This window comes from Geotrypetes seraphini, chromosome 5 (assembly GCF_902459505.1).
Source record: "Geotrypetes seraphini chromosome 5, aGeoSer1.1, whole genome shotgun sequence".
Taxonomy (NCBI): Eukaryota; Metazoa; Chordata; class Amphibia; order Gymnophiona; family Dermophiidae; genus Geotrypetes; species Geotrypetes seraphini.
The window spans coordinates 259318195-259462373 of record NC_047088.1 but is presented as its reverse complement, the minus strand read 5'-3'; the positions used below and the strand labels follow the sequence as shown (position 1 = coordinate 259462373).

The 144179-nt window shown below is 45.6% G+C and overlaps 1 protein-coding gene across 1 annotated transcript; it reads right to left on the bottom strand.

Moving 5' to 3' along the window:
* Nucleotides 1–26768: 26768 nt before the first annotated feature.
* Nucleotides 26769–142279, bottom strand: IGFBP2 (insulin like growth factor binding protein 2). The gene is made up of 4 exons (XM_033946353.1): nucleotides 141861–142279; nucleotides 37148–37365; nucleotides 31608–31745; nucleotides 26769–28545 (listed from the first exon to the last, which is right to left on the bottom strand). The coding sequence occupies exons 1-4, from the start codon at nucleotides 142198–142200 to the stop codon at nucleotides 28384–28386; spliced, it is 858 nt and encodes a 285-aa protein (XP_033802244.1). The 5' UTR covers nucleotides 142201–142279; the 3' UTR covers nucleotides 26769–28383.
* Between the last annotated feature and the right edge of the window lie 1900 nt (nucleotides 142280–144179).

Sequence of the window (144179 nt, the reverse complement as noted above, 5' to 3'; positions counted from 1 at the left end):
TCCTCAAGACTTTTGCCAGCCTAAGTCCTCCGTCAAGCTATTCCCATCATCTAGAAAAATCATCGAACGGCACCAACGGAATGCAGCTGACTGGAAGGTAGCCATCAGAGACCTTGAGCGACGATTTAGTGGCTCGTCTGGGTGCCGTTCTTTAGGCTGGTGAATCTTGGCAGGTTTTCAGTTTCTGAGGATTTGGGGGTAGCTAGAAGCAAGTTTTAGGTAGGGGGTTCTACAGTATTGAGCTTTAACAGGAACCAAGATCATAGCAGGAGATGCGAGCATGTGATAGTAACCCTGATGGAAGAACGGGGGGGGGGGGGGGGGAATCAATTGCTAACAACCCATGCTGGATTGCAGGGCCTCCTAATCTTGTCTTCAAAGCGTCATGGCCAGTTGGGTATTTGGGATATTTATTTCTCATATGCAGATTTCACTATGGGTATCCTGAAAGCCTAAGTAGCTGTGGGAGCTTTAGGACAGATTTCGCCGTCTCTGCTGTTTCTTTGCCTTTTGGGAGAAAAGGGGGGGGGGGGGGAATTCCTTTCCAGAGTCCACTGGAAAAGGCATTTCTGTGTACGGTGGGTGAAAAACCAGGCCTCCGGTAGCGTCACGCCATTCACTGTTCTTTAGTGGGACATGTGGACGCCTCGCTTTTCTCATCTGCATCACCCTCGGAAGACCATTCAGAGTTTGCACAGAGATTTGAATGATGTTTGCCCTCCCACTGTCCCGGTAAAGGCATCAGCACTAGAAGGTCAAAGGGCAGCTTGCCAACTAAGTTCGGCAGCCAAAGACAACCTCCTAAAAGGGTGGTATATCAGCCATTGAGACAAAGCTCGCTGATGAATAGTCGCCTAGCGGGTTACATCTTGGCTAGCCAAAACTAATCCGGAAATTCAATTTCCAGTATCGCTGTGGACCACAGAAAATCGCAGGCAATCTCCCATGGTCTGACTATGAGCCAGATGGAGTGTGGTGTGTCGTGCAGACGGGGGTTCCAAGTTACCCTGTTCCAGGATGGAGATCATAGGCTAGTCCGGGATTTCTGACAACCCTATCCTGGTGCATTATAGGACGTGCAGCGCTTGTTTCAATGAGTAGAATCAGGGACTAGAAATGCCAGCTGCTTCCGAATGTTAATTTAAAACCCTGACTTGCCAAAAAAAAAAAAAATAGTCGCCGACCTTGAACTGGCAGCTATGTAGAGAGATGAGGACTACAGTTCCCAGAATGCTAAAAATAATTTAAAACGCAAGCACACACACGGAGGCTTGCCTGCAAAGGAGACTGGCAGGGGGAGGGGGGGTGTCAGTAGAGTAACAGGCAGCTCGGAGGAAGAAGAGCAGGGTGAATGAAACCTGTGTTTATCCCCACTGAATCTTGTAGCAACATCAAATGAATAATGGGGGGAAGATCTAGGCCTTCCTCGGCCTGCAAAAATGGTCAAGTCGGCTGGTGTCAGGCACTGGCATGCTTAAGTGATAGGGGAGGAGGACGAACGAGTGGAAACCTTAAGAGGAGCTTGTTATTGGGGCAGGTTTTGCATCGCTCCATGCTTTTGGGTTTGGGAGTCAATGTTTGTACCTGTACCGATACCACTGATGAGGGTTGCGAGGTGGCATTGGTGGGGGGAGGGGGAACTTTGGACATTATTAACAGGAGGGCGCCAGTTCCACCTGTCTGTTCTGCATGGACTGTCCTGTTTTGAAACCACTACAACGGGGTGTTATTTCTGTAATTCACAGGGGCCAGATGGAGTCGGTCCCCAATCCCTGCTTGCCTTTGCATCATTGGACCTGGATGTTCAGAGAGACCGCAGAGGAGGGGAAGGGTGGCAAAGCTAAACTGGGTGGAGCCCGCCTTCAACCACTGGGGTAGCCACCTCACTCTGGTGATCTAGGCCTCATTGGGCCTGACTTGGCGCCAGCAAGAGGAATGTCCCTTGCTGATGACCTGGTGCTCTCCAGTCACCTGCCTCCAATTTCCTTTGGAACGCTCTCATATCCTACTAGACCTTCCCCTCCATTTTCACAACACATATATCTACCACCGTAGCACACTTGTTATCCAGACTCCACCACTTGGGTTGGATTTCTTACTATTTGTGTTAGGCAGTACTGGAAGATATGTGAACTCCGGTGATAAAGTCGGCCGGTGCCACATACTTAACCGGCAATACACTACATGTTAAGAGTTGTTCTTATAACTTTACATACATACATAGCTCTGGGTTTTTTCTTTTTTTTTTTCTCAGTACTGAATATTCATAGACTTGCTGGTGAAAAGAATAATAATTTAAAAAAAAACAACAGTTTGTGAAAAACTGACCACAAAAGAGTTTAGTGACTCTGTTTAGCATTTTGTACGTAAAAGAAAAAAAAAAAAATCTCACATTTTATTAAAAAAAAAGTGAAGATTGCTGTATACTATTTATTCAAGTTATAATTTATGTTACTCTTTGAACTGTGTCCTTTTTTTGTCATGACAAAGCATTTATTTAATAAAGTTATGTATTCTGTTTTTGGATTGTTGATGCTTTTCTACCTTGAGGGACTTCCTTGGGGGAAGGGAGGGAGCTTTGCCGATTGTGAAAAGATTTATAAGCGCAGCACACAAAGTGAATTCTGTCCAGCGGGAACTTCTCATGGGCTGGTCTCTGGCCTGGAACTGGCCGTCGTGGGAGAGGGGAGCAGTGAAGAAGACCTGCTGACTAGAAAAATAGGTAGAGAAAAAAAAAATCAAAAAGAAATGCTGAACCTCAGTTTTACAATCCACAGTTGTTTTATTCAAATCTACTTAACCAGTTGATATTCAAAGTGATCTAAGCAGGCAAGGGAGACTCCTGTCTGCTTAGCAGGTTGGCTATCAGCATTGAACGATACTTATTTGGGCTGTAGCATTGAATATTGCCTTTGATCATAATATAAAAATCCATTTATATACCGCAATACCTTTCAGTTTTAGGCGATTCTGCAAAGGAATTTTTTTCTTTTATTAAAAAACTTTATTTAAGTCAACTGGGAACAAGTTACAAGCAATGTCAGCAGTACACTTCTCCCTCCGTATTCACCGTGATAGGGGATTAACAGAACTGCAAATACAGAAAAACCGCAAATAACTTTTTCATATGTAATTTGTTGTTTTCTATTAAAAACCATCGTGACTGTGGTGAAACCGCGAATAACATGGTGGGAGACCTGGCCTGTTCCTGAAGGAGAGGCAAAACACGGTGAAAAAAATGCTGGGAATCAGCAATTTTTCTCTGTGAACCCTTGAAATCAGCAATTTCTCTATGTAAGCTGATATTATTTGGGGCGGGGGAGGAGCCAGCAAGCTAAAAAACGTGAATAATCGAAACCGCAAATACGGAAGGAGAAGTGTACACTATTCAAACACAGCAACAAGTACCGAACAAAGAGTGAAGGAGATCCACCGATTTTTGGAGGCAATTAAGAAAAACTGTTAACTCATTTGGAAAATTTGACAAATAAATAAGTCTTCGACCTCTTTCTCAGAACTTGATAAGAACTAGAACCACTGGTTGAAACTCTTGTCCCAAGAACCCACCTGGTAAGCTACAATTAGCCCAGAGGAAAGAACGGTGAAACGTGGAGTGCCTCAAGGATCGCTCCTGGCGAGTGATCCTGGCAAAAGTTTGCATCACAGGATACACCACATAGGGTGGGGGTACTGCCATTTTGAAGATGAGATGATGGCGCCCAGAAGTGGGAGCAAGAAGGCATCACTTCCACCTCATATGGAAAAGTATAAGAGTGGGCCAAGTCTTCATTAGATCGGCAGGCCTGGCTGGGAGCGAGGAGAGGACTCTTGGGACCCTTGTTTTAATTTTTATATTTAAAATGGCTGGGGAACGGGTTGGGTTGATGTGACATTTTTCCCCCCTAACATTAACTTTTCTGTCAGTGCCTGAATCAAATCACTGCTCAGGCACGGACAGAGAAATTGACATTTTGTACACCACAGCCTTGCTTGGGTTTTGCTCCAACACGAACGTGGATGCCTATTATTCTGCTGTGATGCAATGCCACTTAATTAGTACTGAATCTTACACCTTCCAATAGAAAGTACTAATTTATATACTGCAATCTTATTATATTTTCACACAGCTACATGTAAACTGCTTCGCATATAGCAGCTACATGTGTAAGAAATTTTTGTATGGACCTTCAGAATGCAGTTGGGTACCGAGTCCTTCCAACTGCTAAAGCCTTCATCAGTCCAACTTTTATTGGACTATTAATTTTGACGTTGGACGCTGTACGTACGCGCTCAGCGTCAAACCCGCTGAATAAAAGAACTTTAAATACAAACCGCGGCCATGTTTGACTCCAGATGTAAGCTCCCACAATTGGTAAGCTTTTTGGTTGCTTCTGTTTTGCAAGTTGGAAGATGCTACTAACAAGTTGGATAGAAAAGGAATTTTTTTTGCGACTTCCCCGAGGCACAGTATTTATTATATTTAGAAGCTATGGTAGTAAGATTTTTTTTTTTTTTTTTTACTGTTTTATGTTTTCAGCTCCCCTCGACCCTGAAGAAAGTTTCTTTTGAAACATGCATGTCGGGAGAGGTGGTCACTTCACAAAAAAATATAAAAAGCTTAAAAGAAAGAAGGAATTAATTTGTAGATATTTTCAATAAAAGTTGAACTGATGAAGGCTTTAGCAGCTGGAAGGACTCGGTACCCAACTGCATTCTGAAGGTCCATACAAAAATTTCTTACACATGTAGCTGCTATATGCGAAGCAGTTTACATGTAGCTGTATGAAAATAAGATTGCAGTATATAAATTAGTACTGCCTATTATTCTGAGCATTCCGTGGCAATTTTTCACCGCTAGTTTCCCCCTACCATAAATCTTTAAGCATCAGGCCCTTAAACTCTGATCAGCACACTCAGTGGTATTTAAACTGCTGAATAACCCCTCTGACAGCTGGTACTGTCTCATTAGTGCTGGACCAGTGGGTTGTGAAGCCAATATGTGGACTCCGGTGACAAAGGCAGGGCAGGTGCCCACATACTTAACCAACAGGCTGTCCGAGTATCATCACTACGCCTTATCATCACTTATATGGCGCTGTACATTTTGATATTTATAGAGAGTCCCTACTCGGAAGAGCTTACAATCTAACTTGGACAGACAGACACGACGTATAGGATTGGGGATGGGTGAGGAGTTAGGAGTTGAAAGCACTCTCAAAGAGGAGCACGGAAATGGAGAGAAACAGAAGAGAGGAGACACATAAGAAACCAGAAAGAACTAAGAGAAAATTGAAAAGTCTTAGCCAGAAATTGGGACCTACGTGATCAGAAAAATTACAGGATCAGACACCAAAGGTAGAAAAAAAAAATATTTTAAAGTAAGGACGGAGTGTGGTAGCTATGTTAGTCCACTTTAAAAGGTCATCTTTGCCCAGTTAGGTGTGCAGATGCTGGCACCGAACATCAGCCTCCACCTGAATAACCTTTGGGTCAGCTGAAAATCCGGACACTCAATGGTGATTCTGACATGGCCCAGCATTGACTATCTGGGGCTCATTAAGCCTGGGGGTGTCAGTGGCTTTAAAATTGCTATCCACTGAGCGCAGGACATCGATTTTTATTTGAATGATGAAGAAATCTGATGCTGAAACTTGTGTGCAGGGAGTGTTAAAGATACCTGGAATGCAGAGATATCAAATGGTAATTGAATATTCTGGATTGAAGGGTGCACATGACTTGGGACCATGTTTGCTAAAGCTTAAGTGTAGGGTTACCAGGCGTCTGGGAAAACCCAGACATGTCCTCTTTTTGGAGGGCTGTCTGGGTGCCCGGAGGGATTTTCCAAAACCCAACAGTTTGTCTGGGTTCTGGGAGTCCCCGAGTTTGGGGCCGTGTCTGTGCAGAGTAGACATCAATGTGATGTCATGGCTTAGGCACCCGCGCAGAGGCCCTCCAGACATCGGGGAAGGAGACAGGAGGTTCGGTTGGTGGCAGAACAGGGCAGTTCCGTTTTGTTCATTTTTTTTTTTTCTGGTGCAATAAGATAGACCGTAGGGCAAGATGCACAAAGCTCCAGCAACCCAGTAAAAAATACTGGGTTATGAGCCATTTTGATTTTCTGGGGCATGCTCAGCACACAGCATGGAAAGGGGGGGGGGGAGAACTGTGCCTGTCACCTGCACACAAGAGCTAAGTGGTAGGCACAGGTCTTTGGCAGCCAAAATTTACCAATAGGCACTGATCAGAAAGTAAGGCAACGATGGCTCAGGCACTGTCAGGAAAGTAAGGTTTGACAGCTCAGATCCTCCCCCCCATGCAAATTAATGGCCATTCCCTCTTGCTGCCAAGCAACATATCCCCCGATACCCCCCCAGACAGTGGGAGAGATGCCCACTCCCTCCTGCTGCCCCTGACCCCTCCCCCTTACTTTACTTACAATGGCTGGCCTTCCCCTCCCCGGTGCATCAGAGGCATGGGGGGTTGCATAGCATCTCTCCTGCTGCCAGGGAAGTGCATTGCTTGGCAGCGGGAGAGTGGGCATATCTCCCGCCACCGGGTGGGGTTCGGCGGGGTCATTGCTCGGCAGGAGGGAGTGGGCATCTCTCCCACTGCCTGGGGCGGGGTGTTGGGTGGGCGTTGCTTGACTTTGGCAGTTCAATTTGGTTTGGGGGTTTGTTTGTTTTTGCGTTTATTCTGCTATTTTTTAGAATCTAGCCCTTAGTGCATGCTAATCTGCATGAGCTTAAGCTAAGCCTTAGTAAAGGAGGCTCGTAATTTGTGAATATGTTCAAGCGGAGGCACACTGTATTTTAATTTTCCAGGGTGGTGGAGTTGCAAGAGAGATAAGCACATCAAATCGCTCCATCCTGACTGGCTGGCTGTAAAAGACCCCATGGTGCTTATCACGTTTTTAAAAATGGCGGCAGTTGCTATTCAGTTTTAGAGTTCAAATACCAGTAAGGATAGCTTTTTGCCAGGGTGCTCTCCGTGGATTTTCAGTGGCATTATCCAGACAACGGGGTCTTTTTACTAAGGCGCTAGCCATGGTAGCGCACACTAAAGCGGCCACAGACTATCATGGATGCATTAGCATTTAGCGCGTGCTACAATGGCTAGCATGCCTTCGTAAAAAGACCTCAACATTATTAAACAATCTGGGTATAGACCCACCCGAGCAAGTCCCCACTGAATATCAACTCCTCTGTTCCTAAAGCCCCCGTTAGATAAAATGGACTTTACGACAACTGTTAATGCCACATTCTAACCACAAGATGTCAGCAGAACGCTGCTTGTAGACATATCACTAGACGCTGGAAAAGCATAATGCAAAATAACCAAGAATTCAAAGATTCTCTAGATATCACAACTGGAAATCATTCTGGTCCCATTCCATACTTGCAGCTTGCTCTTGTGAACAGTTTGTTGAGTACCTGCCCCCCCCCCCCCCCTTGAATCCCTTCCACCATAAGCACACTTCTCCAGGGAGTATAACCTATTGAGGGAGGGGTTAGTACAGTCTTGTGTTCCATGTGCAGTCAGTGCTTTAAACATTCCCCCCTCCAACCTCTCTGCATATGATAGATTGAAACCTATCACAAAGTGCAATGGCAGTATTCAAGGCTCAGTTAAAAGCCCACCTCTTTGAGAGCGCTTTTGACTCCTAACTATCGCACCTTGCATTCTGCATCCCTAACCCTATACATCATATCTGTCTGTCCACATTAGATTGTAAGCTCTTCCGAGCAGGGACAATCTATTAAATGTCAAAATGTACAACACGTGTATGCCTTTCAGTGCTATAGAAGTGATAAATAGTAGTTTTAAAGTTTGGACGTGTTGTGAATTAGAGAATGACACGGTGACAAAATTCATCACTGTTCCCGTCCCCGTGGATAACCGCGGGAAATAATCCCATGTCATTTTCTAGTGACTGTTTCAACCTCAGTCCTTCTACACCAGCATTCTTCAAAGCAAAGCTTGCGGGTCAGTGATTGTGGCCATTCATACTCTGATTCTTCCCTCTCTCTTTAAAGAATGACATGAAGATGGTTTCCCACGGGTATCCGCGGGGACGGGAACAGTGATGAATTTTGTCACCGTGTCATTTTCTATTGTGAATCTCCCCTAATTATGGAGCAGCTTATGCCATTTGCCCGAGCCTGAAATAAGAGAGTTAGAGTCAGCCTGTTTTTAAAACATGCCGCTTGTTTGCTTTGATTCTTAGTCCTTTAAAGGAAATAGTATACTATCACGAAATGACTGGAACCTAAAATGCATTCATTAGAATAAAAGTCAGGTGACTGTATTTACCTTACAGTAGCTGGGCCTCCTTTAATTGAGGGGTTTTATTCATCTTGTCCTTCCATACACTGGCTGAGCTATAATTTCCACAAACACATCTGACTAAAGAGAATGTGCCTTTGCAAAATGGGGGGAGGACTGGGCATCCGAAAAGCATCTGGATTTACATTGCACATGTGCGAAGTGATTACCTAAATAGCCCTAAGTCTAGGCACAAAATGCTGTGCTAGGAGTCAACACCCTGGAAAAAGGCCTTGGAGTGGCTGTGGACAATACCTTCAAATCCTCAGCTCATGGTGCAGTCGTGCATTAAAAAACAACCCAAAAACATCAGCAGCAAATAGAATGTTAGAATACAACCAAGAATATCATGAAAAACATAAGAATAGCCTCACTGGGTCAGACCAATGGTACATCTAGCCCAGTATCTCGTCTTCACAGAGGCCAATCCAAGTCACAAGTTCCTGGCAAAAACCCAGATTGTGATGTCATAATGCTTCATTCCACCAATGCCAAAGAGCGAACCTCAGCAGTGATGTCACAATGGCTTGATTGTCCTATACTTGGCTCACATAAGAATATAGGAATAGCCTTACTGGGTCAGACCAATGGTCCATCTGGCCCAGTATCCCGTCTTCACAGAGGCCAATCCAAGTCACACAAAAACCCAAAGAGTAGCAGAATTCCATGATACTGTCCCATGTCTGTCTCAACAGCAGACTAAGGACTTTTCCTCCAGGAACTTGTCCATACTTTTTTTTTTTTTTTAACAGTTACATTAATAAGGATTAGATAAATTGGATAGATGTCTATGCATGGTGCAAATATTGGATACTGTGTGCAGTTCTGGTCACCCCATCTCAGAAACAATAAAGCAGGACTAGAAAAGGTTCAAAACGATGCGAGCTGTTTAGAAGACCGGGACATATACGATTATTAGCCAGGCGGGCATGGTAGTGGGATGGCGATTTCAGCTATGGCTTCCAATTCATAGCTCCGCAGCTAATGACCCTCTGTGCTCAGTCTCTGCTTTATGAATCTTGCCACGCTTAGGATGGCCAACTGGATCCAGATTCGCCTGTCAGAGTTTTACCCCATTTCATGCAGGAACCTATATTCTTGATTCCCCATTGCAATGGGCTAAACCCAGAACTGATAGGTGAACCTGGATCCAGTTAGCTGCCTTACATTTATCTGATGTATCAGATTTGAAATTTTCAATTTTAAACACAGTTTTCAACACCAGGGGAGGAGATATTACACAGTTTATGGAAGAAAGAGCAAAAGTGGATTTACATCCTTAATACGCTTCATCCACATGAGCTCAATAATGAAATTGAATGGTTAGCGTTTCTCTAAAAAATTTTCATTTCTGTAAGCACGTTTTTCTCTTCTCTCTACTACTGACCCGATTTGACAGTTAATAATAGCGTGTCACGCTATCTTTCATTTTGTGCTGATGTCATCACATTTAAATTCACGTCAAGGGAGCCTCATTTCGGATTAGGTTCAAATAGACCCCCGCGTAAGTTCAGCGTCCCTTTGTCAGTTACAAACTTCAGAGTAAGCTCAGCAGTGGTATGTATCTCTTCGTAATATATGGGGGGTTTTCCCCCTTTTATCCCCATGTACAGCCAAGTACGTTTCGTAATATAGTTTCACAGTGTGGGTACAGAGGTTAATCCACACTGTATTACATTACATTACATTAATGACTTCTATTCCGCCCGTACCTTGCAGTTCTGGGCGGATTACAAAAGAAACAGCTGGACATTTCCAGGAGAATTACGGGATGATTGGAGAATTACAATTTAGGGTTTAGGAAACAGAAAAGATGACTGGGCTATTCCAGTAGAATTTACAATTTGGGGAGCTGTACAATTACATTACATTACATTACTGACTTCTATTCCGCCTGTACCTTGCAGTTCTAAGCGGATTACATCAGAAGATGACTGGACATTACCAGGAAAAAAAGATACAAATTAAGATAACTGGATATTTCCAGGAAGAAAGTTACAATTTAGAAGCTGGTTACATAATACAATTAAGGAGCTGGTTCATAGTAAAATTTGAGAAGAGGGGGTAAGATAAGTAGAAAAATTAGGAAAACGTCAGATGAGCAGGAAGGTAGGGAGATAATTATAGAGGGGAGGCTGGTTACAATGTTGAGTTTTGGGGGGATAATACAGGTAGAGAGGGTGAGAGGGAGGGAATTGCAGGGGGGGAGGGGAGTTAAGCTATTAAGATGAATTTTTTGAATAGCAGGGTTTTGATTTCTTTACGGAACGTTTTGAGGTCAGTGGTTGCTGTCAGCAGGTTGGAGATGGAGGGGGTCCAATTTTGCTGCCTGTGTTGCTAGTAGGTGGTCGTACATCTTTTTGCGCTGAGTTCCTTTGAGGGGGGGGGGGGTAGGAGAAAGGGGACTGGGTTCTCCTTTGTCTGCATGATAGGAGATAGTGCAGTTCCAGTAGATGCTTAAAACATTCTTTTTTCTTTTTTAGACCAAGTAATCATAGTCGGCACGGACATTTTGCAGTGACATGACTGCCTTTCTAATCCATCGAATAAAGTAGTTTTGACAACTTTTATCGGGTCTCCTGAAGCAGATTCCGAAACGGGGCCGCATTGCGACCCCTTGAACTGGTTTCACGGTGTCAGGTCAAAAGTGCACCGGGACAAAGGCGCGCCCAGACAATTGAGCGCAGCGTGGGGGTGCGCGCTGCAGAAAATTACTGTTTTTAGGGTTCCGACGGGGGGGGGCGTGGAGGGGGAACCCCCCCCCCCCACTTTACTTAATAGAGATCGTGCCGCGTTGTGGGGGGTTTGGGGGGTTGTAACCCCCCATATTTTACTGAAAACTTCACTTTTTCCCTGTTTTTAGGGAAAAAGTTAAGTTTACAGTAAAATGTGGACGGTTACAACCCCCCAAACCCTCCATAACGCCGGCGCGATCTCTATTAAGTAAACTGGGGGAGGCTCCCCAACAAAAACCCCCTTCGGAGCCCCTAAAAACTGTAATTTTCTTCAGCGCGCACCTCCGTCTTGCGCTCAGTTGTCGGCGCGCGCCTTTGTCTTTCGCGGGGTTGTCTATGAACCGGTTTCACAAGCTAAGTACTTCTTTTATATCCAATTAGTTCTGACAACGTATCGCTGCACACTATGGACTTTAGATACATTTAAACTAAATGAAGACATATAAGAGAGTCTGTTGAGACATTCGTCTGTTGAAACACTTTTTGAAACTATTTATTGAATTATTAGACACATTGTTCCATCAAGTCTCAGAGAGTGATCTAACACATAAATATCGCAGTGACTGGAAGGTGAACTCTTACTGCAAAGGGGGCTTTTTAGCCTTCCTTTTTTGAGTTTCATATCTCTGTATTGATCACTCTACTGAAGTCAGTCTGTGTATACATTGTTACATTTATGCTTGACAGATTCCTTGATATACCAGTTACAATCAACGTCTCCCAGCGGCTTAAACAGGATGATTTCCATATTCATGAATTCAAATGCCCAGAAATCAAGATTAAACAAGGCCTGTCTGCAGATATCACTATAGGAGTGACATAAAAACCATGAAGCCCATCCAATCTGTCCCCGTTACTGCAGGAGCAGATTATGCTTATACAGGTGCCAGCTTAATAACTGGCAAAAAGGTGAGCAGACCGAAACAAACCAAAAAAAAAAAAAAAAGAATTTATTAAATCAGCAAAAACTTTGGAGGGGTAAAAACTATACTCAGCTTGGCAAAGTTTCACCCTTCCTGGGCTGCCACAGGGTCCAATAATACCAAGTTTGGTTATTAATTTGTCTCTTTCACTCAGTAGCACAAGTTCTGGTGCCAGACAGAACTTATTCGCATCCAAGACAGCAAGAGAGGGGGGAGATTTATCCTACCATATTAAAGCCCTCTCATTACACAGGCCAACAACAACAACAAAAAATGTCTTGGTGTCTTGGGTTTTTTTTAACCTGTTCCTGGGGTCATTTGGGGTGCTGATTCAGAAAATTGCATTGGATAGACCGCATCAGCTCTAGTTTCTTAGATATGGTTGAATTTATGCCTTTTGGATAGTAGAGCCAAACATGAACATTGGGCTAAAATATATTGGCCTCCGAGGACATATATGGTGGTTGGAGGACAAAATGTCATCAATGAACCTTTGATAGCACTTGACAGAATCCTACTGCCACCACTACATATAAAGCTAGGCCTGATGAAACCATTTGTAAAGGCTTTGAATAAAGAAGTTCGTGCACTGAATAAGTGGTGCACATGTTACTTGGACTTACCATGGAAAAACTGAAGGCAGGGATTTTCGATGGTCCACAGATCAGACAACTTATAAAATGACCCACGTTTCATAGCATCAATGAATGAAATCGAATCATGCGCCTGGTCTTCATTTGCTCCTGCTGTGAAAAACTTTCTTTGGCAACAAGACGGCAGACAACTACACCCACTTAGTAGAAGATATGCTCTTTCATTTCAGCAGGCTCGGCTGTAACCTAAGCATTAAAAGTCCATTATCTGCAGAGTCCCTTAGATCGCTTTCCAGAGAACCTTGGGGACTTAAGAGAAGATCAAGGTGCAAGATTTCACCAAGACATAAAACCAATGGAAGCCAGATACCAAGGAAGATGGGATGCACCCATGATGGCAGACTCTTGTTGGAATCTTATGCGGGATTTTCCTGGCAGATCCCACTCTCGGAACTCTTACAAAAGGAGCTTCTTGTGTGTCGAATGACTAGAAAGTACGTATCATAAACTTGTGCTTTTGGTATGAAATAAGTAGATTTTCATGTACACTTTTCTTTTAAGTTTTAATGTTTCCTTCATGCTTAAAAGATATTAAACACTACATTAAAATATCCTGATTTTTTTTAATGGGCGAGCAGAGTGAAGAGTGGTATATAGCACATGTTCTCTACCTCAAAAACTAGAGCCGATAGGTGAAAACTGGTGCCATTTTGGGAATCAGCAGGTCAAATATACCCAGAAACAGATCTAACATTTGAGGCACCAAAATGAGTGTTAGCTAGTGATAAAGATAACTGCACCAAATTATGTAATGTTTGACACTTTACTAGTTTATAGCAGTCTTCAACTTATTGAAAGGCATAAATTCAACCCTGTTCGCCACTCGCTGGCTCATAGAAATAAGAGATTAGGTTCTTACCCTACTAATTTATTTTCTAGTAGATAGGTGTGTCATTCTGGACAGTAGGGTATTCTCCCCATGCTCATGAGCCGTGAGAATAAAATCCACTCCAGGTTTTCAACTTCTCCTCCTTCTACTGAAGGATCTGCTGCCCACTTCAGGTTTGCACCAAAGTAGGCGATAGCCCTATATAGATACACATAAGGAGGGGTATGGGGAGACTCCCCAAAATACAGTGCTGTTCTGCTCTGAAAGTATAACAAACAAGTTAAACATTGCAATGGATCAAAACTTCAGAATAATCATATAGATCAGAAACATTTATGGAGTTCAAACATTCTCCAATGTACTATAGCAATACTTTATTCTTCATACACTTGAGGGCTGAGATCAAAACCTTAGCTTTGACTTGAACCATCTAACTGAGAGAGTAGGCAGGCAGAAAAATAACTGGCAGGGTGGGGTTCCTGAATGATACACCTGTCCACTAGAAAAGATATTAGCAAGGTAAGAATCTAATCTCTTTTTCTAGTGCAATAGGTGTATCATTCTGGACAGTAGAGACGTACAAAAGTAGTCCCAAAATCTGGGGTGGGATCTTTGCACTTGCTCGTAACACTGAGGACCTAAATATGGTGTCCTCCCTTGCTGCAAAGTCCACACTACAGAACTTGGCAAACATATGCCTTGGGGACCAGTTCGCCACCCTACAAATCTCATTGGGTGAAATTGTCCAAGCTTCTGCCCACAAAGAAGCCACGCTTCTTGTTCAATGCGCTTCCAAGGAGTCCAGGAATTGCTTGCCACAGGCAATATATACTGACAAGATGGCCATGCAAATCTATTTTGAACTGGTAGCCTAGGACTACTACATCTAGCCTGACTGGTGAGCACAGATGGTCAGACAGTCCGAACTCATTGTTGACCTCTAGATAATGTAGGGTGACTCTCCTTGCATACAGAGTATGATCCTTTTTCTTCGACCTTGTGGTCTGGAATGTTGATACTGTAGTCTTACTTCTTGATTGACATGAAATGCCAAAAGACCTTCAGCAAAAAAAGGAACCGTGGGTAGGGAAACTCCTGCTTTTGTGATCTTGAGGAAGGGCTCTCTGCAAGACAGCACTTGCAGCTCTGAGACTCTTCTCACTGATGTAATAGCCATAAGGAGCATAGTCTTGATGGTAAGGTCCACCTCAGATGCCTCTTGAATAGGCTCGCGTGGAGCCTGAATTAGGCCATGTAGAATCACATTAAGGTTGCAAGACAGAAATAGTTGCTTTACCAGTGGTCTGAACCTTAGCGCCCTCTTTAGAAATCTGGATATGTATGGATGAGAAGCCAGGGGAACTTTGAGTTCTCGGGTTCTGAACAAGAGAGCCTCGCCACTAGGGAAAGCCAGCACCACTGAGATTGGAGTACTAAATGGAACCACCTTTTCTGTGGATCAATTTTTCATTCCATCAAAAATTACTAAGACTAGGGGGACACTCAATTAAGTTACAGGGAAATACTTTTAAAACCAATAAGAAGAAATTTTTTTCACTCAAAAAATAGTTAAGCTCTGGAACATGTTGCCAGAGGTTGTGGTAAGAGCAGATAGCGTAGCGCAGGGATCTCAAAGTCCCTCCGTGAGGGCCGCAATCCAGTTGGGTTTTCAGGATTTCCCCAATGAATATGCATTGAAAGCAGTGCATGCACATAGATCTTATGCATATTCATTGGGGAAATCCTGAAAACCCGATTGGATTGCGGCCCTCAAGAAGGGACTTTGAGACCCCTGGCATAGCTGGTTTTAAGAAAGGTTTGGGCAAGTTCCTGGAGGAAAAGTCCATAGTCTATTATTGAGAAAGATACGGGGGAAGTCACTGCTTGCCCTGGATCGGTAGCATGGAATGTTGCTACTCCTCGGGATTCTAGAATCTTGTTACTCTCTGGGATTCCGGAATCTTGCTATTCTTTGAGATTCTGTATGGAATGTTGCTACTCCTTGGGATTCCGGAATCTTGCTATTCTTTGAGATTCTGTATGGAATGTTGCTACTCCTTGGGTTTTGGCCAGGTACTAGCGACCTGGATTGGCCACCGTGAGAACAGGCTACTGGGTTTGATGGACCATTGGTCTAACCCAGTAAGGCTATTCTTATGTTCTTAAGTCTCCTATGCCTTAGCAGAAGCATAGACCATTGCAAGCTTCCTGGCTCTAGAGTACTACTACCACTACTGCTACTACTATTATTTCTATATAGTGCTACCAGATGCATGCAGCGCTGTACAGAGTCACAAAGACGGTCCCTGCTCAAAAGAGCTAACAATATAAACAGACTAGACAGAGAAATAGGTTACAGTTAAGGGGAACGGTTAATCTGCTGGCTAGGTTGGTGAGCAGTGGGGAGTAGAGTTATGTCTGCTTTTAAACAAGGGAAGGGTCTTGACGGATAAACTCGGGTAATTTATTCCAGGCATAGGAGGCAGCTAGATGAAAGAAACGAAGTCTGGAATTGGCAGTGGAGAAGAAGGGTACAGCTAAGAGCAATTTATCTGAGGAACGGGGTTCTCTGGGAGGTGTAAAAGGAGAGAGAGGAGAGGAGAGATATTGAGGGGCAGCAGAATGAACATACTTGTAGATCAACAATAGGATCTTGAACTGTATTGAAGGATAGGGAGCCAATGAAGTGATTTAAGGAGAGGGGTGACACAAGTATAGCGAGGTTGGTAGAAATGAGTCGTGCAGCAGAGTTTTGCACCAGGTATCCTTTGCACTCAAACACTACGAGCTCAATAGCCATGCTGTAAGAACATATTGATCCAGCTCTTCTATGACCACTGGTCCCTGGGAAAGATCAGGCTGAACCTGTAGTCTAAGACCTTTGCCCCTCTGATGATGTACTAGGTCTGCATATCATAGCCACACAAGCCACACAAGCCACTCTTCCTGGGTGGTTTGCTATTCTGTGGAGAATCCGTCCTATCATGGGTCATGGAGGAAACATGGACAAGAGCTTGCTCTTTGATCATGACTGGACTATGGCATCCAGGCCTTCACTTCTGTGCTCTGATCTTCGACTGAACAAAAGGCTCACCTTCTTGTTCCTTGCCGTAGATCAAAAGTTGGCCGACCTCATTGAAGAATAATGGACTGGAACACTGCCGCAGATAACACCCATTCTCCTGGTTCTAAGGTCTGCCTGCTGAAATAATCGGTCTGAACATTGTCTACTCCTGCTAAATGCACCACAGAGATTGTCTGTAGGTGTATCGCTGCCCATTGGAACAATAAGTGGACCTTCAGGCTCAGCTGCACATTCTTAGAGCTTCCTTGGCGATTGACATACATCACCACTGTAGACTTGTCCAAGAAGACTCGGATGGCCTATCCGTCCAGACTCTTCTCCAGGTTCCGCAATGCCAACCAACCAAATGGCCTGAAACTCCAGTCTGTTGATAAACCATTTTCTTTAGAAGGCCGACCACTTCAGTGGCCTCACCATTCAAACAGGTTAGCTTCTATTGTGAAAATCACCCATGACGCTATTCTGAGGGGCCTGCCCAGTAATAACAACTGTGGCTAAAGCCACCAACTCGTACTGCTATAGGGATCCAGAGACATGGGAGTATCATTTGAAGGGAGTCCGACTGTGGGGACCATGGTGACAGCAGTGCGCTCTGAAGAGGTCGCATGTGAGCCTTCACCCACAGAACCACATCTACTGTATAGAGGCTGCCATTGATCCTAGCACTTGGAAGTAGTGCCACGCTGATGGAGCTGACTTGGCCATCATGACCAAAATCTGAGTGCAAAACTTCATTCTGCATGCTTCTGGAAGATGGACATGGCCTTACGCCATGTCAATAGAACTCCCAGGTATTCCAGCGATTGGAACAGAATCAGTTGGCTCTGTAAGACCTGGACCATTTGCCTGTTCTTCTGAGAAAGATGGTGCTCTGATCAACCAGTCGTTCAGGTAACCATCCCTTTTTAAATAATTCCCAGCATCCTGTTTGCTTTTTTGGCCACTGCCGCACATTGGGTGGATGGTTTCATTATATTGTCTACAATGACACCCAGATCCTTTTCTTGGGCACTAACCCCCAAGATGGACCCTAGCATCCGGTAACTGTGATTCAGGTTATTCTTCCCAATGTGCATCACTTTGCATTTGTCCACATTAAATTTCATCTGCCACTTGGACGCCCAGTCCTCCAATTTCCTAAAGTCCTCCTGCAATTTTTCACAATCCCCATGCATTTTAAAAACTTTGAACAGTTTAGTGTCATCTGCAAATTTAATCACCTCACTCATCGTTCCAATTTCCAGATGCTGGGAATTATTAAAAAAGGGATGGTTAACAAAACTAAGAATGTCATAATGCCTCTGTATCGCTCCACGGTGCATTCAATTCTGGTCTCCTTATCTCAAGAAAGATATAGTGGCGCTAGAAAAGGTTCAACGAAGAGCAACCAAGATGGTAAAGAGGATGGAACTCCTCTCTTATGAGGAAAGACTAAAACGGTTAGGGCTCTTCAGCTTGGAAAAGAGACGGCTGAAGGGAGATATGATTGAAGTCTACAAAATCCTGAGTGGAGTAGAATGGGTACAAGTCGATTGATTTTTCACTCCATCAAAAATTACAAAGACTAGGGGACACTCGATGAAGTTACAGGGAAATACTCTTAAAACCAATAGGAAGAAATTTGTTTTCACTCAGAGAATAGTTAAGCTCTGGAACACGGAGCCAGAGGATGTGGTAAGAGCAGATAGCGTAGCTGGTTTTAGGAAAGGTTTGGACAAGTTCCTGGAGGAAAAGTCCATAGTCTGTTATTGAGAAAGACATTGGGGAAGCCACTGCTTGCCCTGTATTGGTAACCTAGAATATTGCTACACCTTGGGTTTTGGCCAGGTACTAGTGACCTGGATTGGCCACCGTGAGAATGAGCTACTGGGCTTGATGGACCATCGGTCTGACCCAGTAACGCTATTCTTATATTCTTAAGTTAAATAGCACTGGTCCCAGTACAGACCCCTGCGGCACTCCACTGTTTACTCTCCTCCATTGAAAACAATGACTATTTAACCCTACCCTCGGTTTTCTATCCAATAACCAATTCCTTATCAACAACTGAACTTTGCCACTTATCCCATGACTCTAATTTTCTCAGGAGCCTCTCATGAGGAACTTTTTCAAAAGCTTTCTGAAAATCTAGATACACTATATCAACCGGATCACCTTTATCCACATGTTTATTCACACCTTCAAAGAAGTCAAGCAAATTCGACTTAACCCATGCTGACTCCGTCTCATTAAATCATGTTTGTCTACGTGCTCCACAATTTTATTTTTTATAATCATTTCTACCATTTTGCCCGGCACCAAAGTGAGGCTTACCAGTCTGTGATTTCCCAGATCTCCCCTGGAGCCCTTTTGAAAAATCGGCGTAACATTGGTCACCCTCCAATCTTCAGGTACTATAGACAATTTTAGCAACAGGTTACAGATCACTAACAGCAGGTCAGCAATTTCATGTTTGAGTTCTTTTAGTACCCTGGGATGTACAGTATACCATCCAGTCCTGGCGATTTATTACCTTTTAACTTGTCGATTTGGCTCAGTACATCTTCCAGATTAACCGAGATTTCTTTCAGTTCCTCTGAATCATCACCCTTGAAAACCATTTCCGGTTCAGGTAGATCTCTTACATCTTCTTCCGTAAAGACCAAAGCAAAGAATTCATTCAGTCTTTCCGCTATTGCCTTATCCTCCGAGAGCACCCCTTTTGCTCCTTGGTCATCCAACGGTCCCACAAGATTCCCTCACAGGTTTTCTGCTTCTGATGTACCTAAAAAAATTGCTATGAGCACCTGGACTTTCACAAACTTGCTGAGCTCCAGAAAAATAAGAATGTGCAGGTAGGTTTCTGTCATGTTTAGGGAAGTTAGAAATTCCCCCAAAGTTACCGCTGCACTTACTGACCACACTATCTCCATGTGAAAGTGTGGAATCACGCAGGCAGAGTTCTCCTCCAAATTGGGGAACTCTTGGTACACTGATAGCTGCAAAAACTGTGAAAAATACTAAAAATAATAAAGAAATAAACAGCCGATCATAAAGATACCTTTTTTGCAGAAGGAAAAACTGAAGACAGCAGAGCCCTCGGTAGGAGTTGAAAATTTGGAGTGGATTCTTTCAGCGTGGCTCGCAAGCATAGGGACAATACCCTGCTGTCCAGAATGACACACTTATTGCAGTAGAATGAGGATTATGTGATGTGACATGATGGAGGATCAAAGTGAAGACAGATTTTTTAGATAAAAAGCTCCAAGGAAGCCCAGCCAATCTGCTCTTGCCAGGCTCCTCACCTAGAATAAGGCTGACTCTCTCTTCTACTTATCTTTCATTTGAAACATGCCCAATCGCAGCTGAGAGCTGGATTTCACTTAGAAATGTTGGCGTTGCACATGCTAGAAATCAGTCAGGACACAGACACAAGGGAGCTTAGTGCACGTATCTATTTATTTTCATACAATTCTTATGAACTTTTCCACATAGTAAAGATACCATCCCTAAAATCTAGGGATTGTGACAAAATCATTTACAATGTTCCGCAGACCTGAACTACAGAACCCCCCAAAAAACCCACAATCGAGTGGAAACCTCTCACCAAAACATTTGCCCCTAGTTTATCCCTTTCTTGTACTCACCAGAGAGCATCTACATGTTGAACTCATCATGCCTCAAAGAGTCCTCCGTCCCACACGGATACTCAAAACCCCACTGCATGAAATCTATTTGAAGCACTTAGGCCTTGATTGTATAAAGTCTGCCTATGGGTTAAGCGCCCGATACAGGCACCAATTCCAGGCGCCCATTATAGAATCATACTCGGCATCACCTAAGCATACTTAGGCGGCCTCAATTTATGCCAGTCTGGTGCAGATATCGGAGCCTAATGACACTTGATTCACAACCAAGCCTATGATCCGCTCCTAACTACGTCCATTTTTAGTACAGGCGCTTTGGGCTAGGAGCTTACTTTTTATACAATCAAGTTTTTCAAGTTGGCCACCAATTAAGTCCAATTAAAGCCGATTGTCAATATAGGCACCGATTAAGCCTATTTGCTCGATTAGGCGCTGATATCAGCACCTAACTTTAGGTGGGCTTTATAGAATCAGGGCCTTAATGTTTGGTAAGAGGATTTTTTGTTTTGCTTTACATTAAAAAAAAAAAAAAAGCAATTCAAATCTAATGCAATTTCTGGCTATGTTAATACTACCATAAATGTTAACCATATAGATTTCTAATTAGTCCACTCATAGCTTATTAAAAGCCCTTTTACTGCTCCAAAGAGAAAGAGAGATCAAAGTGTGAAGAAAGACCATCACAGATGCCCAGGCACATCAGCGTCGGAACAGGGGAGGCCACAGGGGTCGATGATTGGTGCCCGCCCTCCTACCCATTTCCCGATGTTGTACTTTATATCTTCAGGGCAGCCGCCATGCAGCGTCAACGAGCCGGCCTGTCCCGGAACCCTTCATTCTACTTCCGGGGGCAGGTCTGCTCGTTGACGCTGTGCGGGGGCTGCCCCGAAGATTTAAAAGTACAACGCCGGGAGGAGATAGGAGGTAGCGTCGGGAGCTGGTGATGGCCGTGCCACAGGATTCTGCTGGGGCTAGGGCGGATCTCCTGGGTCCTCTCAAACCAAACAGCGTCCCGCTGCCTATGTCCAGGCAGGTCCTCCAGGTGAAGGTGGTACAGCTCACATGGGAGGTAATTTCAGAAAGGGATGTCCGTGCGAAATTTCCAAAAAAAAGCAGCTCTTTTATAAAGACCCCATAGGCTCCTGAATGCCTTTATTAAAGAACCCTCCAAACATCCCTAAAGGTGCACAAATTTACACCTGCTCTGAATGTGTACCTGGGCACTCTACTCTATGCGTGTGCAAGCGTATTTTACACAATAGTCCCCGGATTCTATATATGGCATTTTGAGCTGTGTGTGCAAATTTGGCCGTGCAACTTAACAAAATAAACGAGTCAATAATTGGGCAACAAGTATTTATGCATGCATTTTTTTTAGACATATTCTATAGCAAGGCGAGAATAAATTCTAGTGTGGATCCGAAAAGGGGGTGTGGCCATGAAAGGGCCATGGGCGGAGCAAGTGCATTCTTACCATTTATGTCAGTCATTAAAGAATTAGGGGGAATTGCATCTAAGTGTGGGGTTTACACCAGGTTTTCACTGGAGTAAATGGGCGCCCCTAAATGTAGTCATGCCTCCCGATGCTAACCACTATTCTCTAAACCAGTGCCGGTCCACAAAAATTTCCTGCCAGTCCACAGGGCCAGCACGTACATCAGACCCAAAACAGTGTTCTTTAACCACCGGTCCACGGTGCGATCGATGCGGCATTACCTTCGAGCCAGCTCCCTCTTCCTAACTGATTCAGTGCACAAAGCCACGGACAGTGGCTCCTACGGGCATCCTGCGCCTGAGCCGGAAGCCTTCTCTCTGACGTTGCAACGTCAGAGGGAAGGCTTCCAGATGAGGCACGGGACGTGCAAGGTGCAATTAGTACTATTATGGGGGCGGGGTCTGAGGTGGAGATTGGGTAGAGATGGGCAGGGTCTTGCCCACGACTTGCCAGAGTTCTTCAACTGCTGGTCCACGGACCGATGCCGGTCCACAGAATAATTCTTTTATTTCTGCAGGTCCATAGGTGTAAAAAGGTTGAAAAACATTGCTCTAAACCACGCCTAACTGTAATTACGATTTTTAGAATAGCGCTTAAGCACTTTTTCTCGGTGCCATTTATAGAACTCCCCCCCCCCCTCAGTGTGTGCACTGCAACCCTACCCCGGTCCCACCCAAACTTTACCCTTGGCAATGCATGTGTGTAATGCGCATAGAAGTATGCATGTGTGTATATTCTGCTCCATAATTTTATAGCAGTCTTTTTCTGCAAATAAAACAAGCTTTAGAAAATTACTCCTGCATTTTTATAATTTTTTTTTTTTTAAGAAAGACTCTTCCCTTATTTATACTTTCATGTTTTTTAACTTTTACCAAGTGCACCAGGACTCACTCGCACAAGAGCGCAGCTGGCCCTCAACAGTCTTTACACAGTGAATGAAAATGTTTGAAATAACACAGGATAGTTAACTATTTCCTTTTTTTATTTTAAGCTGAGGTAGGAGGGTTATTCAGTGAGTTTACTCAGCCCTTGTGTTGGATCATGTGTGGCACTAAGGGAAGAGACAGGGTTCGCAAGGGAAAGCAAATAGCAGGAAGAGACAGGAAAAATCCAATCAGATGCCAAAAAAATTCAGCGAGAGCTGGTCCATGTAGAAATACAACACGCTTCCCCCATTTTCCTGTTTGATTACCTTTCTCCACCTTATTCTTGAGTGCCCAATGTACATTTTTACTGACTCAGAATAAAAAAAAGTATGCATCCTCATCCTTTTAAAAAGATGCATGGAATAATCTCCGGGAAGAGGTGTTGGAGACAGAGACTGTGTCTGAATCCAAGAGGGCTTGGGATAGGCACGTGGGATCTCTCAGAGAGAGAAAGAGAAAATGGTACTGTGGATGGGCCATTTAGCCTTTATTTGCCATCATGTTTCTATAACCATAAAGTTCTATGATATCACAATGCAAGTGTAAAGAGCCTTAGCCTATAGGAAGAGGAGATGCAAATGTTAAGAGCCTTAGCCTATAGGAAGAGGAGATGCAAATAGAGAGAGGAGGAGATAATGGATGCTGTGGATGGGCCATTTGGCCTTTATCTGCTGTCATGTTTCTATGTTCCTATAACTATAAAGTTCTATGACCTCACAATGCAGTTGTAAAGAGCCTTAGCCAATAAGATGAAGAGATGCAAATGTTAAGAGCCTTAGCCAATAGAGAGAGGAGGAGTGGATGGGCCATTTGGCCTTTATCTGCCGTCATGTTTCTATGACATACCCTCTGTTCCAGGGCCGACACTGTGGGAATGTGGCACCCAAGGAAAATTTGCTGTACTGATTCCCTCGGTGGTTGAACAACATTTATCAGTTTCCCACCACAACTCCTACTACATCGAAAATCAGGAGTAGGGGGTATTAGAGGCAGAGCTTACTGCAGCTGCTGAAGGAACCAGCAAAACGCAGGGCAGGGCACTTATACAAATTTGCCACCTCTCCCCCTGCAGCCCCAAGAATAGCCTTACACTGATCCTAAACTCCTCTTCACTGCACTGCACTGCTCTGTTTTGTTTTGTTGGGAGGCGTTGCATACTTTGGGGAAAAGCCGACATGGAGTTTCCCTTCTGAAAGTTGTAAAGCTGTTCCTGTCCCTGTGGAAGAATCGAAATGGGGTTTCTCAGGCGGCAATGTGGATTAAAAACTAAGTCATTATTTTTGTACATTTGACTCCTTCATTTTGGACAAATATTTTTGAAAACACTGGGGCTATTTAGATAGTCATTTGATTGGACACTTTTTTTTCCCCCTTATGCATTATATTTAATTTGTGGCACAATGATGACAAGTTTGAATAAAAATTTGAGAGATAAATGATGTATGGAGTGGACTTGCAGAGTGCCCGTTAGTTGAAGACCCATTTGAGAAACTGCTGGGTGAACCTTCAAAAGGTTAGTTGGTCCCCTAATACTTTTCTTTCGTGTATTTGTCTATCCTATATAAATATATATATTTTTTGGGGGGGGGGTGGGGGAGAAGAATACCATAGGGTTTGGATTGATTTTTTATATTCATTGAGAGAGGTATTTTGTTTTTTTGGGTTATTCTTTTTCAGATATCATTGGTCAATGCTAAAACAGCATAATAGCGACCACCACAGAGGGTCACGGAATTCAGTAGGCCTACGGTTCCATAAGGCAGTAGTGTCTAACAAGCACAGCATGCTGCAGGACACCTCCCCCCCCCCTCCCTAGCAGTGAACCCCTGACTGCACAGACCAAAGGACCCTGGGAGAGACTCATTCTTCCTCCTTTTAGGCTCCGGGGCAATATATATATGCAACTACATTTCGCCAATTCACTATTGGACGGCTCCAGAAGGGGTCTCTTCCCTGAAAAATGAGCCTCCTGCAGATCCCCTGCTCTAGAGGACTCAAGAGGTGGATGAACACATTGTTCCTGCTCCCCCCTCACATGCTCTGTGGCACACAGTACACGGACGTTCCTCGGCCAGCGCAAACCTGGCATGATATAAGGGTAGAAAGGCCCGAGTAGACTATCCCTATTGATTTTAAGCAAAATTGAGGGGTTTTGAGGCAAATAGAGGCTTTTTTAAAATAGTTGGGGAATTAAAATGGCTGCTACGACAGCGATTCTGGTACCAAAACAGCCCGGGGGTGAAAATTAAAAATCATAAAATGTGAAAAAAAAAAGGTTTCTGGAGGTGGAGGACCCTATCTCTGGTCCCAGAAACCTCCAAAACCATAAGATTCAAACACCCCCCCCTCCCTGATTTTCTACATAGGCTATAATAGCTTTACTTATAGTACCATGTAGAGCCTGCAGCTGGGAATCTGGACAAGGCTGTGCCTCAAATTCTACACAAAGTGTGATCTTCTGGCTGCAGTTTGACCAGTTTCAGACTAAGACTCAATCCCCTACACTCCTCATGTTGCGACTGAGGGAGGGAGTGAGCCTGCGCTCAAGCTCCTGACAAATCAACAATGCAGAGCAAGTTACTGGGGAACGGATCCCGAGTTCCCAAAATATTAAAGCAGGCTGGCTAGACCGGTGTCCCCGAGGGTTGATCCTGCTAGCAGCAGACTTCTGGCGCAAGCGTCTGCATCTTCCCTCAGGCAGAGACCCCAACCATGTGGGAACCTCTAGGCACGAAAGATTCAAACTTCCAATGTGAAAATAATAATAATAATTTTAAAAACGCAGAGCAGATCGGAAAGACGCCTTAAATTGTTTGCAGAAGGGAAATTGAGGGAGCATGTCACAGCCCTCTGGGAAGGAGGTGGGGTCGAAAGACATGCGACCAATGGAGTAGTAAGGGGGGGGGCGGTCCACCCCGAGCACTGTTTTGGTGGGGACACCAGCACCTCTCTGCCTTCCTCTCTGCCATCCCTTCACCCCGCTCCTTCCCCGCCCCCCAACTACCATGCACGCCCCATCCCTTGTACCTCTAACATTCGCAGCACGAGTAGCAGGAAGTGATGTCAGAGGAAGAGCCAACGCTGGTGTAGGCAGCAGGTTGGGGGTTGCTGCTTACGTCGTGAACGTTAAAGAGGTACAGGGGAAGAGAAGGGGGTATGCAGCAGGAGGGGCGCCACCACCCCTGGCGCCTCTCACCCTCGCTACGCCACCGTAAGCGACGTCCTTCTGCAGCAACTTGCGAGTTCAGAGACTACCGTTCAGGAGTACGGGGCACCCTGCACTAGAACTGTCGACAAGATTATTTAAACAAAGCTAAAATCCGCCTGTGGAGGTAGTGCGACTCGAGGTTGTATACGACGGGAGCAGCCGTGAGGGAGGCTCTCTCCCGGCAATGGTAGATTATTCTTTCCAACTTACTCCAACATTTAGGGCTTCAATTCAATTCACTCACCTGACTCAACAGAAAAAGGAAACAAACCTGAAAGGTGGCCCCAGCAATACCTGGGCAAGTAGTTTTTCCTCTATCTAGAAAACATTAGATATACTGTATATAATTTTTCAGCTCCTTGAAGGAAAGGCAGGCAGAGCGTGACCTAGGGGTGATCGTCAGTGAGGACATGAAGGCTGCCAATCAAGTGGAGCAAGCTTCCTCCAAAGCAAGGCAAATCATAGGTTGCATACGCAGGAGTTTCGTCAGCCGTAAGCCTGAAGTCATTATGCCATTGTATAGATCCATGGTGAGACCACACCTGGAGTACTGTGTGCAATTTTGGAGGCCGCATTACCGAAAAGATGTGCTGAGACTGGAGTCGGTGCAGAGAATGGCAACCCGGATGATCGCGGGTCTCAAGGATCTCCCTTACGAGGAAAGGCTGGATAAGTTACAGCTCTACTCACTCGAGGAACGCAGAGAGAGGGGAGACATGATCGAGACGTTCAAGTATCTCACGGGTCGCATCGAGGTGGAAGAAGATATCTTCCTTCTCGTGGGTCCCACGGCAACCAGGGGGCACCCGTGGAAAATCAGGGGAGGGAAACTGCACAGTGACACCAGGAAATTCTTTTTCACTGAGAGAGTGGTTGACCGCTGGAATAATCTTCCACTTCAGGTCACTGAGGCCAGCAGCGTGCCTGATTTTAAGGCCAAATGGGATAGATACGTGGGATCTATTCACTGAGTTAGGTGGGGAAGGGTCATTGCGGTGGGCAGACTGGATGGGCCGTGGCCCTTATCTGCCGTCTATTTCTATGTTTCTATGCTCTTGCATGAACGCTTCCTAAATCAAAAAGCAGCTCAGTTGTGCAGGAAGCCATTTTGTGAAAATGGAAAGGTCTGAAGGATTTCACTTCTCTTCCTCATTGGCTTCTCCTGCTTTTTTCTCTCCCACCACCCCATGCTGGGCAGGCTCAAGGGACCCTCAGCAATGCTCATAGAGCATCAGGGACCACCCTAGTACCAGCAGCCATCCTATCCCCTGGATCTGAACACACTTAACTCCGTGGAACACCCAGGCCTGACCAATCACGGCCCTTAAAAAAAAACAACACAACAACAGCAAAACCTAACTCGAGGACCATCATCTCCAGATCGTGGCACCACTGGGCAAACTCTGTTTCACTTTTGAAATCCATTTCAAAAACACAGTAAATAGGGCAACCCCTCGCCCCCACCCCCAAAACATAAACCAAAAAAATTAAAAAAAAAACTATAAACATACAAACAAATAAAAAAAAAACCTCCAATTTGAAACCAAAAGAGTTTTGTTAATCCAGTATGAAGGTTTTCACAAAGCAATGAAGTGATGGACTCAATGCACTCTTGAAGAGCTTTCCTTAAATTCAGGACCTGCACAAACGTAATTTCCCACAAACCTACCCAATAGATAACTAATTAAAAAAGAATCCTGGGAAACAGGCACAAGCTTCAGGAGACAGCCATAGATTTAGGGCCCGATTCTGGAAACAGCGCCTGCCGTGGCGGGTGCTTGCAGAGCAATCACCGGTAAGGCGCTGCGTCCAGAATCGTGACTAGTTTTTGTACAGACGCCTTAAATATAGGCCAGCATTTAACAGGTCTACATTTAAGGCGTCTGACTCGCGCCTACAGAAGCATCTAGGCGCGCCTACGAATGCCCAAGGCCACTTCCAGCATAAGCCGCGCCTACGCCGGCCTTAGGCATCCAAAGGCATTGTAGGCGTTGTTCGCTGCATCATTTTTTTTTAAACATGCGTCCCAATGGGTCCATTAGACGGCGGTAGGACGCCATTTTGAGAATCAGGCCCCTAGAGCCTGCCAGTTTCAAAGGGGATTTCTTCTATGGTCAAAATCAGGATTTTTAAAAAACTACTTTCATTCCAACTAGGAAACAAGAACTCTCCTACCTATTCAGAAGCAAATTTTTTTCCTTCATTCCTTCACTGTCCTTTACATTCAGGTTTCAAGAAGTATATAAGCGCTATATTCCCTGCCCCATCTACTAACCTCTTCCCTAAATTACTCTGCAACCTGCTTCCTATCAATATCGTACAGTTGTGTGACCTTAGAAGCAATGCAAAAGCTTCTCCTCACCTCTCCCAAACAAAGATTGGATGAGAAAATACAGACTTCAGAGAGAAAACTTCAACTGTGCATTGAAGATGAGGGACTGAAATTGTGGCACACCGAAGTTACTCCTGCACTAGAAAATTCTCCCCCTTTCAGGCCACATTTTAGACCCAAATACAATCCATTACTAGCCTCCTCTCCCCTACCCCACAAGTACAGCAAGACGTGCTCCTTGGAGGCATTTTATGGAACAAGCGGGGTTGGTGCTCCACGGTCCTCCAGATCGCTGTAGTAGAGGTGGCACTCTGGGTCGCCTCGGACGTTGGGTGCCCCCAATATTTTATTCCCAGTGGTGGGGTACACGCACCAGCACTCCCCTCGCTGGCCATTCAGGGACATCTTACACTGAAGGGGGGGAAAAAAAAAACATAAGGGGTGATGAGAGAATGGGAGCGATTCATAACATGAATGCAAAAAGCATAGATAAAACAGTGATCCTCAGGGCAGTAGCCTCACCTCTGGATAAGAGCCAGAAGACAGGCTGCCTCCTTCTTTTGAATGCAAAGTTGTAGAAAACCAAAACTGAATGCATACAGATTTCTCAAAAAAAAAGCACTTTGTAAAAAGCAAAGTTGATTAGAGTAGTACTTTTTGCACCTATCCTGGGTAGGGTTACCAGATGTCTCCGGACATGTCTGGGTTTTGAAAAGCTTCCGACATCGGGACGGCATCCGTAGATGCAACGCGCGATGCCATCGTAATTGCAACACATCCCACGCATGCTGTCCTGATGCATGAACAGGTTAAGGGGGTGGGCCTGGGGCAGGATGGGATGTGGGCAGAACTGGGCGGGCCTGAGGTTTAACGCGCGAAATAGCACACGCTAAACGTCCGGCCGCGCTAGCCTCTACCGCCTCCTCTTGAGCAGGAAGTAGTTTTTCGGCTAGCGCAGGGGTTAGTGCGTGATAAAAAGTCACGTGCGATAAAGCCGCTAACACGGCTTCGTAAAAGGAACCCTAAATGTTTTTATGGGATTTTGTCTTTCCATCTTGTTGGATGAATTTGGAAAAAGGTTTTAATAATAATACTGCTGGTTAATGTTTTACTGTGTTTGTTCTGTGAAAACATGTTTTAGCACTTGAATTTTCATTCCCGTTAACGTATGAGCTAGTCATATGCGGAACATTATTACATGTTAAAACCCCCCCATAGATCATTACAAAAGTCGTTGTTTTCTAGTCATGACAGGGATTGCAATGCAGATGATAACACATAACTAGAAAAATCACGATCATCTTAATTTCTCTTTTTGGTGGGCAAATTTATTCTCCGCATATAAGAATGAAAAAATGAATGCGGAATTATTAGGACACGGTCATATATTTATATTGGTTTGGGAACCACTGACATCTTTTATTAATGCAACATAACTGGTTACTTTAATTTGGTTTACTTCTATTCACATCCAGGGTGGGTGGGAGGAGGGAGGGGATACTTTATTATTATATAAGATAAGGATTTTGAAAGTATAAATATTATTATTCATTTATTGATTATTTAATAAAAGGGTGGGTTGGATAAAGATACTGTATGTATATATTTATAAGATGGATGTGCGTTTTATGCTTTATTCTCAGATTGTTAACATGTATATTGCACTGTTAAGTTTTTTGGAAAATTAATAAAATATTTATTAAAAAATGTATATATATGCATGTAATTTTGTAAACCGCATAGTTTTTATGCGGTATATAAATTTCTAAATAAATAATTTGCATGCACATTGATTATAGCAACTCCTATGATATAACCCTTCTCTTCCAAGAATTGTTAAGTTCTCAATCGACCAGATAATACCAAAAGTAATCAGGTATATCGATTTGTTTAAATATATGCTCAGAGACCCGGAGACTCTATGAGATATTTATCTCAAACTGAAGCCTAATCATTGCATATTTTCAATGAAAAATTACGCAGTCACAAAGCTCAAAGAGTGCAAAACAGTTTTGCAGAGTCCCGACACGGACCATATTTCGTTCTCTGCTTCAGGGAACCCAAAATGGAGTTCAGATGCAAAAACTGGGTGCCCGTACACTTCAAATGTGTTCATGCGTAAAAAAAAATCTGGTCGATTGAGAACTTTACAATTTTTAGAAGAGAAGGGTAGGATCACAGGAGTTGTTAATTTGCATTGACCCTGACAATATAAATTAGCATATACCCCTTCTTCTTGCGATATTGATTATAGCATGCTGCGGTGTTTTTCTGGCGGTATTATGCGGTGGAACTGCCATCTCCCCCTATTTAGAAATTATAGGCTGGTATTAAACTTTCCCGTCCTGAAGAATTTCTGGAGGATAATCATGAGTCTGGTTTTGCAGAGGCCACAGCACCAAAACTTTCTTCCCTCTCTTAACGGATGATCTAAGTGGGAACTAGATAGAGGGTCAGCCTTTGATGTTAAGTGGAAATCAGATTTTGTTGAAGCAGTTGCCATTTTGTGTCAAGGCGATGAAATGGCAGCAGTACTTTCCCCACAATTGGTCTTTATTCTAGAAGCATCCCCAGATGTTTAAATGTCATTTCAGAACAGAGGCCAGTCACACGTGGGGAAGCTGAGTATGTCCAGATGTCAAGGGGCTGTGGGTGGGGGATGGGAGAGGCAATGATCTGAGCAAGCCTATAATACAATTGTGCATTTCCCTTTTCATATAGTGAATCTATGTCCGCATGGCAAAAACAGACCTTGGCATTTGCATCTAAGTGCCGATAGGGGCAGCTGTAAATCCCAATTCAAGGCCTTTCCCCTCCCCAATGCCAGAACACCCCCCCCCCAACGGCAAGACACTCCCACGCCACTCTCCCCACTCCATGTCTACCTCTGATGGCGACCACCTCTCCTCTATCAACTGTAAGTACTACCCTGATGGCATCCCTCTTCACATGTAACCCCTGGCGACGGGAAGGGGGGCAAGAACAAGGCAGGGCCATGTATCTGGGTTTCTCCGTGGAAAAATCTAGTCACCCAAACGCCATGGAAAATGCTCGATGGTATGATGCTGGGAGAGCAGCACTGCTAGTCAGGTCCCTTTGCAGAAGGAGCAGCAATTTTGAAAGCTGCTCCCTCTGTTGGGGTGGGGGGGTCTTGTATTTTCTTTTCCTAAAAATTGTTGTTCCACCTAGAGGTGGAGTGGTTTTCACATGCAGTCCAGAAGCTCTATGATTGCCAGAGTCTCTTATAAAATAGAATGAGAATTCCAATGTCCTGACATGGACATGTGATGTGCCCTATCCATGCTCTTATCTAAAATCTGCCATGCTGCCCAATTCAAGCAGGAGAATAAGAGGTCTACAATTTGCAGGAGAATAAGACGTCTACATTTATAAAAGCGACATGCATTTGCCCTGAACTTCTTGAAGCTAGTGTGCTTGTGGCGACCCCTACCACAATTCCCAACCCCACTTGCCTGCTTTAGATTGAAAAGGCCGTTCTTGTCGCAGTTGGGGATGTGCAGCGAGTACAGATGCTCCAGGAGATCATCGCCAGTATGGTGCATATTGGAGATACGTTCCAGAACCTGATCCAGATACTTCTGGCATAGAGTCTGCAGGTGGTGAGAAAGGGAACATCTGTTCAGTCAAGTACCCAGAGCCGCAAGAGCACAGAGAATAGATTTTCTTAAGCAAGAGAACGCCAGAGGCATTGTAAGGTCAAATTAAAGCCACAGAATCTGTTTGGGGAGGCTGAAGTAGTTGAAGTTATGGGTCAGTATACAAGACTGAATGGAATGGAATGCAATAGAGCAAGTTAAAATCCTTGAAGTGTGTGTGTGTGGGGGGGGGAGTTGTGCCTCACTGGTTGAGCTGTTGCCTCTGCGCCCAGAGGTTGTGAGATCAAATTCTAGTGCCGCTCCTTGTGACCTTGGGCAAGTCACTGAATCCTCCAGTGCCCAGGCAGTGTTCCCGCTAAGCTGCGCTGGGGTGCGTTGGCGCACAAAATATTACCTCGCAGCGCACATGTTTCTCGTCACAGCGCACACAGTGTAGAGCACAGTTCTTCAACCGCCGGTCCGCAAACAAAATCTTGCCGGTCCGCGAAGGATTCGGTCCCCGCCGCAACGAAAGGCCGGCGTCAGCTGACTTGCAACTTCCTGTTGCAGTCGCTGTGCCGGGACTCCTGCCTTCGCCGGGACTCCTGCCTTCCACCGCGTTTGCCTCCTGCCTTGTCTCCGCACCTCCAGACCAGCAGCGGCAGCTGTGTATGCTTTTAACTTCGGCACAGAGCTGCCCCTAATCAATAGTTTAGCGCGGTTTCATAAGGCAGCCTCGGGGCCTTTGCTAGGCCGGCCCACATCGCATCATCGAAGCGGGCCGGCTATCAAAGGCCCCGAGGCTGCCTCATGAAACCGCGCTAAACTATTGATTAGGGGCAGCTCTGTGCCGAAGTTAAAAGCATAGTTTCAAGTTTCAAGTTTATTAAATTATTTGATTAAACGCTTTTCAGGATACAAAGCGTTTTACAAAGAAATAAAATTGGATTTCTTAAAATCACAAATACATCGTAAATAAAAATAATTACTTAAAAAATTAAAAAACGAACTGGGGTAACAAACACATGGAACAGTAGGAAAGGAGGGAAAAGAATAAATACAATAAAAAAAAAAAAAAAAAAAAACAAGATGAGTTAATCAGATTGGGTTAGAACATGAGGATAATGCTGCCGCTGCTGGTCTGAACTCTTGGGCCGCTGAAGGAGGGCAAAAAGCAGCTGTCCTGGAGGTTTCCCTTCCTCTCGCCTTTACAGGTTCCTTTTTTCCACCTTTTTTTTTTTCCTTCAAACGGCAACGGGCCCCAGCATCGACATCAATCAAGTAAGTTCCACTGTTAATCAAGCGGTTCTGCTCGGCCAAAGCTTCCCCTGTGACATGAGCCACCCTCAGGGGAAAGAAAGTGACCCACAAAGGTGAGGGGAAGGGGGGCAGATGATGGAAGTTGGGGGGGGGAGAGAGAGAGAGAGAGAGAAGGGGCAGATGATGGAATAGAGGAGATGAGAGAGAGAGAGAAGGGGACAGATGATGGAAGTGAGAAGAAGGGAGAGAGAGCAGAAGGCAGATGGATGTCAGTTGAGAAGGGAGAGCAGATGCTGAATGGAAGTGGGGAAAGAACACATACTGGATGGAAGGAGGAGATAAATAAAGGGGGAAGAAAATAGTAAGATAATGGAGGGGTGAGGGAAAGGGGTGACAAGCTGTGTGTAGACACAGTGAAAAGAGGGAAACGGGACTAAATAGTAAGAAAGAATTTAATTTAGATGGAGGCAGAAAATAGAGAAGGAAGACCAGAGAAGAAAAGGGAAGAGAGAGCAGAGAATGATCAGATCTGAGTGGAGGAAATGAGAAGAGAGATATGCTAAAAACCACAGGGGGGAGGGAAGGATAGAGATGCCAGACCATGAGGGGAACAGAAGGAAGATGATGGATGCTAGACCAAATTGGGGGGTGGGGGGGGGGCAGGAGGAGAGATGGCAGGGAAAGACAGACAGTGAATGGAAGGGGCAGATGCTGGACTGAAGAGACAGAGAAGGTTATCATGCTGCTGTACCGGGCCATGGTACGCCCTCACCTGGAGTACTGCGTCCAGCACTGGTACTTTAAGAAGGACACGGTACTACTCGAAAGGATCCAGAGAAGAGCAACTAAAATGGTTAAGGGGCTGGAGGAGTTGCCGTACAGCGAAAGATTAGAGAAACTGGGCCTCTTCTCCCTTGAGCAGAGGAGATTGAGAGGGGACATGATAGAAACATTCAAGGTACTGAAGGGAATAGACTTAGTAGCTAAGGCAGGGAGAACGAGAGGGCACTCTCTAAAGTTGAAAGGGGATAGATTCCATACAAACGTAAGGAAGTTCTGTGGTAGAAAGCAACATATTTATTTGGCTCATAACTTGCTGGCGCCCGATATTTTTAGCTCACAGTGAAAAAAGTTTGCTCACAACACCCGCCCGCTTAGAGGGAACACTGGTGCCCACCACTTCGAATCTCTGCTTTAATATGCCAAAGCCACAAAAAGGCCCCATTCCCTATGTCAGTAATAAAAGGACAGTGAGGCACTTCCTGTCCTTCCCTGTGTGGCTCTGGAGCAGCTGTATCAGCCGTCTCCCTGGTACCTCTGTAATATGATAACATGCATACTGAATGCACGTCAGGAATTATGTTTGAAAGAAAATATTAAACAGAATATCTGCAGTATTTTAACACAGATTTGTAAGCCCTTCAGAGACAGGAAAAAAATTAATGTATTTTAATGTAACATTCACAAAGGCATGAACTAAATCCAAATTCAAAATCCAGTACCCGGCATACTGTAGTGATACAAAATCTACTATTTTTTTAGCATGTGGGTAGCACACACTAATCCCAAGACTATCACGGGACGCCTAAGCACGTCCCGCGGTAGCGCCTTTTAAACCTGCGGTAAGCCTGAACTAGTAAATGGACCCCGAGGAGAGAAGATGCAGATTTCAAAAACTGACATATTCCAATTGCTACATTACATATTAAAGCAGACAATAAGATGATACTTTCTTATTGGACTAGCTAATTACATTTTTTTTTGACTAGTTTTCAAAGGCCAGAAAGCTCTTCCTTTAAGTCAGGACAAGCGTACTGTGTAACAGGAGCACAATGTCTTGACCTGCTATCCAGCATCTTCAAAACCTCCCCCCCCCACTGCCTGTCAGTATCTCTCCCCTCCCTACACCACTTGGCATTGCCCCTGCCTCTCTCTGTTCCCCCCATCCAGCACAGTTTCTCTCTATCTACCCATGCAGCATTTTCCCTCCTTTCCAGCCCATCCACTACAGCCTGTCTTCCCCCTCCCCCTATATCTACTATTGCCCCCATCTCTCTCTCTCTCTCTCTCCTCTCCCACATTGCCTCATTTCTCTCTTTCTCTCCTCCCATCCCATCACCTCCATGCAGCACAATTTTGCTCACTACAATTTGCAGCTCCACTGGACCTATGTTAAACAATCATGGGCGAGGCACGGGACCCCAAGCTCTCTGCCTGCTGCTACTGCTTCCTGTGCCAGTCCAGAGCAGGTGGAGCCAACATAGAAGCACTAGTGGCAGGCAGAGAGCTGGGGTCCCGTGTATCTCCCATAGTTTATTAAAGCGGGCCCAGTGGAGGTGCAATAGAGGATGGAAGGAAAATTGTGCAGCGTGACAATGGCGGACAGGGTGGGGGGGGAGTGAGACAGTAAGAAGGCAAGATGGGATGGGAGGGGCAGGGCAGTGGGTCCAGCGGGTAAGAAAGATTGCAGTTCAGATTGGGGAGGCCTAGCGTTGCCAAGCCTTTATTTATTTATTTATTTTTTTCTTTTTACAGGCACCCGTGCACCTAGCATTTAGATTTATTGCTCATGAGGTGGGATTCTGAAATGAACCCTCATTTGAAGTTTTTGCAATGCATGGGGAGAGTTAAGTGAGGTTCTATAAAAAGGGGAGAAATAAAGAATCTGAAGGAGTAACCTAGTGGCTACTGCAGCTAGAGAATGACACAGGGACAAATTGTTCCCTGTCCCAGCAGGAACTCATTTTCCCATCCCATCCCCATTCCTGCAATCTCCGTCCTCATCTGCACAAGCCTCAAACCCTTTAAAATCCTAAGTAGCAATATTCTAGAGCTCAGATTGTGATGTCATAATGCCTCATTCCACCAATGCCTAAGCTCCGTCCTCATCTGCACAAGCCTCAAACCCTTTAAAATCCTAAGTAGCAACATTCTAGAGCTCAGATTGTGATGTCATAATGCCTCATTCCACCAATGCCTAAGCTCCGTCCTCATCTGCACAAGCCTCAAACCCTTTAAAATCCTAAGTAGCAACATTCTAGAGCTCAGATTGTGATGTCATAATGCCTCATTCCACCAATGCCTGAGCTCCGTCCTCATCTGCACAAGCCTCAAACACTTTAAAATCAGCTGAACTGTGCAGAGGAAGAAAAAAAAACGACGGTAAGGTTATTGATTGATATGAAAATCTGTAACAACTTTTGGAAGAAATTTTGGGTGAGTTCGCATGAATGAATGAACTTAAGGGACTTCAGACAGTTAAGAATTGTCAAAGAGCTTCTATACGGCGACCGACTGCAGACCGACAGTCGCCATATAGAAGCTCTTTGACAAACAATTATTGCTTTTGATTAATTTAGATGAGAAGGCAGTCAGTCTTTTCAAATCCCCCGAGGATGATCCGTGTTGGATTGAAACATCTCTCACTAACAGGCGTCGGGAGTTCGTATTGATACATCAGCACTGGTGGTGGCTGGTTCCACCTAAGACACAGGTGTCAAAGTCCCTCCTCGAGGGCCGCAATCCAGTTGGGTTTTCAGGATTTCCCCAATGAATATGCATTGAAAGCAGTGCATGCAAATAGATCTCATGCATATTCATTGGGGAAATCCTGAAAACCCGAATGGATTCCGGCCCTCGAGGACCGGAGTTGCCCACCCCCGGCCTAGTATGATTTTGTGACCCGCTTTGTTGAAGCACTTGTAAGCTGGTATATCATAGTTTATTAAAAATTTGTTTAAATACTTAACATAACATTCCAAGCATTGTACATTTTAAAAAATTAAAATATAAAAAGGGGGAACAAACAACAAGTAGTAGACAAAATCTTCATACATTTAGACATATTTGATTAGGGAAGGGTGATTGTAAACAAGAGGAAAAGAGAGGAGAAATACAATTTTTAAATAAAATAAACATAAAAGGCCCTACTGCCTTATTCATTTTCCATCTGACCGCCTGCTCCCCCCCCCCCCCCCGCCTCACGTAAAGAGATTGGAGTCCCTGCTGTTTATGCTCGCCACTTACGGTATCTTAGTCTCTGAATATATCCTCAAATGCTACACAACAATATTTATTCAATATTTCCACTTTTCTGAATCCCCCAAGTTCACAGCAATTCCCCATCTAGCACCTCCGAAAGGGTTAAATTCACTAACCCTGGTTAAAGGACGCTTGGAATCATCAGGGTTATGGGGGCGTTTGTCGATTCTGATCATCTGCCGCTGCTGTTCGTTCATTCTCTCTCTTTTTATCGCCTCCACCTTCATGCTACCTCTTGTGGGCAGTTCCCTTCTCAGAGCGGCTCCGATAGTGCCAGTCTCCCCATCCACCTGGTTTTCCACCAGAATGACATCCGAGCGATCTTCAAAGTTTTCTGCAGTCGGGAGAAGAAAAAGAAAAGCCAGCATGAGGAAAACGACGTCACCTGCTTTCAAAATTAATAATTCAATAGGAAGCAGTAAACCATCCCCCCCCCCCAAAAAAAAAAAAATACACAAACATCCATCAACACATTGAATAGAAAGGAGGCTCTGGAACAAGAGGTCATAAGACGGCGGTGAAAGCGGGACATTTCAGCAGTAATCTGCTTATTTTCAGAGTGTTGGATGCATGGCTCAGCTTCCTTTGGAGGTGATACAGGCAGGGACTCTTATCTTAATTAGAGAATGACACGGTGGTGGTTACCCGCGGCTAACCGTGTTTAGCCGCGGGTAACCCGCCAAAACGGTGACCCAAAAAAAACGGTCACCGCAAGTTCGGGGACAAGGCCATTCAACGCCCCGTGGAGCGGTGAATGGTAGCACGGGGCGGTGAACAATCTTGAACGTGCGGTGACCGAGCGTTCAAACCAGCAACCCAATCTCTCCCGCCGGCCATCCATGTATCTCCCTCCCTCCTTTTCCCTTACCTTTTCTTCTTAAAATGGCGATTTGTATAAGGCTACGAACTGTATTACAGCCGGAGCCTTGAAGTCGCGTTGCATTGCCTGCTGGTAAAAGTCTCCTCCGAAGCAACTTCCTGTTTCCGGTTGCATCGGAGGAGACTTCAAGCAGGCAACCCGACGCGACTTCAAGGCTCCAGCTGTAATACAGCTTGTAGCCTTATAGAAATCGCCATTTTAAGAAGAAAAGGTAAGGGAAAAGGAGGGAAATGCGCGGCTGGCCAGCGGGAGGGAGCTGCTGGACCGCGTGAAGGGTGCTGGGGGTGGGGGGACGGAGAGGAGAAGACGCTGAAGACGGGGACGGGGCGGTGAAAGAGACAGCGGGGCAGTGACGGGGCGGTGAAGGGGACGGCAGAGACGGGGACCGGGCAGTGAAAGGGACAGCGGGGATGGGGCGGTGCAGAGGATGGTGGTCCAGGGACGGGGACAGAATTTTTCTCCGTGTCATTCTCTAATCTTAATTAAAGTATGGGACAAACACAGATGAGGCGACATCTGAGGGAGAAGAAAGGGTTGTGGAGCTTAGCAGCTGGATGAGCAGACTGGCTCAGCTAAATCGTCTTTATCTACTGTAATTTTTTTTTAATTTAAGAAATTTTTTAATACCGTGTTTCCCTGAAAATAAGCCCTACCCCCGAAAATAAGCCCTAGCATGATTTTCACGGTAGGTCTTAATATAAGCTCTACCCCCTAGTCGCCGGCAGCAGCGCATCCCCCGCTAACCCTTCCATTTCTCCCTCCCATCCGAACCCCAACCGCGAGACCGAAATACCTGGAAAAAAAAGCACAGTTACTTACCGTAACAGGTGTTATCCAGGGACAGCAGGCATATATTCTCACATGTGGGTGACGTCATCTACGGAGCCCCGGCGCGGACAGCTTTTCAAGCAAACTTGATTAAAGTTTCAAGTTTGCACACTGCACCACGCATGTGCGTGCCTTCTCGCCCACTAGAGGGCGCATCCCACCTCGTGGTCCTCAGTTCCATAACTAGCAAGGAAGCCATCCCCGGGGAGGCGGGCGGGTTGTGAGAATATATGCCTGCTGTCCCTGGATAACACCTGTTACGGTAAGTAACTGTGCTTTATCCCAGGACAAGCAGGCATGATATTCTCACATGTGGGTGACCTCCAAGCTAACCAAAAAAGGGCAGGTGGGAGGATGGCAATTTAGGAAAACAGATTTTGCAAAACTGACTGGCCAAACCGGCCGTCACTCCTGGATAAAGTGTCCAGACAGTAATGAGAGGTGAATGTATGAACCGAAGACCAAGTGGCAGCCTTACATATGTCCTCCATCGGAGTGGATCGGAGGAAAGCTATCGAAGCTGCCATCGCTCGGACCTTGTGCCCCGTGACTCGACCCGGGGGAGGAAGGCCAGCCTGAGCGTAGCAAAAGGAAATGCAAGCGGCCAACCAGTTAGACAGAGTGCGCTTGGAAACTGGATGCCCTAATCGATTGGGATCGAAGGACAAAAACAATTGAGGAACCTTCCGATGAGGCCTGGTGCGTTGAAGATAAAATGCCAACGCCCTCTTACAGTCAAGCGTGTGAAGCGCCGTCTCGCCAGGATGGGAGTGGGGCTTCGGGAAGAACACAGGAAGGACAATGGACTGATTGAGGTGGAAGTCAGAAACAACTTTAGGTAAAAACTTAGGATGGGTGCGGAGAACCACCTTGTCGTGATGAAAGACAGTGAAAGGGGGGTCCGCAACCAAGGCTTGCAACTCCCCGATCCGCCTGGCGGAGGTGAGGGCAATTAGAAACACCGCCTTCCAAGTCAGAAATTTCAAGAGGGACTTGTTGAGTGGCTCAAACGGGGGTTTCATCAGTTGAGCCAGAACCACATTCAAATTCCACACGACAGACGGAGGCTTAAGAGGGGGACAAACCCTGAGTAACCCTTTCATGAAGCGTGTCACCAAGGGATGGAGTGACAGAGGGCGTCCCTCCAGAGGTTGGTGGAAAGCAGAAATCGCACTGAGATGAACCCGCACCGAAGTGGTTTTCAAGCCGGAGCGCGACAAATGAAACAAATATTCTAAAACCGAGGATACCGGAACTGATACCGGATCCAGGTGAAAAGACGAGCACCAGGTGGAAAACCTGGTCCATTTCTGCGCATAGCAAAGCCTCGTCGAGATCTTGCGGGAGGCTTCCAACACCTCCTTCACTGATTGAGACAGGTCCGGAGGGGTCAGGGAACAAGAAACCAGGCTGTCAGGTGCAATGACTGCAGATTGGGATGTAACATGGATCCTTGACTCTGAGACAGCAGAGAAGGAGAGACAGGCAGGGGGAGAGGCTCTCTGGCACTGAGCTGGAGCAGCAGGGAGAACCAGTGCTGACGCGGCCACCGAGGTGCTATGAGAATCATCGTGGCCGTGGACGATTTTAGGTGTACCAACGTTCGCATGATCAGAGGGAACGGAGGGAATGCATACAGGAACCTCCCTTCCCAGTCGAGTAGGAAGGCATCCGCTTCCAGACGGTCCTGCGAGTACATCCGAGAACAATATAGTGGTAGTTTGTGTGTCTCCGGAGAGGCAAACAGATCCACCTGTGGCGTTCCCCAGCGAGCGAAGACCTCGCGTAGAACTGCTGAGTGTAGAGTCCACTCGTGCGGTTGCAGAAGTCGACTCAGTTTGTCCGCCAGGCAATTCCGTTCTCCTTGGATGTAGACTGCCCGGAGGAAGATGTTCCGGGAGGCCGCCCACTCCCAGAGGCGAAGAGCTTCGGAGCAGAGGGGCCATGACCCTGTTCCTCCCTGCTTGTTCACGTAATACATTGCCACCTGATTGTCCGTGCGGACGAGGACCACCTGGTCCTGCAATATGTGAACGAAGGCTCGAAGTGCTAGGAAGATGGCTCGCAGTTCTAGCACGTTGATATGACACTGACGGTCTTCTGACGACCACAGGCCCTGCGTGCGAAGACCGTCGAGATGGGCTCCCCACGCGTACTCCGAGGAGTCCGTGGTCAGGACCTTGCGAAAAGGCGGAGTGCGAAACAATAGTCCCATGGACAGATTTGAAGAGTCTGTCCACCAACGCAGCGATTTCCGCAAGGGCGGAGTTACCGAAATGAGGCGAGACACCGGGTCGCACTCCTGGCGCCACTGGGACGCGAGGGTCCACTGAGGGATCCTCAGGTGTAGCCTCGCAAACGGCGTGACATGTACCGTCGAGGCCATATGGCCCAGCAGCATCATCATGCGCTTGGCCGACACCCTCGATAGTTGGGAGACCTGGCGGCTCATCCGTACCAAGGCTTCCAACCGCTGGGTCGGCAGGTAGGAGCGTAGGCGCACCGTGTCCAGCACCGCACCTATGAATTGAAGAGACTGCGACGGTCTCAACTGAGACTTTGGAAAGTTTATCTCGAACCCGAGAGTTTGCAGGAAGGCAATAGACTGTCGGGTCGCTGAGATAACCCCCTCCCTGGTCGGGGCTTTGATGAGCCAATCGTCCAGGTAAGGGAACACATGGAGTCCACGTGACCTGAGGGCTGCTGCAACCACCACCATGCACTTCGTGAATACTCGTGGGGACGCGGCCAGGCCGAAGGGCAGTACCCTGTACTGGAGGTGGAGGTCCCCCACCTGGAATCGTAAGAATCTTCGACAGGCGGGGTGCACCGGAACATGGGTGTATGCTTCCTTCAGGTCGAGGGAGCACATCCAGTCCCCTTCCCCCAAGAGGGGGTACAGAACCGGGAGAGATAGCATTCGAAACTTCTCCCGGGCCAGGAATTTGTTGAGCTTCCTGAGGTCCAGTATGGGGCGCAGGTCCCCGGTCTTTTTTGGGACCAAAAAGTAGCGGGAGTAAAACCCCGTACCCCACTGGTCCTTGGGGACCGGCTCGACCGCCCGAAGCTTCAAGAGGGCTTTGGCTTCGGTTATAAGGGTCGGTAGCTGCGAACGGTTGCAGGGGACTAAACTTGGGGGACTGTCCGGCGGCGAGGACACAAAGTTGAGCGAGTAGCCCTCGGAGACGATCCGGAGCACCCAAGCGTCTGAGGTAATCCCGGTCCATGCCTCCCGGAAGAACCGAAGACGGCCCCCGATAGGAAGGGGTTCCTGAGAAAGTGCGGAGGGGAACCCGCCCCGTCCGCTCATCCCGTCAAAAGGAAGGCGCTGGCTTAGAAGGGCCCTGCGCCGGGGCTTGGGGTTGTCCCCCTCTGCCTCGCTGAGACGGACGTCTCGGAGGCGGTCTCGAGAAAGCCGGGGTCGACTTCTGAGGGTATCGGCGCGGCGGAGGCCGAAAGGGTTTCTGCGGCGGGGGCCTAGGTTTGGGGCGGACCAGGGATGCTAGAGAGCGCTCCTGTTCCGACAAGCGCTTGGTCGCCGCATCCAATGACTCGTCGAATAACTCGGACCCCACACAAGGCAAGTCTGCCAGGCGTTCCTGCAGGTTTGGGTCCATGTCGAGGGTGCGAAGCCAGGCCAAGCGGCGCATGGCCACCGCGAGGGCCGACACCCTCGAAACCAGCTCAAAGGCGTCGTACACTGCATGGAATAGGTACAACCGCAATTGAGACAGGTTGGACATAAACTTGTCGAATCCTGCTCTTTGGGAGTCCGGTAACGAGTTCCGATATTGAGGAAGGTCCTTCACCATACCACGCAAAAAGGAGGAAAAGGTGAAGGCGTAGTTTAGAACCCTGGTGGCCATCAGGGAATTTGAATAGAGGCGGCGGCCAAACTTGTCCAGGGTCCGCCCCTCCCTGCCTGGTGGAACCGCCGCAGAAACCCGTGAGGGCTGTGATTTTTTAAGAGCAGACTCCACCAGAAGAGACTGGTGTGAGAGCTGCGCCTTATAGAACCCTTTAGGGGGAATCGTCCTATACTTCGATTCCATTTTTGAAGGCACAGACGTGACTGTAAGAGGGTTTGACAAGTTCTTCAGCCAGGTTTGCAGAAGGACACTGTTGAGAGGGAGTCTAGGCACCTCCCTGGGAAGAATGGGGAGGTCCTGTTCCTCCAAAAATTCTTTGGAATACCGAGAGCCTACCATCAGGTCAATCCCCAGGGCTTGGGCCATGTCCTGAACGAAGGATGAAAATGAGGACGGCCTAGCCTGGGGAGAGGGGGTTCTCGACCGCCCCACCGAGGAGAGGGGGGAGGCCTCATGGGAATAATGAGGATCCCTAACCGATCCTGAATCCCAGGATCCCCTCTCGAGGGCCCTCGAGGGGGAAGGGGAAGTTGTCCTCCTCGCAGAACCCTTGGGTGAGGACCCCGGGGTTCGTGGGACACTCTCCCGTTTCCTCGGCGAGGCGGCCCGGGAAGACTTCCCATGGGGTGAGCGGAGGAGCCTCGGGTTGTCGAGGCGCAACTCCGACACCTGCAACGCCTCGCCCCCGAACGACAAGGAACGGTCGCGCCGAGGCGAGCCTCGGGGCCGCTTAGACTTCCTCGATCGACGCCCCGTCCGAGGTCGCGTCGAGGGCGAGGTGTGTCTGGAAGACCCGGAGGAAGAGGAGGAAAGACGGCGCACTCTGCGCAACTTTTCTTTGGGCCTTACACTCCGCTCAGGGGGTTCCCCCGAGGTCGAGGTCCGGGGCGGGGCCGAGACCGAGGTGAACGGGGTCCCAGTACCCGAGACCGAGGTCGCCGAGGCCGGGGCTCCCGAGGGAGCCGAGGCCGGGGCCTCCGAGACCGAAGGCGTCCAGGCCGAGGTCGAGGCCGCCGGAACCGCAGCACGCTGCAACACTTCCAGGGCTCCCGACAGCTCCGATGAGATCAGAGCTCGGAGGAGATCCTGGAAGGCCGGAATCCCCACGAAGGTGGGGAGTTCCGAGTCCGGGGCACACTCCCTGGAGGGCGACCTCGGTCTCGAGTATTCCCTCGGGGTGTGCGGAGTCGAGGTCCGATGCGGGGCCGGGGTCGACCCACCCGCCTTGGCCTGACTCGAGGATGGCTTCTTTGCTGAAGGGGATGGAACAGAGGACTTACCCGAAGCTTGCTTCACTGACGACGCCTTCGAGGAGGAGGGCCGAGGCGAGGCCGAGGCCCCCGAGGACGCCGAGGCCGAGGTCAAGGCCGGGGCCGAAGCCGAGGCCGACGTCGAGGCCTTAGGCGGCGTGTCGACGGCGAACAATTCGGCCATTCTTGCCTTACGGCGACGGAGGGCCCTGTTTTGGAAGGTAGCACAGCGATCACACGAGTCTGTCGGATGTTCGGGCCCAAGACAGACAATGCACCACCGGTGAGGGTCAGTGATGGAAAGCAACCTCTCACACCGGCTGCACTTTTTGAATCCCGTAACAGGACGGGACATCCACGAAGAAAAAGAAGAAGGCCGGGAACGTACCGACGTCCCGCGGCCACGGCTTCCGGGAGCCCCCGGAACCCGACGAAAAACGAAAGACTTTTTTTTTTTTTTTTTTTTGAAAAGAAACGAAAGGAAAAGAGTACCGCGAACTAATTCGAAGGGAAAAACAAACTAAACGCGGCAGCTAGAAGGCAAAAACACTGGAGCTCAGATCCACAGGGCTTTCTTGCTCCGCGGAAAAATTTGAACTGAGGACCACGAGGTGGGATGCGCCCTCTAGTGGGCGAGAAGGCACGCACATGCGTGGTGCAGTGTGCAAACTTGAAACTTTAATCAAGTTTGCTTGAAAAGCTGTCCGCGCCGGGGCTCCGTAGATGACGTCACCCACATGTGAGAATATCATGCCTGCTTGTCCTGGGATAAACGACAGCACAGGTTGCATCGCGGCCTTCTCACACCCGGGCGTTCTGTGTGCCGCGTTGCTGATGACATCATCAGTGATGCAGCAGAGAAACACCTGGGTGTGAGAAGGCCACGATGCAGCCTGTTCTACCGACGCGGCTGTTTGTTACCAGGTATTTCGGTCTCGCGGTCGGGGGTTGGAAGGGAGGGAGAGATGAAAGGGTTGGGGGTGGGGTCCCAGGGTGTGCACAGCGGGGGGAGATGGTAGGGATAGAAAGATGCTGCATGGGGGGATGGGAGGAAGGGGGGATAGAAGCTGTAAGGGTTCTGCTGCACAAGCGATGGGAGGGAGGGATAGAAAGATACTGCACAAGGGGATGGGTGAGAGGGGAGGAAAGATGCTGCACATGTGGGGGAGAAAAAGGAAATAGAAAGAATTGGGGTGGAGGAGAGTAAGGGAGAGATGATCATTGTACATGAAAAAAAAGACATACCCGAAAATAAGACCTAGTGCCTTTTTCGGGCCCAAAATTAATATGACAGTGTCTTATTTTCAGGGAATCATGGTATGAATAGCAAAGATTGAAATGATTAATAACCCTTGAAGGAGCCAAATAGATACATTAAATGAAATTAATATAGCGGAAAAAATAAATCATCCTTAAAGTTAGAACAAGAAGAAAAAATAATACAGAAATTACTTATACAAATCTCTCTCTAGTCCTCAAAAGAGAGGGAAAAGCAAGGCACAATTCCAGGAAACAACAATTTATCAAACTGTACTTTAGAATGAAAGTACCAAAGGCTATAAATTTACGGAGTAGATGAAAAAGGTAAAGATTGAGTTGTGGATGAGAGGCCAGATGCATTCTGGAGTCCAAAAAATAACTAAGATTTTGAGGCTCGCAAAAAACCCACATACTTCACCGATTGTAATTTAATAACACATTTGCAAGGAAAACTGAGCCAAAATAGACCTCCTAATTGTATAATTTTAGGATGTAATTTCAGGAAGGGTTTGTCTGGCAATATCAGGAAAAACTCCAATCCTATGATTCAAAAAAAGTTCTTGACGATGACGAAAAAACATTTTCAATATCCAATCTCTATCAGCGTGTAACACAAAATCTATTATCAATGTAGCAGTTTATACCCCTACATTTTCATTCTCAAGTATAGTAAAACCTTGGATTGCAAGTAACTTGGTTTGCAAGTGTTTTGCAAGACAAGGAAAACATTTGATTAAATTTTAACTTGATATACAAGCAAGGTCTTGCAATACAAGTACATAACAATATGCACACATCACAACTGAGCCAATGGTTCTTCTCTCTCTGATTCTGCAAGAGTGCAGTGACTGGTCTAAACAAGCAAAGTCTTGCAATGCAAGTACGTGTAGTATTTTGTATTAAAGTTTTTGGGTTGTGGAATGAATCGTCTGAGTTTCCATTATTGCTTTGGATTACAAGCAGGCTTCTGGAACGAATTATGCTCGCAAACCAAGGTTTTACTGTATTTAAGTTTAAATTATCACAAACTGTTGCTGAGCCTTCTGTGATTGGTTGTTCCAGAGATTTTATTTATATAAGGTGGTAAATAATAAATCTTTGAAACTGGAGGATAGGATTGCTCAGGAATCTTCAATATTTCTGTCAGATACCGTTTAAAACACGATCGGCCTCTTTTACAAAGCTGCACTAACGGCCCCGAAGCCCACAGAGATTTAAAGGGCTTCGGGACTGTTGCCGCGTGGCTTTGTAACAGAGGCCGTATAAGTGGTACGGAAGAAGGAGGCTTAGGAAAATTAATAAATTGCAAGGTTTTTAATCACTTGTTGATTTTCTAAATTTTCAATTTTCCTTTGCAGCAAAACTATTTTCTTTAATCAAAGCCACTTGTCCCTCCGTAAGCCTCAAAACTTCTGATTTATTTTCTGTTTCCGTTACCGCTAAAGTTTGTAGCTTATTTTCAAATCTATTTAGGGCTCCTTTTACGAAGGCGCGTCAGCGGCTTTAGCGCGTGCGACTTTTCGTCACGCGCTAGCCGAAAAACTACCGCCTGCTCAAGAGGAGTGGCTAGCGCAGCCAGCGGTTTAGCGCATGGTATTACGCGCATTAAACCGCTAACGCACCTTCGTAAAAGGAGCCCTTAATTTACCTGACGAGAACTGGACTTGATTACTGTGGATAATTTCTGAGAAAAGGAAGCCTCCAACCCCATTAAGGCGACCCAAATTAAATCCAAAGTAATATGTGATGGTTTAGTAGGCAATAAAGACTTACTCAACTACAATAAAGTTTCTCCTTGAATGGATTCAATCTACTGTAATTGTCTATGTTTTTATAATATTAAAAAAAAAAAAAAAATGCTGTAAATCTTTATGCAAAATTATGCACGGGGGGTGGGGTCTGATTTCAGGTTTTAATCATCCTTCTTTGGCCTCTCTGACATCTGATTGCAACTAAGGACAGTGTGGGGGAATAACACCAAAAGACTGGGTGAGGGTAAGATGGGAAAGATTTTTAACAATTAAAAAAAAAAAGAATTCACTTAAAATGTTCTGTGATATAATCACAAATACACACAGAATTTTAATAAATTCAAACTAGCTTGAAAATAAATCCCTCAACACCTAGAATTAGAAGCCATGAGTCATAAATTTATGCGATGATTTTACATTATATTATATCGTACTGCATCATATTGTATTCCACTGAATTCTACTGTATTTTGTGTCCTCGCCGATATGTCGCAGTTCTCTTGCTGTGAACCGCCCGGAACTTCCGGTTGGGCGGTATATAAAAAAATTAATTATTATTATTACTACTGAAAAAAATATTTCATAGCATTAATACAAATTTTCTGACCCCGTGTAAATATAAGGCCACTTCCTGTTGTGCCAAACATCGCCGATGTGACTTTACACGGAATATGAAAACAGATAAAGCCCAGAAGTCAAAACAACAAAATCCAAATAGCACCAAAAGGTTCCACAAAGGAAATTTAGCAGCAAAACAACAAAAAGACTGTGGAACAGAAGATCGGATGGACCAGCTTGTAGTTTAATAAGCATTAAAATAACTTAAAAACAATAATCTTAAAAACAATTCACAAGTGACCCACGAGATTTTTTAAAAAACCCAAATAATGTATAAAATACAAATGACCCAACATGGGCCGTGTTTCTAAAAATGCCTTCTTCAGAGGTCCTTGGCTGTCTTAAATATAAAAACATAAAAGTCACAAAAAAATCTTAGTTTAAGAGGCTACAAACAAAGAGCACAGCTCACAAGACTCCAATGTAGGCTGGTGTCTTGACTTTTAGATTTAAGACAGCCAAGGACCCTATAAGACCCTTGAGGAAGGCATTTTTATTTTGCTGAAACACGGCCGATGTTGGGTCATTTTTATTTTATACATTATTTGATTTTTATCCTGTGGGTCACTTGCGACTGTATACACCCTTTTGTGAATTGTTTTTAAGTTATTTGGACGCGTGGAGGGGCATAATCAAAAGGGACATCTAAGTCCGTTTACGTCCATTTCGCAAGTTGTCCAAAGTCAAAAAGTGCCTAAGTGACATTTTCGAAAGAGACGTCCAACTTCTTTTGACTTTCGAAAATCGTCCAAATTATACGTCCTGCAGATCTGATCTAAAACGTCTATCTTTTTAGTCCATTTTCGTACAAATGTCCGTCCAAGTCAAAAACGTCTAGAACAAGCCCTGTTGGACGTGGGAGGGGTGTGCAAAGTGATTGACAGAACACCCAGACAGGGCACCTAAATAGTGGGGTACCTTACAGGGCACTGCTGTGAACTTCACAAACAGGGTGCCATGGCTTCTCCTCACTACAGCTCCCTCAAACCACCTCCAGAATCCCCTAGACCCACTTATCTACCACCCCTATAGCCCTTATGGATGCAAGAGCCACTTATATGCCAGTATAAAAGAATTTTGGGGTGTATAGGGGAGTGCACATGTTTCAGTAACAATGCAGTGATTACAGGAGCTTATGGGCATGGGTCCATCTCTCTATGGGTCCCAAACCCACCCCCAAGATGACTTAAGCTGCCTCTGGGCTAGACGACTAGGCTTTCCTATGCTAGGCAGCCAGGTGATGATGGTCTAGAAGCTGAAATTTAAAGTTATGATTAAAATTTTTATTGGGGTGGGGGTGTTAGTGATCACTGGGGTAGTGTGTGGGCGTCTGTGTTATGTGTTTTCAGTGATTATCTGGTGAATTTTAGTGACTTAGACCATGTTTTAGATGGTCTAAGTCAAAACGTCCAAGTTTCCTCTAGGCTCTGTTGTTTAACTTTCGGTTATACATGCTGTACGACTAAGTCTAAGCCGGACCACGTCCCGCCCAAACTCCCGCCCTCGACATGCATCCCGAAATGCCCCGTTTAGTTTTGGATGTTGAGCGGCTCTATGAAGGCCTAAGTCGTTTAGAAATACGTCCAAAACCCGGTTTGATTATCGGCACTTGGACGTTTTAGAGAAATGTTCGTCCAAGTGCCGATTTAGGCCGGTTTTTGGACGTTTTTCTCTTTCGATTATGAGCCCCCTATTGAACTACAAACTGGTACATCCGACCTTCTGTTCCACAATCTTTTTGCCATTTTGACAGATAAAGCCCCTAAGGCCCAACTCATCTGCCAATATTTCACTCCTGCTGAAATCCCACACAGCCACCAGGCTTCATCTTCATATCCTCGCCATTAATCTAGACCTCTGCATTTCCTTGATTGTCACTCTCTGCCATTCTGTCATCTCTGCTGAGAAAATTTCCATGCATCCTCTTTGAGGAAGAAAAATTTTCCTAATGTTACTCATGAATCTACTCAGTAACATAGTAGATGTCGGCAGACAAAGACTGGTAGGTAGGAGGAAAATCAGCTGGTTTTGAGCGAGGATTTTAAAAATTACCAATAGAAAAACGATGACGCCATCTTCAAGAACAGAATTAGAGCAGGAGTGGTATTAACCCTTTCAGGACCAAGGGACATATTTGTCCCATAACTTTAAAATCCTATAAATTTTGATTGGGATAGTCTACAGTTCTAAATTTGATATGTACGGATTCCATATGATACTGCCTTTATGTAAACAAACTGGTTCCGACATTCATTCATTAGCGTTGTTGCCAGATTGACGAGAAGATTCACTTGCCATACTGTCCATAAGCCAGAAGTGTGATTTTTTAAAATAAAAATAATGATATTTCACAAAAAAAATCAATTTTTTGGCATCTGCAAGCCCTTTTTACCATAAAAATGTCGTCAAAACCACAAAAATTGGCCTACGATCCTTATGGTCCTGAAAGGGTTAAATTAAGATTACTTGAACTACGTTTCTTTACTAAGTTGCTTAGAATGTTTAAAAGGATAAAAGCTAAGGGGCTCATAATTTAAAAAAAAAAAGTCTAAAAAGTGGTCTAAATGGCTACTTGGACGATCACAAAGCCTGATCGTCCAAGTACCCATAACCAAAGCTGGTTATAGACGTATCTAAAACGAGCTTAGGCCTTTCCCCTGCCTCTAAATGCATAGAGTGAAAAGAGGCGTTTTTAGAGGGGGGGAAAGGGCGGGAGGTGGGCTGACCTAGACATAAGCATACAGCAGGTATAAGCAAAAGTTTAGGCAGGTTGCCTAGTCGGCACTTATACGTTTTGACTTAGACCAAGTCAAAACAGGTATAAGTGCCGAAAAAGGGGCTGCTGCTGAATTGATCGCGCTGCCACGATGAGCTCAGTGGCCCCAGCAACCTGCCTACCACCCACGACAATGATCGGGGCAGGAGGGAGCCCAAGCTCTCCTGCCCCGCTAAAACCCCACCCTCCTCGACACGACTGGGGCAGGAAGGAGCCCAAGCCCTCCTGCCCCAGCAACCATCCCCCCCCCCCCTGACACGTTTGGGGCAGGAGGGAGGTCAAGCCCTCCTGTCCCAGCGAAACCCCCTATGCCCCACCCCATTAAGATACGGGCAGGAGGGATCCCAGGCCCTCATGCCCTCGGCGCACCCCCCTCCCACAATCGCCCCCTCGAACCCCCAATCGGCCCACCCACCTACTGACCCCCCGCAGCCCCTCGACACCACCCCCCACCCTCGACACCCCGCCGTACCTGAAAACCAGTTGGACGGACGGGTCCTAAGCCCGTTTGTCCGGCAGGCCCGCCATGGCGGGCCTTAGGGCCTAATTGGCCCAGGCGCCTCAACCCCTACCCACAGGTGGGGCCTGTGGCACCCGGGCCAACCGGAATGCACAATGCAGGTGTAAAGAGCCTTAGCCTATAGGAAGAGGAGATGCAAATGAGGAGGAGATAATGGATGCTGTGGATGAGCAGCCTGGATGGGCCATTTGGCCTTTATCTGCCATCATGTTTCTACGATTTTAAAAAAAAAAAAAGGCAAATTAGGATCGAAGCCGGAGTGAGCTTCAACAGCAACTCCATTAGTTGGAAAGCAGGACTGGTGTTGAGCACGTTTCTACTTTCTGCATCCCAAAATAGTAAGAGCTAGAAATTAAGTATGCCAGTATTTAATCATGAAGTGGAACCTGAGCAGAGTGCCACATAACAACTCTGGCAACCCTGATAGACTGTACCGATCTTTATCTGCCAACATTTGTTATGTTACTATGAGTTACGGCTTCCTAATTTAGAACTATGAGGTTATGCTCCCTTTGTCATGGTACAGACAACTTCCATGCAGGAAGAGGTAACTTAACCGTACAGCTTTCAACTTTCCCTCCCAGCATTGTGCCGAGATCTCCCACCTGTAAGCATCAGTCAGCAGTTCTGGAAGCACTCCATCCATCCGTCCAACAGATTTCAGATACAAAGTTCTCAATCTCATCTTCCAAACCTCTGCCCTCCTTGCCGTTAAACATTCAGGCCTGGCACCTCCAGCTGCTTCCTGTATTAGCTCTTCACATCCATTCTTAAGCTCAGCAAATTAGAAACATCTTTAAATATACATATACGGGCCTGAAATTCAAGCACCGCTCCATAAGGCAGCCCCATAAAGCTGGGAGAGAGAATAAATAAATCCAGATGTGTACATCTGCTTTTGTTCTGCAGGAACTCCTCAGTCAAGCATAGTATCCCTCCCACCTAGGCCTCTCTGGATCAGAGGTCAAAATTAAAAGGCACCTGGCAACTGTGGTTTATTCTTTAGGGAAAATAATCGTCCAGATGATTATACAGAGTCCACTCTTGTAGATCCTTTACTACCTCAAAAAAAATCTTAATTGGGAAGTTTCAAAGAAAACAAACCTTATTTTTCTAAAAGCCATACATATACAGGGAAATATCAGCACAAACCAAGTTCCCATTGAGGAAGCCTCTTGACATAAAGCCAAGAGTTGTTTCCTGCTTTCCTGGGTCCATCTAAAAACATCTGTAAAAATTTGAACTCTTTCCTTATGTCTGCCACCCACCCATGAAGGTTAACATCATGAGAACAAAAAATATAAATGCATAATAGCTTCGTTGTCTTACAGACTCCTGTGACTTCTCCCACACTTATAACCCATGTGAAATCCAAACTACCAGAGGAAACATCCATCACAAATAAGCCCTGTTAGTAGTCATTCCTCCCTTTTTTGCACATAGGCAGGTAATTTAACGTATCGCAGAGACTTACCTGTAAGCAGGTGTTCTCCAAGGACAGTAGGCTTAATATCCTCACGTATGACTTCCATGCTGCCATGATCACGACTCTGGACAAGGACTAGATATATAAACATAATGCCGGGGAAAGTTGGCAGTTAAGAAGTAAAAAGATTCTGCACAACTGCTTGTCCAAACCGGCCGTGTCTTCTGGAATTTTGTTCTAAACAGTAGTGAGAAGTAAAGATGTGAACTGAGGACCCAAGTAGCCACTTTGCAAATGTCCTCAATATAAGCAGAGCTGAAATGAGCTACCGAAACAGCCATAGCCTGGACATTGTGGGCTACTACACAGCCCTGAAGCACCAACCCTCCCTGAGTATACGCGAAGGAGATAACAGTCCGCCAGCCAAGTGGAGATGTTTTTCTTGGTAACAGGAAGTCCGAGTCTATTAAGAGTCCAAAGACACAAAGAGCTTGGAGGATGTTCATTGAGGTTTAGTGCAGTCCAAGTAGAATGCCAGAGTACGCTTGCAGTCCAAAGTATGAAATTCAGCCTCAAGAGAATGGGAGTGTAGTTTTGGGGGGGAAAATAATCAGGAACAATGGATTGGCTAAGGTGAAATTCTGAATGACTCTGGGTATGAATTTTGGATGAGTTTGAAGTATTACTCTGTTATGAAAGAATCTTGTATGGGGAGGATCTCGGCACGCAGACATGAGGACTATGAGGAAAAATGACTTTCCAAGTGAGAAGTTTGAGAGAACACGCTATAAGTGGCTCAAAGGAAGACTTCATAAGAGTAGATAGGACCATGCCAAAAGATCCCAAGCAACAGGTGGAGGCTTGATAGGTGGTTTTGTGTAGAAAAGGGCCTTCATGGTCTGACCCAACAGTGGCAATTCTTATGTTCTTATGGGTGTCCCAAGGAATGAACAGATAGAGGCTTCTTGTCTAGAGAAGATAGTTTAGTAAGTATAGAAATGGGCCTGTGATGAGATCCAGAGAATGCAATACACACCAGGAAGAAAATCTTATTTATTCGAAGCAGTAACAATGCTGAGCGGAAGGTTTTCTAGATGCTTCATAAAGGCGGTTAATATATCCCAATACATAAAATAAAACATGTGCCATCTTTAGTAAGAGAGTCCCTATATCTGCCTGGTCACCCCTTCTCTCCCATTTCTCCACTGCCTGTTCCTTCGATGTTGGTGTGAACAAGTAGTTGTGTCTTGGGCTTACAAACTTGTTGGGGAAAACTACAGTAGGCATACAAGGCCTTTGGAATATTTTTTTTTCTTGTAGCATTTTTTGCAGCTAATTTAAATATGGCGGTGAAATGGGATGTTCTGAATTTTTACTTTGGCTTCTCACCGTCATAACCTCCCCTCCCCCCAAAGAAGAACATAAGAATAGCCTCACAGGGTCAGACCAATGGTCCATCAAGCCCAGCACCAATCAGACATTTGGTGAACACTCTTGGAGATGAAGCAAGTCCGAAGGGGAGAACTTTGTATTGGTAATGACAGTGATTGATCATGAAGCGGAGATACTGTCTGGAGGCTAAATGGATGGGAATATGAGTGTAAGCCTCCTTGAGGTCGAGGGAGCATAGCCATTCGCCCTGATTGAGAAGAGGATAAAGAGTTGCTAAAGAAAGCATCTTGAATTTCTCCTTGACCAAGCATTTGTTGAGATCTCGAAGATCTAAAATGGGCCTGAGATCTCCTGTTTTCTTTGGAACTAGAAAGTAACGGGAGTAAAATCCCTGTCCTTTCTGGTCTATGAGCATCGGGAGCAGCGCAGAGCATTTAGGGCGGCTCCATATGTTAATAACCGCTATCACGGTTTAGTAAAAGGGAGACTTAGTGCCAATTTGCAGAAACAAAATTCTATGTTTTTCACATTGTTTCAGATCATTCATTGAACCATATCCACCCCCCCCTCATAGCAACATTCCAGAGCTGAGATTGTGATGTCATAAAGCCTCATTCCACCAATAAGAGCCAACCTCATCAGTGATGTCGCAATGGCTTGATTGTCCTATACTTGGCTCACATAAGAACATAAGAGCTGCCATACTGGAACAGACCGAAGATTCATCAACCCCAGTAGCCCGTTCCCACAATGGCCAATCCAGGTCACTAATACCTGGCCAAAACCCAAGGAGTAGCAACATTCCATACAGAATCTCAAAGAATAGCAAAATTCCAGAATCCCAAAGAGTAGCAACATTCCATGCTACCGATCCAGGGCAAGCAGTGGCTTCCCCCATGTCTTTCTCAATAACAGACTATGGACTTTTCATCCAGGAACTTGTCCAAACCTTTCTTAAAACCAGCTACGCTATCCGCTCTTACCACATCCTCTGGCAATGCATTCCAGAGCTTAACTATTCTCTGAATGAAAAAAATTTCCTCCTATTGGTTTTAAAAGTATTTCCCTGTAACTTCGAGTGTCCCCTAGTCTTTGTAACTTTTGACAAAGTGAAAAATCGATCCACTTGTACCCGTTCTACTCCACTCAGTCTCAGCCGTCTCTTTTCCAAACTGAAGAGCCCTAACCGTTTTAGTCTTTCCTCATATGAGAGGAGTTCCATCCCCTTTATCATCTTGGTCGCTCTTCTTTGAACCTTTTCTAGTGCCACTATATATGTAATTCTTTTGTCTAGTGATACCAAGCAATGAAATCAAAGACTATGCTATTTTTATTTTTCTGATTGCAGTTTTAAAAAGGTAACTAAGATTTAAACCAAGCTATAAATGGCTTCCAGGTAGAAAAGACAGGTAAGTAACCTGTCTCCTTTGCAATGATCTCTCCATTAAATAGACATTCCAAATGCAATAGAAGGTTACATTAGTGCTGCCCGATTCTGGAAAAAAAATTTAGATTTGATTCGATTCAGCCTATTGAATCGATTTTTCGATTTGATTCGATTTACCTGCCCAATTGGGTGTTTTTTTCAAACATCCTGGTGGGTTTATTTTTATAGCCTCTTCACCCCTTTTGCCCTCTCCTATCCACGCTGGTGCTGTGGTGTAAAAAAAATAAACAAACAAAAAAGACTTTTCCTCTCTCTCTTAAATCCTAGGTCACGTTTGCAGTCTTAACACCAGCTCTGGCAGGTTACACGTTTCAAATCTGACATATTGTAATCACAAAACAGAAAATAAAATTATTTTTCTACCTTTTGTTGTCTGGTCATTATTCAAATCTTGTTGGTCCCAGGCTCTGGTTGTCTTATGATAACTTGCTTGCCACGGTCTCCTTCTTTCTCCGTGGTAACCATCCATCTTCTATCTCTGTCCTCCCCTTCAGTTTCCCTTTCCTTCCCCGGAGGTCTGACATCTTTCCTTTTTTTCGTTTCCATCTTTTCTCAACTACCCTTTCATCCAGCATCTCTCCCTCCTTCCCCACCACCCCAGTGTCCACCATATCTCCCTTTCTTTTCCTAACTACCCTCCTATCCAGTATCTCTATCCCCCCTCCATACCATCCCTTGTGTCCAACTTCTCTCCCTTTCTGTTCTTTCCCTCCCTAAATCCCATTGTCCATCATCTCTCTCCCTCTCCTCTGTTTTTAGACCCATTATTTCTCCCCCCCAAAGTCTGGCATATACACATCTCTTTGACCCCTTCCCTCCCTCCCTCCATGTACTTCTACACCAGGGACCCCCTCCCCTGAAGCCCTGCATGTCTCTTTGAACCCCCCCTCTCCATGTACTTCTACACCAGGGCACTCCTCCTCTGAAGGCCTGCACCCCCCCTGAAGGCCTGCATCCCACCCTTGAAGGCCTGCACCCCACCTCTGAAGCCCTGTATCCCATCATGAAAGCCTGTACCACCACCCGTAGGCCTGCACCCCATCCCTGAAGGCCAGCCTGTCCCCCCTGAAGGCCTTCACCTCCCCCTGAAGGCCTGTACCCCACCCCTGAAGGCCTGCACCCCACCTCGGAAGCCCTGCATCCCACCATGAAGGCCTGTACCACCACCCCAAAGGCCTTCACCCCACCCCTGAAGACATGCCTGTCCCCCCTGAAGGCCTTCACCTCCCCCTGAAGGCCTGTACCCCACCCCTGAAGGCCTGCACCCCACCTCGGAAGCCCTGCATCCCACCATGAAGGCCTGTACCACCACCCCGAAGGCCTGCACCCCACCCCTGAAGGCCTGCCTGTCCCCCCTGAAGGCCTTCACCTCCCCCTGAAGGCCTGTACCCCACCCCTGAAGGCCTGCACCCCACCTCTGAAGCCCTGCATCCCACCATGAAGGCCTGTACCACCACCACGAAGGCCTGCACCCCACCCCTGAAGGCCTGCCTGTCCCCCCTGAAGGCCTTCACCTCCTCCTGAAGGCCTGTACTACACCCCCCCACCCCCAGAAGGCCTGCGTGTTCCTCCTGACCTCCTGTGCACCATTTACTACTAGCAGAGGCAGGATGTCAGAGCAGGATCATGGCAGAGGAAACAGCTCTGAAGACCTATAGCAGTTTGCAGAGATCGTTAGCCCCAGCGATCTTCTCTGCAGGCTGCTGCTAGTAGGTAAATGGTTGGTGAGAGGCCAGGGTGAAGCCGTACACCAGCACAACCTGAATGACCCTCCCCCCTCAACCTCTAAATCAGGTGTGGCAGCGGCCGGCCAGCAAGAGGCAGCGCTGCTGCTCCTGCTTTAGGGGGCGAGGGGGCAGGGTCAGTTACTGAATCAGGAGGCGGATTTTTTTTTTTTGTTTTAAATCGATTCAAATCAATTCACCCGAGTGAATCGGTGAACTGATTCAAATCCTGAATCGGGCAGCACTAGGTTACATTGTTGCCAGCCTGATGCAGCTATATATCTTGCTACTGATATATTGAAGAACTAAGGCCAATACTGGGCAGACTGTTATGTTCCAATTTTGGATCATTAAAAAAATTGCTGAAAACTCACCTATTTGTAAAATGTTTCTATGAAGAAGGAACTACTGATGGTTTTAAGAAAGGTTTGGACAGTTTCCTGGAGGAAAAGTCTATAGTCTTTTATTGAGAGAAACATGGGGGAAGCCTCTGCTTGCCCTGGATCGGTAGCATGGAATATTGCTACTCTTTGGGGTTCTAGAATCTTGTTACTCTCTGGGATTCCGGAATCTTGCTATTCTTTGAGATTCTGTGTGGAATGTTGCTACTCTTTGGGGTTCTAGAATATTGTTACTCTCTGGGATTCCGGAATCTTGCTATTCTTTGAGATTCTGTATGGAATGTTGCTACTCTTTCGGTTTTGGCCAAGTACTAGGGACCTGGATTGGCCACCGTGAAAACGGGCTACTGGGCTTGATGGACCATTGGTCTGACCTAGTAAGGCTATTCTTATGTTCTTATGTAATTATTTTTCTAGGATCATTTTTACTTGTTGAATTTATTCTTTGTTGAGTCTGCATTTTAGAATGTTTTCATTTGAATTTGTATTTTTGGTAGCTCTTTCATTTTATGTAGTTGATAGGCAGAATAGAAATTTTTAGAATAAATGTACTTTTACATAACCGTGTCTAAATTACTCTTCTCTCTCTGAATATGGTAATGTGGTTTCCTGTAGAGGCACTTGAATATACAGAAACGATTATCATGCATCACACTTCTGGCTTATGGACAGTGTGGCAAGTGAATCTTCTCGTCAATCTGGCAACGACGCTAATGAATGAATGTCGGAACCAGTTTGTTTACACAAAGGCAGTATCATATGGAATCCGTACATATCAAATTTAGAACTGTAGACTATCCCAATCAAAATTTATAGGATTTTAAAGTTATGGGACAAATATGTCCCTTGGTCCTGAAAGGGCTACGAACATAAGAATTGCCATTGTTGGGTCAGACCAATGGTCCATCGTGCCCAGCAGTCCGCTCACACGGCGGCCCTTTGTCAAAGACCAGCACCCTAACTGAGACTAACCCTACCTGCATACGTTCTGGTTCAGCAGGAACTTGTCTAACTTTGTCTTGAATCCCTGAAGGGTGTTTTCCCCTATAACAGCCTCCAGAAGAGCATTCCAGTTTTCTAACACTCTCTGGGTGAAGAAGAACTTCCTTACGTTTGTACAGAATCTATCTCCTTTCAATTTTAGAGAGTGGCCTCTCGTTCTCCCTACCTTGGAGAGGGTGAACAACCTCTCCTTATCTACTAAGTCTATTCCCTTCAGTACCTTGAATGTTTTGATCATGTCCCCTCTCAATCTCCTCTGTTCAAGGGAGAAAAGGCCCAGTTTCTCTAATCTTTCACTGTACGGCAACTCCTCCAGTCCCTTAAACATCTTAGTCGCTCTTCTCTGGACTCTTTCAAGTAGTACCTACCGTGTCCTTCTTCATGTACCGTGACCAGTGCTGTACGCAGTACTCCAGGTGAGGGCGCACCATGGCCTGGTACAGCGGCATGATAACCCTCTCCGATCTGTTCGTGATCCCCTTCTTTATCATTCCTAGCATTCTGTTTGCCCTTTTCGCCGCCGCCACACGTTGCGTGGACAGCTTCGACTTGTCGATCATAACAAACAAACAAAAAAAAAGTACTGCAGACAGGTGTACAAGAAGCAGGCAATGTTTATTACAAACAATTTGTTGCATACAATAAACCACTTTAACAGGATATGGGACCCGACACAGTCCGTGTTTCGATCAACACGTCTTCTTCAGGGGTCTCAAAAGTAGGTGGAAACCAAACACATGCAACAAAAATACCTGATCTGTTCGCTAAGTGTTACAGCAATAAATCACTCAAAAAAAACCCAACTATTCCAGCCTCCCAGTGCTTTCACTTTTCCAGTTTACATCTGTTGAATCAGATGTGGTTAGCAGAATCAGCCACTCCAGCCAGAAAAAATAAAAATCATATTATAAATTCAGGGAACCAATTAGCTCCAATTATATTGAAAAGTTGCTTCCCCAGGAAGCTTTTAATTACACAGACGACTGAAGCGACATGCTTTCCCCATTGCCTCATGGCTGATCAAGACGGCCATGTGGAAAATGAAAACTTTAGCTCTGGTTCTTTCTCGGGGTTGCTTTTAACTCCTACCTCTTAGCAATGTTCTGTCTTATTCCCTCTGTGAGAAATTCCCTTAACCCCTATTTGTCTGTTTTGATTACGACTTAAGTCCTTTGGAGTACGGTTTGTCTCTCGCATGTTTAACGTACAATGCTACATACATCTGGCAACACTATAGACGTATTATATTTATTTATTGGGATTTATTAACCGCCTCTATGAAGACATTCACCCAAAGCTGTGTGTACAGCAGGTATTCATTTAAAAATTTATACTCTGCCTAAAAGATCTAGGCGGTTTCAAAAATAATACATACCGTATTTGCCGGCGTATAAGACGACTTTTCAGTACCTTAAAATCCTCCCCAAAGTCGGGGGTCGTCTTATACGCCGGGTACTGTTTACATGCCCTAACATCTCCTTCCTTACCTCCTTACGGTGCTTACGGTACTAGTAAACCTGCCGGGACATCAGCGGGGCCATGGCGGGACATCAGTGTGACAAGGGTGCCAGCTCCTTCATCCTGCGCAGCGGGAAGCAGCGGCGCTCTGGCCCCACCCCTTTTCTCTTGACTACGTCTCTCGCACATGCGGCCGTGTGTGGAGTCTAGCCCTTAAGGAAGTTGCGGGGGCGAACAGGAGGCTTTTGAAGGCTTTTAAAGGGAAACTGTCATGCCAGCAAACTTGCTAGGGACTTGCCCGGCACTTGCTCTCTCCCTCTATGTGTTATCTTCCTTCTATCATTGACAGTTTCAGTTTGGTTAACAGTTTAGAAAACAAATAGCATGGCAGCTCCCATGGGTTTATTGTTCTATTCAGCTTTAGTGAATTAATTAAAATTGTTGAAATAAATTCTGATGTTCTTTTAAGTTTTATTTGTTGTGCAGAAGGTGTGCGGAAGAAGGGGTAGTCTTATATGGCGAGTATATAACAAACTCTATATTTTAACTGTAAAAGTTGGGGGGTCATCTTATACGCCCAGTCGTCTTATACGCCGGCAAATACGGTAATTATTTTTTTATTAAAATAATTTCTATACCATTTAAAACTAACTGATTTACATACATAATTTTGTAAAAACATGATAAAACAGACACACAATCATCAGAATTCATACCTACAAACTAATACCATCTAATATAATAAAATGGTAGGCCGCGCATGCGCACTAAAAAATATGTGTTCCCTGATCTGTCGCGAAAATACGACTGCGCATGCGCTGCCCCGGCGGCGGCTTTCAAATAAAAAAAAAAAATTACACAGCTGCGAGAGAGGAGCTGCGGCGGCGGCGACTTTCAACGACGAAGAAGCTGCAGCTCGGGAAGTCGGGGCCTCCCCCGCCACGTACAACCCGCTCCCTCTCCTGCAGCTCAGGCACCACAGAAGCTGTGAAAATGCGCAACCCGGTCCCCGCGTCTGCCTACCCTTCCCCCCAACACAGCGCATTTGCCCCCCCCTCTCCAGAACGAATCAAGAAATGGAGCCGAGCCGCCCTCCGCAACAGACCACAGGAGTCCTTTGCCGCTCACCACCCTTCCCTTGCCGCTGACCCGACTACCTACCCGGCGATTTAAGCAGCAGTCTTCACACGCTGCTTCAGGCACTTCTACTGCCCTGATTTGCTCTGCCGCGTCTCTGATGATGTCATCAGGGACGTGCCAGAGTAAATCAGGGCAGTAGAAGAACCCGAAGTAGCGTGTGAAGACTGCTGCACAGGCTGCTTGAATGGGAGCAGGAAGAGGTGATGATGGACAGGGGGGGAAAAAGGAAGGGAGGCCTATTGTTGGACAGGGGGAGCAGGAAGAGGTGTTGATAGACAGGGGGGGGGAATGAAGGGAGGCCTACTGCTGGACAGAGGGAGCAGGAAGAGGTGCTGATGGACAGGGGGGAGGTAAAACAAAGGGAGAAGGACTGCTGCTGGATAAGGGGAGCTTGAATGGGTGGTGGTGGACAGGGGGGAAAAATGAAGGGAGGCCTAATGCTGGACAGGGGGAGCAGGAAGAGGTGCTGATGGACAGGGGGAAAAAATGAAGGGAGGCCTACTGCTAGACAGGGGGAGCAGGAAGAGATGCTGATGGACGGGGGTGGGGGGTGGAAATGAAGGGAGACCTACTGCTGGACAGAAGAGGTGATGATGGACAGGGAGGGAAAAAAGAAAGGGATGCCTATTGTTGGACAGGGGGAAGAGGTACTGATGGACAGGGGGGAGGTAAAACAAAGGGAGAAGGGCTGCTGCTGGATAAGGGGAGCAGTGAAGGGGTGGTGGTGGACACAGGGGAGGTAAAAAGAAGGGAGAATGGACAGAAAAAAGTGGCTAAGGAGACAGAGAGAGAAAGAAATAAAGACAGACACACACATATATTCTAGCACCCGAGGGAGGAAAATGCTGCACAGGGAAGTAGGGAGGGGGGAAATGCTGATGCACAAGGAAATGGAGGAGGAGGGAATGCTGATAAGGCTACTGTACAGGAAAGTAGACAAGGGGAGATAAATGCTGCATAGGGGGCAGAAAGAGAGACAAATAGAAAGAAAGACAAATAATAAGAGGGAGGGAGACAGAAAGAAAAGAAGAAAGACACAAGGGCAGGGAGTGAGACAGAAAGAAAGAAAGACAGACATACATATATTCTAGCACCCGTTAATGTAATGGGCTTAAAGACTAGTAGTTTATATAATGAGAATCATGAATAATTCATCAACTGTGCAGAGAGGAAAATTATTGGCTAAAAAAGGCATCTACAAATAATTGTGTCTTGAATTATCTTACAATTATAGACATACATGTATAAAAACACTATTAACTGCCTTGCTACTCAACTCCTCACTCACTCATAAATGCACATAAATGCACTGTGTCTTTTAACAGGGGTTTTTTGTATTATTATATTATTTGTATTTGTAGTATTGTATTATTGATATGCTATATGTACACTTCTGCAATGTAGTACTGTATTTCTGTTATGCTTATCTATCCATTTCTGTATTTTAACAATTCAATAAAATATTATAAAAATAAAAAACCACAACCAAAACCTGTCCTACCTGCAATTAAACATATTTACCCTGGCAAGGCATTCCAAAGTTTCTCCCCAGCTGTCGAAAACAGAGAATCATTTATCCTTACATGGCAAACCCTTGCTAATTGAACATAAAACTTACAACTTTGTTAACAGCATAACAGTAGTAAAAAGACCAATGAATGAGGTAGAGCTAAAAATCAGTTAATTAAAACTTAATAGGATTACTATGAAACAATTCATAATAGCACTGAAATTCAAGAACCAGCGACCAAGATGATATAAAGGGGATGGAACTCCTCTCGTATGAGAAAAGACTAAAAAGGTTAGGGCTCTTAAACTTGGAAAAGAGACGGCTGATGGGAGATAGGATTGAAGTCTACAAAATCCTGAGTGGAGTAGAAAGGGTACAAGTGGATCGATTTTTCACTTCATCACTCAGAGAATAGTTAAGCTCTGGAACACATTGCCAGAGGTTGTGGTAAGAGCGGATAGCGTAGCTGGTTTTAAAAAGCATTTGGACAATTTTCTGGAGGAAAAGTCCATAAAGTCTGTTATTAAGAAAGACATGGGGGAAGCCACTGCTTGCCCTGGATCGGGAGCATGGAATGTTGCTACTCTTCAGGATTCTAGAATCTTGTTATTCTCTGGGATTCCAGAATCTTGCTATTCTTTGTCTGTATGGAATGTTGCTACTCTTTGGGATTCTAGAATCTTCTTACTCTCTGGGATTCTGGAATCTTGTTATTCTTTGAGATTCTGTATGGAATGTTGCTACTCTTTGGGATTCTAGAATCTTGTTGCTCTCTGGGATTTCGGAATCTTGCCATTCTTTGAGATTCTGTATGGAATGTTGCTACTCCTTGGGTTTTGGCCAGGTACTAGGGACCTGGATTGGCCACCGTGAGATGGACCATTGGTCTGACCCAGTAAGGCTGTTCTTATGTTCTTAAGAGAGATATAATACATACTTAAAGCAGTAGTAGTTCTCACATAAGAGAGAAGCAGGTCTTAACTGTGTTCTTAAGTAGTGGGAATATTTATTTATTTAAATAATTTATATTCCTCACATCCTACAATTCCATGCGGATTACAAATTATTTACATACTCAAGCATTTTTCCCGGTGGGCTCCCACTCTAATGGACATAATATCATTCCATACAATTGTCATGTATTGTGTAACACCATTACCGAAGCTCATACAAACCACTCTGAATAACCTCCCAGTCATTAGTAGCGATATAGAAGCTTCCAGTAAACAATTCCCTTAATAACAGGCTATAGTCCATGGACATTACCCATCACCCCTTATTCACTTTACCCTTTCACTGACACTAACCATTCTGTGGGAGCCTTGCCCTGTTTTGAATGTAAGGTGGCATGTGAGAGTTAGCATTATATTATTGCCTTCAGATAATAGCATTAAATACTCCCTATATCCATCATGTGTTATCATGTAACCATTAGGCAACCAGATTTTTTTTTTTTCAATCAACAATTACCGTAAGCTGTGGAATTTATTGCCAGAAGGTATGGTCAAGGCAGTTAGCACAGAGGGGTTTAAAAACAGTTCAGACAAGTTCCTGGAGGAAAAGTTCAAAAATTATTATTAGCAATGGAGTCTTGGGAAAACATCTTCTCATCAATAGACATAAGAAAACAGGCAGTGGAATGGAGGGGTAGCCTAATGGTTAGAGCAGTAGGCTGAAAATCTGGGGAACTGGATTTGATTTCCACTGCAGCTCATAAGAATAGCCATACTGGTCCATCTAGCCCAGTATCCTGTTTCCAACAGAACCCAATACAGGTCACAAGTACCTGGCAGAAACCCAAATAATAGCAACATTCTGGAATAAGAGTAACAAGATTCCAGAATCTCAAAGAGTAACAAGATTCCTTGTAGAATCCCAAAGAGCAGCAACATTCCATGCTACTGATCCCAGGTCAAGGAAATGCTTTCCCCCCTCCCATGACCGTCTCAATAGCAGACTATGGACTTTTCCTCCATGAACATGTCCAAACCTTTTTTAAACCCAGCTATGCCCAGCCCCTTTGTCATTTTGGGCAAGTCACTTAAACCTCCATTGCTCCAGGTACAAAAATTTAGCTTGGGAGCCTACTAGACAGAGAAAGTACCTGCATATATGTAAACTACTTTGAATGTATCACAGAAAGGTGGTACATCAGTTCCATGACCCTTTATTCTTTGGGATCTTACCAGCACTTATAACCCAGACTGAGCACTACCACAGACAGCATGCCAAGTTCAATGACCTTTTCCAGTGTGGCACATCTTATGCTCCCAAGACTCTGGCTTTCTCTTAGACCAGTGGTCTCAAACTCAAACCCTTTGCAGTACCACATTTGGGATTTGTAGGTACTTGGAGGGCCACAGAAAAAAATAATTAATGTCGTATTAAAGAAATGACAATTTTTCATGAGATAAAACTCTTTATAGTTTATAAATCTTTCCTTTTGGCTAAGTCTTAATAATATTATAATTTATAGCTAAAGAGACATATGATCAAGAAACTGTTTTATTTTATTTTTGTGATTATGATAAACATACCGAGGGCCTCAAAATAATACCTTGCGGGCCATATGTGGCTCCCAGGCAACGAGTTTGAGACGACTGCCCTAGACCAATAAGCTTAACAGAAGGACACCACAAAAATTAAATATACACTATTTCAGGGCATCCACTAAATGTCCCTTCTTTCCCCCCACAAAGGAATCAGCTAGAACGCTAATGAGAAATTCCTCCCAGAAAAAGTAGGGGGGGGGGGAAGAAGATGAATTGGAGGGTTAAAAAAAAACCACATGAGCTGTAAGCCATTACATGTAAATTGCTATTCTACATTCTCAAATCCTTGAAAAAATTACTCCTCATATGAAAAATAGCTTGCCCTTCTCCCAATTTCTTACACGCATTTTTTATTCTACTTCTAGATATAAAAGTATGGAAGTAGAGCTTAAGAACACTGCAGCTAGGTTGATCTTCGCAAAACGCAAATTCGATCATTTTCCCCACTTCTGTCAAAACTTCACTGGCTTCCGGTGATTTCTAGGATTCACTTTAAATGTACCTGCCTAACATTCAAGATCCTACATGGCATTCTCCCTCCCCTAATTCTACTATCTTGGAATTTCCAGAAATTGGCGTTTCCAGATCCGCCCAGAAACTTAAACTATCTTTCCCCTCGTTAAAAGGCATCATGTATGCAGGTAAATTAGAGAAATCCCTTTTCTTCAAATTCACTGAGCTTTGGATTAACCTCCCTGCCCCGCTGCGGAACCTAGGCTCATTCCAATTATTCCAAAAGCATCTGAAAACCTGGCTTTTCTCCAAAACGTAAAGCTATCTATTTAAAATGTTTATTATTATTTATTTAAATTTTTCATCAAATTTTTACAAGAAATATAAAGCTAGTTATCCTCTTCATAACCTCTAATTTCTTATGATGTCCTTCCCTCATTTATTGAATTACCTGTAAACCGTGCCGAGCTCTATCTTTCTGGAGAGGATGCGGTATACAAACTTAAGGTGTAGTTTAGTTTAGAATAAATTCATGGAGAAAAGTCTATCCAAATAATTCAGTAAATGCAGCCTTTAAATGAATATTGTACAACAGACATTTGCTACTTCAACTAATTTTGACTTACATGGGACTGCTGTTAATTCTCTCTATGTAAGAATCTCACAAAAAAAACAAAAAACAACCTTGGAAAAGACTTAAGTTGTGGCATAATTGTGTAACTCAATTTTTAAACTGAAAAAAAATGTCTCCTCTATTAATTCAACTTCATTGGTTCCTGTAGAGGCCTGAATCAGTTTTAAAATATCTTGTTTAGTTTATGCTTTGAAGTGATGAAAGTATTATTAGTCTAAAAGGCGATGAAAGAGGAAAAAAACCCTCATAACATACTATCTGGGCTGGCTTCTGAAAGATCTATTATTGTTTCAGTCTGCCGAGTGATCCGTATAATGAGTTGAGTTCTCTGCTGTCCATCAGTTTCAGATCTAAGAGTAAAATGATTTTTAGAGAGTTAATTTTGGTTTTTAGGTCTGTTAAAATTTGGAACTTACTTTCTCCCACTATCCAGTTAACTTTTTTTGAAGGCAATTGAAGGCTTATCTTTTTCATAAATACTAAACTCCATAAATTGTAAAGTTATACAGTTGTTTGGGGTTTTTTTTTTTTTTTTTTTTTTATTCCTAGTACTATTCACTAGCTTCTTAATTTGTGACTTCACATTGAACCTAATGGGTTAGGGCTGCAGCGTCAGCACTCTGAGGTTGCAGGTTCAAAGTCCAGCACTGCTCCTCGTGACCCTGAGCAATTCACTTAACACTCCATTAGTCATTGTGAGCCCACAGGGACAGATAGGGAGAAATACTTAAGTACCTGAATATAAATCGCTTAGGCTACAAGTAATGTAATGTAATTTGTAATGTAATTTATTTCTTATATACCGCTACATCCGTTAGGTTCTAAGCGGTTTGAAGAAAATATACATTAAGATTATAAATGAGAAGTAAGAAGGTACTTAAAAAATTCCCTTACTGTCCCGAAGGCTCACAATCTAACTAAAGTACCTGGAAATTAATAAAGAGGAGAAAATAAAGATGGTTGAAAAAAGAAAAATTCTATGTGAACTTATAGGATGGAAATTAAACTGACAATGAAGAACTGTATGAAAAATACATATGGAATGCAGTTAGAGAGGGTAGGTTACAATCTATTGATGGTATTTGTTTAATTGGAAGGTGTTAAGGTGGGTAATTTGGGGGAAGGTTATAAGTGGTGTATAAACACAAAAATAAATAAATAAATGTATTACATAACATAATTGGGCCCTTATAAAATTAACTCATGGCTAAAGTATGCATGGGTAAGCTGCAGTGCAATACTGGGACAGACCGAAGGTCCATCAAGCCCAGTATCCTGTTTCCCACATTGTGCAACCCAGGTCCCAAGAGCGTGGCAGAAACCCAAAGAGTAGCAACATTCCAGAGCTGAGATTGTGATGTCATAATGCCTCATTCCACCGATGCCTAAGAGCCAACCTCAGCAGTGATGTCACAATGGCTTGATTGTCCTATACTTGGCTCACCTGAGAACATAAGAATTGAAGGTCCATCAAGCCCAGTATCCTGTTTCCAACAGTGGCCAACCCAGGTCCCAAGTACCTGGCAGAAACCCTAAGAATAGCAACATTCCAGAGCTGAGATTGCGATGTCATAATGCCTCATTTCACCAATGCCTAAGAGCCAGCCTCATCAGTGATGTCACAATGGCTTGCTTGTCCTAGACTTGGCTCACATAAGAGCTGTCGTACTGGGACATATCGAAGGTCCATCAGGTCCAGTATCCTGTTTCCAACAGTGGCCAACCCAGGTCCCAAGCGGGTGGGTGAGTGGACTCAGGGGTGAAGTTTGGGTGAACCCCGATTTAAATGCTATTTTATGAAATACATAAAAGACATTTACATCTACTCAAGCCATTAAAGTTTGTGTCTTTAATCCAGGCATGAATTGCAGGATTTGTGTTAGTATTTAAGACAGAGAACATCAGCACCTAGCATAGGAAAGCCTAGCAGAGTTGTACACAGGTGGCTTAAGTAGTCTGAGGGATGGGCTAGTGAACCATAGAGAGGAGGACCCAGGCCCATAAATCATTCTAACACTACATTAATGGTGAAAAATGTAACCCACCCAAAAACCCCAAAACCCTACTGCACTGCCATATAGGTGCCACCTGCAGCCATAAGGGCTATTGGGGTTGTAGATGGGTGGGTATAGTGGGTTTTGGAGGGGCTCACCATGACCTATAAGGGAGTACTGGTGAGATGTTTTTGTGGCACCCTTTTTGTGAAGTTCAATCAGTGTCCTGTAAGGTGCCCCACTGCTCTCTTGCCATGTCTGAGTGGCCAGTCCATCACAATGCTGGCCCCTCCCACATCCAAAAGCTTTTCTTCTGGATGTTTCAGACTTGGGACAAATTTTTGGTCAAGAATGTGGTATGTACACGTAGTGGTGGTCTGGATGATCAAACGCCTAGACGTACAAATAAAGACAATTTTGGGGGAAAAGATATATTTTGGATGTAATTTTCGAGAATGGACATTTTGCTACTGCCAACTTGGATGAGTAGCCAACTTGGATGAGTAGCGCCCTACGTCCAAATCGGACTTAGATGTTTATTTTGATTATGTCCCTCTAATTCTGTATTACAGAAGCTCATGTAAACCGCTCTGAATTGACTCATTAGTAGGGGTATAGAAGCTTTCAATAAACAATATTTGAGTAAGGGCTTTTTAACATAAGAACATAAGAACATAAGCAGTGCCTCCGCCGGGTCAGACCATAGGTCCATCCTGCCCAGCAGTCCGCTCTCGCGGCGGCCCAAACAGGTCACGACCTGTCTGAATAACCAGAAGGGGCCCCCTTGCCACCTTGGTTTCCCATTGAAGTCCTATCTTCCCATCGAAGTCCTAATCCTCCGGTCTTGCACATTCATGACTTGGTTGGGTTTCCATACTTATTACCTGGTTAGTTTTCTATACTTGTATTACAGCCCAGCACCTCTCTCAGTATCCCACGATCCCTTTATCCCTCAGGAATCCGTCCAATCCGTTTGAATCCCTGTACCGTACTCTGCCTGATCACTTCCTCCGGTAGCGCATTCCAAGTGTCCACGACCCTTTGGGTGAAAAAAAACTTCCTTGCATTTGTTTTTGTGTTTGTCATATTGCTGTAATACAATACAATACAACTTCTTATATCCCACAAATATCAAACATGGACTCATTGCGGCTTACAGCAAGTTGAGTTACATTTGTGATATAGCATTATTGCTAGGCGAGATCAGTATTGTCTTGTCATTTTAAGGATGGCAGTCTGTAGGATAAAGAAGGTTGGGAAGTGTAGAGTCTACTAGTGGAAGAGAAGTCTTTAGTCTTTTCCTGAACAGCCAATGCGTGAGTAATCATTGCAGATGGGCAGATAAGACTGTTCCAGATATGTGGTCCTAGGAACTCAAAAGGTGGAGTTAAACATCCTCTTCCAACGCAATCCCTTGAGAAGATGGAAAAGGTACCTTAAACCACTGCCATGGACCTTCAGTTAAGGAAGGCGTGCGAGTCCGGAATGCTGACCTGCTGGAGTTTTCTCCGAAGATGGACTCGTGAATCATACAGGCTAACTTATAGTGGATTCTGTTTTCACAGGCAGCCAGTGTAGTTTGAGTAGTAATGGGCTAAACCTCTCAAAGCGGTGGGAGTGGAATATCGGCCTTGCCACTGAATTTTGGAGCACTTGCAGGCACTATAGTTCTTTCTGTGTGGCACCGTAGTAGAGGGATTTGCAGTAGTCACCAACTGGGACGTTGTTCTCGGAGTTTGATCTACATTACTGAATTTACGCAGATGATCTACAATTTTTGTTCGAATGTCCCGGCTGATTGGGCACAGGGTTTCCGGTTTGCTATCGCATTATATGGATAAGATCCAATTAGGGATGTCAGTGAACCATCTTAGCCTAAATATCTCAAAGACAAAGATTCTAGGAAGAGGCTCTGCTGAAGTTTGAATTAAAATTGTACCACCAGAATATACAAACAGGAAATTAAGAGTTTGGGAGTAATCTTAAGATACATCCTTAAAATGTTTGTAGTCGCATCTCTTTGCCGATTGTCCAGTTTTTCTCTAGAATTCTTTTGACTGAGGTGGTCTAGAAAAATAAAGTTATGTTATGTTCAGTTGAGAAAACTTTTTTTTTTTTTAAGATCAGGATGGTTTTAAAATTATGGGATTTGTTGTCAGCTTCAAACTTTAGATTCGTTATGCAGAGTTACGTTCTGCCACACTTAGGGCTCCTTTTAACCCTTTCAGGACCATAAGGATCGTAGGCCAATTTTTGTGGTTTTGACGACATTTTTATGGTAAAAAGGGCTTGCAGATGCCAAAAAATTGATTTTTCTTCTGAAATATCATTATTTAAAAAAAAAAAAAAAATCACACTTCTGGCTTATGGACAGTGTGGCAAGTGAATCTTCTCGTCAATCTGGCAACGACGCTAATGAATGAATGTCGGAACCAGTTTGTTTACATAAAGGCAGTATCCTATGGAATCCGTACATATCAAATTTAGAACTGTAGACTATCCCAATCAAAATTTATAGGATTTTAAAGTTATGGGACAAATATGTCCCTTGGTCCTGAAAGGGCTACAGGCGCACTAGCGTTTTTAGCACACGCACAAAATTGCCACACGCTAAACCGCGCAGTACGCTTCTAGAATAACGCCAGCTCAATGCTGGCGTTAAAGTATAGCATGCTCAATTTAGCACACGCTATTCCGCGTGTTAAGGCCCTAACGCACCTTAGTAAAAAGGGAGCCCTTAAATTATTGTAATTCTCTCCTGTGTGATTTACCAAGACATCACTTAGAGCATTTCAAGTAGCTCAGAACGCTGCAAGATTACCTCGCTACTCCCATGTTACACCTGTACTAGCTGAACGTCACTGGTACAATTCAAGATATTAACGTTGGTATTTAAATCTATATGTGGATTACTGCCTAAGGTGATCGCTTCTTTTTTGCAGCTTCATGCTCCTTCTCATTCTTTAAATTCACAAGGCAGAGACTATTTGGTTATCCCTTCAATCCAGTTTGTGACCAAAAATTGCAAATTGTGCTCGGTTTCAAGGAGCTGGACCATCGTTGTGGAACTCAGTCCGATTGTATTCATCGGATCACTGACTTTTTGGCCTTTCGACTGGCATTTTCAGATTTGGGTATTTTTTAGTTTTGCTATTACTTAGTTTATTTATTTTCAGATGTTTTTGAATTGTATATTGTATGGTGATGTTTTATTTTGATCTGTCTAAGTCTATCTAGTTCCATTATGCATGTAATTGTGTTATCCACATAGACGTTTGATATGTGGGCTACATATGTTTTCAATAAATAGTTTAGGTGGGGTAGTAAGACAGCTTGAGCTCGATATTATGTTGGACTCCTGATGAAGGCTTTCTGCTGAAACACAGTCCATGTTGAGTCCTGGGTGTGCATTTCCACAATAAAGAATTGATTGAACTTTGTCTCCTTCACACGTCTCTTTTGATTACCACTCTACTCTGATTGCAGAACATAAGAGTTGTCATACTGGGAAAGACCAAAAGTTCAATTCAACCCAGTATCCTGTTTCTAACAGTGGCAAAGTACCTGACAAAAGAGCCAAAAGAGAAAAAACAGATTTTATGCTACTTATCCTAGGAATAAAAAGTGAATTTTCCCAAATCCATGTTAATAGTGGCCGAATTCTGATGGGACTCAGATATGAATAGGCTTCTTTTATAATCTGCAACCTGTCATTAAATCTGCTACTTTACCTGACAAACGGAGGAGGATGGTACATGTAATGGCAATTACAGACCAGTGAGCCTGACGTCAGTACGGTATAAAACAGTGGAAACTATTGCTAAACCTCGATTGCTGGTCACAGGAACAACCATGACTTAATGGAGAATAACTATTATGGATTTAGCAAACAGAAGTCACGCCTTATAAGATTTTTTTTTTTTTTTTTTTGAAGGTGTAAATAAGCATTTGGATAAGGGTGAGACAGGAAGACACTGCATTTAGATTTTCAGAAAGCAATTTATTAATTCCTTCATGAGAGGCTCCTAATTCAATTAACACAGCACAGGAGACAATGCCGCATTACGACTGGTTAACCTACAGGAAACAAAACTAAGGCCCAGGTGCACTAATGTCAGCGATCATTGCTAAACCAGTCACTTACCTATCTAATCATATGTACTTCCGCCCTCTTTTTTGGTTTTTTTAATGGGCACAGATGCTGTGCACGTTACACAAGCACAATATCTACCCCATTAAAAAAGAAAAAAAAAAACCCCCCCCCCCCCCCCCCCCCCGCCCACCGATGACTGCCCTCCCAACATCACGGCCCTCCTGACAAACTGGCACCGGGAACCAACCCACCCCCCCCACCCCACGACAGCGAAAATGGCAGGAGTGTTGTCCACTCCCTCCTGCCATGTTGACCCCACCCCACATGATAAAAAGTGGCAGCAAGTATTCCCACTCCCTCCTGCCATCATGACCCCACCTCCGCATGAGAACAAATGGCAGGAAGGATGCCACTCCCTCCTGCCAACAGAGCCCCCCCCCAATGCCAGACAGCCTATCCCCTAACCATCCCCTACCCTACCCTTTTCCACAAAAAAAAAAAGGCAGATGGGATGCCCACTCCTTCCTACCACCGGATGCTCCCCAGAACCTCCCAGTACCTTTTTAACAAGTTGGGACGGAGCAGGAGGGATATGGTCCCACCTGCTCCAAGGTCCACCAATCTAAAATGGTTGGCCTTGCCCCTTCCCATTGCATCATGTGATGCACGGTGAGAGGGGAGAAGCCCCTCCCAAGGGGATGTGTCTTAGCATCTGAGTCACTCAGAGCCTTAGGCTCCTCCCTCTGTATCCCGGGATACAGGAGGCTGCTTTGGGGCTTCCCCTGCCAGCTCTGCGCATGTGCGAGAGTCGCCCTCACAGCGATCAATCAGAAAGGAGGGACTATGATTACGACGAACCTCTACACCAATCATTTGCATGCAAAAATTTTAGTGTATCAATAGCTCTTTCAGAATCGGCCAAAAATCAGATTGGTGCAGATCCACACGGTCTTTCCAATTCTATTTAGCGCATCTGGTTCTAAGGGTCAGTTTTCCAGTGGCGAGAAGTGAATAGTAGAGTGCCCCTTGGATCTGGACGTGGATTGGTGACTTAACATATTTATTAATGATCTAAAAATGATCAAATATGCAGATTAACAAATGTAAAGTACTTTAGAGGCTGGAGAATTGGGCTTCTAAGTGACAAATGAAATTGAACATTAGACAAGTGAAAAGTGATTTTTTTTTTTTTTGTTAATCTTTATTCATTTTTAAAACTCACAATAAGTGTAACCTATAATACAATCATTTATACTTTAACATCATTTAATATATCATCAAATTCTAACTCGCATCATATATCCCCCTCCCTTATACCCAACATTTATTCATAAGCAAAAGAAATCATAAAATATCCCCACCCACCCCCCCATCCTCACCCCACCCTGGACGTGAATGAACAAATGGGAAAAAATTAATATTTATTCTATGCAGTAATTTCAATCTTTACAGTATCTTGTTAATGGCTCCCAAATAACCTGAAATTTCTTAAAAATTTCCCCTGTTGCATGGCAATTAACCTTTCCATTTTAAATGTGAGACACAAAGGGCTCCTTTTACGAAGGCGCGCAAGCAGGGTTAACGCGCGTGACTTTTAATCCCGCGTTAACCCCCACGCTGGCCTAAAAACTACCGCCTGCTTAAGAGGAGGAGGTAGCGGCTAGCGCGGCCGGCGGTTTAGCGCACGGTATTATGCGCGTTAAAAACGCTACCGCGCCTTTGTAAAAGGAGCCCCAAAGAGTTCCACCAAAAGCTATAACTCAGCCTATCCCAATTTTTCAAATTATTTGTAATCTGTTGTATGGCAACCCCTGTCATAATGAGTAATGTAATGTAATGTAATTTAGTTCTTATATACCGCTACATCCGTTAGGTTCTAAGCGGTTTACAGAAAATATACAGTTAGTGAAAAGTGATTTAAAAAAATAGATAAATATGAACCTAATTGCATGTGCACAATGCCAGGTTTCACATAAGAAGCTGCTACTCAGAAGAGGTTAAGGGTGTTATGATGGGTTGAATCCTGTGCTCAATGTGAAGCCCCAGTCATAAAAGCAAATAAAACTGCAACTGAAAAAGGAACGGAGAATTATCAGGCCTCTGCATGGATACGAGTGCTGTAATATAATCATATTTTTTGAGTACTATATACAGTTTGAGCACATCATCTTAAACAAGGACAAAAAACATGTGCAGCTCATGAATTCTTTTCAACGCACATTCTAACCTTGTATTTTTATTTTTTTTTCCAATGCCCAGAAATGCAAGGTCATGGCACCTTGGCGGCAAAAATCCATGCAGGACTTACACCCTATATGGTGAGATCCTAGCAAGGACTGTAGCAGAACGTGACTTGGGGGTGATCATTAGCGAAGACATGAAGACTGCCAATCAAGTGGAGAAAGCTTCATCCAGGGCCAGACAAATCATGGGCTGTATCCGAAGAAGTTTCGTCAGCCGTAAGCCCGAGGTCATAATGCCGTTGTACAGATCCATGGTGAGACCCCATCTGGAATACTGTGTACAATTCTGGAGGCCGCATTATTAAAGAGATGTGCGGAGAGTTGAGTTGGTTCAGCGAATGGCCACCAGGATGGTCTCAGGACTCAAGGATCTCCCGTATGAGGAACGACTGGGTAAGTTGCAGCTGTACTCACTCGAGGAACGCAGAGAGAGGGGAGACATGATCGAGACGTTCAAATATGTCACGGGCCGTATCGAGGTGGAAGAGGATCTCTTTTTTCCTTAAAGGACCCACGGCAACAAGAGGGCATCCGTTGAAAATCAGGGGTGGGAAATTTCATGGCGACACCAGAAAATATTTCTTCACCGAAAGGGTGGTTGACCGCTGGAATAATCTTCCACAACAGGTAATTGAGGCCAGCAGCGTGCCAGATTTTAAGAAAAGATGGGATTGGCATGTGGGATCTCTTCATGGAGGTAGTTAGGGGGTGGGCCATTACGGTGGGCAGACTAGATGGGCCGTGGCCCTTTTCTGCCGTCATGTTCTATGTTTCTAGATGTCGCTGTAGCAAAGTGACAGGTATTGCCATGTTTATCTACCTGTGTGTGCATGCATGTCTGTATTAGTGATAAGGAAATAAAAGAAAGGGACAATTATCTAATCATTATGTTTGAAAGTATATCAATATTTCCACATTGCTGATACTAAATTCCCTCTCCCACAGGAATGAAGTGGAATTTTATTGCCCTGGGTTTGATTTGGCCCATTTTCATAGCCGTGTGCATCTTTTCACCATCTTCTCATCCCCTTTCAATATCTAAAATCTGGTTTCATTCCATTTTGTGGAAAGTTACTTTGCCGCCGTACAGGCAGATGGACAGATACTGGTATATTTTCCACCCATGATGCAATTTCTTTCCAACATTCTGTTAAGTTAATGAAAAAAAGTAGCAAAAGCTGCAACAAAAAAATAAAGGGGAGGGGAACAGCTGTTATTAAATGTGTTATTTTACTTCTAAGTTATGCAACCAGACCTAGTTATGAATAACTGGGGTTAAAGTTAAATTTTAAGTCATAACTGTAGCCCATGTTGATAACTTTCCTCCTCAAAGGAAAGAAATGTTCCTAGAAATCAAAACCACTGCTATATATAAGTATAGAGCAATGAAGCCATTATGACATCACTGATGAGGTTGACCCTGATGCGTTGGTGGAATGAGGCATTATGACATCACAATATCAGCTGGTTATTAAAGACTGAAACTCTTTACACTAAGGAGAGAATTTATCATTGTGGGCTACTTTTAAGACATGTTAATTTACTGCTGAATTGTGAAATTTTAGCACAGATCCAATTTTATGCAATCAGACCTAGCTACTAATAAAAGGATGACATTAAAATAAAACATCTTAAAAGTAGCCCACTGATAACTAAAGATCCTTAGGGGGGAAGTTACCACACAAATAAGCTGTGAAGTTTGCTGAGGTATATACTCATTGCTACTAAAATACTTCTTAATAGAAAAGCCACTGTCAAAGACAAAACATAGAGCTCAGTGGACCACCGATATGACCCAGCCTGGCATACCATATGTTCTAACTCTGTGGTGGTCCTGAGAGATGTTCTCTATACAGAGATAAGTACATACTCGCCATATAATTAAAATATCCCTTTTGAAGAATAATAATAATAATTTATTTTCTTATATACCGCCCCATCAGTTCTGGGTGGTTCACAACAAGGAAGAAAAACTGATACATTTCAGCGGAAAAAAAAAAATACAATTTTGTAAAAAACAGTACATCCTACAGCAGTCAGATACAACATTAATTAAAATACAATTTAACATATACTGTACAGAGAAATAGAAAATTAAGAAGAGTAATAATGGAACCATGTCACTGTTAAAATCAATATTCTTGTTTATCAAATAAATGTTTTTAATGATTTCCTAAATATAAAATATACAGTATTTTGAAGATACAGTATTAAAAAAATAAGGATCTATGGAAGAATTATGGCAGGTGTTCATAAAAATAAATGGTGATTGAAGCAAGCCTTGTGATGGTCTTTTTCTTCTTTTTTTTTTTTTCCTTTTTGGGCTATGTGGTTTGAAAGATAGGCAATTTGCGCTTCTGACTCAATTGATTCGAAAAAGTTTTATTTTTGGAATTCATTTTATATTCTTACTCAGATTGTTATTACTACAATCTGGACTCCCGAGGAAGGCCTTCTTAGCCGAAACAAGCACTGTGTTGGTTGCACATCATTTAATGATTGTGGTTTAATGAATGCCTCTACGTCATTTGCACCGCTTGGTTTCAGACAGTTATTTTCATGGCATTTTTGCCTTCTATTGGGGCTTTACTTCATGTTATCAATAAACTTTCACATGGAGAACATCGATTCCAGAGTGTTTTTTGCTTTGGTTTGTTCCTCAAAAAAAACCCCAAAAAAACCCAAAACCCCTTTAAAACATTCTAACTAGAAATAGTAAGAGTGTCTACTATTCAATTAAGATACAGTGGTACCTTGGATTACGAGCATAATCCGTTCCAGGAGTATGCTCGTAATCCAAAATGCTCGTTTATCAAAGCAAGTTTCCCCATAGGAAATAATGGAAACTCGCTTTGATACGTTCCCACCCCCCACCACCGAGGCCAGCAGCGCTGCTCCCCCCCCCCCGAGAACTCCCCCCGAAGGCCCCGCGATCTGACCCCCTCATCCCCCCGCGATCCGGCACCCCCCCCCATCGCCATTGGGCCCCCCCCCCCGCAACCTGAAGTCCCCCAGAGCCCTCTTCTTACTTTAATGTAGCACCGGCATGTCGGCCTCCTCTTCTGTGCTGGCCTGAACTCGCAGGCCTTGAGCATGCGCACATGCTCAAGGCCAGCACAGAAGAGGAGGCTGACATGCCGGTGCTACATTAAAGTAAGAAGAGGGCTCTGGGGGACTTCAGGTTGCGGCGGGGGGATGCCCGATGGCGGCGGGGGGGGGGGGGGCCGGAGCGCGGGGGGAGGGTGCCGGTTCACGGGGGGCGCTCACAAATCGAGGCACGCTCGGTTTCCGATGCGCTGATTTTGCGAATGTTTTGCTCGTCTTGCAAAACACTTGCAAACCAGTGCACTCGTAAACCGAGGCACCACTGTATTATTTTGCAGAGCAAAGGTGAATTGAATGGTATGTTCTTGCTCTCCTGCTGAATTTGTGAACTTTAATTATAGCCTAAAGCAGGGGTGCCCAACCTGCGGCCCGAGGGTCGCATGCAGCCCCGTGAAGTATTTTGTGCGGCCCCGGTCGAGAGCGATGCAGTGTTTTCCTCTGCTGCCCCCGGGTGTTTACTGTCTTGCCGGCTCCCTCCTCTGTCTTGCTGCAGCGTTTGCGTGGCCCCAGAAAAAATTTTTTCAGCCAATGCGGCTCAGGGAAGCCAAAAGGTTGGACACCCATGGCCCAAAGTATTTAACTAATTCTGTCGCAGACTTAGCGGCACAAATATAGCCGTCTGTAGTGCTGCCAGTTTTGGGGACATCAGAAAAGCAGTCTGTAAGACAAACAATGACCAAAGTGCTAGAATACTTAAGATGATTCAAAAGAAAAGAACCAGGCCCTATAAAAAAAGGCATTTGTTCTCCTTATATGTAAATCTGCTCTCATGAAATGTAAACACTGTGTTAAGAGTTACTGCAGGCATTTTACAGCATTGGAAAGGTTGTGAAACATCCATCTGTTGTTAATTTAGCCACAGTGAGATATAGGCAGTAAAATCACTCTGCCTATATATTCCACATTGTCAACACTACAAGAACGGGGATTTTCTCATGAAGACCTGTTCCTTGCATGATGGCACATCCTGTACACCAGGGGTCTCAAAGTCCCTCATTGAGAGCCGCAATGCAGTCAGGTTTTCAGGATTCCCCCAATGAACATGCATGAGATCTATGTGCATGCATTGCTTTCAATGCATATTCATTGGGGAAATCCTGAAAACCCGACTGGATTGCGGCCCTCAAGGAGGGACTTTGAGATCCCTGATATAGAACATGTAAGAGACCTAACCTATACACATCAGGGGTCCCCAAAGTCCCTCCTTGAGGGCTTTATCCAGTCGGGTTTTCAGGATTTCCCCAATGAATATGCATGAGATCTATGTGCATGCATTGCTTTCAATGCATATTCATTGGGGAAATCCTGAAAACCCAACTGGATTGCGGCCCTCAAGGACGGACTTTGAGATCCCTGCTGTATACAGAAGTAGATGATATGTACTTAGAGACCAAATTGAACCATCCAGCCCATGCTAAACTCAGGCCAACCATCAGGGGTGTCCCAATGACCTGAAATTAGCAGCTTCATGACTGCATGAATATGAAAGGGGGGCTGCTTAGTACTGGACATAAGGGGATCCAGCAAAGAAATGTTGAGAACCTCCAGAGCCTGAACAATAAATACGGGCAATTTATCCTTCCAAGAAAAATAGGCCACTGTAGGGTCACCTCCATCCTCTGATGAGAGCACACCATCATTTAGGAAGTCCCCTTGTGAGCGACCAGAACCCCCAGCCAGGGAACAGCTGGATCATGGTCTGAGGTCACAGAAGCCTCATCCCTTTCCACTCGAGGTTGTTTTGTTGGAAAGGCCAGCGTACCCAGAAGGGGCAAAGGCGGAAGGAGAACAGCCAGGTTTTTAATGATAATTTTCTACATTACATATTTCAAATGAAATACAATAATGAAAAATAAGAACATAATTAGTGCCTCCGCCAGGTCAGACCATAGGTCCATCCTGCCCGGCAGTCCGCTCCCGCGGCGGCCCAAACAGGTCACGACCTGTCTGAATCACCAGAAGGGGCTCCCTTGCCACATTGGTTTCTCATTGAAGTCCTATCTTCCCATCGAAGTCCTAACCCTCCGGTCTTGCACATGCACGACCTGGTTGGGTTTCTATACTTATTACCTGGTTAGCTTTCTATACTTGTGTTACATCCCAGCTCCTCCCTCAGTATCCCACGATCCCTTTATCCCTCAGGAATCCGTCCAATCCCTGTTTGAATCCCTGTACCGTACTCTGCCTGATCACTTCCTCCGGTAGCACATTTCAAGTGTCCATGACCCTTTGGGTGAAAAAAAACTTCCTTGCATTTGTTTTGAACCTGTCTCCCTTCAGTTTCTCCGAATGCCCCCTCGTACTTGTTGTCCCCTTCAGTCTGAAGAATCTGTCCCTATCCACCCTCTCTATGCCCCTCATGATCTTGAAGGTCTCTATCATATCTCCCCTGAGCCTCCTTTTTTCCAGAGAGAAGAGCCCCAGCCTATCCAACCTCTCGGCGTATGGGCAGTGTTCCAGCCCTCTTACCAGTTTCGTTGCCCTCCTTTGGACTCTCTCAAAAATGATAGTCTACTTCAATGAGAGGAGACAGCTTGAATTATTACTTTGTACAAACTAAAGGAAAATAGACCCAACCCATCCTTCTTCATTCTTATATATTCCACAATGCCCTATTTCATCTACCCCTTAACAGAAACTTCTCTTTCACTCAGCCCTCTCTCAAGCTGAGAAGGATAAAAGTAAATATATCTATTAGGGTGATATCTTTTGAAAGGAAATTTTTTCTTCAATTTCCTTGTAAATGTGTGCGATATTAGATTCTATCTTCTAATTTCAGAAATTCCTTCTGACGTAATTGTGTGGTTCTAGCCATATCCAGAAATATCTGGATGGGTTGTCCACAAAACTGAATTTTTTTTTCTTTCGGAAATATGTTTTTAGAATGATTATCTTCACCTGTTCATTTGAAAAGGTCACTAAGAAGGTTGCTCTAGCAGGAATAATCCTGCTGAAAGGATTCCAGGAAATCAGTTAAATTTATAGATTCTAAATTAGCTTCTCCTTTTGTGGCCTCTTCAATTCTCAGCTTTTGATACTGAAACAAATCTACGACCAGAGACGATTAATTCCTCCACTTTATCCAAAAGTAATATCTCCTTTAAATATCTACGCAATAAAATTTCCAGAGACAGTAGTTAACAAATAGGAAAATTCAAAAAAACCATAATGTCCTTGCTCAAATACGATTTTCAAGAAATTCTAATTGCTGGTGTATAATCAGCCCATGTAACAAAAGCTGAAGAAACAGATTGAATATTAGGCAAATTTGATGGTATATGCAAGTCTGATATAGCCAACTTCTCTATTTTAGCATCTACTTCTTGAAATTTATCCACCATCTGTTGAGAAAAAGTACAAATGTTGTGGTATAGAATTTTTTATACACTTAACCATTACTTGCCAAATGTCTTTCAATGTAATATCTTGAGGATGATTAATAGATTCAGGCAGGTTAGGACAAATCACAGCTATTGGAAAATTACAAACAGCTTTTGGTTGCACCTGCGGAGTCAAACTTAAATCTGTAGATATTTTGTCTCTTCGGGTTTACCTTCTTGGGAACTTACCCCTGGTAGACATAAAGGGGGGGGGGAAGTAGAGCATCCACCCTGACTCAAAGACCAGAGATGGGCAAATCTCCCATATTCACAATGGGTGCTTTTGATTGAACATGTTTGTCCATAGGGCCAACTGTTTTTGATGGACTTGCACTCTTCGCCTTCTCTTTCCGTTTAACCATAGTAATAAGGAAATCTTTACCTCAAGAAGAGTTGTTGAGCCAAGCTCTAACTCCTTTCAGCTCCTAAAGGGCTCCCAAGGGGCCAAGGCATGCCCCAAGCCATGCGCCACTGGCAGGCCGGTCTTTTAAGCAGTTGATTCGACAGCACCGACGTGTGACATCAGACACTGTTGCTACCCAGCCTCTCCTTCTCTCTTGTCCCGGGGGTCCAGTGAGAAGTGTCTCCTCCAGCAGACCACTGGCAACTGGGTCAGTGGCGGCATATGATGTCGGACACCGCCGCTACCCAGCCTTTCCTTCTGTCTCTCCCAGGGGGTCCGGCAGGAAGTGCCTCCTCCCACTTGGCTGCTTTAATGAAAAGGCCCAATACATGAAGAGAACAAATTCAGGGGAGAAGGAAATGAAGGAAACACCCGGCCCCAGCTCCCCAAATAAATCATGATTCACTCCTGAAGCCACCATACTAACGGCTGAACTCACCACAAAAGAGGACCACGCTGCCACGCCGGTGGGAGATATGCGTCAGCACATCGAAAAATGGTGGCTGCACATGTGCGCTCATCAAGTAGAGCCACTGAGTCCACCAAAGGCTCCACCAACTTGCCTGCCCCAACACCCTGCATGGCATTCTCTAAGATGTCATAAATCAACCCAATGGTTACTTTATTAACACAAATCGTAAAAGTCTATGGTTGACCACTCTTTCTGTGAATGTTACAAGCCTGTAATTGAGGACCTGTTTTTGGGACATTTTAGAAGACCTTTCTTATAAAATGTCCCAAAGACAGGTCCTCAATTACAGACTTGTAACTTTCACAGAAAGACTGGCCAACCATACACTTTTATGTCTTTTTAAGATTTATATTAATAAAGTAACTGTTGGGTTGATTTATGACATTTCATTTGCCTCGTACACTTCCCCCCTCAATATTCGCAGGGGTTAGGGACAGAGCCGGCCCACGAATATTGAAAAAACACAAATAACTTTTAGGACTGGCTCTGACCCACCCCTGCCTCCCAGACCTCTCCACACCTTACCTGTTGGTCTAGTGGGGCAGGAGCAATCGTCCTACACTCCTGCCCCGTGCAGAGCCGTCAACAAAAATGGCTGCCGTGAGTTCCCGCTGTAGTCTCGTGAGACCACAGGAACTCACAGCAGTCATTTTTGCTCCTTAACACAGGTTGTTTTGCCCTAATGCAGAGCTATCTAAGTCACCATGGGTAAATTGTAATGAGATGCAAAACATGCAAATTCATATCAAGCAGCTTATTACTATGTAAATGCTACACTGTGGCTTTCAGAGTACACCCGGTGCACACAAGCCACAATATAGCTGGTGAAATAACCCTAGCTAAAAGCTGCCTGGTTGCCATCAGTGTTGTCGAATATCCAATGAGCATCCCCTTCCCTTTCCAAATAACCTCCAATCCCCCCCCCCTCCCAGGTCTAACAGCATAATCCCCAGTAGTCTAGTGGGTCTCCAGGCAGAAGTGATCCCTAGTCACTCCTGTCCTCATCAGTACATTCCTTCAAAATAGCACTGATAACCCCTGGTGGTAGTCTTTTGGTACTACCTTTAGTGTCATGCAAGAGGTTTGGGGAGTCTAATCCTCAAAGCCCAGATGAATAGAATAAGAGCTGCATCATGCAGCCCAGAGGCAGGAAGCTGTCTGCTTGCAGCAGTTGTTCAATTCCCCACGTCCTACCTCTGATTGGCTTATTCTACTGGCCAAGAACAACAAGCAGCTAGGATGTAGAGAAACATTTTCTCCAGGTCCTATATTGATAAGGAAGGGAAGTATAGCTGGCATTATGGGGGTAAACTCATAGCAAACTGCCATAGGCCCCCAGGTTACAGGAGGCCCTGACCCTGCTTGAAACCAAAGAATTGTTTTGAAAACTCAGAATGATTAAATCCTTAGCTAACATTCTTGATCCTCAGTCTCTTAATATTTTAATTCATTCCCTCATAATTTCCAAACTCAATTACTGCAATTCCTTACTTAAAGGAATCTGCCTAAAAGACATCTGACACTTACAATTAATACAAAACACTGCAATAAAAATTATAACGAAAAAGAAAAAATTTGATCACGTTACTCCTCTGTTAAAAAAATGCACATTGGTTGCCAATTCACCACCGAATAACCTATAAAATTGCCTTAATCTCCTTTAAAACTATGAACACCAAAGAACCTACTTTTATTCATAAGTATCTTATTCCTCACGAACCTTTGAGAACTTTAAGATCTGCATCACAGCACCTTCTTCATGTCCCATCCCTAAAAATCATTAGTACCCGTAGGGCCTCTTCATTTGCAGCTGTAGCCCCTATAATATGGAATTCATCACCATCATATTTAAGGGCAGAGCAAAATCTAGATAAATTTAAGGGCAACCTTAAAAGCTTCTTATTTAAAGACGCTTATGATTGCGAATCGATCTCTGGCTCCTTTCTCGCCACTTTCTGTTTTTACTCATACTGAACATCAATATGATTTTTCCTATTTCCCTTTTGTTTTTAACCTTAATTGTACTCTCTCCTTTTAAAATTGTATTTCTCCCCACTTTCCTGTTGTTTTCATGTAAGTAAAGATGTGTCTTAAGTCCTTTGATTGTTCCCCATTTCAATTTTTATTTTCAAACGCTTAGTATTTATGATTAGCGTTTTTATCAAATTTTAATAAACTTGAAACTTGAACTCTGGGACCCCCGTTCTGCCCTGCGTACCAGCATGCCTCTCACAAGCCCGGGAAGGAAATACAAGAGTATCAGGTAGAAGGCAGCAGGACAGAGAAAGCAGAAAATAGTGAGAGATCCTTGGAAAAGTGGAGGTAGGGGAGAGGGAAAGAACAAAACAAAACAAAAAAAATTTTGTCTTAGGATTAGTTGCACAAAGTTGCCGGGTGGGAAGGATTGAAGGCAGCTCTGGTTCCCTGCTACACTGGACCACCAGGGCAGTACTGAAGGCCCACAGTGGGTCTGGGAAGGGAGCAGACTGACTGGACCACTGAACCACCACGGCAGTACTGCAGGCCCGCAATGGGTCTGGGAGGGGGGACCTTTCTGGGACGAGAGGCAGATTGGTTGACTGTTTGGCTTCAAAGGTGGCAGACAAGACACCAAGGAAGGGAGGAGGGGGGGTCGCTTCTGGCCTGTACCAGTACCTGAATATAAACCGAGTTAACATTTTTTTCTCCTTTTGGGGGGGGGGGGGGGGGAGTCAGCTCTGTTTATTTTCGGATCAGTTTATATTCGAGTAAATACAGGATCTGAAGACGGACCTAAAGGAAGATAATTTTTTTTTCTATTGATATGTGGAGAAAACCCCAGAGTCCTGAATGATACACGAAGGACAAAACCCACAAAAGTTATGTATACATGTGTGAGGTTTTTCTTCCTTTTTTCACACACCTTAAAAATTCATTCTAGTCATGGTACTTGTCATGCGCACATCTATGAAGCCGAAAGCTATGAAATCGGTAGTTTCACTGCCAGTAGGGTTTCCCAAGGCATATAGGTGTCAAAGGAGATGCCAGACTAACGATGGATCACCCATCTGGGCAGTGTTGGAGGCAGAGGATCACATTTGATGCGACACCATCGAATTTATACTGTGCAGAAGGCCCGATAATCTACTTCTGCATTTTGCCACATTATCAAATCGCTAAGACTCGAACACGAGTTGACAGCACCTAACAACCAAAAATTCAAAGAAATATTACCAACAAAACTGTAACCGAGGTGCTCTCTCCTTCCAAATGCATTAGCCAACACTTTCAGCCAACACAATGAGTCATAACACAGACTTGCAAGTCCTTTCAAGGCTCATCAGTAAAAAGAAAGAGAAAAAAATAAAATGCACTAAATTAGAGGCTTAACACCATCCGAGCGATTACCATGCTCACACCGTCCAGGCATGTTCACATCACTAAGTCTAGCCCTAGGACAGGGATCCTGCCAGTAAAAAAAATAATAATAAAAAAAAACCCAACTCATTATGTTCCATGATCTTTCAACAACCAGTTTTCTCTTTCTCCAACGCTGCACCTTCAAAAGGGGACACGCTCCTAGCAGGTCCTAACACAACTTTAATGAGTTCTGTGTCCTTTCTGGCCAAAACAAAAAGGAGAATTAACCGACAACATAGCCAATTTAAAAACAAAACGTTGCCCTGGAAAATTGGAGCAGATTAAGACAGCGCACAGAGCGGCACGTAGACAATGTAGAAACCAGATGGCTCAAGGAACTGTCCTAGCATTAGCCTTTTTCATGTCTCCATTACTCAGCGAAGAACCTAGTTCAGAACTAGAGAATGAGACGGGAACAAATTTTTCCCCCAGCGAGTTCTTTTCCTGTCCCTGCCCCATTCCTGAAAGCTCCGTCCTCAACTGCACAAGCCTCAACAGTTTAAAATCATAAGTGTTCAAGGCAGTTAAGGCAGAGCTTACAGGAATAGGGCAGGGACAGCGACAAAACTCGTGGGGGACGGGACAGGAAAATTGAGTTCCTGCGGGGAGCCAGGAGAAGTCGGGAGGCAGGAGGAGAGAGAAGAAAACCAGCGAAAAAGAAGGAATCAGAGCAAGAAGGGGAAGGGCAGGAGAAGGCAGTTGTCCATCGTGCCCAGAAGTCCGCTCCTACGGCGGCCCTTAGGTCAAAGACCAGCGCCCTAACTGAGTCTAGCTTTACCTGAGTACGTTCTGGTTCAGCAGGAACTCGTCTAACTTTGTCTTGAATCCCTGGAGGATGTTTTCCCCTATAACAGCCTCCGGAAGAGCGTTCCAGTTTGCCACCACTCTCTGGGTGAAGAAGAACTTCCTTACGTTTGTACGGAATCTATCACCTTTCAACTTTAGAGAGTGCCCTCTCGTTCTCCCTACCTTGGAGAGGGTAAACCTGTCTTTATCTACTAAGTCTATTCCCTTCAGTATCTTGAATGTTTCAGTCATGTCCCCTCTCAGTCTCCTCTTTTCAAGGGAGAAGAGGCCAAGATTCTCTAATCTCTCACTGTACGTCAACTCCTCCAGCCCCTTAACCATTTTAGTCGCTCTTCTCTGGACCCTTTTGAGTAGTACCGTGTCCTTCTTCATATACGGTGACCAGTGCTGGACGCAGTATTCCAGGTGGGGGCATACCATGGCCTGGTACAGCGACATGATAACCTTCTCCGATCTGTTCGTGATCCCCTTCTTAATCATTCCTAGCATTCTGTTCACCCTTTTAACAGCCGCCGCACATTGCACGGACGGCTTTATCAACTTGTTGACCAGTACTCCCAAGTCTCTTTCCTGGGGGATCTCTCTGAGCACCGCACCAGACATCCTGTATTCGCGTATAAGATTTTTGTTACCAACATGCATCATCTTACACTTATCCACGTTAAACCTCATTTGTCACTTCACGGACCATTTCTCAAGCGCGTTTATATCACTTTGCAGGTATTCGCAATCCTGCTCTCTCAATAATGGCCTAAGGACTTCTCTTTTAGGAAATTATCCAAACTTTTTAAAACCCCGCTTATCTAACTGATTTCACCACATTCTCAGACAATGAATTCCAGAGTTTAATTGCACATTGTATGAAGAAATATTTTCTCTGGTTTGTTTTAAATCTACTACTTTGTAGCTTCATCAAATGCCCCCTAGTCCTAGTATTTTGGGAAAGAGTGAACAGCGATTCACATCTACCCTTCCACTCCACTCAGTATTTTATAGACCTCTATCACCCTTGAGCCATCTCTTCTCCAGATTGAAGAGCCTTAGTCACTTTAGCCTCTCCTCATAGGAAAGTTGTCTCAAAATTTTTTTTTTCATCATTTTCGCTCTTTTCTGTACCTTTTCTAAATTTTGCTAGATCTCTTTTGAGATACAGTGACCAGAACTGCACACAGTATTCAAGTTGTAGCCGTACCATAGAACAATACAAGGGCATTATAACCTTTTCATTCTTGTTGTCCATTCCTTTCCTGATAATTATCAACATTCTATTTACTTTCTTAGTCACCGCCACACATTGAGCTAGCTGAGGGTTTCAACGTATCCTCAACCATGACACCTAGGTCCTTTTCCTGGGCAGTGACTCATAACACAGAACCCAGCATCACGTAGCTATAGTTCGGCTTCCTCTTTCCCACATGCATCACATTGCACTTGCTCACATTAAACGTCATCTGCCATTTTGACGCCCAGTCTTCCAGTCTTCACAAGGTCTTCTTGCAATTTTTCACAATACTCTTGCGATTTTACAACTTTGCGTCATCAGCAAATTTAATTATCTCACTAGTTATTCCTATCTCTAGATCATTCATAAATACGTTAAAAAGCAGCGGTTCCAGCACAGACTCCACCCCCCGGGGAACCCCACTATTAACCCATCTCCATTGATAATATTGACCATCTAAACCCCACTCTATGTTTTCTGCCTTTCAGTTCTTAATCCATAATAGGACATTACCTGTTATCTCATGACTTTCTAATTTCCTCAGAAGTATTTTATGAGGTACTTTGTCAAATGCCTTTTGAAAATCCAAATACACAATATCAACCGGTTCACTTTTATCCACATATTCGTTCAACCCTTCAAAGAAATGCAATAGACTTATAAGGCAATATTTCCCTTGACTAAAAACCATGTTGGTTTTCTCTCATTAATCCATGCTTACGTATATGTTCTGTCATTTTGTTCTTTATAATAGTCTCTACCATTTTGCCTGGCATAGATGTCAATGGTCTATAATCTCTGATTTCTATTTATGGATCAGTCTCAAGGTGGAGTGCAACAGGGATAGACCAGTCAGGTCCACCACTTTTGCTCAGAGCCTTTTGATTGGTTGAAGGCAGTGTTCCGCAAAAAGCAAATTCGATCATGTTTCCCCACTTCTGTCCAAACTTCACTGGCTTCCAGTAATTTCCAGGGTTCATTTTAAATGCGCCTGCCTAGCTTTTAAGATCCTACACGGCATCCTCCCTCCCCTAATTCCACTATCTTGGAACTCCTCGCGTCCTGATACCACCAGGTCCACCCAAAAACTTAAACTATCCTTTCCCTCGCTAAAAGGTATCCTTTATGCGGGAAAATCTCTCCTCTTTAGAACCACAGGGCTTTGGAATAATCTTGCTGCCCCACTATGGAATCTGGGCTCCTTCCAACTATTCCGAAAGCACCTGAAAACTAGGCTATTCACAAAAATGTAATGCTCTCTTCCCCCTATACTCAACCCCCAACCCCATTATGCTGTTCCTTCCTATATTAAGCTCTTGTAAACTGTGCCGAGCTCTATAATTATGGAGAGGATGCAGTAGATAAACTTAAAAGTTTAGTTTAGTTTGGGTAGCGGCATGGAAGTGTAGGAAAGCACTCCTTGATTGTTTGTGCCCTGAAGGCGGCTTCCTTAACTGCTAAAACTAGGATCCTGGTTGGGACCAAGTACTGTATTTTTTGCTCCATAAGGCACCTAACCATAAGACGCACCCTAAACTTAGAGGAAGAAAACAAGAAAAAACCCATTCTGAACCAAATTCTCCCTGCCAAGCTCTGCACCCAACCCCACACTCATTGCCAGGCTCTGCACCCTGTCTCCCCTCCCTGCCAGGCTCTGCACCCTGTCCCCCCTCTGGTGGTCTAGTGGTAGGCTGGGACAGGGCACAGATGTCAAGGCAGAAGACTTTTTTAAATATGCAATGTCACCTCAGGAACAACTATAGAAAAATAGACAAATATAGGACAAAATATAGGCAGCAGATATAAATTCTCCAAACTGGCACATTTTGATCACTAAATTAAAAATAAAATCATTTTTCCTACCTTTGTAGTCTGGTGATTTTTCTTTCTTTCTTTTCTCAGGCCCAACAATTGTCCCTTCTTCCCTCCCTCCTATGTTCCCCTCACTGCCTTGGTCATCTCCCCCCCCCCAACTCTGGCCCAATTGTCCCTTCCTCCCTCCCTCCTATGTTCCCCTCACTGCTTTGGTCATCTACCCCCCCCCCCCAACTCAGGCCCAACAATTGTCCCTCCCTCCTATGTTCCCCTCACTGTCTTTGTCATCTCCCCCCCAACTCAGACCCAATTGTCCCTTACTCCCTCCCTCCTTCCTATGTTCCCCTCACTGCCTTCCAGCTTGTCCTCTTCCGCCCACGCCCCCCAAGTCTGCCCGCCTGCACGCTGGTTTTAATTGCCTCCCACTGCTGCCGCTGTGAGAACACGTCCACAAAGCAGCAGCAGTGGGGGGAGGGGGGAGGAGACTCCTGTTTAAGGTACCAAGAGCGGCCCGAGAGCGAGAGATGAGTAGGGACCCAGCGGCACTTCACTCCCTACAGTGGCTTTTCACCCCTATGAAGAACAATTGCTGGGATGGGCCAGGCGAGTGTGGCGATTGCACGCCACCGGCCCAGAAGCCTTACCCCTGATGTTGATGAAGAAGCAGCAGCAGCGGATGGGGTGGGACTCCTGGATCAGCACAGCACCTGGAACGGAAGGAGTTGCTAGGAAGGGCCAGGCGGGTGCAGCGATTGCACGCCGCCGGCCCAGAAGCCTTACTCTCAACGTCAATTCTGACATCGGAGAAAAGGTCTGGGCCAGCCAAAAGTCGGTCCTTGCAATAACACCCAGGTCATCTACATCAGTGATTCCCAACCCTGTCCTGGAGGACCACCAGCCAGAAAGGTTTTTGGGATAGCCCTAATGAACATACATGGAGTAGATTTGCATGCCTGTCACCTCTATTATATGCAGATCTCTCTCATGCATATTCATTAGGGCTATCCCAAAAACCTGACTGGCTGGTGGTCCTCCAGGACAGGGTTGGGAACCACTGATGTACATGGCCTGGGTGTTATTGCAAGGACTGATATTTGCTCCTCAAAACCAGCTAGCTAGGCTGTCAAGGTAGAATTTTTAGCCACTGTAGGCAAGCAGAATTAACCCTTTGGTAAACATACACTATACCCCCCCCCTCATCTTAATAGATTATAAATACCACCAAAAACAAATACTAATATAATAACCTCTACCCAATCTAAGTGCAGTCACTTTCATCATTCCCCCACCCCACTCACAGCCAGCAGGAGTCAGCAAGGAACACTTCTTACCTCCTTGCTTTATAGGTGGGACCATTGGGTCCTACCAGACTACCGGACCCTGCATGGTTCCAATTTGAGAGGAAAGCCCATCCGAGGATGCAGCAGAAGGTGAGAACCACCGAGAAGTGCTCAATTCACTCCTTACCTACCAGTAAAAGGAGGAAAGATTTCTACAGGCTCAGCTGCCTTTGGTTTGCCCTCTTTTTCTTTTCAGCTATCAAATGACTTAGCAGGCCAGACATCTGCCTTGGGAATGACTGAATGAGTATATCTGCCCCCTAAATCTTGGGACTTTAGGCATAGGCCTAGGTTGCCTATTCTTTAATCGTGCTCAGCCTGCGAGAGAGGAGATCTTGGGCCGTTACTCAATAGTGATATCTGATGGGGCTCTTTTGGTATATTTATATTTAGTTCTTGAGAATACAGTGCTTTGTGGCCCCTGACCAAGGACTATCACCATTATAAACTAAGTGTGTGTGTGAGGGGGGGGGGATGGTTTAAGGTAGCTGTGAATGAAGGCTTAAGTTGCAGGACCTCAATAGAAGTATTGAAACTGTGAGCCTAAAAAGAACAAAAAGCCTAATGGTTAGAGCAGCAGCCAAAGAACCAGGAACGCCGGAGACAAATCCCATCAACACGCCTTGGGTAGGTCATTTTACCCTCCATTGCCTCCGTTACAAACTTAGGGCTAGGTTGACTGAAATGTGCTACAGTATTAATGCACGCTCACACACATTAGTAACTGCATTTTATACAATGGGACCTATCCTCTATAATAAAACCCTAAGCGCGCATGCACACTTACAGTGCCGTGATCCTTGCCACCGTGATGTGTGCCTCCTTGGCAGTATTCTATTTGTGGTGTGTGCGGCCGTTTGTGTCATGCGGCGCACGAGGCGGTTGGAAGCCGGCCTCAACGAAAAAAAAATAAACAATGCAGGCCTACACGAAAAATAAAAAAACTGCCCACGGAGACAATCAGGAAGCAAAGGACTGCCGCACGCAGTCGCGCAATCAACTCTAACATCCGTATCGGGGGGGGGGGGAATCGAGCATCCTGGAGCAGGAGGATAGGGAGAGAGTGTGAGCGTTGGAGATAGCTCCACATAAGGCGCCGCTGCAGGCACTCCGGCAACGGGAAGAGGAGGAGAGGGCCCGATGATAGGGAGAGACCGCTGGAATTTGGAACAAATGGTGCTACTGGACAGGAGGAAGGTAAAAGGAAGGGATATTGGCTACTGTTGGACAGGGGGAGCAGGGAAGGGAGTGCTGTTGAACAGGGGGGAGGTAAAAGTTAGGGAGAAGCGCTACTGCTTGACAGGGGGAGCAGGGAAGAGGTGCTGCTGGACAGGGGGGAGGTAAAACCAATGGAGATGGGCTACTGCTGGACAGGGGGAGCAGGGAATTGGTGCTGCTGGACGGGGGGAGGTAAAAGTAAAGGAAAAGGCCTGCTGCTAGACAGTGGGAGCAGAGAGGGAGGGGTGTTGCTGGACAACGGGGAAGAAAAAAGCAGAGAAGGGCTGCTAGTACCTGTTAATGTAACGGGCTAAAAAACTGAAACGTAACCTGGCGTGAGCCAAATCCAAACAACCTGAAACAGAAGGAAATCCTTTTAAAGGGTTGTAAGAGAGAGAGGATACAGAGCACTTTTTCATTATTTCAAGTGCAATGTGGGTAAAAACAAAAAATATGAAATGAACACAAAAAGCCGCTGCCAACATTTAATAAAGAGCGGCGACAACACCTGATAAAGCACCTGTTTGCTAAGAGCTGGTTCCACGGTATCTCTGGGCTGCACAGTGTACACAGCCCCATCAAAGGTCCGACAGCTCATGAACTGTTTAATTTTTTTTTTTTTCTTTTTTCGGTCTGGTATGTTTCTGCAGGCACTTTGAGCACGGACTACCACTGAACTGGCCTTGTCATGATGTGTTTATTTAAGCTCTGCTTCACTAGGATAAAGTTACAGATTGTTAGTTTAAAGTGATCCAACTTTATCCCTAAGGCAAATTACAAAATTATAAACATGATTTAAGAGATTGAGAGAGACCTCAAAAATAGCATGCAACTTATCTTAATCCATGTAAAACTCATTGATATTTCCGTATATTTATCATGGAAATTAGGAGTGACAATTATTGATAGCCACTAAGAAAGACTTATGTATAAAAAGGGTTTTTCTCATGTGCAGTGATGGAGATAAATGTGCTATACCCAACATAAATAAGTTCCATATGAAATTCTGAGCACATTCCACTCACTTCCCCCTCTTAAAAAGTTTTTTGGGGTTTGTTTTTTTTTTTTTTTTAAATTATTCTTAATAAGGTTTGCAAATTTTATGCCCAATTTACCTGATTGGATTTACCCAGTCTTTATGTGCATTTTCAACTTTGAAATTATAAAAGTTTGATTTTGAGGGGGGGGGGTTGTTTGTACGTGCACTAAAAAGTACAGAAGAATAAAAACCAATGTCAACCTGCAGAACTAAGATCTAGAACTGTGGTTCCCAACCCTGTCCTGGAGGACCACCAGCCAGTCAGGTTTTCGGGACAGCCCTAATGAATATGCAAGAGAGAGATTTGCATATAATGGAGGTGACAGGCATGCAAATCTGCCCCATGCATTTTCATTAGGGCTATCCTGAAAATCAGACTGGCTGGTGGTCCTCCAGGAGAGGGTTAGGAACCACTGATTAGAGAATGACACGGTGACAAAATTCATCACCGTTCCCGTCCCCGCGGATAACCGTGGGAAATAATCCCATGTCATTTTTTAATGTCTATTTCAGCCTCAGTCCTTCTACACCAACATTCTTCAAAGCAAAGCTTGAGGGTCGGTGGTTGTGGCCATTCATACTCTGATTCTTATGGGAGCCAAGGATAATGAAGTCTTTGTGACATCACTGATGTGATTGGCTCTTAGGCACTGGTGGAATGAGGCATTATGACATCACAATATCTGCTCTGGATACCAGAGACTGTCATTCTGTAGTATCTGTTTCAACCTCAGTCCTTCTACACCAGCATTCTTCAAAGCAAAGCTTGTGGTTGTGGCCATTCATACTCTGATTCTTCCCTCTCTCCTTAAAGAATGACATGAAGATTGTTTACCGCGGTTATCCGCGGGGACGGTAACGGTGATGAATTTTGTCACCGTGTCATTCTCTACCACTGATCTAGCACATGCTGGTATGTATAAAATAATGGAGAAGGAAACCAAAGCATTTTGTCTCTTTCTCCTACATAAATGTCCCAGTCAGGTCAACTTTCCAGCACAGAATATTTTGAGTCAACTTCAGAAACGATACTACATGTAATGTTTGGATCCAGGCTACAGGTTGGATAAATGGTCTCGGCTCAGCCCCTTTACCTTTCAGGTTATGTGAGAACTTCCATGACCCTAGACTCTCTTAGCTCAGTTGGGTCTTCAGCAGAATCTCTTGCCACTCACTCAAAAGTTGTCCAATGTCCAGGCAGGGGCTGCCTGAGTAAAACGTCACCTTTATTGATCGACTCCCATTGGCTTCCTATTAGCCACCGTTTTACCTTTAAGGTATTATTCCTAGTATTTAAAATACTAATCTTTTAATGAACCTCAATTTATGACAAGAATGATTATTCCTCATAATACCCCCCCCCCCCCCCCGTTCTCTTCGGTCGACATCTCTAAATCTATTAGCCGTCCCTTCCCTGAAAATTGTGGGCACAAGAAGAAGTGATATGTTCTCAGTCATAGCTCCACAATTGTGGAACTCTTTGCCACACTATATCAGAAAAGAAACAGACCTAATCTCCTTTAAACAACTTTTAAAAACTTTTCTGTTTAAAGATGCTTTTAACATTTAAATTCTGACACATAATAACTTGTTCCAGAATTTTTTATTCTTCCCTTCCTTTTGTTCTCTCCCTTTTATGTTTTTTTTTCACTCTAATAGGATTTGTAACTTTTCCCCCCCCTACCCCACTACATCATGTTTGTTTTAATCTGAATGTCAGATGTAATTTGTTAATCGTTATCATTATGTTAGTTTTTTAATTTTGTTTTCAAAACAGTTGTTAGTCTTCTAATTTGTTGTTTTTATAAAGCTGTTCATCGCCTAGTAAATTGTATAAGCGATTCATCAAACATTAATAAACTTGAACTTGAACTTTTGCAAAGCTGCGATAGAAAGTTTCTACCACGGGTCAGCGAGGTAAACGCTCCAATGTTCATAGAATTGTATGCACGTTGGAGCATTTGCCTCACAGGCCTATGGTAGAAACCTCTACCTCAGCTTTGTAAAAGGCAATGTTAGTAAAGAGAAAAATAAGAATGGGACGACACAAAATAAGGGTAAAAGTCTGACACGCTGAAGAACTAAAGACAGCTTTCTGAGCTCCATGGAAAATGAAGAACAATGGTCCCACGAGCCAATGTAGGGCAGGAAGGCACCAGCACACACGCGGTATAGATTTCGCCTAAAGATTTTAAAGCGACAGTGCACTTTGCAGTGTCTGTACCAGGTTTCTGTGGATGACGTCACCCACATGTGATATTATGCCTGCTTGTCCTCAGAGAGCATGTATTCTTCAGTCATGGGACGGGTATGCATCCCCAGACCGTTAGAAATGGAGAAATCAAATTCATCAATTGGCCGACCACCTAGGAGGAGGCAAAGGATGCATATGGTTCACCCAAGCATAAAAGCCATTTTTTGAAGATACGGAACTCTTTTATCTCCAAACTTTAACCCCAGTTGGGAGTTTAAATTTTAAGCAACTTAAGAGACACAGTTTAGTTAAATAAAAATCTCATTTAATTCATAATGATATCTAGGTGCCATATTTCAAAAGTGGACAGGGTGGTTATTTTAGAGAGTCTTGGAAGAATATTGGCGCCAAAGCCTTCTCAAATGTTGCTGTTCTGTGATGAAGGGAAGGCGTTTGTGGTGGGGAGCCTCAAAAGGTAGGGTATTATAATGTTTTTTGTATTATCTGCCATCATTCAATGTGCATGATGGATAAGTACATATTCTGTCTGTCTACGAGGGTCATTTCATAAATAATGCACACTATTTTTTTTTTTTTTAAATTTACATGTTATATTTTTCAAGTATTTCTTTACAACCTTCAATATAGTCTCCCTACTTTGCAATGACCAAGTCCCAACGTCCGGGAAGATTCATTATTCCATCCAAGACACCGTGTTTTAGTTCAGTTGCCGAATAGCTCGGGTACCAGCGGAAGAAAGCTCTTCCAGAGATGTAAAATGTCCACGCATAAGTTGTTTCAACTTTGTAAAAAAGGTCAAAGTCTGGTGGTCTCATGTCTGGACTGTAGGGAGCATGAGGTAACACCTCCCAGCCATATTTGTGTAGTTTTTCCAATGACATTCCCTATGTGTGGGCGAGTGTTGTGAAGAATGAGTTGCCCAGCCTAGAGCAACTGAGGTCAGGTTTTGTGCATTTTTCTGTGTATTTTTTGCAAAAAATCACGATAATACCCTGCTGTGACATTTCTTCCACATGGAACTTTGGCTGTGATGATGATGTCTTCATGATCATCAGCAAAAATCATCATTTTTTGACTTTTGATTGAGCTCGTCTAAATTTTTTTGGTCATGGGAGAAGATGGAGCTCTCTACTCATCATTGGAAAAACTACGCAAATAGGGCTGGGAGGTGTTACCTCATGCTCTCTACAGTCCAGACATGAGTCCACCAGACTTCAACCTTTTTCCAAAGTTGAAACAACCTATGCGTGGACATCGTTTTGCATCTCTGGAAGAGCTTTCTTCCGCTGGTACCTGAGCCATTCGGCAACTGAACAAAAACGGTGTCTTGGATGGAATAATGAAGCTTCCCGAACGTTGGGACTCGGTCATTGCCTAGCAGGGAGACTATATTGAAGCATTGTAAAGAAATATTTGATAAAAATAAAACATGTAAATTAAAAAAAAATAAATAAATAAATAGTGTGCATTATTTATGAAATGACCCTCGGATATTACAGAGCACTGGTCCTGTTCTTCTACCATATATTTTAAAAGAGCAATCACTTTGGTTAAGCAGAGCATAACTTGACTTAACTGAAGGGTCCTGATCCCAACGGAACCCGTTTCACACCTCGCTTCATCAGGGGATCAGAAGGAGAAAAAGCTGTTCGTGACAACCACTTAATGCATCTTTTAAGCTTTCAATCATTCATAGCATCACCTGGCGAATGTCATAGAAATATGATGGCAGATAAAGGCCAAATGGCCCATCCACAGTATCCACTGTCTCCTCCTCTCTCTATTGGCTAAGGCTCTTAACATTTGCATCTCTTCATCTTATTGGCTAAGGCTCTTTACACCTGCATTGTGATGTCATAGGACTTTATAGTTATAGGAATATAGAAACATGACAGCAGATAAAGGCGAAATGGCCATCCACAGCATCCACTATCTCCTCCTCTCCCTATTGGCTAAGACTCTTAACATTTGCATCTCCTCTTCCTATAGGCTAAGGCTCTTTACACCTGCATTGTGATATCACAGAACTTTATGGTTATAGAAACATGACGGCAGATAAAGGCCAAATGGCCCATCTAGTCTTCCCATTGCACTGCTTTGAAAATGGCGCCGGAATCACATGCACACACTTGATTGGCACTTCATCTACACCCTAATTCTATACAAAGCACTAAAAATTGTGTACACTAATTTGGGCACACTCCCAATCTGCATACACAATTTAATTAAATAATGCATCCATTAGAGCCAATAATGGCCATCCTAAAAACAATTATTGGTGCTAACTAGAACCAAAATTTACATGTATACTTTTAGGCATGCTTCAAAGAGGGAGTATGACCATGGGTGGACAATGGATGTCTCTCCAATTTACGCGCAGTTATGGAATACAGAAGGAGACTCTGCACCACATTTCAGCCGGGTGTAAATAGCCACGCCTTAAGTTAGACAATTCCTGATGCCAAGCGCTATTCTAAAAATAGCACCAAACATGAGTGCTATTTATAGAATTCAGTCATTTATATGCCCAATTGGGTCACTCAGCTGCCCAGCCCACTGGTGTATTTCATGGGTTTGCCTTTGCCGCTATACTGGATACACTGGCTTGACTACAATTATGCACAAATTAGTCCAACTTACTGCTTTTAGTAAATAAATGGTGCCATCTTGGCCAAGTTAAGTTGTAACACACGCTGTAACGGATACAGTTCAGAAACGGTCACATCAATTATGTGCATGCTGAGGTTCTATGCAAGTGGACCTATGGTCCCCGAGGTTGTACACTGTACATGATATTCCATTCAGCGAGAGTAATTCAGCAGATATCCAACTCAGAAAACTCCAGTGTCTCATGTCTTAGCTTGCAAAAGATTTGATGGAGTAACTGAACAAACAGGGACTTATCGTAAGATTAAGTGCAATTAAAGGTAGGTGCATAGAGCTGGAGTCCATAATGATGAGAAAAGTCTCTCTCTCTGGAACTCGAGTGAAATTCAGTTGAAAAGTAGATGAACTCCTGGAGACCCAGCGAGATACCTACAATGAAAACTGGTGCTGGGAACCAATTGGGGAAAAGGGTTATATCCCCGAGTCAGGAAGTGAATCCAGGGCAGCCAAAGGAGTGGAGGGGGAAAAACACACAAGTTAACCACAAGCGCGTTCCTGACCTACTGAATCCAAGCTCACCGACTAGCTATCTGCACCAATGATCTTACAGCATCTGAGTAACGTGAATACACAGACCCTGGGAGTCATGCATACCGAACCCATGTACACTTTTAGAAATACTTATTAGCATTTACACCTGCCCTGAGCTGCCTGTATCAGCTATAGAGAGTTGCGCGGGGACATAAATCCCATCCATCCCCACCCATCCCCGCCAGGATCCTCTCCGTCCCCGCCAGGATCTTCTCCGCCCCACCCATCCCCGCCAGGATCCTCTCCGTCCCCACCCGTCCCTGCCAGGATCCTCTCCGTCCCCACCCATCCCCGCCAGGATCCTCTCCGTCCCCACCCGTCCCTGCCAGGATCCTCTCCGTCCCCACCCGTCCCCGCCAGGATCCTCTCCGTCCCCACCCGTCCCCGCCAGGATCCTCTCCGTCCCCACCCATCCCCGCAAGGAATTACCTCCATCCACGCTCATCCCCATAAAAAGCAGCAATTACTTCTGACTGGATCATCAATTGCACAGTTTCTTTTGTGTTTGCACTGCTGTTTTCCTTGTAGAATCTCTTTGGTGGAACCCTTTTTTGTTTTCTGTTCAGGTAATTAACTTATAAACCCCCCTCTTTTACTAAGGCTGACGTGTCCATTATATTATATGGACGAACCCTGCTTCCAAAGCCTTCCACCCCCGTGGGAGTCCCGTGGGCCAGAGGGGGGTCCCCGTGGGAGTCCCGTGGGTTAGGGGGGATTCCCGCGGGACCCCCGCGATCGCCGTTCCCATGCAGACCTCTAATCAGCTACTCACCCATTTGAACAAGTGATTGAGAAGAGATTTTACACAGATCTATGTTGGTCAAAAACATCTGAAAACAAGCAAAAAAATGAACGTTTTGTAGCCCACCTCCTTAACTGGCTCCCCTTCAACATTCAGTTTTGTGAAATGTGGCATTTACACATGTAGGCTGCAAAATGTACTGCTTACATGAATAAAAGAGCCACCATATCCCATGCAAAATTATTTATTTATTCAATTTTCTAGACCGATCTCCCAGGGCAGCTCACAACTGTTTACGTGAATTATTAATAATAATTTTATTTTTATTTACCACTATACCAAAGGTTCGAAGCGGTTCACAACAGGAAAGTTAATGCATACAGTGTGGAATAATTCAGGTATTCAAGCATTTTCCACTGTCAGTCCTGGTGGGCCCATAATCTAATATACCTGGGGGATTGGGGCACCAAGTGATCTGCCCAGATTCACAAGGAGCAGTACGTGTCAGAACCCACAACCTCAGGGTGTCGAGGCTGCAGTTCCAACCCCTGGGCCAACCTCTCAGACATAGTACGGTAGGAGATAGCATGGCAGACATTGTCCGACGGATGGCAAAACAGAGTTAACAAATTGGTAAAACCTAATATGACAAGCATGGAATGGTGAGAAATAGTCTGGTGAGCCTAGTATTACAAAACATGGGTAACATAGAATGACACGACTTGGCAAAACGGGTAAGGCAAGCGCGCGTGATGAAACACAGCATAGAAGACATGGAACAGCAAACACCGTGTGGCAGACATGGCAAGAGAGATAGAAGCACGGTAGACCGCGTGGCAGACATAATATGGTAAATGAGGCTTATAGTATAGTAGGACAAAGATGGCAAATAGTATGACAGTGTTGAAGAACGTTGCATGAGAAAACATGGCACGGTCAGACATAAGATGAAGCACATTGCGTTTTAGATTAGAGTCAGTAGAGGGTCGGGCACTTTGGCAGAAGGTTCATGGAATTTGATTTGCGCACTCTCATAGAGGGTCAGGGGAAGAGGTGTTTCTTAAGAATGAAACAATGCTAAATGGAGTACTTTCATCCAAAAATATATTTCTTTAACCCTTTCAGGACCATAAGGATCGTAGGCCAATTTTTGTGGTTTTGACGACATTTTTATGGTAAAAAGGGCTTGCAGATGCCAAAAAATTGATTTTTTTTGTGAAATATCATTATTTTTATTTAAAAAATCACACTTCTGGCTTATGGACAGTGTGGCAAGTGAATCTTCTCGTCAATCTGGCAACGACGCTAATGAATGAATGTCGGAACCAGTTTGTTTACATAAAGGCAGTATCATATGGAATCCGTACATATCAAATTTAGAACTGTAGACTATCCCAATCAAAATTTATAGGATTTTAAAGTTATGGGACAAATATGTCCCTTGGTCCTGAAAGGGTTAAGGGCAACTTGCTCAAATTTGTTTTAACTGAAATGCTGTTCAAAAGTATTTCCAATTTTAAGTTTGTGCAGCCTATAATCCTCTAATCATCTTCTTACAATCCCCTCTTTGATGGTAATAAATACAAGGCGAAACAAAGGGCTCCTTTTACGAAGCCGCGTTAGCGGTTTAACGCGCGTAACAGTGCGCGCTAAACTGCCGGACGCAGTAGTCACTGCCGCCTCCTCTTGAGCAGGTGATAGTTTTTCAGCTAACGCGGGGGTTAGCGCGTGATTAAAAGTCGCACACGCTAACGCGGCTTCGTAAAAGGAGCCCAAAATCTTTTCAGTAACAGTCCCCCAACAATGGAGTCACTTATATATTTAAGAGAGGAGACGATATTAGAGAGATTTAAGGGTTTCTCTGAAAGGCTTCCTTTTTTTTTTTTTTTAATAAAATCTTTATTCATTTTTAACATTAAATACAAAGTACTTACACATAAACAATCAAGTAATATATTCTACTGCACTCTTCTCCAACAAATAAACTAAAGCTGTTTTATCCCTCCCCCTCCCCCACCCCTCCTGGATATGTATAACAAGTCAAGTTTCAAGTTTATTAGGATTTTATATACCGCCTATCAAGGTTATCTAAGCGGTTTTTACAATCAGGTACTCAAGCATTTTCCCTATCTGTCCTGGTGGGCTCACAATCTATCTAACGTACCTGGGGCATTGGGGGGATTAAGTGACTTGCCCAGGGAGCAGCGCGGGGTTTGAACCCACAACCCCAGGGTGCCGAGACTGTAGATCCAACCACTGCGCCACACACTCCTCCACAATATTTCATGACTCAAATGGAAATATTAATAATAATAATATTACTACATGTATTTATGACTTACAATATTTTCTTAATGGGGCCACGAATTTCCTTAAATTTGCTATGGTTCCCAAATGCAAAGAAAACATGTTTTCAAACTTATAAATCTGACATAGGGATTCCCACCAGAAGCTATAATTTAAGTTATCCCAGCTTTTCCAATTTTTCATTATTAGTTAGTTGCATGGCTTACTCCTGTCATGATGAAGAGTAATTTGTTCTGATTTGCACTAATTGGTTTCTTGTACAGTAAAATTGTTCCAAGCAAAATTATATCATATGATAATGTTGATGGAACTTCCAATACCGTGATAATTTGACCCCAAATAGATTTCCTTTTTAATGGCGCCTTCGGAAATCAATTTAAACCTTAGATTTACATCACCCTCTAACATTACACTGTTAGCTAACCCTACAAATAGCACAGTTACTTACCGTAACAGGTGTTATCCAGGGACAGCAGGCAGATATTCTTAATGTATGGGTGACGTCACCGACGGAGCCCCGGTACGGACACTTTTAACTAGAAAGTTCTAGTTGGCCGCACCGCGCATGCGCGGGTGCCTTCCCGCTCGACGGAGGAGAGCGTGGTCCCCAGTTAAGATAAGCCAGCTAAGAAGCCAACCCGGGGAGGTGGGCAGGTCGTAATAATATCTGCCTGCTGTTCCTGGATAACACCTGTTACGGTAAGTAACTGTGCTTTATCCCAGGACAAGCAGGCAGCATATTCTTAACGTATGGGTGACCTCCAAGCTAACAGAGAGGGAGGAGGGATGGTTAGCCATTAGGAAAATAAATTTTGTAACACAGATTGGCCAAAGAGTCCATCCCGTCTGGAGAAGGCATCCAGACAGTAGTGAACGTGTGAACTGAGGACCAAGTGGCAGCCTTGCAGATTTCCTCGATATGGAGCGGAGGAAAGCCACAGAAGCAGCCATAGCTCTGACTCTGTGGGCCGTGACAGCACCTTCCAGTGAGAGACCGGCCCGAGCATAACAGAACGCAATGCAGGCAGCAAGCCAGTTGGAAAGCGTCCGTTTAGAGACAGGACGACCTAGACGGTTAGGATCGAAGGTCAGAAAGAGCTGAGGAGACGAGCGGTGAGCCCTGGTACGATCCAGGTAGTATGCAAGGGCACGCTTACAATCCAGCGAGTGTAACGCCTGTTCCCCAGGATGGGAATGGGGCTTAGGGAAGAAAACAGGCAATACAATGGACTGGTTGAGGTGGAAGTCCGAGACCACCTTAGGCAGAAATTTAGGATGGGTACGCAGAACCACCTTGTCATGGTGAAAAACCGTGAAAGGTGGGTCAGCAACCAGTGCATGCAGCTCACTAACCCTCCTGGCAGAAGTGATGGCAATGAGGAAAAGCACCTTCCATGTAAGAAATTTGAGTGAAGTCGTAGCAAGAGGCTCAAATGGAGGTTTCATGAGGGCTGAGAGAACCACATTCAGGTCCCAGACGACTGGAGGAGGCTTCAGAGGTGGTTTGACATTGAAGAGGCCTCTCATGAACCGGGAAACCAGGGGATGAGCCGTGAGAGGTTTTCCGAGGATAGGCTCATGAAACGCAGTGATGGCACTGAGGTGGACTCTGATTGAGGTAGACTTGAGGCCAGCGTCGGAGAGAGAAAGCAAATAGTCCAGTACAGTTTCCACCGCCAATGAGGTGGGATCGTGATGATGAAGTAGACACCAAGAGGAGAACTTCTGATGGTAACATTGGAGGGTGGCCGGTTTCCTGGAGGCATCCAAAATACGACGGACAGGCTGAGACAGATTCTCTGGAGAGGTCAGCCCGAGAGAAACCAAGCTGTCAGGTGGAGCGAGGACAGATTGGGATGTAGTAGAGACTGATGCTGCTGTGTAAGTAGAGTAGGAAATACAGGAAGAGGAATGGGCTCCCTGGAGCTGAGTTGGAGCAGGAGCAGGAGGGAGAACCAGTGTTGGCGAGACCACCGAGGAGCGATGAGAATCATGGTGGCCTTGTCCCTGCGGAGTTTGGATAATGTTCGCAACATCAGAGGTAGTGGAGGAAAGGCATAGAGGAACCGATCCATCCAGTCGAGCAGGAATGCATCCGGGGCCAGACGGTGAGGAGAGAAGAGTCTGGAGCAGAACTGGGGCAGCTGATGGTTGTGAGGAGCTGCAAAGAGGTCCACCTGCGGAGTGCCCCAGCGAGCAAAGATGGAGTGGAGCGTGGGAGGATCCAAAGTCCACTCGTGAGGTTGAAGGATGCGGCTGAGATTGTCGGCCAGGGAGTTCTGTTCGCCCTGGATATAGACAGCCTTGAGGAAGAGACTGTGGGCCGTGGCCCAGGTCCAGATGCGGATGGCCTCCTGACAGAGGAGGGGAGACCCGGTGCCGCCTTGCTTGTTTATGTAGTACATGGCGACCTGGTTGTCTGTGCACAGGAGAAGGACCTGAGGGTACAGAAGGTGCTGGAAGGCTTTGAGAGCATAGAACATGGCTCTGAGTTCCAGGAAATTGATGTGATGTTGACGCTCCTGAGGGGTCCAGAGTCCCTGGGTGCGAAGATCTCCTAGGTGAGCTCCCCACGCATAAGGGGAGGCATCTGTGGTTATGATCATGGAGTGAGGGGGTAGATGAAAGAGTAGACCCCTGGAAAGATTGGAGGAGTTCAACCACCATTGAAGAGATTGCTGAAGAGACGATGTCACAGAGATGGGATGAGAAAGAGGATCGGTGGCCTCTGACCATTGGTTGGCTAGAGTCCACTGAGGTGTCCTGAGGTGGAGTCGCGCCAGAGGAAATACATGGACCGTCGAGGCCATGTGGCCCAGGAGGATCATCATCTGCCGAGCTGGAATGGAGTGATGAAGGAGCACCTGACGGCAGAGATGGAGCAGAGTTTGTTGGTGGTCGGAGGGGAGAAATGCCCTCATTAGAGTGGTGTCGAGAACTGCTCCAATGAACTGAAGTCGCTGTGTGGGAAGCAGATGCGATTTGGGGTAGTTGATCTCGAAACCCAGGAGATGGAGGAACGAGATGGTGTGTTGAGTGGCTTGTAGCACAAGCGGAGAGGTAGGTGCTTTCACCAGCCAATCGTCCAAGTAGGGGAACACCTGAAGGTCATGAGACCTAAGGAAGGCCGCCACCACAATAAGGCACTTGGTGAACATTCTGGGTGATGAGGCAAGGCCAAAGGGTAGCACTTTGTACTGATAGTGATGGTGCTGTATCTGGAACCGTAGATAGCGATGTGAAGTCGGATGGATTGGGATGTGAGTGTAGGCCTCCTTGAGGTCTAGGGAGCATAGCCAGTCGTGGTGAGAGAGAAGAGGGTAAAGCGTGGCCAGGGAGAGCATTCTGAACTTCTCTTTGACCAGACACTTGTTGAGGTCCCTGAGATCGAGGATGGGACGAAGGTCTCCTGTTTTTTGGGAACCAGGAAGTAGCGGGAGTAGAATCCCTGACCCCTTTGGTCCGGAGGTACCTCTTCGATGGCATTGAGGAGAAGGAGGGATTAGACCTCCCTCAGGAGGAGGGGGGTTTGGGAGGAGTGAGAAGCAGACTCTACGGGAGGATGGTCTGGTGGAAGAGTCTGGAAGTTGAGAGAGTAGCCGTGGCGAATGATGTTGAGGACCCATTGGTCTGATGTGATGACCTCCCAACGGCTGAGGAAGAGTTGAAGGCGTCCTCCGATCGGCTGAGGAAGAGGCAATGAAGGTGGGAGACTGGCTATGCTCTGGAGAAAGGAGTCAAAAGGGTTGAGACGGTTTTGATGAAGGGAGAGGCTTGGCAGGTTGAGTCTGTGGGCGAGCCTGAGGTTGATGCTGGTGGCGAGGACGGCGAGACTGTTGTGGAGGCGGGTTAAGAGGTCTGGCCGAGAACCTGCGTTGGTAAGAAGACTGTTGCCTGTAGGGGCGAGCAGGTGGAGTCTTCTTTTTAGGTTTGATCAGAGTGTCCCACCTGGTCTCGTGTGCTGAGAGCTTCTGGGTGGTCGAGTCCAGGGATTCTCCGAAGAGTTCATCACCCAGACAAGGTGCGTTAGCCAGGCGGTCCTGGTGGTTAATGTCTAGGTCAGAGACTCTCAGCCATGCCAAACGGCGCATAGCCACCGCCATGGCAGATGCGCGGGAGGTCAGCTCAAATGAGTCGTAGATGGAGCGAACCATGAATTTCCTGAGTTGGAGGAGGCTGGAAATTTGTTGCTGGAAGAGAGGGACCTTACGTTCAGGAAGATATTTCTGCAAGGAGGAGAGCTGTTGCACCAGATGCTTCATATAGAAGGAGAAGTGGAAGGTGTAGTTGTTGGCTCTATTGGCTAGCATGGCATTTTGGAAAAGGCGCTTACCAAATTTATCCATAGTTTTTCCCTCTCTGCCAGGAGGGGTGGAAGCATATACACTGGAACCCTGAGATTTTTTTTCAAAGTAGATTCCACCAGGAGGGATTCGTGGGGCAATTGAGGTTTATCAAACCCTGGGATTGGAATAACTCGGTACAAGCTATCCAATTTGCGAGGGGCCCCGGGAACAGTGAGGGGAGTCTCCCAGTTTTTATAGAAAGTTTCCCGTAAGATGTCGTGGACGGGCAACTTTAGAAATTCCTTGGGAGGTTGCTCAAAGTCTAGGGCATCGAGGAAAGCCTGAGACTTTTTAGAGTCGGACTCTAAGGGGATGGAAAGAGCTGCTGCCATCTCCCTAAGTAATTTAGAAAAAGATGATTATTCTGGTTTTGAGGCGGTATCGATCATGGAGGGTTCTTCGTCGGTTGACGAAGCGTCCTCTTCGGTACCATGCGGGGAGTCTTCCCACAAGTCTGGGTCTCTAACGTCAGGGTGTGCACGTTTGGACATCGGTGTGGAAGGCTCGGCATGGCGGGTCTTTGAGAGAGATTTGCCCGAGCGCACCGAGGTGGTACCGGGAGAGGAAGACCGATGTCGTTCCTGGGACCGGGAAGGGTTGGCAGCAGTATGGGTATGCACTGTAGGTGTTTCAGCCAAGAGCACCGGCATGGAGGTATTAATCGGTACCGAGGGGGTCGACACCGATGGGACAGTGCGAGGCTCGGACCGGTCCCGTACTGGAAGGTGCGGTGCCAGCAACGCCGGCAACAGTTGTTGGAGTTGTTGCTGGAGCTGCTCCTGTAACTGGTTTTGGAGTATGGCCGCGATGCGGTCATCCAGGGGGTGCACCGGTACCGCTTTTTTCTTCTTCGGTACCATAGGTGCCGCTCTACGCTCCGGCGATGAGGAGGCCGATGATGGAGCGGATATCGATATCGGATACCGATATCGGAGCGGAGCGTTTGCGGGGTCGTGCGGTGCCGGGAGGGCCGGTGTTGCAACCGTGGCAGGAGGGCGCTCAAGGGAAGTGGAAGGCTTCTTAGCCGGCTTACCTGGGCCCAACGACCCCGAAGAAGGGTCTGGTGGTGTCGACGTCGTGGGTGCCGACTTTTGTGGTGACGTCGTAGCAGATTCCATGGCAGATCCGGTACCGAAAGATTTTGCTGGATCTGCCTGTTTTTTAATGTGCGCTTTTTAAGCGTAGCACAGCGGGTGCAAGTGTCAGCCCGATGCTCTGGACCCAGGCACTGCAGGCACCAATTGTGCGGGTCGGTGAGAGAGATCGGGCGTGCACACCGCTGGCACTTCTTAAAGCCCGGTTGAGGGGGCATGAAGGGAAACACGGCCTCCGCAAAATCGAATCCGGAGGCCTGTATGGTGGCAACAGGCCCCGCCGGGGCCGGCCTGAAAAAATAAAGAAAACTGGACGAGTTTTTTTTTGTTGTTTTTTTTTGAAAGTGAAAATAAGAAATCCGAAAGGAAAAACTAGAAGAAAAACGAAAAATTACGCGAGCAGGAAGGCAGAAACTAGCTTTTCAACGGCCGTTGAAAGCACATGCGTCTTCTTCGCTCCGCGGAAACGAAGAAACTGGGGACCACGCTCTCCTCCGTCGAGCGGGAAGGCACCCGCGCATGCGCGGTGCGGCCAACTAGAACTTTCTAGTTAAAAGTGTCCGTACCGGGGCTCCGTCGGTGACGTCACCCATACGTTAAGAATATGCTGCCTGCTTGTCCTGGAATAAAAACCTTTTTGGTTACCAGCAACCCCATCCCTAATATTTTTCCCACTGCTCGTTCTTTTCTTATAAAAATTGTAGTTCTACCTTCCAATTTGTGGTGTTCAAAGTCTATTATCAGGTTTCTATTTGTCTATTTTTATTTGAAAATTTTATATAAGCGTTTTTAATCAAAATTTTAAATAAAACTTGGGGTACACTCATTCCTTTGGATTACAATTAACATAATAGCATAGTAAATGATGGCAGATAAAGACCTGAACGGTCCATCCAGTCTGCCCATTAGTTATACATATTATAAATTCACGATAAATTAACTTGTCTTTTTTTCTTTGATATTTCAGGTTCCAACTGCTAGAGTTGCCGTTCAAGGTCACTCCAGCCTGTCCAAAAATCCTTTTATTTGCATGATACCTACTGTAAAGTCTGGCCATTAATGTCCTCATGTCCCAAGACTGAGGTTCCCATTGATGCCCTCCCCAGTCAAACCTACACCAAATCACCATATATGGGACACCGACCATGCAAGTCTGCCCAGTACCGGCCTTAGTTCTTTAATTTATACCATTCATTTTATAATTAGAGATCCTCTGCGTTTATCCCACACCTTTTTGAATTCTGTCACTGTTTTCTCCTCCACCACTTCCATCAGAAGGGCATTCCAGGATCCACCACCCTCTCCATGAAAAAGAATTCCCTAACATTACTCCTAAGTCTTCCTCCCCATAACTTCAATTTATACCCTCTAGTTTTATCTTTTTCCCTTCTCTGGAAAAGAATTGGTTCTATATTAATACCTTTCAAGTGTTTAAATGTCCATCATATTTCTCCTGTCCCTCCTCTCCTCCAGGGTATACATATTTAAGTCTTCCAGTCTTTCCTCATAATTCTTTTGGCTCAAACCTTTTACCATTTTTGTTGCCTTCCTCTGGACCGCTTCAAGTCTTTTTATATCCTTCGCCAAAACTGAATACAATACTCAAGTTTGGCCACGCCAAATATCTATACAGGGGTATCAACACCTCCCTTCTTCTCTATACAGGGGGATCAACACCTCCCTTCTTCTACTGGTTACTCCTCTTTCTATACAGCCTTGCATCTTTCTGGCTACAGCCACTGCCTCATCACACTGTTTTGACACCTTCAGATCCTCAGACATGAACACCCCAACGTCCCTCTCCCCATCCATGCATATTAGCCTCTCTCCTTCCAGCACATACCTTGGACTTCTGCCCCCCAAATGCATCACTCTGCACTTTTTCACATTGAATTTTAGTTGCCAGACAGACCATTTTTCTAACTTTTGCAGATCCTTTTTCATGTTTTCTACTCCCTCCGGGGTGTCCAATCTGTTACAAATCTTGGTATTATCTGCAAAAAGGCTAGCCTTACCTTCTAACTCTTCGGCAATGTCACTCATCAACATATTGAACAGAATTGGTCCCAGGTCTGTGATCATTGAGACACTCCACTACTCACCTTTCCCTTCTCCAAGCGAATTTCATTAACCACCACTCTCTGTCATCCGTCCATGAGCCAGTTTCTAATCCAGTTCACCACTTTATTTTTTATAATGGTTTCAACTATTTTTCCCGGCACTAAAGACAGGCTCACTGGTCTGTAATTTCCCAGATCACCCCTGAAAGCATTTATTGAATAAATCAAAAGAGAACCTGCCAGAACCTATCAGAGCTCTGTCAATATCCTGAGATGGATCCCACCTGGTCCCATTGCTTTGTCTACCTTCAATGATGCAGTATCCATTCCATTCTCAGGTGTAACTTTGCTAGCCAATTGTGGTCCTTCTCCAGAATTTTTTTTTCATGAACGCCGAAATATTTGTTTAGCACATCTGCTTTTTCCTCATCACTCTCCGCAGAGGTTCATACCTTCTTTCAGTCTCGTAATTCCATTTTTTTGTCTTCCTCCATTCACTAATATACCTGAAAAATGTTTGTCTGCCTATCTGCATATTTAAGAAATATTACTAAAATGACTTTCATTAGAGCAGCACCCTCACATGAAGAGGGAAGGGGTGGGTAAGATGAGAAATGGGAGGGCTAAGTAAGGTGAAAGATAGAAAAAGATAGATGGATGATAAAAAGGTGACAAAGCAGTATAATGATATGGCTTAGAATGGGATATAAAATCCAGATCTTTGTTAAGTCCTATATGGTGAATGTCACTTAAACCACCCCACCCTCTTCTTGTGAATACTTTTTAAATTCTGATATTTGTCAACATTTGATCATTTCTGGTGTCAACAAGGTGATACCTACAAAAGCTAACCAAAAAATGTATTGTTAGTCCAAGAAAAGAAAATAAAGATGATACCTTTTTTATATGTTTTATTTCTATTTATTATAACTTTTACAAGTAGACTAACATGGCTACTACTACCCCCACCACTCTACATGCATTTTTATAATTCCTAATTTTCATCGTAGTGATGAGGTGTTATTATTGCAAATTACCACTTGGGCTGCTTTACTAGTTACCTCATATGTGTTTATTGCAAGGCAATGTGCCAAGAATACATTGCTGTACAACATAATTAACACAGAAATAATGCTTCTGTTTTCAGAAAGATGCAAAATCTAAGCTTGTGCACACAAAGATTAAAGTCAGCAGTTCAAAAGCCATAGAGCAGAGAGGTAGGCAAAGAAGAAAAAGAAGAGAAACTTACCAAATAGGCAGAAACTCATAACAACTTTTTCAGGTATATATCAAAAATCAGATAATTTGTGGGACTATTGGATCATGAAGGAGCAAAATGGGCCCTTAGGGAGGATAAGGCCATAGCGGAGAGAGGGAGTTATTTGCTTCGTTCTTTACAGAAGATTTAAGAGATCTACCAAACCAGAATGGTTTTCAAGGGTGTGATGATGCAGAGGAGCTGAAAGAAATCTTGGTGAACCTGAAAGACGTACCAACTCAATAGCAATGTTACTTACCATAACAGTTGTTATCCAGGGACAGCAGGCAGCTATTCTCACTAGTGGGTGATGTCATCCGACAGAGCCCCGATACGGACATCTTGCAAGCATGTCTTGCTTGAAGAAACTCAGAAGTTTCGAGATGCCCGCACCGCGCATGCGCCAGTGCCTTCCCGCCCGATGGTCCGGGCGTGTCTCCTCAGTTCAGGTAGCTAGCAGAGAAGCCAACCCAGGGGAGGTGGGTGGGACGTGAGAATAGCTGCCTGCTGTCCCTGGATAACAACTGTTACGGTAAGTAACATTGCTTTATCCCAGGACAAGCAGGCAGGTATTCTCACTAGTGGGTGACCTCCAAGCTAACCTCAATGGGATGGAGGGAGAATTGGCAACTTAGGAGAACAAATTTTGTAACACAGTTTGGCCAAACTGCCCATCCCGTCTGGAGAAAGTATCCAGACAATAATGAGAGGTGAACGTATGAACCGAGGACCAAGTGGCAGCCCTACAAATCTCCTCAATCGGTGTCGATCTGAGGAAGGCTACAGAGGCTGCCATTGCTCTGACCTTATGGGCTGTGACCTTACAGGGAAGGGGTAATCCAGCCTGGGCATAGCAGAAAGAGATACAAGCCGCCATCCAGTTGGAGATGGTGCGCTTCGATACAGGTCGTCCCAACTTGTTTGGATCAAAAGAGACGAAAAGTTGAGGAGCAGTCCTGTGTGGTTTGGTGCGATCCAAGTAGAAAGCCAAAGCACGTTTACAGTCCAGAGTGTGAAGAGCTGATTCTCCAGGATGAGAATGAGGCTTTGGAAAGAACACTGGAAGCACAATGGATTGGTGAGGTGAAATTCAGAGACCACTTTAGGCAGGAATTTCGGGTGAATGCGGAGGACCACCTTGTCATGATGGAATACTGTGAAAGATGGGTCCGCCACCAAGGCCTGAAGCTCACTGACCCTGCGAGCAGATGTGAGGGCCACCAGAAAAACCACTTTCCAAGTGAGAAACCTTAGTGGAGCCTTGCTCAGAGGCTCAAAGGAGGTTTCATAAGCTGAGAAAGGACAACATTTTAGATCCCAAACCACTGGAGGCGGTTTGAGAGGATTGACATGAAAAAGTCCTTTCATAAATCTGGAAACCCACAGGATGAGAAGAGAGAGGTTTCCCTTGTAGAGGCTGATGGAAAGCCGCAATAGCACTCAGGTGGACTCGTATAGATGTCGACTTGAGACCAGACTGAGACAGATGTAAAAGATAGTCCAAAAGAGAGGATAGGGAGGCTCGCTGAGGCTCCTTAGAATTGGAAATACACCATGAAGAAAATCTAGTCCATTTTTGGGAGTAGCATTGACGAGTAGCAGGCTTCCTGGAAGCCTCCAAGACATCCCTCACCGCCTGGGAAAACTGGTGCGGAGTTACATTGAGAGGAACCAAGCTGTCAGGTGGAGAGACTGCAGGTTGGGATGAAGCAGAGACCCCTGATGCTGAGTAAGCAGTGAAGGAAACACTGGAAGTAGGTACGGTTCCCTGCTGCTGAGTTGAAGTAGAAGGGAGAACCAAGGTTGCCTGGGCCACCGAGGAGCTATCAGAATCATGGTGGCATGGTCGGACTTCAGCTTGACCAGAGTCTTTTGAATGAGAGGGAATGGCGGAAACGCATACAGAAAGCGATTCCCCCAATCCAGCAGAAAAGCATCTTCCTCGAGGCGATGAGGAGCGTAGATCCTGGAGCAAAACTGAGGCAGCTTGAAATTGTGGGGAGCCGCAAAGAGGTCTATCTGATGCGTTCCCCACTGAGCAAAGATCTGATGAAGGGGCTTGGAATGGAGTGTCCATTCGTGAGGCTGGAGAAGACGACTCAGTTTGTCCGCCAAGACATTGTCCCTCCCCTGAATGTAGACAGCTTTGAGGAAGGCGTTGTGGCGAACCGCCCAATCCCAGACTCTGAGAGCTTCCTGGCAGAAGGAGGCCGAGCCCGTGCCCCCCTGCTTGTTGACATAATACATGGCGACCTGATTGTCGGTGCGAATGAGGACCACCATGTCGTGAAGAAGATGTTGAAAAGCTTGAAGAGCATTGAAGATGGCTCTGAGCTCCAGAAGATTGATTTGATGGAGTCGGTCCGCACAGGTCCAGAATCCCTGAGTGCGAAGCCCATCCAGATGCGCTCCCCAGGCATAGGTCGAGGAATCGGTTGTGAGAACCTTCTGGTGGGGAGGAGACTGAAACAGCAAACCTCTGGATAGATTCGAAGAGGTCATCCACCAGAGTAGAGACTGCCGAAGAGAAGGAGTGACTGTGATGTGTCGAGTCAACGGATCCGACACCTGAGTCCACTGAGATGCCAGGGTCCACTGAGGAATTCTGAGGTGGAGTCTGGAAAACGGCGTCACATGAACTGTAGAGGCCATGTGGCCCAGGAGGACCATCATGTGTCTCGCTGAGATGGTCTGGCGAGAAGACACAGACTGGCAGAGATGAAGAAGAGCATCCATGCGCTGAGGAGGAAGGAATGCTCTGAGATGTACGGTATCCAGGACAGCCCCGATGAAGGGAAGAGACTGGGTCGGCTGTAGATGAGACTTGGGAAAGTTGATCTCGAATCCCAAACTCTGCAGGAACAGAATCGTTGACAGGGTCGCTGAGATGACCCCTGAGGCCGAGGGAGCCTTGATCAGCCAGTCGTCGAGGTAGGGGAATACCTGAAGACCTTGGTTCCGGAGGGCCGCGGCCACCACCACCAGACATTTGGTGAAGACTCTGGGGAACGAAGACAGGCCGAATGGAAGCACTCAATACTGCAGATGGAGATGTCCCACCCGAAATCTGAGGAACTTGCGAGAGGCCGGATGAATGGGAATATGAGTGTAGGCCTCCTTGAGATCCAGAGAGCATAACCAGTCGTTCTGCTCGAGGAGGGGGTAGAGAGAAGCAAGTGTCAGCATGCGAAACCTCTCTTTGACTAGGAATTTGTTGAGGACCCTGAGGTCCAAAATGGGTCGCAGGTCGCCCGTCTTCTTCGGAACAAGGAAGTACCGGGAGTAAAACCCCTGGTTCAGTTGGTCCGTCGGGACCGGCTCCACGGCACGAAGCCGGAGCAAAGCCTGAGCTTCCTGAAGAAGAAGGGCAGTCTGAGTCAAGTTGGAAGGATACTCTCTTGGAGGATGGTCCGGAGGGACCCGATGGAAATGAAGAGAGTATCCTTCCTTGATGATAATAAGGACCCAGAGGTCGGTTGTTATGGCCTCCCAGCGATGATAAAAATGATGGAGGCGCCCCTCCGATGGGAAAAAACAGGGGGAGGCAGAACGAGGTTGGTTATGCCCTCGACGAGACAGTCAAAAAGGCTGAGTGGTCTTAGGGTCAGCAGGCGACTGAGACTTAGGCTGACCCTTCTGGGGAGGCTGTCGCTTCGCCGGTTGCCTCGCAGGTGGAGTTTGCCTCGGCTGATAACGCCGCTGATAAATCAACGGCGGGCGAGAAGGTCGAGGCTGCTGAGGCTTAGGCTTTCGGCCGGAAGGATAGATTGGAAGGACTTTTCGTGGTCAGACAACTTCTTCGTGACAGTCTTGATGGATTCGTCAAAAGATCCGCCCCAGCACACGGGACGTTCGCCAGGCGGTCCTGAAGATTCGGGTCCATATCAATGGTCCGCAACCAGGCCAACCGGAGCATCGCCACCGAGCAGGCCGCCGCTCGGGCTGAGAGGCTCGAACGCAGATTGCATCAACTGAAGCCGAAGTTGGTGACAGCGAAGCAACCACTTCCTCAAACTCAAACCTAGCCAGGGACTCGATGTATGGTGTGAACTTCCGAAGCACAGGTAGAAAAAATTCCAAGTAGGCTGCAAAGTGGAAATTGTAATTCAGGACTCGAGACGTCATCATCGAATTCTGATAGATGCGTCGACCAAAACTTATCCATGGTTCTGCCCTCGCGGCCGGAGGCACTGAAGCATAGACCTGGCCAGGATGAGATCGCTTGAGCGAGGATTCGACCAGGAGGGACTGGTGAGAAAGCTGAGGACCTCGAAGCCTTTATGATGCACCGTGCAGTACCGCGCATCCAATTTGCCAGGGACCGCAGGGATAGAGTAAGGAGACTCGAAGCATCGCATGAAGGTCTGGTCGAGGAGCTTGTGCAGGGGAAGCCGCAAAGACTCTGCCGGAGGACGAGCAAGTGCATGGTATCGAGGTAATCCTTGGAATATCGAGGACCCAGCATCGAGAGTAATGTCCCATGTCATCTGCCATCTGCCTGAGGAACGATGAAAAGGACAGTTGGTCCGCCGTCGCCGGTCTGCGAGACGGACTAGAAGAAGAAGAGGCTTCAGGCTCCAGAGAGGCCTGCGAGCAACAGGACGAGTAGAAAACCTCGGGGTCCTCGAACTCCGGGCCCGGAGGAGGAGACCCAGTCGAAGCAGCATACCCCAACCGAGGCAATTTCTTCTGAGGCGAGACGGTCGAGTGCCGAGAGGAATGCTTCGAAGAATGTCTGGATCGATGACCCTCTCGATGCCTGGAAGGGGATCGAGCCCGTCTGTGAGAAAATGGGTCAGACGCCTCAAAGGAGCAGATCGGACTCGATGCCGTCGATCGCAGAGGCGGAAGAGTCGGCGCCTCCCCCGACGACGCCCAGGCTTGATAGGGGGTTCTGAAGAACTCGTCCTGCTTCCTGCTATGCCCAGGACTGGGTTGCCCCGAAGGTGGACGCCACACTGAGTCATGGGGCGGAGTAACCGGTTCCAAGAGAGGCAGGTCACTAAACAAGGCTTTCCTCGAGGGGATGGGCTCCAAGGGAGGCATATCACTAAGGGAGGCCCTCCTCGAGGGAATCGGTTCCAAAGGAGGCACAGCACTAACGGAGGACCTCCTCGAGGACCCGGACACCGCTCGCCGCTCCTCCTCGCCGAGCAACGAGGTCATGCGGCGAGGAGGAGGGGGCGGTCCGTCCCTCGAAGCCGAAGCTGGGAGGTCACCCTGGATGGTGGCAATCAGCCGAGGCCCCATGGTCTGCATGAGCTCCACGAACTGAGCCTCCAGAAGGGACCGCAACGAAGCCGATATGGAGGGATCTGCACCAAAAGGGGGCCCTTCCATATGGTCTCCACGCTCCTTCGGTGCTGTGTGCTTCTGCTTGCCAGTCTTCGGCACCTTGAGCACCACCGGTGGAACTGTAGGGATCGATACCTGCTCCGAGGAGACGGAGGAAGGCACTGGCGCCGAAGCCGGGGCCGAAAGCGGAGTGAACGATGCCGGTTTCAGGAGGCCCGAAGCAGCCGGGGAGGCAGAGGGCTTCGCTGAAGGAGTCGAAGCACCCGTCGATGTCGAAGCTGCAGGATCTGATGAAGCTTCCATCTTGAACATGGACTCCCACAGTAGACAGCGGCGCTTAAACGCTCTCGCCGTCAGAGTGGAGCAAGGCCGGCACGATTTCGGGAAGTGATCCGGTCCCAGACACTGTAAGCAGCGTCGATGAGGGTCCGTGAGCGAAATCGCGCGCTGGCACTTGCTACACTTTTTAAAACCGGTAATCGGCCGGGACATAGGCCGGAAAAGCTCCGCCGCAAGATCGAAGGCGCGGGGCCCCAGCCACGCGGCCGACCCGGTATCGGAAGGAAAATTTTTTTTTTTTTTTTGAAAAAAGAAATCAAAGAAAGAAATAAATGCACAGGAGAGCCAAAAGAACTCAACCCGTGGCAAAACAGAAGGCAAAAAAAGAGATTCAATGGGCGCAAATTGAAGATAGACTTCTCAGCTCCGTGGAAGAAAAAGAACTGAGGAGACACGCCCGGAGCATCGGGCGGGAAGGCACTGGCGCATGCGCAGTGCGGGCATCTCGAAACTTCTGAGTTTCTTCAAGCAAGACATGCTTGCAAGATGTCCGTATCGGGGCTCTGTCGGATGATATCACCCACTAGTGAGAATACCTGCCTGCTTGTCCTGGGATAACAACAAGTATATATCCCAGGGTAATGAAATAACTCAAACATGAAATTGCTGATCTGCCATTAATGATCTGTAACCTATTGCTAAAATCATATGTAGTACCTGAAAATTGGAGGGTGGCTAATGTTACGTCAGTTTTTAAAAAGGGTTTCAGCAGTGATCTGGGAAATTATTGACCAGTGAGCCTGACTTTAGTACCGGAAAAAAATTGTTGAAACCATTATAAAAAATAAAGTTATAGAAAACATAGACAAATATGGTTTAATGGGACAGTCAGCATGGGATCAGCCAAGAGAGTTTGCCTCATGAATTTGATGCATTTCTTTGAAGGTGTGAATAAACATGTAGATAAAGGAGAGCTGGTTGACATAGTATATCTAGATTTTCAGAGAGCTATCGACAAAGTTCCTCATGAGAGGCTTGAGAGAAAATTAAAGAATCTTGGGATAGGATGCAATGTTGTGGATTAGGAATTGGTTATTGGACAGAAAACAGAGGGTAGGGTTAAATGGCCATTTATCTCAGTGGAGAAGGGTAAAAAGTAGAGTGCCACGGGGATATGTTCTAGGACCGGTGCTATTTAACTTATTTATAAATGATCTGGAAATTGAAACGACGAGTGATGTGATTTAATTTACAGAGGACACTAAACTCTTCAAAGTTGTTAAATCGTATGCAAACTGAAAAATTGCACGCAGACTTTATGGAAACTGGAAGACTGCGGCATTCAAGTGGCAGATGAAATTTAATGAAGACAAATGCAAAGAGATGCACGTTGGGAAGAATAATCCAAATCATGGTTATCTAGATCTATTCCATGGGTCGGCACCCAAGGAATAGATCTAGGCGACATCATACACAATATGATGAAACCTTCCGCCCAATGTGTGTCGGTAGACAAAAAAGCATACAAGAGGCTAGGAATTAATAAAAAAGGAATGGTGAACAGGACTATGAATATTATAATGCTTCTGTATCGCTCCATAGTGTGACCTCACCTTGAATATTGTGTTCAACTCTGGTTGCTGTACCTCAAAAAAAATATAGTAGAATTAGAAAAGGTTCCAAGAAGAGCAACCAAGATGATGAAGGGGATGGAAAAGGCTTGTATGAGGAAAGGCTAAAGAGGTTAGGGCTCTTCCGTTTGGGAAAGATGGCTGAGTGGAGATATGATTAAATCCATAAATTCCTGAGACATGTAGAACAAGTTCAAATGAGTCGATTTTTTTTTTTTTTTTTTTTTACTCTATCAAAAATTACAAGACTAGGGGAAACTCGAGAGTTACAGGGAAATATTTTTTTAAACCAAAAGGAGAAAATATTTTAAGCTCTGGAACACGTTACCAAAGGATGTGGCGATAGTGGTTAATGTAGCCGAGTTTTAAAAAAAGGTTTGGACAAGTTCCTGGAGGAAAAGTCCACAATCTGCTATTGAGATAGAAATGGGGGAGCCCAACGCTTGCCCTGAGATCAGTAGCATGGAATGCCGCTACTGTTTGGGGGTTTTGCCAGGTACTTGTGACCTGGATTGACCACCGTGGAAACAGACCATAGAAGACCGCTTGGTGTTGGCCTTACTTCCCAACCTCTGAAGCTCACTCCAGCTATGACAGCTTCAGAAATCTCACTCGGTGTTATAGCAAGTCCTGGGTTCTTCCTAAACATAGCCTCTGCACAGCAGAGTGCTACAGTCATCCCACATCAAAAGAAATTTTACCTAGTATGCTATTAGGAAGAAATTATACCCCATGTGATGCATTTGCTATATTCTCCCATCCCTCATTACCACACGAACATTAGCATGAAAGAGGCTACCCACTAAGCAAGTAATTAACCATTTACCCTCAGGGACGTTCTTAAGACTAGGGGGGAGGGGGGAGGGATGCAGTACTTCAGATCTACTAACGATAAGAAAAACGTTCTCAGCCTTTATATACCAAAGAAGATCTCTGCTCAGACAGTTCTAGATATAAGCTTCTGTTTTGCCATTCCACAGAGCATTTCCACTCAAAGCAAAGCATAAATATTGAAGAAGAAAAAAAACAACCCACCAGGGGTGGGGGGGAGAGAAATCTGCACAGAACAGATCACAATATTAGAAGCAAAAAGGGAAGAAGCTGCGCAGAAGGTACACCCTAGTCACCTTGGTCTTTATTTGCCACCATTTACTGTGTTTCTCCCACACATTTAGGGGGAAAAAAAGTCACAAAATTACATCACACAGATTGGCCTCTGACAGACGTGTTGCACATCTCAAAGCACAGGGTACTTGAATTCCATAAAAAAATGCGATTCTCGCTCATTCTGGAGCTTCACATTTTGTGCGACACAGATGTCTGTCCATGCTGGATCTGATGAACCTTCTTTTGCAAATGGCAAAAGACTGAAAGAAGATTTGCCAAATCCAGCATGGGGGAGCCAAGGCCACTGCCGGACGGACTTCTACAGTCTGTCGAGCAAATGGCAGAAAACAGGTGAAGTTCAGCAACTTTGGTGGTGTCGATCGCTTTGTTGTCACGTGCTGCACACGTGCTGGGCCGCTCGGGGGAGGGGGAAGACATCTTGATTGGCAAGTCGAAACCTGTCAATACTTGGGAGTCTTGGTTATAACGTGTTTGGTTACTTATATGTTTGGCAGGGTGGAAACCTGACCAGTATTTAAACATGGCTGACCCAGGCAGAGCACAGGCGCGGCTCTGGCCAACTTGTTGGGCAGACTGAATGAATCGTGTGGATCTTTATCTACCTAGCGGCAGTGAAACTTATAAGGAATTGTCAGGACCCAAAGAGGACTTAAAAGTAAAACAACAAATGAAGATTTAAAATAAAGGTCCTTTTCTTATGAGGATAAGAAGAGAACGTGTAGTTGATCTGTTGTTCTCTGACCAGTGGTATATCTTGAAGCATGAATCAGGGTGATGCATTGATTTTTTTTTTTTAATTGCATGATGGTTTAACTTCTATCTAACACTATGGCTCACTAATGGCATGATAACGCATGATTTTATATAAATTGTTTTGGAAGAAAAGATAAATAAGAGCAAATAAAAGGTTTTGGTTTTTTTTTTGCCAATGACTGCAATAAGAGCAAAGTGATTTATCACATCTGTGACCCAAATGGGTATATAGCTCCAGTTCTGAGGCTTTTTTACCCTATTGAAGGTAGTAACATAAATGCTTTAACATAATACGGGTCTTCTAATAGTGGAGTTTTGTTCAATTTTGTAATATTTGAGCTCTGGGAGCAAATTTTTTGTTGAAATTTCCTGTAAAATGTTTTGTTACCTATCAGAATAAGAATTATCTATTTTTTGAACCTAAACAACTGTTAGGATTTATAGAATCAAAAGAGCAAAAAGTGCCCGTTGCTGAAAATGTATAAATTGTCATAACCGGCTGTAGGATCTGCAAATAAATGCAGCTTCCAAGTTTTGAATAAGATTTTCTCTTTTTCCATTAATTTTTTTTTCCTAAATCTCTCTCAATATGGTGGACTAAATATGCCAATTTAAAAATTAAGTAATAACAATTCACTGGGTTAAGGGGAATTAGGTTTATAATTTTTCTGTTAATAATTTTTAACAATCTGTATGCAAGTACAGTATTTGATTTGCTTGTTTGAAAATTGAAAAACTGAATAAATATATATTTTTAAAAAATTTTGTAATATTTGGATCTTTATCTGCCATCATTGTCTGTGGTTTTTCACTGTGCATGCTGTTCGCGCAGGTGCAAGGCCTGAGAAAAACCACATTTCTTGCCTGGGCTCATCACCGTTTGTTGCAGCACACAGTTAACAAAGGGTAGGCATGTACTTCAGCCCACAAACTATGCAGAACAGCTGCTACATAACAGTCAGCTCATCTGCTAGCTCTCTGCGCATAGTACATTAAAATAAACGTTAAGCAAGTACGAGAAAAATTATTGCCAAGTCCGAAGTGGCATAGGAAGGTTGGCTCACCCGTTACATCAGGACAGAAAAGCTAATAAGCTGCCCCCGGGCTCACAGAACCCCAATCCTCTGATCTGAATCAGTACCAGCAGCCCCTCTCCCTCCCTTGAGCCAACCCCTGCTCCACCTCCTCCCTCCCTTCAACTTGGTTTAAAAAAAAAAAAATTTCTCTGGTGTCTAGTGCACCTTCCACCCCTCCCTCTCCTGGAAGAGGCGAGAGTGATGCCCACTCACTCCTGCCTGCCATCTTAGAAAATGGTAGCACCTGACCCTGTACAGTGTATCTTGGACGCACCGAGTAGGATCACTCTGCCAAATAAGGAAATTTTCTCCTTTATTTAGTAGTCGTCAACCAGAGTACCAAATATACCAATATACCAGACTGATCCCACTCAGTGCTCACAGGATGTACTGTGTGGGGGTCAGGCAATATCATTTTCTTTCCAAATTCGCCTTAAAGGGGAAAGGTAAATGGGGCCGGGGGTAGGTGTCACTGTTTTGTTTTAGGAGGGTTCTGTTAGAGCAGGGGTCTCAAAGTCCCTCCTTGAGGGCCGCAACCCATAGTATTTATGCAATATATTAAATTTTTAAATAAATAAATATTATACAGCTTACATCACATGGAAAGAGTGTCAGGTCCCATCTGTTCAGCTCAAATACCTTCTCCCAAATCACGCAAAACTATTTTATTAGGATTTATTTACCAGTGTACACCAAGAATAAGTCAAAGATAAGCAACAAACAATCACAGCAGTAAAAAAAAAAAAGTGTGAATGTTAAAGATAAAAAGACATAAATCTTTTGCGTTCCCATTAAATGAAAATAAAAGGTCCGTCTTCTTCATTAGGAAATCCACACTGCACTGGAAGTCTATTATTACGCCCATGTTAAAGTGGTTACTGTTTATAAAAAATGCTTTAATAAAACTCTTGTCGAAAAGGGTGATTTTGTGAAGGGTTATGAAAGAGGTCACAGAGTTTGAGAGACCCTGGGCAGATGTTTGAACTCCCCACCCCCACTCTAAGGGCATTTAAGAGCAAGGTACAAAGACCACCACGGCCATGGTTTTCCCTTATTAATGTTTACCACAATTTGCAACAACACACACACAAGTTTTATCTTCAACAACATTTCTGCAAGTAAAGCAGCACTTTATCCAAAAAGGCCTGCTGACGAAGCTGCTCGCTCAGGACCCGATTCTATATATGCTGACTAAAAAAAATTTGTTGCCAACCAATGCGACGATGGGCATAATTCTTTAAAAGTTATGTATACTGTACAGAAATCACACTTAATGCTGCATAAGCACCCCTATACATAACTTTTAGGCACACCCATTTATGTCAGGTTTTTCTTGGCCTAAATGCCTACATCTTGGGAGGGGCTCCAGGCACCTGAGCCAAAGGGAGGAGCCTGAGGCGCCTGAACCAATCAGGGCCTTAGGTCTCTCCCCGTGTATCACATGATGCACTGGGGAGGGGCCTAAGGCTCACAGTGCTGCAGGAACAGGCCGGAGGAGCAGGAGGGTTTGACGGGGCATCCCTCCTGCTCCCATCTTAAAGGTATGGAGACGGGAGGACGGGGGCAACCTGACCAAACCACGGGGGGGAGGGCCAATAGCAAAGGGAGTGTGCATCCCTCCTGCCATATCACTTCGGCGGCGGCGATGACAGACGGGTGTGGGCATCCCTCCCTGCCATTTTTTCAGGGAGGGGGGCTTTTTTCTTTTTTTTAAATTGGGCAGATATTTTCTGTGTGTAATATCAGTGCCATTAAAATAACAATGAAAAAAAAACCCCATAGGTCTACAGCACTTGGGTTTTAGAATCGTAAAACCCGATGCAAAACAGCCGAGCAAATGTAAGTGAATCAATCGCATGGCTATTTTGCATGGGGTTTTACAAATTTGCATGGCTGGATCGGGAAATGTGCAATCGAGGGGGAAAACACGTGGTGGGCCGTTCTGTGCATTGGGTCTGTTAGCAGCAATCGTGGTTAATTAAACCTGTGAAAACAGGTTTAGCGCCGATCACTAACTTTAGTGAATTGGGGCCTTTGTACTATGCACCTACCAAGTTGTGCATGCAACTCTCAATTAACTCCCAATTAATGACAATTATGAGGTGTTAATTGGAATTAACAGCGCCAATAAGTCCTATTATTTAAGTTATGCACATACACCAACTAAGCAGGCACGTTATACAATGTTAGTTTAAAAAATATATATTATGTAATGTAATGTAATGTAATTTATTTCTTATATACCGCTACATCCGTTAGGTTCTAAGCGGTTTGAAGAAAATATACATTAAATTATAAATGAGAAGTAAGAAGGTACTTAAAAAAATCCCCTTACTGTCCCGAAGGCTCACAATCTAACTAAAGTACCTGGAAATTAATAAAGAAGAGAAAATAAAGATGGTTGAAAAAAGAAAAATTCTATGTGAACTTATAGGATGGAAATTAAACTGACAGTGAAGAACTGTATGAAAAATACATATGGAATGCAGTTAGAGAGGGTAGGTTACAATCTATTTATGGTATTTGTTTAATTGGAAGGTGTTAAGGTGGGTAATTTGTGGGGAAGGTTATCTGAAGGTAGGTGAATCTTCTGGAGGTAAAAGAGGAGGGGTTAAGATATTTGGATGAATTTTTTTGAAAAGCAGGGTTTTGATTTCTTTTCTGAATGTTTTGAGGTTGTCTGATATTGTCATAAGATTGGAGATGAATGGTTGATTTTTGCTGCTTGTATATATACCTTTTTTTCCTTGTGCAAAGCACTCGTCATGGCATCCTCACAAGCACCATTCAAAATGGTCAGTAAAAGCATGCAATTGATGCCTAATTCTCTTTTGCGGGTGATGCAGACTGCAGGAATTATTTACCGAGGTCACGATTTAATGAACAAACCCACTACCTGAACCACAGCTACCATATCGATTCTGAGGTACTGGCCAATTACTTTGAGAGAAAAAGGGGCCTGATAGCACTTCCATACTTGGATAGACTGAAGATCCATCAAACTGGGGCCCTGAGCCTCTAAACTTTCTGTAACTAAACATCTGTTGCTAAACCAGTTTGAACCAATTTAACCTACAAGCATTTTAGCTTCCAATGCACAAAATGGCTCTGCTCAGTCTTTTCCGTGCCCCGTAGCAGCCTCAGATAATAGCATGGCAATGAAAAGCTCATTAATATTAAAATGAGCACTCCAGGCGATGTCCAGATATTGCCGGGGGTTCATAGACAACAACGCGGAAGACAAAGGCGCGCGCCGACAACTGAGCGCAAGACGGAGGCGCGCGCCGAAGAAAATTACTGTTTTTAGGGGCTCCGACGGGGGGTTTTGTTAGGGAGCACCCCCCAGTTTACTTAATACAAATCGTGCCGGCGTTGTGGGGGTTTTGGGGGGGTTGTAACCCCCAACATTTTACTGTAAACTTAACAGGGAAAAAGTGAAGTTTTCATGTAAAATGTGGGGGGTTACAACCACCAACCCCCCACACGCGGCGCGATCTGTATTAAGTAAAGTGGGGGGGTTCCCCCCCACGCCCCCCCAATCAGAGCCCTAAAAACAGTAATTTACGCCCCCCCCCCCCGTCGGAGCCGTAAAAACAGTAATTTTCTTCGGCGCACGCCTCCACGCTGCGCTCAATTGTCTGCTCGCGCCTTTGTCCTGGCGCGTTTTTGACCCGACACCATTGCCGGGTGATGCACAAAATGAGGCACCAACCTTTAACGCTCCAAAATTACCAGCAAGTCTGGAGGTGCCGGTAGCGTTGAACCGCATCCATAAAAGCATCAACAGGTCCGGGACTGCAAATTCAATGAGAGATGGAAGTTTGAAAAAATTACTATGGAATACATGCTTTATAGGGCTGGGGGGTGCATGTGTTAAAGGCATGTCTGTTAAAAACCATATACCAGCATGACTGGGGCTACTAGTAATTGCATGGTTTAAATTTATTTATTTTTTTTAAACCCACAACATTTGCATGTTTGTTGGTACCGTGTTTCCCTAAAATAAGGCACTGTCTTATATTAATTTTGGGCCCAAAAAAGGCACTAGGTCTTATTTTAGGAGAGCTTTTATTTTTTTTCATGTACAATGATCATCTCTCCCCTTCCTCTCCTCACCCTAATTCTTCCTATTTCCTTTCTCTCCCCACATGTGCAGCATCTTTCCTCCCCTCTCACCCATTCCCTGTGCAGTATCTTTCTATCCCTCCCTCCCTCCCATCCCCCTGTGCAGCAGGTCCTTGCAGCTTCTATCCCTCCCTTCCATGCATTTGGCAGCAGAACCCTTGACCATATTGTGACAGGCATTTGCTTTGGGTTTGTGGGTCAGTGTTGTCTGTGGCTGTTAACTTGTTCCATCCTGAATTAATATGCTATAAAATGGCAAATTAGAATATACCTTGAACCAGAAGATTTGGAGACCATAAGGGGGAAATTCTAAAAGAGGCGCCCTAACTTACTGTATTTTTTTGCTCCATAAGACACAGTTTTTTCCCCCCCAAAAAAGTGGGTGGAAATAAGGGTGCATCTTATGGAGTGAATACCACAACACTCTCCCCCCCCTCCCTCTGCACTTGTTTTTAATCCCGGTGCTTTCCTTGTTAGACGGCCGTGGCAGCGAGAAGCAGAGGGCGCGCCTGCCTGGTCCCGCGCCGCTGCCTGGTCTTAAGGTGGTACTTTAAAGATAACAAAATTCCTCTGCACTACCCAACATGTTCTTCATATACCACGCCCCGTTCATCCCATCCCGCCCCTCCGCTTTGCATTGGTCAGCAGAAAAAGGAGAAGGGGATTGGTGGGTGGGAGCTTGCCGTCATCACTTGAGGATATCACGGAAGAATCTCTCGGTTATTGGACAAGAAGTGATAGATCAGCTGTTGTGGCCAATCGCAGGGTAGGACTGAATGTAAAGGCCCGCCTCCACTGATACAGAGGAAGTGATAGCTCGTTATCAGCGAACATGAAGGTTGTATGTGTGTCTTGGAATAAGGACTGGTCCACGGTCATTGTGTTATAGGGTCTTTTAGTTCTTTCATTACATCCTAAGTCTACTACTCGATGGCATAGTGGTATGTATTTGACTCTGATAAGCAGAAGGTAGGGCTTGTTTTCCTGATCAGTTGCTATTGTTCGTATTGGCTACGAGCATAAGTGTTTCCTGAGGCCTTGTTCCTAGGAAACAGCTGCTGCAGGTAGGCTGTAGGGTAGCGCTTTCCCAAAACCTGATTGGGTGAGCTTAGTGCAGATCATCGTCTTAGATATCTATACAGAGTTGCCAGCCTTATGACTTTTCTAGAACCAAACAGCTCTTTTTTGGGGGTGGGGGAGGGGGTGCTACACCCAAGCTAAGACAAATAAAGCTGTAATACTTTATGAAAGAGTCTGGGTGAAACCAGGATCTCCACGAATCTAGGGCAGACCACCTTAAGAATCGCAGGCTCTTCTTTTATGAATCCCTGCTACTATCTTTCAGTGGGAACCCCCATGCTCTTTTCACCCTTCTCTGTAAGGTCCCGCCCCCTATGATGCAGTTCTTTTCTTCAGCGGGTGGGGGCTGGCAGAGAAGAACCAATGATGTTAGAAAAGAGGGGGGGGGGCTTCCTGCAGAATGACAGTTAGAGGGGCAGTAAAAAACAGTTGCTGCAGCTGGCAGAGCTAAAAGGTAGGGGGTGATAGTAGAAGCTGCTGCAAGGAGTGGGTGTGGGGGACTGAAAGAGGCATAAAGTAAGATCAAAATGTTCCAGAAAGGAGCAAAATAAATAGTAGACAAAGTGAAGTAAAGAGGGGGGGAGCACCGATGGCAGCCATTCAAGCAGCGGCGCGGGACCAGGCAGGCACGCAAGAAGCTCATGCCTGTTTTGTTCGCCCTCTGCCTCTCGCTGCCGCAGCCATCCAGCAAGGGAAGCACCGGGATTAAAAACAGGTACCGGGGGGGGGGGGGCCCTGCCTGTCATGTGCCCTGTCCAGCCTACCACTAGACACCAGAGGGAGGACAGGGTACAAAGCCTAGCATGAAGAATTTGGTTCAGAATGTTTTTTTTTCTTGTTTTCCTCCTCTAAATCTAGGTGCGTCTTATGGTCAGGTGTGTCTTATGGAGCGAAAAATACAGTAATTAGTAATTGACACGTTCATAATTGAAAAAAAACAAAAATGAATTGGGCGATAAGGCACCTTTCTTAAGCGATTCTACAAAAGATAGATGCCTATCGCATGGTACCTAGTGGCATCTAACTACAAAGTAGGCACGAAGGAGGACTCGGGCTCCGCTAAGCACAATTCTCTAAAGGACTTAAGTGCCTATAATGTAGGCCTTTAAAACCCTGCCTACATTACAGGCATCATAGTTTTAAGCTACTCCTATATCTCAGGAAGCTATTCACTACGATACTTCATTTTCATAATTTATACTTTTATTATAATTTATCCAATCAATGATCAACTACACAAACGAAATAGAGCGAACAACACTCAATTTGGACTAACCTGAACTGAGGCTATAAAGCAAGTAGTTAATAACACATCTGATGTGAAGCAGGTAAAGGGAGACCTCCCAGAAGACGCATAATTGCGAAACACAGTTCTGTGTCGGGCAGGACTGTTTTGTTAACGTGATGAGGAAATTCAAACAGTATAATATACCACGGGGAGACACAACAAGGATCGTTGGAAATGAGATTTTGATACATTTGGATCCAGATATTGTCTGGTCAACAACGGTACTATGATTATAACAACTGGCAAGGAGAAAGCACAGTTACTTACCGTAACAGGTGTTATCCAGGGACAGCAGGCATATATTCTCACATGTGGGTGACGTCATCTACGGAGCCCCGATGCGGAAGCGTTTTCAAGCAAACTTGATTGAAGATTTAAGTTTGCTCTGCTGCTCCACGCATGCGTGCCTTCCTGCTCCACTAGGGGGCGCATCCCCTCGTAGTCTCCAGTTCACTTAACTAGCAAAGAAGCCAACCTCGGGGAGGAAGGCGGGTTGTGAGAATATATGCCTGCTGTCCCTGGATAACACCTGTTACGGTAAGTAACTGTGCTTTATCCCAGGACAAGCAGGCATGATATTCTCATATGTGGGTGACCTCCAAGCTTACTGAAGAGGGATGGAGGGAAGTTGGCAATTTAAGCAAATAGATTTCGCAATACCGATTGGCCGAACCAGCCATCGCTTCTGGACAGTGAGTCCAGACAGTAGTGGGAGGTGAAAGTATGAACCGAAGACCACGTGGCAGCCTTGCAGATTTCCTCAATAGGTGTGGACCTGAGGAACGCTACGGAGGCTGCCATCGCTCGGACCTTGTGTCCCGTTACTCGACCTTGCAGCGCGAGACCAGCCTGAGCGTAGCAAAAGGTGATGCAATCGGCCAACCAGTTGGACAAGGTGCGCTTGGAAACTGGGTGGCCTAACCGGTTTGGGTCGAAGGACAAAAACAATTGTGGGACTTTCCGGTGTGGTTGAGTGCGTTGGGAGGTAAAAGGCCAACGCTCTCTTACAGTCAAGAGTGTGAAGCGCCACCTCTCCGGGGTGAGAGTGGGGCTTGGGGAAAAACACGGGCAAGACGATGGACTGATTGAGGTGAAAATCAGACACTACTTTAGGCAAGAACTTTGGATGTGTGCGGAGTACCACCTTGTCATGGTGGAATACAGTGAAGGGTGGGTCCGCTACCAGAGCCTGTAGCTCACTAACTCGCCGGGCGGAAGTGAGTGCAAGCAGGAAAATCACCTTCCAAGTGAGGAATTTAGGATGGCATTTGTCTAGGGACTCAAATGGAGGTTTCATTAGTTGAGCCAGAACCACATTAAGGTCCCAAACCACCGGAGGGGGTTTGAGAGGAGGGTGGACATTCAGAAGACCCTTCATGAAGCGAGAGACTAAGGGGAGCGAGAGGGCTTTTCCTTCCAGAGGCTGATGAAAGGCCGCAATCGCACTGAGATGTACTCGAATGGAGTTGGTCTTTAGGCCAGAGTGAGATAATTGAAGTAAATAGTCAAGGACCAGAGGGACGGGGACCGACACCAGGTCCTGGCTGTGAGAGGAGCACCAGGCTGAGAATCTGGTCCACTTTTGGGAATAGCAGGTTCTCGTCGAGGTCTTTCTAGAGGCCTCCAATATCTCCTTGACTGATTGAGACACGGGGAGAGAAGTCAGGGGGAAAGAAACCAAGCATTCAGATGAAGAGATTGAAGATTGGGATGTAACAGCGAACCCTGACTCTGTGATAGTAGAGAGGGAAACCGAGGCAGAGGCAGTGGATCTCTGACACTGAGTTGAAGTAGAAGGGAAAACCAAGGCTTGGCGTGGCCAGCGAGGAGCAACCAGGATCAGGGTGGCTTTCACCGTTTTCAGGTGGACCAGCGTCCGCAGGATCAGAGGAAAACGGCGGAAACGCGTACAGAAACCTTCCCTCCCAGTCGAGGAGGAAGGCGTCGCCTCGAGTCGGTCCGGGGAGTGTATCCGGGAGGCAGAAGAGGGGCAGTTTGTGATTGTGGGGGATGCGAACAGATCTATTTGAGGCGATCCCCCACTTTTTCGAACACCTGTCGTAGGGTCTGAGAGTGCAGTGACCACTCGTGTGGCTGGAGGAGGCGGCTGAGTCTGTCCGCCAGACAGTTTTGTTCCCCTTATATGTACACCGTTCGAAGGAAGGTGTTGTTGGAGATTGCCCATCTTTCCAGAGGCGCATGGCTTCCCGGCAAAGGGACCAAGACCCTGTCCCCCCTTGTTTGTTTACGTAGTACATTGCTACCTGGTTGTCGGTTCGGATGAGGACCACCCGGTCGTGAAGCAGATGTTGAAAAGCTACAGCTGCGAGATAGATGGCCCGGAGCTCTAGCACGTTGATGTGACAGCGGCGGTCTTCTGCTGACCACATCCCCTGAGTGCGGAGGCCGTCCAGGTGGGCTCCCCAAGCGTACTCCGACGAGTCCGTGGTGAGTACCTTGCTGTGAGGGGAGGCGAGGAAAAGCAAACCTTTGGAAAGATTTGAAGAGTCGGCTCACCAGTGGAGCGATCGTTGCAAGGAAGGAGTCACTGTCACGGGACGATCGATCGGGTCCCGGTCTTGACGCCATTGAGAGGCCAGGGTCCATTGAGGGATTCTCAGATGGAGACGGGCGAAGGGTGTGACATGGACGGTGGAGGCCATGTGGCCCAGGAGAGTCATCATCTGTCGAGCTGATACCGAGGTCAGCAGTGAGATCCTTCGGCTTAGACTTACTAACGCCTCTAGATGCGGAGGAGGGAGGAAGGAACGGAGGCGAACCGTGTCCAGCATGGCCCCGATGAATTGTAGGGACTGTGAGGGGCGTAGTTGGGATTTTGGGAAGTTTATCTCGAACCCCAGACTCTGTAGGTAGATAATAGTCTGTTGGGTCGCTGAGATAACCCCTTCCCTGGACGGGGCTTTTATCAGCCAGTCGTCCAGGTAGGGAATACCTGAAGACCTTGGGAGCGTAAGGTAGCTGCGACCACCACGAGGCACTTGGTGAAGACCCGAGGTGACGATGCTAGGCCGAAGGGGAGGACTCGGTATTACAGGTGCAGGTCTCCCACCTGAAAACGCAAGAACTTGCGGTGAGCGGGGTGTACTGGAACATGTGTGTACGCCTCCTTCAGATCGAGGGAGCAGAGCCAGTCGCCCTCGTCGATCAGGGGGTAGAGGGTCGGTAGGGAAAGCATCCGAAATTTTTCCCGTACCAGAAATTTGTTGAGGCGTCTCAAGTCTAGTATTGGGCGAAGGTCTCCTGTTTTTTTTCGGTACCAGGAAGTAACGGGAGTAGAAGCCCTTCCCCCGTTGGCCGGGGGAACCTCCTCCACTGCTCTCAGGCGAAGCAGATCTCGAGCTTCGGAGAGGAGTAGGGGTAGCTGGGTCCGGTTGGGAGGGCAATTCCTTGGGGGGGTTGTCTGGAGGAATGGCCCAAAAGTTGAGAGAGTATCCTGATGAGATCACGCCAAGGACCCATGCGTCCGACGTGATTTGTTCCCAGCGAGGGTAAAAGACTTTGAGGCGACTCCCGATGGGAAGGAGGCCTGGGACTATGGCGGAGGGGGCCCGCCCCCTTCCGCGTATCCCGTCAAAAGGACGGGGATGGTTTGGTAGTCACAGGCGGTTGGGACTTGGGCAGAGCCCGATGGTGGGCTTGCGGACGTCTGGGCGGAGGCCGCGAGAAGGCAGGAGTGGATTTTTGTGGGTAGCGGCGCGGAGGGGCCCTGAACGGCCTGGACGCGGGTGGTTTAGGCTTTTGACGCACGAGGGAGGCAAACGAGCGTTCGTGTTCGGAGAGGCGTTTTGTAGCCGCCTCGATAGTGTCATCGAATAGTTCTTTACCCACGCAGGGGAGGTTAGCCAACCGGTCCTGCAAGTTGGGGTCCATGTCGACCAGGCGCAGCCAAGCTAGTCGGCGCATGGCGATAGCAAAGGCTGCCTCTCTGGAGGAGAGTTTGAAGCCATCGTAGGCCGCGTGGAATAGATGGAGGCGTAGGCTGGAGAGGGACTCTGAAAGCAGGCTAAACGCTCCTTGGCGGGAGGCCGGTAAGTCAGTCTCAAAGGCTCTCAGTAGTGTTTGAGATAGGATGTGAAGGTGAAAGTGTAGCTTTGCACCCTAGAGGCCATCATCGCATTTTGATATAGTCTCCTGCCGAACTTGTCTAGGGTTCGGCCTTCTCGGCCTGGGGGGACCGCCGCTGAGACCCTGGAGGGGTGAGCTTTTTTTCAAGGAGGATTCTACTAACAGCAACTGGTGGGAGAGCTGCGGTTGTTCAAATCCCGGGAAGGGTACTGTACGGTACTTGGCCTCCATTTTGGAGGGTACTGCCGTGACCATATAGGGGGTCTCCAGGTTCCTGAAGAAAGCCTGTTGGAGTACCGGGTTAGGCGGTAAGCGAAGGGACTCTCTGGGCAGTGATGACATATCCAGCTCCGCTAGGTACTCCTTAGAGTATCTGGAGTCGGACTGGAGGTCTAAGTCCAAAGCGTGGCCCATGTCCTGGACAAAGCGAGAGAAGGATGGGCGGGATGTTCCCGAGGCCCCGTACGGGGTCGGTGAACGAGACCTCCGTCGGGTGGAGAAGGATGGGGAGGCTTCCCTCGAGTATCGAGGCTCCTGCTCCGATTCACGCTCCGAGACCGGGGAAGCACTGTGGAAGTGTTCCGGGGTCATGGATCTCTGACGTCTCAAGGAGCCCCTCTGAGACGATGCCGGGGTTTGGGGTACCGATCGATGTCGAATCGGCGACCTCGACCCGGACTCCCTCGGTGAAAGCCCGGAACCTCGGATCGGAGCCCCGGTCCGAGAGGGAGTTCGGAGGATGCACGGGTTGGAGAGTGATAGCTCCGCCACCCTCAGCGGTCCCGTACGAGGTGTAGGTGAACGGCCTCGTAGAATGGGGGAACCCCGGGCCTTCTTGGAGGTACGGCGGTTCGAGGTTTCTGTCGTTTTAGCACGACGTTTTGCCCCGCGGCGGTCTGTGGAGGGAGAGCGCCTCGGGTGTCTCGGCGAGGAGTCCGAGGAGGATGGGATGCGGCGAAGCTTGCGCGCTTTTCCCAGAGGTGGCTCGACGCGAGGCTCAGGCTGGTCTGGCACATGCGGGGTCGAGGTCGAGGCCGGTTGTAGATGGGCCATTGCAGCGGACAGCTCCGATGAGATCATCGCTCGTAGGTCCTGGAAAACGGGCACGGACAGCATTGAGGGCATGTCCACTGCCTCGGTGCACTCCACCGGGGGCGACCTCGTATCAGAGTATTCCCGTGTGGTGGAGGCACGGCCCGAAGGCTTGGAGGGCTTCGCCGGGGCTGTAAGCATGGGACTTCCGCCATGCGTCGCCGGTGTCCCCGAGGCTGGCTTCTTCGCTGTTACGGAACCTGAAGAGGGGACTTACCCGGAGCCGAGGCTTTCTGTTGTCCCGAGGACTTCGGATTTGAGTCTCGAGGCAATGCCGAGGTATTCGGGGCCGAGGTCAAGGCCGGGGCCGACCTCGAGGCCGAGATAGAGGGTTGGTCGGCGGCGAAGAGATCCGCCATGCAGGCTTTTCTTCGGCGGAGGGCCCGGTTCTGGAAGGTAGCACACTGGGGGCAGGAGTCGGTTGGATGAGCGGTCCCCAGGCAGAGGATGCACTGGCGATGCGGGTCTGTGATGGAAAGAAGCCGCTTGCACCGGGTGCACTTTTTAAAGCCGGTCAAAGGCCGGGACATAGAATCGAAACTGGCCGCGGCTCGAGTAGCCACGCGGCCACGGGGACCCGGAAGCCTCCGGGTCGGTCAAAAACGAAGCAGGAACAAGTTGAACAAGAAAAAATTTGCGCACAGCGACTTAATCGAGAAAAATAAGAAAAAATTGCGGTGCTAGAAGGCGGTTGGGGCAGAGCCTGAAAAAACACGACTTCTAGGCTCAGCGGAAAATTTTGAACTGGAGACCACGAGGGGATGCGCCCCCTAGTGGAGAAGGAAGGCACGCATGCGTGGAGCAGCTGAGCAAACTTAAATCTTCAATCAAGTTTGCTTGAAAATGCTTCCGCATCGGGGCTCCGTAGATGATGTCACCCACATGTGAGAATATCATGCCTGCTTGTCCTGGGATAAGAATTTTTATTCATGGGATTTTGGACTTTGTGGTTAGTGAACTGGGGGGAGGGGTCCTATTTATGACACTTTGTGATTTTAGAAGTCATTGTGTGTAGTTGATCATTGATTTGATAAATTATACTAAAAGTATAAATTATGAAACTGAAATATCGTAGTGAATAGCTTCCTGGGATATCCACTATAATAAAACCCTAAGCGTGCATGCACACTTACAACGCCTTGATCCCTGACTCAGTGATGTGTGCCTCCGTGTCAGACATGCGCTGTAGAAGGAGCCAGCGGTGGTTTCCCCATCGCCCTCCCTTGGCGACCTGGCTTTGTCTACTGTGCATGCGGAGGTACTTTATCCACGGAGGCGGCGACCAACGCGGCGACTCCCTCCCTCCTTCACTCCGTCTAACACAGGTTCCTCAGGTCTGGCCGGCTGCCTTACTGACATTATTCTTCAGTCCGCTGCCACCGCCGCGGCTCCTCTCACAAGCTGCATCTGCGTCGGAAGCCTCCCTGATGTCACGTCAGAGAGAAGGCTTCCAATGCAGGCGCGGATCGTGAGAGGAGCCGCGGCGGTGGCTTTGAACTCAAAAATAATTTCGGCAAGGGAGCCAGCCAGCAACGAAGAAGAGAAATGCTGCTACCCTGCTGCACAGGGAATGGGGGGTGGGGATGGGGGAAGAATGCTGCTGCTGCTGCACAGGGAAGGGAGGGGGGAAATGCTGCTGCACAGAGAAGTGGGGGAGGAAGGGAAAGGGGACCAGGGAGAAATTTTGGTTTGCTTTTTTGGGGGAAGACAGTAGGGGGCCATAGAGAGAGATAGAAAGACAGGCAGGCAGCGTACGAGAACGAAAGACAGACACACAGAAAGACAGCAGGCAGGGAGAGAGACAGAAAGAAAGAAAGAAAAACAGGCAGACAGGGGGGCCAGAGAGAGAGAGAAAGACAGACAGACAAATGGGGCCAGGGAGAGAGACAGACAGAAAAAAAGACAAACAGCAGGAGGGAGAGAGATAGAAAGAAAGAAAGTTAGACAGCGGGAGGAAGAGACAGAAAGAAAGGAAGAAAGAGACAGTGGAAGGGAGAGACACAGAAAGAAAGAAAGACAGACAGACATATATTCTAGCACCTGTTAATGTAACAGGCTTAAACACTAGTAGGAGTATATTTAATTTACTGAAGCTATTTTTTTTAATAAATTGTGAGCTCCATGTTTGATAAGTTTGAAGTTAGGCGCCTAAGTGTGATTGAAAAGAGATAGGCGCCTATCTTTTTAGACACCTATTTACAGAATTCCACCCCAAATGTTTTAAATAGTGTGTACTTTTAGAAAATTTGAATCAGTGTATTCAAAAGGATCTAGCCATACAGCAGAAGTTGCAGCTGCAACATACAGCTATTGGCTCTGAAAAATCTCTCTGACAGAGCGTGGACATGTCACCCACCAATAAGGATAATAGTGGCATTTAATCGTGTCCCATATGGCTCCATCTAGCCCAGAAGCCAACAGTGGCCAATTCAGGTCTCAGAATTCCAAAGAGTAGCAAGATTCCATTCTATTTATCCACAAGGATATGCAATGGCTTTCCCCAGGTCTACCTTAATAACAATTTATAGACTTTTCTTCCAGGTTTTCGGCCATAGCTTCTTTTTTTTTTTTTAATCCAGCTATGTTAACTGCCTTTACCATTTTTTCCCAGCAAAGAGTTCTAAAGATCAATTCTGCTACAAAAAAGCAAATAGTCTTAGGGCCCTAGAGGGACAAATTCAATAAAGCTTTGCACACAGTTGAGCTCAATGTTTGCAAACTATGTAAAAACAAGTTTTATGCATGAGCTTTACACAAAGCTTTGGGTAGAAGTCAATGCAAAACTTATCTAAATCCCATGATTATGGATGTATTAGCTATTTACTGTACAAAATATGCAGATAAGTGCCTAGACCAAAGGCTGAGCACCCAAGTTTTCCCAACACTGAAACTTCAATGCAAGTTCTAAGGAGGAGTTAAAGGTTAGCTCTCTCTTCTGTGGTAGCTTTAGTGAGGATTTCATGCCCGTTTATTCTTTTTATTGCAAGCGTAAAGGACATGCAAATGTTTTCTGGCTTCCTCGAAGATGATGGGTCAAACCCCCCCCCCCCCCCCCCAAGATGAACCGAGCAGAAGTGTGCTGCAACAAAGACGTGTTGGAAGTACAGCGTCTCACTATTTGCTGGGGTTAGGTTCCTAGAAAACCCTGTGAATACTGAAAATGCAAATACAGAACCATTAATCCGAAAGGAAATAGGATGTTAGGTTCCTGTGCAACCCTGCACCATAAACCGATTTTGCATACTCTTCTCAAAAAGAAGTTTACCTATATTGTGCATTTATGTGCACTTTTTTTTGTAACAACATTCATACACAGCTCTATGAATCATTCTCGTGCAAACACATTCATTTGCACTTGCACTACACTGTGCATGGCCGTGAATAAGTAAAAACGGGTTAGACTGTTTTGCATAAATAAGTGAATCTGTGCATAGAGAACAAGTGGACAGTTGCACATGTTTCTACACATATGCCAAGTGCTACTACGAATAAAAATTTAAACCGCAAAAGTTGTATGCACAAATTACTACTCCTACACATGCATAGAAGTATGCACATGCAATTTTGTTTTTATGAGCATTAGCTCACAGATCTTGGAGGAGAGTGTGGTGTAGTGGTTAGTGCTACAGCCTCAGCACTCCGAGGTTGTGGGTTCAAACCCCGCACTGCTTCCTTTGACTTTGGGTAAGTCACTTAATACTCACTGTCCCAGGTACATTACAGTAGAGATTGTGAACCCAACAGACTGATAGCAAAAATGCTTGAAGTACCTGTATGTAAACCGCTTTGAGTGTGGTTGTAAAACTACAAAAAGGTGGTATGCAAGTCCCAACCCCTTTCCCTGATGTCATAATGCCACATTCCACCAATAAAAGCCAACCTCATCAGTGATGTCACAATGGCTTCTTTGTTCTGTACTTGGCTCACTTCTGATATTATATTGGAGGGGAGTGTGGAGCAGTGGTTAGAGCTACAGTCTCAGCACCCTGAGGTTATGGGTTCAAACCCCACACTGCTCCTTATGACCCTGGGCAAGTCATTTAATCCTTCTCTACCCCAGGTGCATCACATTGTGAGTCCACCAGGTCAGATAGGGGAAATGCTTGAAGTACCTTTGTGTAAACTGCTTTGTGCGATTGTATAACTACAGAAAGGCGGTATACAAGTCCTAATCCCTTTCCCTTTTGTATATTATTTGGTTACTGTGTTGGGCCCAACTTTTGTTTAGGGAGCACTGTGCAGAGCTTCAACACACAACATTTTTGCATCAGGTCCCAGAAAGGGGGAAGAGGGGCTACAATGTAATCTGTACCAAGACTTCGTTTAACCAAATTTCTCAAGGCACTACAATAAAAAGTGGAATAGCAAATACTCACTAGAAGTGTTCATATAAAAACAACAGTGAAAATAACATTAAGAACATAAGAACATAAGCAGTGCCTCTGCCGGGTCAGACCATAGGTCCATCCTGCCCAACAGTCCGCTCCCCCGGGGGCCCAAACAGGTCACGACCTGTCTGAATCACCAAAAGGGGCCCCCTTGCCACCTTGGTTTCCCATTGAGTCCTATCTTCCCATCGAAGTCCTAACCCTCCGGTCTTGCACATGCACGACCTGGTTGGGTTTCTATACTTATTACCTGGTTAGCTTTCTATACCTGTGTTACATCCCAGCATCTCTCTCAGTATCCCACGATCCCTTTATCCCTCAGGAATCCGTCCAATCCCTGTTTGAATCCCTGTATCGTACTCTGCCCGATCACTTCCTCCGGTAGCGCATTCCAAGTTTCCACGACCCTTTGTGTGAAAAAAAACTTCCTTGCATTTGTTTTGAACCTATCTCCCTTCAGTTTCTCCGAATGCCCCCTCGTACCTGTTGTTCCCTTCAGCCTGAAGAATCTGTCCCTATCCACCCTCTCTATGGCCTTCATGATCCTGAAGGTCTCTATCATATCTCCCCTGAGCCTCCTTTTTTCCAGAGAGAAGAGCCCCAGCCTATCCAACCTCTCGGCGTATGGGCAGTGTTCCAGCCCTCTTACCAGTTTCGTTGCTCTCCTTTGGACTCTCTCAAGATTTAAAAATGACAGGTTATGGACTGTGTGTTCAGACAGTTTGCATCTGTTCAGCTGCAAATTTAGTTGGCTTACAACCTCTTAAAAAAAAAAAAAGAGGGAAGAACACAACTTTCTGGGATGTCTTTTCAGTCTTCTGCTCTGACCCACTGATCTCCTTTGCTGTAGGACTTCTTTTATTTAGGGCCAGATTCACTAAACGCACCGATCGTGTCCTGACCAGTTCGACCTGATTCACTAACTTTCTTTTTTTTTTTTTTACATTACATTCCGCCTATACCTTGCAGTTCAAGGCGGATTACAAAAGAGCTAACTGGACATTTCCAGTGAAGTTACAACAGTATTGGTTGCTTTTTTTTTTTTTTTTTGGTTACAAGGGAGGAGAGGTAGCTGGATTAATTCCGGAAGAACTTGCAAATTGGATATTAAATTGACTGTACGTTACTGTGTGATATAACAAATAGATTACAGTTAGAGTACAAATAAGATTACATTACATTTCAGGGATCTGAATACTTGGTTGGTGTTTTGGGGAGGAAGAGATTATTTAAGTGGAGGTTTTGGGGGAGAATTTATCTAGGAGGAGGGGGAAGGGTTGGGTTAAGATACCTGGATTAATTTTTGAAAAGTAGAGTTTTGATTTTTTATAATTCTTTATTAATTTTCAAATGTTAACAGTGCCATACAATGAATTTAAACATAAACACTACACAGAACACACTTTAAAAACACAAATAATTCAAAAAGCAATCATTTTCTCCCCCCTCCTCCCCATAAATAATAGAGGAAGTACATATTTAATTTCAATAATATAGATAATTAAGTATAGCAAACAATAATACATTCCCCTCCCCCCCACCCCACCCTGGATATGTAAGGAAGTCAAATAAAAAGAAAGGTACATGACAGTTATTGTGACTCAATAAATGCAGTCAATGGGCTTCTGACCGATCAATCTCCCACCCGATCCGCCCATGCAAATGAGGGGAACTGGCATGCGTAAGTAGGAAGCCATCGATTCACTAAGCAGAAGAAGAAACACCGATTGGGTTTGCCGATCTGAAAAGAAGCGACTGCCGGGGACCAGTCGCTACTGTCCTTGCCGACTCTCCTGCTCTCTGCCGCCCTGAAATCCCAGTATCGAGGTTACAAAACAACCATCAAAATAAAAAAAAAATAAAACTGTACATTGCTCCCCACATATTCTGCAAAAAGCGCAGTGGCGTGCGAGCCCATGGTTTTAACCCGCGGATTAAAAGCGTGTTCTGTTCCATTAAATTGAAATGCCCACTCAAGTGAACTGCAGCCACACCTCCCCCTTTGTTTTGACCTCGCTTGTGCGGAGAGCAAGCGCATGCGCGGATCGCATCTACAGCCAACCAGGATGGATTGCGCATGCGTCGCAATCGTTGGTGGACGTGCGTCCAGTCAGATCATTTGCATGAGGACTCTGTAGTGAACCGGTCGCCCGGCAGAACTCGGCCGCGAATCGCCCAACAACGATACAGACCGGCGATTTTAGTGAATCAAGGCTTAAGTTTTGCTGTACAACCAGAAATACAAGCTCCAGTGCTTTATGTTTTGAAACCTCTGTAGTGGAGATCACTTGTGGGGCAAATACGGAAAAGTGGTGAAAAAGGCATTTAGGAAACAATTGTTTGTAAATACCTTTTTTTAGGCAATGATCCCTCTTGACTGCTGATTTTTGAAAAACCTGTTTATAACCATTTGTACACTTCCCCTTTCGTATTCGCGGGGGTTAGGGGCAGAGCCGGCCCACGAATATGGAAAAACCGCAAATAATATTCGGGCCAGTTCTGCCCTTATCCCCCGCTTCCCCTGGCTATTTTAAGCCCTGTTAGGGTCCCCCCCCCCACCTTAAGCCTTACCTGGCTCTTGCCATTTCCTGTGAGCGATCTGCAAGGGGCAGGAGGGTGGGAAGATCACTCCTGCCTGAAAACCCGCTGGACCACCAGGTAAGGCTTAAGTGGGGGATCTTACAGGGCTAAAAATAGCTCTACAAAAAATTTCTGGTCAAAAATCACTAATATCCGAATCCATAGATACGGAATTCGCAAATACGGAGGGAGAAGTGTATAGGCCTTTTTTGGCATTGATCTTTCCTATTGCTGATTCTCCAAGGACTTGTTTCTTTATATTTACACTCCTCCCTCAATATTCGCGGGGATTAGGGGCAAAGCCGGCCGGCGAATGTTGAAAATTCGCGAATAACTTTTGGGCCGACTCTGACCCACCCCCGTCTCCCTCCCGGACCTTACCTGGTGGTCTAGCGGTCTTTCGGGGCAGGAGCGATCTTCCTACGCTCCTTCCCCGTACAGATCACTCATCCAAAATGGCTGCCATAAGTTCCCATAGCCCCAACAGTAAGGTCTGGGGAGGTCCGGGAGGGAGATGGGGTGATTCCGGTTTTAAGAAATCGTGAATAATCGAAATCGCGAGTCCTAAAACTGCAAATCGGGAGAGGGATGTGTATGTGTTTTTTTATTTTGTTTTATAAACCTATGTATGTAATATCATGTAGTAAACCATTTAAGTTTTAGACTGTATAGAAATTTTTAAATAAATCAGTGTGTTTCCTCCTTTTAACTAGTTATTGAGCATTGCTATTCCTCCAAATTTTTTCAACTTTACGTTTAAAAATCCCAACAGCTCACTTGTTCCTTTTAAATTCCACACTGGACTGTCTCTATCTAGCACATGAGCAGCTTGATCCCTAACTCCAAAGCTAATAATGTCTTTAAAAGCAAGAATTCACTGTTCCAGACTCCATGAAAGCAACTTATTTAATCTTCTCAGGGGCAAACCACAGGTGCCCCTGGCGCTGCATGGATAATCCTCCTAGTCCCTTCTTTGCTCAAACACAGTTCAAACATGACTGGGTAGAAAAACATACAGGGAAATGCACAGACATGTCCCTCAAGAAGGGGAGAGATCTGAGAAGTGCAGACTGTCAGCTTTCCATTTGCCATCCTGCAGACATGCAGTAATTTTCGGAGTTCTCCTTCCTCAAAGCTTGATACCTGCTATGATTTCAGTTGTCAAGGGTTTGGTAGGGAGGAGGGGTAGGCTGTGAGGTCTGGAAATGGAGGAGGAGGAGCAGGAGGTGGAAATCCTCCCCCACCCCTTTTCCTCACTTCAAAGTCTTTGCTGCCGACAGAGAAAACACACCTAAGGCAGGTTCACCTCAAAGAGAAACTTTAAGCAGCTTTTAAAGACTTCAAAGTTTCAATTTCAAGGAAAACCCTCCCCTCGTCTCTCAGACGCTGCACAAGTTCTCAAATGGGTCAAGGTCCAGATGCCAGCGCGAAACCGAGCTAACCCTCTCTAGACTGGATTATTGCAACTCCATCTATTTAAGCCTAACTAAAAAAAAACTCCATAGACTTCAGCTAATTCAGAACGCCGCAGCCAAGCTTATTTTCGCAAAAGGCAAGTTCGACCACGTCTCCCCACTCCTGTCCAAACTTCACTGGCTCCCAGTTCACTCCAGAGTCCTCTTTAAAAGTGCCTGTTTAGCCTTCAAGATCCTACATGGCATCCTCCCTCCCGTTATCCCACTCTTCTGGAACTCCTCTAACTCTAATTCCACTAGATCCTCCCAAAAACTGAAACGATCATTCCCCTCTGCAAAAGGTATATCCCGCGTAGGAAAACTAGGAACATTCCTCCCCTTTAGAACTACAGAACTCTGGAATAACCTCACATCCCCGCTCAGAGTTTCAGGTTCCCTCCAATCCTTCCGCAAACACCTGAAAACTTGGCTCTTTTCAAAAATCTAACACCTCCCGCTCTTTGGTTCTTTATCTTCCTAGCTCCTTTCCTATAACCCTTCATTGTAGCTCCTTTTCAACCGTGCCGAGCTCTACGATTGTGGAGATGGCGCGGTATACAAACCTAAGGTTTAGTTTAGTTTAAAATTCCCCCTTGAGTGAAATGGTGTGCTAGCCATGTCAGTCCACTGTTTAAAGAGAACTGCAAGGAACAGAGGCAATAACTAACTTTGTGCATTGTTTGATGCACTTAAGTTAGTCCAATAAAAAGAGGTATTGCCTTTATTCCTTGTGTTTTCTTTTAATTCTAAATAAAGCCTCGGTTTTAGGAGCTGGAACAGGTGTGCTTTGGAATAATACTCTGTCAAAGACAGCCACAGGGGTAACCTGGGGGCTCCCGGAGCAAGAAAGCCTCCAACCATCTCGGAATTTTGGACTATGCACACACGGGGCTGTTCCTTGCCAGCCCCAATTTGGAAGCAGTTCCGTGAAAATGCAAAAACCCCGCACCTTGCATTGCAGCAGGTCAGCCCCTCAGCAAGTTAGGGCGACTACATTGATCATGATCATTGGAAATGATCAGATTCCTTTTGTAATATCTCTTTGTAATACTTCCCCAATAATTCTTTTGTAATCCGCCTTGACCCACAAGGTAATGGTGGCATGAAAATCCCTAATGTAATGTAATGTACATTGATTTTTAGCGGAGTGGAATCACTCGAGCAAATGTTCATGGAATGGATGGGGATTTTTGTTCAAGACTTTTTTATTGGTTTTGATAGAGAACAATAATGGAAGATATACATAACCAGTATAGATATGACTTGAGAAATACTATGTTCCAATAACAGAATCTTAAGTCTATTGCAGAAAATACTGAGATGAGATAACTTATGGCATATTCATACATTTATACTTAATAACATTTTACTGAAGAAATCCAATAAATATACAATAATATAATACAATAAAATAATTACATAATAAATTTACCATATTAACATTTCATCATATCATTCATTTCTTCAAAATAAAATTTTTAAATTACCTATTACAAATATCAATATATTCCCCCTTTTAACTTCCACCCTTCCCCCCATTATTTTATAGAGAAGATATGGAATCATCAAGGGGTCCTTTTATCAAGCTGCGGTAGGGGTTTAACGCACGTAATACCGCCTGCCAGGCGTTAGTTTTTTAGACGGCCAAACGTCTGACGCGCTAACCCCCGTAGCGCGCCTTGATAAAAGGAGCCCTTAAAGTTCAAGATATGGAATCATCAAGGGGTCCTTTTATCAAGCTGCGGTGGGGGTTTAACGCGTAGGCGTTAGTTTTTTTAGCCGCATGATGAAATATCCGACGCGCTAACCCCCATAGCGCGCCTTGATAAAAGGACCCCCAGGTAGATCTTCGTTGAAAGGATGTTCAAACACTTCATTTGTCAGCCTTAACCTGGTCCCCCTACCCGGAGGGGGGAGGGGGACTTTACCTCACCTGCGGCGGGCTCCTGACTCGCGCCGTAGTCGCCGTCCCTCCTCTGGCCGCACGCGCCCTGCCCTTGCACTAGCGCCTGCAGCGGCAGCTCCGAGTCGGGGCTCGGGTAGCAGCGGAGCCCGGTGGCGCAGCGCGCGGTGTACACGCCGCACGCCTCGCCCTCCAGGCGCGCACAGACCGGGCAGCAGCCGCAGCCGGGCTCCCGCACCAGCTCCGCGCAGAGCCCGCGGGCGGCGGGACAGGCGGCCAGGCGCTCGGGGCTGCAGGGCGGGCAGCGGAAGAGCATGTCGGCGGGCGTCGCGCGCCACAGCGCGAGCGAGAAGAGCAGCGGCAGCAGCATCCCTGCGCGAGGCGAGGCGCGAATGAGGCAGTGGGGGCGGGCGGAGCGCGAGGCCAGCCACCGGGGCAGGTGGCAGAAGGCAGCGGCGCGAGCCCTGAGGAGAAGGGGCGCTCCGCGGGGGTCCTAAAGCCAGGCGGCTTCTTAGGGGAGGGGTTGCTCCCTGCGCACTTTGGCTTCTGCTTTGCAACATTCCTCAGCTGCCCCTCAGTTCAACTTTACTGAGCAGCCAGGCCCGAAGACGGATTTCGAGTGGTTCCATACTGAACAAGTATCCTTCTCTAGTTCCTGGAAATGTTTCTGCTAAAGAAATGAGCCTCCTGTGGACAAGTTCCTGGAGGAAAAGTCCATAAATCAGTATTAGCCGGGGTGTCAAAGTCCCTCCTCCAGATCCGCAATCCAGTCGGGTTTTCTGGATTTCTCCCAAAGAATATGCATGACATCTATTAGCATACAATGAAAGCAGTGCATGCAAATAGATCTCATGCATATTCACTGGGGAAAACTTGACTGGATTGCGGCCCTTGAGGAGGGACTTTGACACCCCGCCATATGGCATCCTTCTCTAGTTCCTGGAAATGTTTCTGCTCAAGAAATAAGCCTCCTGTGGACAGGTTCCTGGAGGAAAAGTCCATAAATCAGTATTAGCCGGGTGTCAAAGTCCCTCCTCCAGGTCCGCATCCAGTCGGGTTTTCTGGATTTCCCCCAAAGAATATGCATGACATCCATTAGCATACAATGAAAGCAGTGCATGCAAATAGATCTCATGCATATTCATTGGGGAAAACCTGAAAACCCGGCTGGATTAGGGCCCTCCAGGAGGGACTTTGACACTCCGCCATATGGCATCCTTCTCTAGTTCTTGGAAATGTTTCTGCTCAAGAAATAAGCCTCCTGTGGACAAGTTCCAGGAGGAAAAGTCCATAAATCAGTATTAGCCAATAGACCTGAAACCCGGGGTGTCAAAGTCCCTCCTCCAGGGCTACAATCCAGTCGGGTTTTCTGGATTTCCCCCAAAGAATATGCATGACATCTATTAGCATACAATGAAAGCAGTGCATGCAAATAGATCTCATGCATATTCATTGGAGAAAACTTGACTGGATTGCGGCCCTTGAGGAGGGACTTTGACACCCCGTCATATGGCATCCTTCTCTAGTTCCTGGAAATGTTTCTGCTCAAGAAATAAGCCTCCTTTGGACAAGTTCCTGGAGGAAAAGTCCATAAATCAGTATTAGCCGGGTGTCAAAGTCCCTCCTCCAGGTCCGCATCCAGTCGGGTTTTCTGGATTTCCCCCAAAGAATATGCATGACATCCATTAGCATACAATGAAAGCAGTGCATGCAAATAGATCTCATGCATATTCATTGGGGAAAACCTGAAAACCCGACTGGATTAGGGCCCTCCAGGAGGGACTTTGACACCCCGCCATATGGCATCCTTCTCTAGTTCCTGGAAATGTTTCTGCTTAAGAAATAAGCCTCCTGTGGACAAGTTCCAGGAGGAAAAGTCCATAAATCAGTATTAGCCAATAGACCTGAAACCCGGGGTGTCAAAGTCCCTCCTCCAGGGCTGCAATCCAGTCGGGTTTTCTGGATTTCCCCCAATGAATATGCATGACATCTATTAGCATACAATGAAAGCAGTGCATGCAAATAGATCTCATGCATATTCATTGGGGAAATCCTGAAAACCTGACTGGATTGCGGCCCTCCAGGAGGGACTTTGACGCCCCGCCATATGGCATCCTTCTCTAGTTCCTGGAAATGTTTCTGCTTAAGAAATAAGCCTCTTGTGGACAAGTTCCTGGAGGAAAAGTCCATAAATCAGTATTAGCCAATAGGCCTGAAACCCGTAGGGTTACCATAGGGCTCCAGAAAAAGGAGGATGAATTAAGACATCTGGATTTTACTTCCATTGGTTTCACTAGAAGTAAAGCCCAGATGGCTCTCTCTGTCCTCCTTATTTTCATTGCTTTCAGT

Bases quoted from the DNA above. Each gene is read 5' to 3' on its own strand.
- IGFBP2 (XM_033946353.1), bottom strand. From the start codon at position 142,200: ATGCTGCTGCCGCTGCTCTTCTCGCTCGCGCTGTGGCGCGCGACGCCC. The intron at 31,746-37,147 runs GTTAGTGAATTT...CACCACCTGCAG, and splicing joins CCAAGCGTCCTTTAACCAGG to ACTCTATGCCAGAAGTATCT. The intron at 28,546-31,607 runs GCAAGTGGGGTT...CCCCCCCTTCAG, and splicing joins GCCTTTTCAATCTAAAGCAG to TGTAAGATGTCCCTGAATGG.